At 41.4% G+C, this 144179-nt stretch overlaps 3 long non-coding RNA genes across 5 annotated transcripts in view; 1 reads left to right on the forward strand and 2 right to left on the reverse strand.

The window, feature by feature from the left end:
* Positions 1–5788, reverse strand: part of LOC119619998 (uncharacterized) — a 12798-nt gene extending 7010 nt beyond the window's left edge. The window contains exons 1-2 of the long non-coding RNA XR_005236405.2: positions 5690–5788; positions 5247–5322 (exon numbers count right to left, since the gene is read on the reverse strand). This is a non-coding gene — a long non-coding RNA (uncharacterized lncRNA). The remainder of the gene's footprint in view (positions 1–5246; positions 5323–5689) is intronic.
* A 12280-nt stretch (positions 5789–18068) lies between these two features.
* LOC140710805 (uncharacterized) lies at positions 18069–109079 on the reverse strand. 3 transcript variants are annotated; one of them, XR_012091872.1, is made up of 6 exons: positions 108748–109079; positions 73339–73389; positions 72750–72971; positions 66857–66987; positions 65765–65878; positions 18069–19126 (listed from the first exon to the last, which is right to left on the reverse strand). It is a non-coding gene; the product is annotated as an uncharacterized lncRNA (long non-coding RNA). The 3 variants fall into 3 exon arrangements; XR_012091871.1 differs by lacking the exon at positions 18069–19126 and adding an exon at positions 65439–65722 and having other exon boundaries at positions 65811–65878; XR_012091873.1 differs by lacking the exons at positions 18069–19126; positions 108748–109079 and adding exons at positions 65439–65722; positions 81231–81414 and having other exon boundaries at positions 65811–65878.
* LOC140710806 (uncharacterized) lies at positions 103873–107825 on the forward strand. Its single transcript, XR_012091874.1, has 3 exons — positions 103873–104421; positions 104633–104726; positions 106512–107825. It is a non-coding gene; the product is annotated as an uncharacterized lncRNA (long non-coding RNA).
* Positions 109080–144179: the final 35100 nt, after the last annotated feature.

Consider the following 144179-nt stretch of genomic DNA (forward strand, 5'->3'; position numbering starts at 1 on the left):
TCCTGAGGCTGCCCCAGCCATGCCTCCTGTACAGCCTGCAGCACCATGAGCCAATTACACCTCTTTTCTTTATAAATTACCCAGTCTTACATAGTTCTTTATAGCAATGTCAGAACAAACAAATACACTAATCTTGTTGTGCAATAGATCACCAGAATTTATCCTTCCTGTCTGACTGAAACTTTGTACCCTTTGACCAACATACACCACATGCCCCCATCCTCTGACACCCACCATTCTACTCTCTACTTCTATGAGTTTGACTTTTTTAGATTTCACATATGAGGGAGGTTACGCAATTTTTGTTTTCCATGCCAACTTCCAGGGCATGGAATGGTGTGGATGGTACACATGCCCCAAATTGGCTACAGAGCTGTGGGCAGAAAACTTGAAGACAGCTTGAGGGTATTTTGGAACCCAGCTCTGAGACACACAGCAAGCTTGATGGGTCTTTAATGACAACCATTGGAGAAACAGGATAATATTCCTCCCTGCCTTTGTCCACTTGGGATTCTATAATAAAATAGAATACACTGAGTGGCTAAAACAACAATCATCAATTTCTCATGGTTCTGGAGGCTGGAAGTCCAAGATCTGGGTGCCAGCAGATCCAGTGTCTGGAAAGGACTCTCCCTTTGGTTTGCAGGTGGCTACCTTCCTGTGTCTGCAAATGGTGGTGAGAGAGAGAGAGGGTGGGGAACGAGCTCTGTTATGTCTCTAATTGTAAGGGCACTAATCCCATCACGAGGGCTCCATTCTCATGACCTGTTTTTCAAAGTCCCCATCTTCAAATACCATCTGTCTTAGCCTTACAGGCTGCTATAATGAATACACCATAAAATGGGTGGCTTATAAACAACATAAATTTATTCCTTCCATTTCTGGAGGCTGGAAGTCCAAGATCAAGTTGTGGCAGATTTAGTGTCTGGTGAGGACCAGCTTCCTGGTTCATAAATGGTGCTAGGTCCATCCTGGTTCATAGACGGCACTATATTCTTGCTGTGCCCTCACATGGTAGAAGTGGCAAGGGAACTCTCTGGGTCCTTTTTTATAAGGGCACTCATCCCATTCATGAGGCTCCACCCTCATGACCTCATTAACTCCCAAAGGCACCACCTCCTAACACCATCACCTTAGAGGTGAACATTTCAACACATGAAATTTGGATGACACAGATGTCCAGATCATAGCACCATGATAGTAAAGATTGGGATTCCAAAACATATAAATTAGGAGAAGGTGAGTTAAACTTTCATTCCATTGCATTCCCTATCTGCCCTGTGGAAAGAGAGTTCATGCCTATTGAAGTCAGATGCCTGCCTATTTAACTGGCATTTTCACTTGCTGGGTGTGGACGGTACACGTGCCCCAGATTGGTTACAGAGCTGTGGGCAGAAAGCTTGAAGGTGGCTTGAGGGCATTTTGGAATCTGGCTCTGAGGTGCACAGCAGACTTGATGGGTCTTTAATGACAACCAGAGACTTGGAAGTGGAGAGTGATCTTCTACACAACAGGTGAGAATGAACTTCTCTCCAACATTTGTTTGGATGAAGCAACTCAAGCCATCCATGGGACTAAATGCTGTAGCCTGTCAATACCCAGCTGATTGGAAATTCTTCTGGGAAGAAACCTTCTCATTCCCCATCTGGCAGGCTCCTGATGCCACTGCACCATTGGAGGTTCCTAAAATGCTCATCAACACAGTTCACGGGCAGCTAATTTTACCTAGGGATTTGACTCTTGACATCACTGAGTGGGTGGAGAAAAGCTTTCCATCTCTCATATATTTGGAAAGAAGACCAGAACTGGGCCATGTACACAGGAAGGGGGGAATCCTGCCATCTGTAGCAATGGGACTGCTTTCTCAGGAAAAACTTGGTTTTATTAGGTTTAGAAAGTCTGCTCATCAGAACTACCAACTCATCCAGCAATCCCACTTACTGGATAGCTACCCAAAGGAAAACAAATCATTCTACCAAAAAGATACCTGCACCCATATGCTTATTGTAGCACTATTCACAATAGCAAAGATATGGAATCAACCTACGTGTCCATCAGTACATGAATGGATAAAGAAAATGCGATATATATACACACCATGTGTATTAATCTGGTCTCATGCTGCTGATAAAGACAAACCCAAGACTGGGTAATTTATAAAAGAAAGAAGTTTTAATGGACTCACAGTTCCACGTGGCTGGGGAGGCCTCACAATCACGGCAGAAGAGCAGGGGACATCTTACATGGCGGCAGGCAAGGGAGAATGAGAACCAAGCGAAAGGGGAAACCCCTTATAAAACCATCAGATCTTGCTGAAGTTGCTTATCAGCTTAAGGAGATTTTGGGCTGAGACGATGGGGTTTTCTAAATATACAGTCATATCATCTGCAAACAGGGACAATTTGACTTCCTCTTTTCCTAATTCAATACCCATTATTTCCTTCTCTTGCCTAATTGCCCTGACCAGAACTTTCAACACTATGTTGAATAAGAGAGAGGGCATCCTTATCTTGTGCTGGTTTTCAAAGGGAATGCTTCCAGTTTTTGCCAAAGTCTCAGGATACAAAATCAATTGTGCAAAAATCACAAGCATTCCTATACACCTTTAACAGAGAGCTAAATCATGAGTGAACTCCCATTCACAATTGCTACAAAGAGAATAAAATACCTAGGAATCCAACTTACAAGGAATGCGAAGGATCTCTTCAAGGAGAACTACAAACCACTGCTCAAGGAAATAAAAGAGGACACAAACAAATGGAAGAATATTCCATACTCCTGGATAGGAAGAATCAATATCGTGAAAATGGCCATACTGCCCAAGGTAATTTATAGATTCAATGCCATCTCCATCAAGCTACCAATGACTTTCTTCACAGAATTGGAAAAAAACACTTTAAAGTTCATATGGAACTAAAAAAAAAAAAGCCCGCATTGTTCACACTAAGCAAAAAGAACAAAACTGGAGGCACCATGCTACCTGACTTCAAACTATACTACAAGGCTACAGTAACCAAAAGAGCATGATATTGGTACCAAAACTGAGATATAGACCAATGGAACAGAACAGAGGCCTCAGAAATAACACCACACATCTACAACTATCTGATCTTTGACAAACCTGACAAAAACAAGAAATGGGGAAGGGATTCCCTATTTAATAAATGGTGCTGGGAAAACTGGCTAGCCATATGTAGAAAGCTGAAACTGGATCCCTTCCTTACACCTTATAAGAAAATTAATTCAAGTTGGATTAAATGTTAGACCTAAAACCGTAAATACCCTAGAAGAAAACCTAGGCAATACCATTCAGGACATAGGCATGGGCAAGGACTTCATGACTAAAACACCAAAAGCAATGGCAACAAGAGCCAAAATAGACAAATGGGATCTTATTAAACTAAAGAGCTTCTGCACGGCAAAAGAAACTACAATCCGAGTGAACAGGCAACCTATAGAATGGGAGACAATTTTTGCAATCTACCCATCTGACAAAGGGCTAATATCCAGAATCTACAAAGAACTCAAACAAATTTACAAGAAAAAAACAAACAACCCCATCAAAATTGGGCAAAGGATATGAACAGACCCTTCTCAAAAGAAGACATCTATGCAGCCAACAGACACATGAAAAAATGCTCATCATCACTGGTCATCAGAGAAATGCAAATCAAAACCACAATGAGATACCATCTCACGCCAGTTAGACTGGTAATCATTAAAAAGTCAGGAAACAACAGATGTTAGAGAGCATGTGGAGAAATACGAACACTTTTACACTGTTGGTGAGAGTGTAAATTAGTTCAACCATTGTGGAAGACAGTGTGGAGATTCCTCAAGGATCTAGAACCAGAAATACCATTTGACCAGCAATCCCATCACTGGGTATATACCCAAAGGATTATAAATTATGCTACTATAAAGACACATGCACAGGTATGTTTATTGTGGCACTATTCACAATAGCAAAGACTTGGAACCAACCCAAACGTCCATCAGTGATAGACTGGATTAAGAAATGTGGCACATATATACCATGGAATACTATGCAGCCATAAAAAAGGATGAGTTCATGTCCTTTGCAGGGACATGGATGAAGCTGGAAACCATCATTCTCAGCAAACTATCACAAGGACAGAAAACCAGACACCACATGTTCTCACTAATAGGTGGGAATTGAATAATGAGAACACTTGGACACAGGGCGGGGAACACCACACACCGGGGCCTGTTGGGGGGTGGGTGTCTGGGGGAGGGACAGCATTAGGAGAACTACCTAATGTAAATGATGAGTTGATGAGTGCAGCAAACCAGCATGGCACATGTGTACCTATGTATCAAACCTGCATGTTGTGCACATGTACCCTAGAACTTAAAGTATAATTTAAAAAAAAGTCAGATCTCATAAGACTTATTCACTACCATATGAACGTTATGAGGGGGACCACCCCCATGATTCAAGTGTCTCCCACTGGGTCCCTCCCACAACATGTGGGAATTATGGAAGCTGCAATTCAAGATGAGATTTGTGTGGGGACACAGCCAAACCATATCACCATGGAATATCACACAGCCCCCCAAAAGAACAAAATCATGACTTTTGCAGCAACATGGATAGAACTGGAGGACATTATCCTAAGTGAAACAACTCAAAAACAGGAAGACAAACACCCCATGTTCTCACTTATAAGTGGGAGCTAAATGCTGTGTAGACATGGACATAGACAGTGGAATAACAGACATTGGAGACTGGGAAAGGAGGGAGGGGGGAGGAAGGTGAGGGATGATAAATTACCTAGTGGATACAATGTACACTATTTGAGTAATAGTTACAGTAAAAGCCCGGACTTCAGCACTCTGCAATCTCTCCATGTAACAAAACTGTGCTGGTATCCCCTAAATCTATAAAAATAAAAAAAAACCCTGTAAAAATTACAAATAAGAGGCCAGGTGTGGTGGCTCATGCCTGTAATCCCAGCACTTCGGGAGGCTGAGGCCAGTGGAATGCTTGAGTTCAGGAGTTCGAGAGCAGCCAGGGTAACATGGCAAAACCCAAGAAAAATTAGCCAGGCAAGTGGTCCATGCCTGTAGTCCCAGCTACCTGGGAGCTTAAGGTGGGAGGGTTGCTTGTACCCGGGAGATTAATGCCGTGAGCCAAGATCACACCACTGCACTTCAGCCTAGGCAACAGAGGGAGACCCTGTCTCAAAAAAATAAAAAATAAAAGTAAAAATACTCAACCTTACCTTATTCTTAAATATCCATTGCTATGTGGCTCTGGGGTGACTGTGCCTCCTGGGGTAAAAATGTACCAGCATTTTTCTGCAAGGAATGGGGAATAAATAGGGTTTGGAGAAACAGAATCTCTATGAAGGTATTTATTTACAACACAAGAGGACATGGGGAAAACCACAAGTCATTTTATTTTGGTTCCTTCAACAATGAAGGACTTCCTGTCTTTGAGGAAGGTGGCGCTTTCTGTGTGTGTGTGTGTGTGAGAGTGTGTGTGTGTGCCCACGCACACACGGTCATTAAGCATTTACAGTCCTGGAATGTTATTCTGACTACTCATAGCGACTCCACTTCCTGCCCACCCAAACAGTCATCCGTTATGGAAAATACGCCAGCCTCTGAAATATTTACTGGTGGCCCCGGAGTGCCGCACAGGCATTTCTTATAAATACTCAACCTTCTGTTCAAGTCTCCAGCGGTCCCTTTTCTGTTTGGGTAGCAGGGTGAGTGTCCACGAATTGCTGATGCTGCAAGCTCCCCCATGTCCAGCTGCTCTGTGATATTTATTTTCCACCTTCAATAATTAACTTCATCCTCCTCTCAAAATGCAAGCACCAGGCAGCTTTAGAAAGATGGTGCAGTTTTGCAGATTGCAGGCTTCAACACGCAGGACCTTGTCGAGTGCGTTCAGAGGCTGGTTTTATTTAAGGAGATTTTTCATGGTGCAGTGATTCGGGGCAGCTACAGAGGTACCACTGAAAGGTGGAAAGCCACCTTGGAATGGAAGTTTCTGCAGGAATCAGCTGAGTGGCCTTGAATCAGAAAGGGATGTGGGGCAGATGTAAGGAGTTGACATTGAATTTGCACAATGCCGCCTTGTGTGTTTTCTTGCCTGTCTCCACGACCCTTCTCTAAAGCCACTTGGAAATACTGGACGCATTAGCTTGGCATGGATTTAACATCATGCTAGCTGGCAGAACTCAGTGATCCCTGAGCAAAGCCAAAAGGGTGATAAATTAAAGACATGCTATGTTGGAAAGAGCTTCAGGGGGAAGCAGATTTATCAGTGCAAGGGACGTCTGTAGGCACAGCTGACATTGTCAGCTCCCCCCATTCCCCAGACAGACGGGGACAGGAAGAGTAAGCTCATTATTAGATCTGTAATTCCTCTCGGGGATTTTACTGTGCTTCTCTAGCAAGCTCTAAGTGACAAGCATAATTTCTCTTTCGGCACAAATAGTTCTATTACAAATGTGATCTCTCTGGGCTTCCAGTATAAGCCCACTGCTACTGGCACGAATGAAAGACCTAGTAAAAGGAAAGTTGTCTCTGCAAAATGTTGGCACTGCAGAGACTGGGGGTAAAAAGTTTGAAAAGGGGCAGTTCATGCACTCTTTCTTTACTACTCAGAAGGTATTATGGTAATATTTGTGGCTACAGAGTCTATCTACATGTTTATTTGGTGGAAAATAAGACAACTCAACTGATTATTTAATTTATTCATTTGTTTTCATGAAACAGACTCTGTTTGGTACAAAAGCATCACAGTGAATAAAAGAAGAAAATATACGGTGTGTTCTGACAGCCTAAGTTCCGGCACAGAGATGAACTTGGCTGTTACATCGAAAGAGGAATTTCCATCCTAAAAAGGAAAGAGCTCTGATGCAAAGACCCTGTTACCTTAATGCTGTGCTATTAGACAAGTTGGGAAGGGAACTGTGAGGAAGACAGGCCCCACATCTCCTGAAGCTACCACAGAATCTGATATTTTGAATGAGGACAAGGAGTCTTTGTTCTTATAGAACTAATCTGCTTGCAGTTTGCAGGACTCTGTGATGCTAAACAGACATAAAAATCACATAAATTGACTAGGCACAGTGGTTTGGTTCATGCCTTTAATCCCAATAGTTTTGGAAGCTGAGGTGGGAGGATCCCTTGAACCTAGGAGTTCAAGACCAGCTTGGGCAACATAGCAAGGACCCGTCTCTACAGGAAAAAAAAAAAAAAAAATTATCCAGGTGTGGTGGCACATGCCTGTGGTCCTAGCTACTTGGGAGGCTGAGGTGGAAGGATTGCTTGAGCCCAGGAGTTCAAGACCAGCTTGGGCAACATAGTGAGACTTCATCTCTATTTTTTTAATGAAAATGAAAAAAAAGATATACATTCTATTTCGGAGACTGAGGTGGGAGGATCACTTTGGTTCAGAAGGTCAACAGTGCAGTGAGCTATGATCGTGCCACTGCACTTCAGCATGGGTGACAGAGCAAGATCCTCTCTTGAAGAAAGAAGGAGGAGGAGGGAGAAAGAGGAGGAAGAAGAAGAAGAGGAGGAAGAGGAGGAAGGAGGAGGAGGAGGAGGAGAAATCACATAAACAGATCCAATTAGTACATCTGCCCAAGTCAAGATTTGTTCTACTGTGCAGAGTCTACTCTGTGTGTCTGCTATATTGGAAAACATACTGCATTGGGAAAAATATTAAAATTTGATCTTCTCAGACTTGTTAGATAATTATAGGAGCTTCTCAGTCCTTCTTATGTTGTTCTTTCTTTACTTTTTCCTTCCTCATCTTCATCATCATTTTGGACCTCCTAAATTATGCACGAAGCACCCTCATGATTCAGGGTCCAAACTGAGATGCTCTATCTGCATCTCTCAAAACCCCAAGCATATGCATCCAAAGCTAATTGATGAGTGCTCTATTTCTTCAGGAATCAGTTCAGTTGGTTTCTGCCCATTGGTATTAACTACATGAGTTTTGGAGAGAAACTATCGAGTCTAAACATGGAAGTGTTGAAGTTAAGGTAACCATAAGAGAATTATTTATTTCACTAGCATTTTTTGAACATATACTATGTGCCAGGCAAGGTGCAAAGCCACATCTCTGCTTTCGTGAAGCTAACACTCTTTTGAGGAGAGGCAGACAGTAAATAAAGAATCTATGAGAAAATCACAGATGTTATGGGAGTTATAAAATAAATAAATGGAGGAATCAGGAAGAGAAACTATCCTGCCACGTGGGTCCCATAGGAAGGTGTCTCTAAGAAGGTGATATTTGAGCTAGTCTTTGAAGGCTGAGAATCAGGTAAACATGACAAGACCAGTTGAAATGATTCCAGGGAGAGGAACCTGCAAAAGCAGAGACCCAGAGTTTGAAAAGTGGTTGACCTGTCGGCCAATTACAGGCACAAGGAGCAGCCGCATTTTGGGGGCAGGAGCCTGAAAATGCAGAAACTCATTGGATATCCAAGGAGTTTGAATTATATTCAAGTGCAGAAGAAGGCCAAAGAAAAATATAAAACATGTTGGGATGACAGTTCTGGAATTCAGGAGATGAGTCAGGCTTGAAAATAGAACGAATAAGTATTCAACAAATACTTGTACATGCATGTTTATGGCAGCATGATTCACAAAATCTACAATGTGGAAACAATCAAAATGTCCATCAACTGGTGAGAATAAATAAATAAAATGTGGTACACCCATACAATGGGATATTATTCAGCTAAAAGGATAAATAAAGTAATGATATATGCAATGACAGAGATGAGCCTTCAGAACATTATACTGTAGGTGAAAGAAGCCAGACACAGAAGGTCACCTACTCTATGATTTCGTTTATAGGAAATGTACAGATAGAGAAATCCACAGAGACAGAAAGCAGATTTTTGGTTGCTTTCCCTGCAGGGAGGGGCTGCTGCAGGGAAGCAGGATGAAGTGTAACTGCTTGACAGATTTCCATTTGGAGTGATGAAAATGTTTTGATCTATTGCTTCTAGGCCTTTTGGCTAAGATCAAGTGAAAATGTTTCGAACTGAATAGAGATGATGGTTGTACAACCTTGCAAAGGTCTTAAACATAACCAAATCGTACACTTTAAAATGGTGAGCTTTTTGGTGAATTTTGGCTCAGTTAAAGAAATATATAACCTTAGATGTTCTTAACATTACTCAGCAGTTTCAATAAGTAATTTTGGTTTAAGGAGGAAAAATGCTAATCACAAATAGATTTTATGAGTAATGACAAAGTCAATGGAAATCTATTAAGCCTTTGATGTTTCGCATACATTATTTCACTTAACTCTCGTTGTCTGCCAGTATAATCCTTATCCATTGTCTGCATAAGATCCTTAAAGAAAACTCTCATACTGACAATGAAAAAATCTTTGTGGAGCTATTTGTAGTGAAAAGGGTCTTTCCTGAGTTTTCAAAGCATGTTCTACCAGCAGCTGCAGATGCCTCCAATTTATAGGACAGTCCCCAGTGACTTTTTGTTCACCGTATCTCAATATCCTAGCTTCTATACTGACTCTTTCTTATTTATATGGATCGGGAAAAAATATGAGGATGGAGAGTAATTCTATCATATGAGGTTAGCTTCCCGTGTTATAAATGCAGTGGTAAATTAGAAAACATGGAAGAGAGAGAGCGTTAGCTTGAATATCTCAAGTTTCCACTTTCAGTGCTCTGACAAAACAGAGTGAGGAGACCTGGGGGCCTCGCTTTGTCCCAAGCTGTGTGACATTGCAAAATTGTACCTGTCTGTGACACTGCAAAATTATTTCAGATTTCAGGAATTGGTTTTCTAGCTTTAAAACAAGGGGGGTGGCTTATCAGCAGTTCCTATCCTTTAGAAGGTGATAAGCCTCTCTGAGAACCTAATGAAAGCCAGACCCTTCTTCCCAGGAAGTACACAACACACACACATATGCACACACACACACACACATGCACACAGGGAGACAGTGCCCTTATCATGATCTTTTGACTGCTGTTTTTTTGCATTTTTGTGCTTTTTTCCGTGACTTTTACTGTTTAAAATGGACCCTGGCTGTATGTGGTGGCTCATGCCTATAATCCTAGCACTTTGGGAGGCTGAGGCAGGAGGATCGCTTGAAGCCAGGAGTTTGAGACCAGCCTGGGCCATGTATTGAGATCTTATCTCCACAAAAAGTTTTTAAAAATGGGCCAGGTGTAGTGGCATGTGCCTGTAGTCTCAGCTACTTGGGAGGCTGAGGTAGGAAGATCACTCGAACCTAGGAGTTTGAGGTTCCCAGTGAGCTGAGGTTACAGTGAACTGAGGTTATAGTGAGCTATGGTCACAGCACTGCACTTCAGCCTAGGTGACAGAGTGAGAACCTATCTCTGGAAAAAAAAAATAAACAGAATGAAAATAAAATGGCTTCCAAGCATAGTGCTGAGTGTTGTCCAGTCTTTCTAAGTGCAAAAAAGAAAGCTATGATGTGCCTTACACAGAAAATACTTTTGTTAGGGAAGCTTCATTCAGGCATGAATTATAGCACTGTTGGCCATGAGTTTCAGGGTTCAATATTCATTAATCCAGTGTTTGTGGTGATTTTAAGCACCTCAAAATGAGTGTATATTCACAATTGCAAACTATGAAACCAGCCTAAATACCCATCAAACAACGAGTGGATAAAGGAAATGTGAGATACATATGGAATACTACTCAGAAATACTACTCACCCATAAAAAGGAGCAAAATAGTGTCATTTGCAGCAACCTGGATGGAACTGGAGACCATTATTCTAAGTGAAGTAACTCCGGAATGGAAAACCAAACATCATATGTTCTCACTTATAAGTGGGAGCTAAGCTATGGGAATAGAAAGGCGTAAGAATAATACAATGGACTTTGGGGACTGAGGGAAAGGGTGGGAGAGGGGTGAGGGATAAAAGACTACACGCTGGGTACAGTGTACACTGCTCAGGGGATGGGTGCACCAAAATCTCAAAAATAACCACTAAATAACTTATTCATGTAATCAAACACCACCTGTTTCCCCAAAAATCTGCTGAGCTAAAAAAAAATAAAAATTTTTAAAAGTGAGTGAATGATACATAGAAATATATCAAATATACATCACAACAACACATAATCATGAAATGTATAACACAAAAACAAGTGTGATATATATCCAACATGTTTATTTTACATATAAAAAATATATAAATATGTATTTTATAGATCTAAAAATATTTTATACAATAAAATATATAATATATTTATATAATTATTTATATTATATAATAAAATATATTTTTATATGCATCTTATATATACAATAAAAATATAAAACACACATAATTATATATTTACATATAATAAACATATATTGGATATGCAAAGGCATAAGAATGACACAATGGACTTTGGGGACTCAGGGGGAAAGGGTGGCAAGGGGGTGAGGGATAAAAGTCTACAAATTGGGTTCACTTGTTGCGGGGAGTCAGGGACCCCGAACGGAGGGACTGGCTGAAGCCGCCGCAGAAGAACATAGATTGTGAAGATTTCATGGACATTTATTAGTTCCCCAAATTAATACTTTTATAATTTCTTATGCCTGTCTTTACTGCAATCTCTGAACATAAATTGTGAAGATTTCATGGACACTTCTCACTTCCCCAATCAATACCCTTGTGATTTCCTGTGCCTGTCTTTACTTTAATCTCTTAATCCCGTCATCTTCTTCGTAGGCTGAGGAGGATATATGTCGCCTCAGGACCCTGCGATGATTGCATTAACTGCACAAATTGTTTGTAGAGCATGTGTGTTTGAACAATATGAAATCTGGACATCTTGAAAAAAAGTACAGGATAACAGCAATGTTCAGGGAACAAGAGAGATAAGATTTCTGGCCGCTGGTGAGCTGGACAGAGCAGAGGCATATTTCTTTTGTGTCAAATGCAAATAGGAGAAATATCGCTGAATTCTTTTTCTCAGCAAGGAGCATCCCTGAGAAAGAGAATGCACCCCTGAAGGTAGGCCTGTGAATGGCCCCTGTGGGGGTGGCCGCCTTTTACGGTTGAAGCCGAAGGGATGAAATAAGCCCTGGTCTCCTGTAGCACTCCCAAGCTTATTAGGATGAGGAAATTCCCGCCTAATAAATTTTGGTCAGACAGGTTGTCTGCTCTCAAACCCTGTTTCCTGATGAGATGTTATCAATGACAATGCGTGCCTGAAACTTCATTAGCAATTTTAATTTCGCCCCATCCTGTGGTCCTGTGATCTCGCCCTGCCTCCACTTGCTTTGTGATATTTTATTACTTTGTGAAGTATGTGATCTCTGTGACCCACACCCTATTCATGCACTCCCTCCCCTTTTGAAAATCGCAAATATAAACTTGCTGGTTTTAAGGCTTGGGGAGCATCACAGAACCTGCCCACGTGTGATGTCTCCCCCACACACCCAGCTTTAAAATTTCTCTCTCTTGTACTCTTTCCCTTTATTTCTCAAACTAGCCAAGACACCTAGGAAATAGAAAAGAACCCATGATAAATCACAACAACACATAATCATGAAATGTATAACACAAAAATAAGTGTGATATATATCCAACATGTTTATTTTATATATAAAAATATATATAAATATTTATTTTATAGATCTAAAACATATTTTATACAATAAAATATATAATATAAATATTTCTATATTTATATTGTATAATAAATATATATTTTATATGTATCTTATATATACAATAAAAATATAAAATATACATTATTGTATATTTATATATAATAAACATATATTGAATATGCAAAGGTATAAGAATGACACGATGGACTTTGGGGACTCAGGGGGAAAGGGTGGGAAGGGGGTGAGGGATAAAAGGCTACAAATTGGGTTCAGTGTGTACTGTTCAGGTGATGGGTACACCAAAATCTCACAGATCACCACTGAAGAGCTTACTCATGCAACCAAATACCACCTGTCCATCAAAAACCTATGGAAATAAAAAAGTAAAAAAAAGAAAAGAAAAGAAAAGTAAACGTTTTGTGTGTCTGGGTCTTTGTCTCCTAAACTAGCCTGTAAACTCTCAAAAGGCAGAGATCGTGTATATGTCTGCATGTGTGTATTTGTGTGTTTTCATGTCCCTTACAATGTCTTTACAATCCTCTACAATCTCACATCACTTTTTATGTTTCTGTATTTGAGAGCCAATAATCTAATGTCACAGTGACCAGAGAATATTACTCTAATAAAACACTGAAAACCTGCTTTAACTACATGATGTGCTTCTTCAGTGTTTTTTAAAATACAGTTCTACGGTTATTGTTTTTTGTTTGTTTGTTTTTGAGACAGAGTCTTGCTCTGTCGCCCAGGCTAGAATGCAGTGGCAAGATCTTGGCTCACTGCAAGCTCCACCTCCCAGGTTCACGCCATTCTTCTGCCTCAGCCTCCCTGGTAGCTGGGACTTCAGGCACCCACCACCACATTCGGCTAATTTTTTGTATTTTTAAGTAGAGACGGGGTTTCACTGTGTTAGCCAGGATGGTCTCGACCTCCTGACCTCGTGATCCACCCAACTTGGCCTCCCAAAGTGCTGGGATTACAGGTGTGAGCCACCACACCCGGCCAATTCTATGGTTTTTTGTAAAACAAAAAAAAATTATTGACCTATTATATGTTTGGATACCTCAGCATCTTTTATAGATCATCAAGAATATTGACTCTATTTTCCACTGCCCTGAGACAACATGCCATGAAATAGGAGAACTTAAACAAATATTTAATTTTTTTCCCTCTATTGAATCGGGCTGAGAAGTGTGTCTATTTTAGGTAATTGTTGGGAGTAGTTGGGAATTTTTTTTAACTTCTGCTAAATTAGGAGAAAAGGTTATGGCAAGGTTATCAGCTAGGAGGACAGAAGAATGTCAATAAAGATTTTTACACTGAAGTGTATAGGCTTAGGCCATCTAAGAGAACACGATTCGTTGGTGAGGCCCAGCCCTGTGTTTCCCCTTCTTCTACCTTTCCTTCCTCTACCTCGCCTTTGCTCTAGAAATCATGCTCTCCTTGCATTAGACTTTAATGAGTAACTGTCTCTATCTCCTAGCCTGCAGATACATATGCAGATCTCCCCTTGAGCCTGGTGACAAAGCTGTCTTCTAGTGTTTGGGTGTCTGTTGATTGATCCACATTAGCAAGACTGGCATATTGAACAGAGAACTACATAGGGGTATGTGGTGTTTGGGAGTAAGTATGTTATTAGTGGAAAGAACATGCCCACATTTTTTTTTTTTTTTTTTTTTTAGATAGAGTCTCACTCTGTCACCCAGGCTGGAGTGCAGTGGCCCGATCTCCGCTCACTGCAACCTCTGCCTCCTTGATTCACGCCATTCTCCTGCCTCAGCCTCCCGAGCAGCTGGGACTACAGCCACCCACCACCACGCCCAACTAATTTTTTTTGTATTTTTAGTAGACACAGGGTTTCACCATATTAGCCAGGATGGTCTCGATCTCCTGACCTTGTGATCCGCCCGCCTCAACCTCCCATAGTGCTGGGATTACAGACCTGAGCCACCGTGCCCAGCCCACATTTTTACTATGAGGAGTACAGATTGAGTTTCCAGGGATAAAACGTTTCTTTTTGAACATGGATCAAAAATACTTTTGCAAGATATGGAACTAATCTAAGTGTCCATCAATCAATGAGTGGATAAGAAAATGTGGTATATATACACCATGGAATACTACTCAGCCATAAAAGGGAATGAAATAATGTCTTCTGCAGCAACTTGGATGGAGCTGGAGGCCATTATTCTAAGTGAGGTAACTCAAAAATGAAAAATCAAACATTGTATGTTCTCACTTACAGGTGGGAGCTAAGCTCTGAGGATACAAAGGCATAAGAATGATATAATCGACTTTAGGAACTCAGGGAGGTGGGGAGACTGGGAGTGGGGTGAGGGATAAAGACTACATATTGGGCACAGTGTACACTGCTTGGTTGGTGGGTGCACCAAAATCTCAGAAATCACCACTAATGAACTTAACATGTAACCAAAGACCACCTGTACTCCCCCAACTATTAAAATAAAGATAAAAAATATTTTAAAAATATTTTTGCACATTTTGAATACCAAGCACTAATTTTTTTATTTATTTTTTGTAGAGTTTATTTTCTTTATTATTCATTTTATTTCCGTAGGTTTTTGGGGAACAGGTGGTGTTTGGTTACATGAGTAAGTTCTTTCATGGTGATTTGTGAGATTTTGGTACATGTTTATAGCAGCACAATTCACAATTGCAAAAATATGAAACCAGATTTTGGTACATGTTTATAGCAGCACAATTCACAATTGCAAAAATATGAAACCAATTCCCATCAATCAATTAGTGAATAAAGAAATTGTGGTATATACATACCATGGATATGTATGTGGTATATACATACATATTCAGCCATAAAAAGAAGTGAAAGAATGGCATTTGCAGCAACCTGGATGAAATTGGAGATCATTATTCCAAGTGAAGTAACTCAGGCATAGAAAACCAAACATCGTAAGTTCTCACTCATAAGTGGGAGCTAAGCTATGAGGATGCAAAGGCATAAGAGTGTGCAATGGACTTTGGGGACTTGGGGGAAAGGGTCGGGGGGAGAGGGACAAAAGATCACAAATTGGGTACAGTGTATACTGCTTGGGTGATGGGTGCACCAAGCACTAATTTTAAAACAAATGGCACTTATGGGTAGAAAGTTTTAGTTTTGCAAGACGAAAATGAGTTCTGAAGATGGATGGTGACAGTTGCACAATAACGTGAATGTATTTAACACTACTTCAGGGTACACTTAAAAATGGTGAAGATGATAACTTTTGTGTTAGGAGTATTTTCACACAATTTTTAAAACATACAGTACCAAAAAACGGTTATTTCCTCCTCTCAGGGTAATGGTAGACATACATCAATGCATACATTTTACTCTAAAGTCGCTTGCAAGATGGCTTGCTAAATGATTTCAAGTCCCTCCTGCTGGTTCAACAAGAAGCAGAGAAAATAACCACGTGCCTATATCAGAGTAGAGGCGATGCAGACTGCAACTGATTGATATCACAGGCTATGCCAAGGAGAAGTCCATGCCTGAATCTCATTTACCCATTTACCTGTCACCATGGATGTTCTATTAAAGAGACGTTGGCAGAAATCCATTCTTTGTTTTTGTTTGTTTGTTTTTTGAGACGGAGCCTCCCTCTGTCACCCAGGCTGGAGTGCAGTGGCGTGATCTTGGCTCACTGCAAGCTCTGCCTCCTGGGTTCACGCCATTCTCCTGCCTCAGCCTCCCGAGTAGCTGGGACTACAGGCACCCGCCACCATGCCTGGCTAATTTTTTGTCTTTTTAGTAGAGATGTGGGTTCACCGTGTTAGCCAGGATGGTCTCAATCTCCTGAACTTGTGATCTGCCTGCCTCAGCCTCCCAAAGTGCTGGGATTACAGGCATGAGCCACCGTGCCCGGCCAGAAATTCATTCTTAAAAACCATGTTCATTTATTTTTACCTAGCAGTTTAAGTCGAGGGAACACGCTTTCTCAAAGGGAAGACTTTAAGATATGTGACCCCAGGCAAGCAAGTCTTGGATGTATTACTAACAATTGCATTGGCCGGTGTGGGTGGAGCCCTCTGAATGTAGATGGGAGTCTTGGCAGTTTGAGATCTACGTATTTTTATTTAATCTGCACCATCAGTATTGATGACTGTCCATTGTTATTTTGTTTTACAGCCTAGGTGACTGGTACAACTAACCACTGGTCACCCAGTTAGAAAACGTGCATTCAGGATTCAAACCCAATTAGCTTGCCACAAGTGCCTAAAACTCTTGCCAGCTTCCTGGTCTCTGCACAGCTGAAAACAGCCACTTCTTGGTGTCTTCACAGGATGCATTATCACACTCTTTTTCCTCATACATTAGATGATTTCACACATGTGCAACCTGGAGTTAAGTATTTTTCAGCCGATCTTATGTATTTCTGTCTTTATCGCATTACATTTAAATCAATCCAATACATATGTATTGACTTAGAACACATCACTGTGCATGTCAAGGCTATAGACATGTAGACAACACCATCACTGCCTGCGTGGACTACAATCTGTGGAGGCAAATGAAGCTACTGCACACAAAGACACACAGGTAATGGAAACAAAGGGAGTTTGGGAAGTTGTCTTCTTTCATTGGGGCTGCTGTAACAGAACACCATAGACTCGAGGCTTACCAGCAGCAGGCATTTATGTCTCACAGTTCTGGGAGCTGGAAGTCCAAGATCAAAGCGTGTCAGATGCAATATCTGGTGATAACCTGCTTCCTGATTCGTAGACGGTGCCTTCTTGCTGTGTCCTCACACAGTGGAAGGGGCAAGGGAGCTCTCTGGGGTCCCTTTTATAAGGGCACTGATTCCATTCATGAGGCTCCACCCTCACGATCTCATTATCTCTCAAAGGCTCTACCTCCCAACACCATCACCTTGGATGTTAAGATTTTCACACAGAAATTTTGGAGGAACACAAACGTTCACACCACAGCAGAAGAACAGTATAAAAAATTAATAAGGCTGGGTGCAGTGGCTCACACCTGTAATCCCAGCACTTTGGGAGTCTGAAGTGGACAGATCACTTGAGGTCAGGAGTTTGAAACCAGCCTCATTAACATGGTGAAAGCCCATCCCTACTGAAAATACAAAACTTAGCCGGGCGTGGTGGCACGTGCCTGTGGTCTCAGCTACACAGTAGGCTGAGCAAGAAAATCACTTGAGCCCAGGAGGCGGAGGATGCAATGAGCAACAAAGCGAGACTCAAAAAAAAAAAAAAAAAAAGGCTGGGCACGGTGGATCATACCTGTAATCCCAGCACTTTGGGAGGCCGAGGCGGTTGGATCACGAGGTCAGGAGATTGAGACCATCCTGGCCAACATGGTGAAACCCCATCTCTACTGAAAATAAAAATACAAAAATTAACTGGGCATGGTGGCACATGCCTGTAGTCCCAGCTACTCAGGTGGCTGAGGCAGGAGAATTGCTTGAACCTGGGAAGTGGAGATTGCAGTCAGCTGAGATTGTGCCACTGCACTCCAGCCTGGGCGACAGAGTGAGACTCTGTCTCAAAAGGAAAAAAAAAAAGTGAACAAATCATATAGAAAGCAAAAGGAGAAGAGGTGTTAATTCAGTTAAAGGAACTTGGTGAGATTTCAGGAACAAAATGACTTTTGAGCTGGGGCTTCCAATGTGTGGGCGTTCAGCATATAGAGATGGGGCCAGGGAGGAAAATGAGAGTGAGGTCAGAGAGGATGGGAGGAGATAAGAAAAGCAAAAGGATAGAACCAAAAGGAAAAGCAGAATTGAGTCTAGGGGAGAAGAGAACTTGGAAAAGCAGAGGCCATTGACATCTCTATAACTTTGCTAATAAATCTTTGTGTTTGTCTGGCCTGGGATCAAATTCCAGAGCAACCACTTTCAAGCTTGGGCAACTTTCTCAATGCGTCTTAAGTTTCATCTTTTATTTATTTTTGTGTTTTTGTTTTTACAGTTGTTTGCACAAGAGTAGCAACTACTCAGAGTAGTGTGCATGGAGTAAACTCAAAAAAAGCCATGCTTTAAAAAACATGCTTCAGTCCAATGGCTATCACCCAATATGTTCATTAGAAAATAACCAAATACAACAAACATTTGAAGGCATGGAGTTGAATAATGGTCTAGAGAGTTAGCCATATGTAATTATAAAAGTTTACAGACCTGAGATTTATAAATATTCTGTTTGTTTTCCAAGTATACTTGATTTTCATTATTTATAAATTTTGTCTTTCTGAACTTGCCTGCTCACTACAACTTTGTAACCTCGAAATCAATACGGCACTTTTGCAGTCATTAGTAGACACACACACAAAGCTGGAAAAAATGTAAATTGCTCAAAGTGCACATTTCCAGCTACAGTGAAACAAGACCAAGCCTTACCTTCTTGTTTCATCTCTCATACTTTAAACAAGTGGAATTACTGTGGTCCATTGAGTACCATGTGTTTTGCGTGTCTGTGCTTCTTGTTGGTGATTTTGCTGTTTAAAATGGCCCGAAGAACAGAGCTCAAGTGTTGTCTGGGGTCCCTAGTATAAAAAGAGAAGCATTACTCAGGCATGAGTCATGGTGCTGCTGGACGTGAGTTCAGTGTGAATGAGTCAACAATATCTACTCAGAAAGATTTTCTTAAACAGAAACATACATAAAACAAGATTATGTATTGACTGGTTGATGAAAATGTTGTGACCAGACATCATAGAAACCTAATCTTGTATTTCCCCTAGGAGCAATAGTTTACAATTTGCTAATTCAGTGTTTATGGTGACTTTATAGAACACAACTATCACAAATACAGAGAATTGAATGTAATTTCAATTTTTATTTCTGCTGAATGGTGAACTCAATCAACCCAGGAGCCTGTTGGATTTTCTCATTGCTGCATTGCTGATGATTGTTCCAATGCTGGGCTAATAATAGGCATTTGATTAACATTAGATTTATACATCAGGTGAGTAAGGAGGAGACTGGCTTCATTAATACCACACAGTCACTATGCAAAAGGTGTCACATTTATTAGGGAAGTGTGACACTGGCATGGATAAATAAAATAAATAAAATTCCTGTAGTAAATCATGGCTGAAGATAATGTGAAAATAGTCATTGTGGAACAGAAATTATAATTAGTTCTCCAACATCCAGCTCAGTGACACTCTAGGAAGGTAATCACATTACTAATATTGATTTTGACCAATTGTCTGTTCCAGTCATTACAATGAATGACAACCAAAAAACGTAAAATATGCATACACCTCTTGTGTTATTTTTCTGTGGCTGTTGTAACAAATTACTACAATCTGGGTGGATTGTGGAAAAAGCCCAAGTGCCCATCAATCAACAGGTTGGTAAAGAAACTATGAGATATATATATTCCACACATCCCATGGAATACTACTCAGCCATAAAAAGGAATAAATTAATGGCATTTACAGCAACCTGGGTGGGAATGGAGACTATTATTCTAAATGAAGTCACTCAGGAATGGAAAACCAAACATCGTATGTTCTCACTCATAAGTAGGAACTAAGCTATGAAGATGCAAAGGCATAAGAATGATACAATGGACATTGGGAACTTGGTGGAAAGGGCAGGAGGGGGGTGAGGGCTAAAAGATTACAAATTGGATTCAGTGGATTGCTCTGGTGATGGGTGCACCAAAATCTCACAAATCACCACTAAAGAACTTATGTAACCAGATACCAGCTGTTCCCCCAAAACCTATGGAAATGAAAAAAATATATTTTTAAAGATAGCAAGAATTTGTTCTCTCAAACTTCTAGAAGCTAGAAGCCCAAAATCAAGATGTGAGCAGCAACACACCTTCTCTGGAGACTCAAAGAGAGAATCCATTCTTTGCCTCTTCTGGCTTCTGGTGCCTTTTGATATTCTGTCTTGTGGCCACATTACTCCAACATCTACCTCCATGGTCACATCACCTCCTCTTCTTCTGTCTCTCTTGCCCTTTGTGCATATTTTATTTAAGCCACCCAGTTTATGGCATTTGGTTATAGCATTAGAGGTAGGTCTGCCCAAATAATCCAGGATGACATCCTCATCTCAAGACTTTTAGCTTAATTACATCTACAAAGACCCTAATGCCATAGAAGGTCACATTCACAGTGTCTTAGTTCAGGATCCTATAACAAAATGCCTTAAGCTGGGTGGCTTGAGCAACAAATGTTATTTCCCACAGTTCTGGAGACTGGCAAGATGAAGATGCTGGCAGATCTGGTGTCTACTGAGGGCCTTCTTCCTCCTTCCTGGTCTGCAGATGGTGCCCTGTCTCTGTACCTTCACATGGAGGAGAGAGGGAGCTCTGAGTCTCTTTCTCTTGCTATAAAGACATGAATCCCATTGTGCAGGTGCCACCCTCATGATCTCACCTAAACCTACATACCTCCCACAGGCCCCATCTACTAAGACCATCCCACTGGGGATTTAGGGCTTTCACATGTGGATTTAGGGATAATGTGCTGTATTAGTTCGTTCTTAAGCTGCTAATAAAGACACTCCTGAGACTAGGTCATTTATAAAGTAAAAAAGTTAATTGACTCACAATTCCACATGGCTGGTGAGGCCTCACAATCATGGCAGAAGGCAAGGAGGAGCAAAGCCATGTCTTTTTCTTTTTCTTTTTTTTTTTTTTTTTTGAGATGGAGTCTCACTCTGTCGCCCAGGCTGGAGTGCAGTGGCCGGATCTCAGCTCACTGCAAGCTCCGCCTCCCGGGTTTATGCCATTCTCCTGCCTCAGCCTCCGGAGTAGCTGGGACTACAGGCGCCCGCCACCTCGCCCGGCTAGTTTTTTGTATTTTTTAGTAGAGACGGGGTTTCATCATGTTAGCCAGGATGGTCTCGATCTCCTGACCTCGTGATCCACCCGTCTCGGTCTCCCAAAGTGCTGGGATTACAGGCTTGAGCCACCGCGCCCGGCCGCCATGTCTTTTTCTTACGTGGCGTCAGGCAAGAGGGCTTGTACAGGGGAGCTCCCATTTATAAAACCATCAGATCTCTTGGGACTTACTCACTACTATGAGAACAGTATGAGGGAAACTGCCCCCATGATTAAATTACCTCGACCTGGCCCCACCCTTGACACGTGAGAATTATTACAATTCAAGGTGAGATTTTGGGTGGGGACACTGCCAAACCATATCACGTGCATTCCATAACTCAGACCAGGGTTTAGAACATGTAGTCCGTAATTTAGGCCGGGGATAAAACATAGACTTTCATTCTGAGGGCCATTTAACTTTCTACACTTCTATATGGAGAACCATAAAATTAGAAGAAAGCAGCAAGTGCCATTGTAATTTTACACAAAAGTAGAGAGAACAGCCACATAAATGCAAAGTAAAACAAAGTAGATCTGAAATCTTCCAGTTGGCAACTCGGGAGTATTCAGTTTCAGTAACATCCAAATTCCTATCCTTGCATGTTCCCAGAATTGAGTTAAAATGACATTAATGCTATAAAAGCTCATACAATGACTGTTTGTGACAGCGAAAAAGAATGTGCTAATGTAAAAATTTGCATTACGTTGAAATGCTATGGAAAACACACGAGGAATTCTTATCATCTGTACTGCAGAGTGGTGGTTGACAGACAGGGAACATAAATCACGACATTTTATTCAAAGACAATAAATGCACCAACTCAACTAACACAACCTGAAGACAAGCCAAAATACTCTAGAAGGAAAAGAAGGTAACATCTGAACATGTCCTCAGCTGAGGGAAGTACACTTGGAAAGGGCATATATTTAGCTGTTTCAAATGCTCTATTTCTGGGCAAAGCACGTGTTTAAATGTTTGGTTGACATGAATTAAAAGCAAATGCCCGATTTGGTACTCTATAAGGTAGCTTTCTGATGCCCTGAGGAATCTTATTTATATGACGCCAAATGCATTCATTCATTGACCAATTCATTCACTTAACAGATGTTCACAATGTATTCATGATATGCCAGTGCCATTCTGGGCACTGCTGAGAGGTGTGGATAAATAGGACATACAATCTTCACATCCAAGGCAACTAAATCTAGATGTTGTGCTCCAGCAAAAGTGTAGGGTTCATTTTTCTTCTGTCTCCTAGGAGACGGATGAAGGCAGAATTTTACTAAGAAGGAACATTGTATCCCACCAAAGCTCATGCATACACAAACACATCTTCTCACTGAACATAGTACATCCTGTGATGGTGCCCATACGGGCCAAAATTTTTCTCTCTTTCTTACCTTGGAAAAAGTTAAGACTCCTAATGTTAACTGGGCAAAGATTTGCTTCTTTCAAGCTCTGAAATTTAGATTCATGGTCATTGGTTGAACTGTGTCGTACTGTCAGCTCACAGCTGGTACTACCAATGTGTCAATCCTTAGCAAAAACTTTTATTAATAGCTATGCATGTGCTGCCTTAGCCTTCCAGTGGCCATAGGTGATTGACATTGGTAAGAGGGAGATGCAAGTGATTTAAGTAGAGCTGGGGGCAATTGTTGCAGTTGCCATTGCTATTGCTGTGTGTGGTTTTAACACAAGGGCATTTGTTTGGGGAAAAAGCGGTGTTAATATAATTGAATTTGATACTCCTTGGCGAACTAGCTGTGAATTAACAGGCTTTACACTGTAAGAAAATGGAAAGAAACATGAACCATAACACTCAAGCAGTTTAAGCATGTCTCAGAAGAACATAAAAAGAGAGAGCCCAGTAAGAGTTAAGTTCTGTGGAATAGATAGAGTTCTAGACATGCGGATTTTCTCCCAACCAAAAGTCAACAGTCCATCAAAGCACAGGGCAGCATGTAACTGTTGGGAAGTGCATGTATTCTGACATGAGTTAGGAGTGTCCATATGGTAGTGGGTGGCATGGTGGCCCCCAAAATATATGTCCACATCCTAACACCAGTTATAGAGGGATGGGACCTTATTTGGAAATAGGGTTTTTGCAGCTGCAATTAAGTTAACAATCTATTGATGAGATTATTCTAGATTTAGAGGGGTCTCTTAAATCCGATGACAGGTGATCCTGTAAGAGACAGAAGAGGAGACACAGATACAGAAGAGAACTCTGCATGGAGATAGAGGCAGGACTAGAGTGATGCAGCCACAAGCCCAGGGAAGCCTGAAGTCCCCCAGAAACTGGGAGAGGCAGGAAGGATTCTCCCCTAGAGCCTCCAAAGGGAGCACCACCCTGAGACACCTTGATTTCAGATTTCTGGTGCCCAGAACTGGTAGAGAATAAATTTCTCTTGTTTAAGCCTCCAGTCTGTGGCACTTTTGTTACAGCAGCCCCAGAAAACTCAAATACAACACTCTGTGTGTGTGCTTCTGTAGTAACTTCCATATACCTCTCATGGGAGAGGACGGGGATTATTCTTCCAACAAGATGGAGACTTGCGCACGTGCCCTGTAGACACAAAGGAAGCAAAAAGCACAGAACAGAACTCAGAGGCTTCGCAGACCCGTGGGAGACCCTCCTCAGTTGGTAAAACGCCACAGCAATACCTTACAATGGGCACAGAATTGTAACATAAGGAGTCATCTTCTTTTCTGAGGAGCCAAGGTTAAGAAAACCCATTCTCGCTGAAAAAGAAAGCATTTTCAATGCACACTAGACATAAATAATTCATGCAAACTAACATGAATTATTTTAGCATGTTACTTTCATAAAGTAACTTGTTTGTCTTCGTTTTGTAACCCCTAAAACTTCTCAAAGACTACTCTGAGTTGTTAAAGCTGAAAAAGCTTAACTATACATATAAACACTGTCATATGTCAAAGGCATTTTTCAGCTTATAAAGCATGCTCACTAGGGCTTTGTTCATGAGACACCAGAAAACACGTTCAGTTCCACTTCACCCTGAAAACAGAATCGCTTATCCCTGAATCAGAAGGGACGTAGGCACATGAAGTCCCAGGGAGAGAAGAGGCATGTATATTGTGCTAAATTAGCAAGCTTTGGCACTTGTATTTTTCACAGGAAAAGAAGGAACATGAAAGACAAGGATTTTGGCAGTCTCACTCATTTTTATATGGGATGTGGGATAGGAGATGAACCCTACTGGAGATGATTATAAATACCAGTTTGTCTTTGAAACCAGAGTTTTACAAATTCATGCAATGCCTTATTTCTTTCTTCTGGAGGAGTCTGTGGTCTCCTTTCATTCTCAGATTCTTGGTAGAAGGAAACTGCTCAGATGTCCTGAGCAAAATGATCAAATTCCAAAGCCCAGGGTTTAAGAAAGCAGACAGAAAGCCACAGAGAGGGGAAGTGGTTAGAGAGAGGGGAGATTCCAAAAAGACAGCCACTTAGCACAAACAATTCAAATTCCAGTGTCGTTGGTGCCAGAATCCTTTTCACTGTTGGTGATGGGATTTTTTCAAATAGAAGAATTTGAGGTGTTTTAAAAATGGGTTTCAAAAGAAAGTGGAGGAGGCGTGAAAAGATTCCATTATCCAGTTGTGATCGTCAATTATCCTGCTAATCTATGTGCAGGTCTTGATACACACAGCCTTCAGGAACTTGGGCACAAACAAAATCTACTGTGATGGTGAATATTGAGTGTCAGCTTGACTGATTGAAGGATGCAAAGTACTGTTCCTGGGTGTGTCTGTGGGGGTGTTGCCAAAGGAGATTAACATTTGAGTCAGTGGACTGGGAGAGGCAGACTCACCCTCAATCTGGGTGGGCACCATCTAATCAGCTGCTGGCACAGGTAGGATAAAGCAGGTAGGAGAAGATGGAAAAGCAGACTTGCTTAGTCTTCCGGCCTTTATCTTTCTCCTGTGCTGGATGCTTCCTGCCCTGGAACATCAGACTCCAAGTTCTTGGATTTACACCAGTGGTTTGCCAGGGCCTTCGGCCACAGACAGACAGCTGCACTGTTGGCTTCCCTACTTTTGAGGTTTTGGGACTCAGACTGGCTTCCTTGCTCCTCAGCTTGCAGAAGGCCTGTTGTGGGACTTCATTTTTGTGATTGTGTGAGTCAATACTCCTTAATAAACTCCCTTTCATATATACATCTATACTATTAGTTCTGTCTCTCCAGCGAACCCTGACTAATCTATCTACACAGAGGTCATTTGGCCACATCCAGGAAGAACTACCAGAGAAAGCAGCCCAGGCTCAGTCAACTGCAAGTCCCAGGACTGTGGAAGCCAGGAGTCTCCAGAGACAGAGCGCCCCACATCTGAAAGGGCTGAGACACACAGCCCTTGGCCGCTCTAGGATTCAGTGATTCCCAACGAGTATCCTGAAACTCTGATAAAACAATGTGTCTCCGTCTCCTCTGAGTGAAACCTTTTACGGAGTTAACTTTACCAGCATCTGTTTATTTGGCTACCTTGTGAATATTAAACAGTTTTTAGAGGTTATCTGAATAATCGGTACAGGTGAAATAAAATGTTGTGTTTCCCTCCTTGTGCGCTGGGTTAACTCTTTTGGGATATAACAAAGCTCTGATATGCCAGCATTATAGACAATTGACACTGTGTGCTTGGGTCTTATTAGCGATTAATTACATCATTCGTTCATTCATTCATCAATTCACCTATTCAACGGATGCTTACCCAAAGGTCATCACATGCCCAGAATTTTCCTGGTCACTGGTCATACAACAGAGACCTTATGGACTTTACAGAGCAGTAAAAGATTAGTTTAAGAAAACCATAGAACACTTGTACTTAAAGTTTTTATAAGTTCAGCAAAGGAAAATAATTGAGTTCTATGAAAAAGAAGAGCTTGGGGAGATTATTGAATAGGCAGGAGAAAGAAAGACCAGAGTGAAGGCGATGGTGGAATTGGCTTCTATTCTGGCTTGGAAGGTGGCCAAAGGACACGTCCTCTTAGCCTCACACCACTTACAGAATGTAGTGCAGCCTCTTTGATATAGTTGCCTAATCTACCCTCCTGGAAAAAAATGCTAACCCCATTTGGCATAGCAAGTTGGACATCATCTATCCCAGACACTGCCATTTCAAAGGTGAAAGGAAACAGGAACACTTTGAAGACTTCAACTTAAAGTGGAAGAGAACTCGTTGGTCATTAAAGAGAAGGTCATACATTTCCCTCTGTAGGAAATGTACTCCCCAGAGATCTCCTTGGTTCCTTGCACATTTTATTTTGAGACAGTCTTGCTCTGTCACACAGGCTAGAGTGCAGTGGTGCCATCTCACCTCCCGGGTTCAAACAATTCTCCTGCCTCAGCCTCCTGAGTAGCTGGGAATACAGGCACGCACCACCATGCCTGGCTAATTTTTGTATTTTTAGTAGAGACAGGGTTTCGCTATGTTGGCCAGGTTGGTCTCAAACTCCTGACCTCAAGTGATCTTCCCCCATCAGCCTCCCAGAGTGCTGGGATTACAGGTGTGAGCCACCTCGCCTGGACAGTTTTTTGCATCTTTGTTCAATTATCTCTGCAACTATCAACATACAGATCAATATGTATAAACGCTCCTATCAATGTATAGATAGTCATAGAAAATAATGGAGGATATTTAATATAAGTGAAGTCATTGGAGATGTGGTTCTTTTACTGAGCAGGATATTTGCAAGATTCATCCATATTGCAGCCGTGTGAGAACTGCATTTCTTTTTATGGCTGTGATATGCTTTGGATCTGTGTCCCCACCCAAATCTCATGTTGAATTGTAATTCCCAATGGGAGATGATTGGATCATGGGAGTGAATCTTTCGTGAATGGTCTAACACTATCCGCCTTGGTACTGTGTAGTGAGTGAGTTCTCACAAGATCTGGCTGTTTAAAAGTGTGTGGCACTACTCTGCTCTCTCTCTTGCTCCTGCTCCAGCCATGTAAGACGTTCAAGAGCTCCTGCTTCCCCTGTGCCTTCTACCATGATTGAAATTTTCCTGGGGCCTCCCCAGAAGCCAAGCAGAAGCCGTCATGCTTCCTGTGCAGCCTGCAGAAGCACAGCCAGTTAAACCTCTTTTCTTTTTGAATTACCCAGTCTCAGGTATTTCTTTATAGCAGTGGGAGAATGGCCTGATATAAGCTGAATAAGATTTCATTCTATAGACGGATCGTCTTTTCTTAATCCACTCCTCTGCTGATAGACACCTGGATGGTTTTCACCTTTCAACTTTCGTAAGCACAGCGGCTATGTATTTGAGGTGATGAAAAAGTCCGGAACTAGAGAGCGCTGATGGTTGGACACATTTCTGGATGGACTTAATGCCATTTAAAAATGGTTCCAATAGTAAATTTGATGTTTATGTGTGTAAAAAAAAGGTGAGGAAATTGCAAACATTTGCATTTTAGAAGGAGATAGTAAAAGACATAAGAATGAACAGATGGCACAGTGGCTCACGCCTGTAATCCTAGCATTTTGGGAGGCGGAGGTGGGCAGATTGCCTGAGGCCAGGAGTTTGACACCAGCCTGGCTAACATGGTGAAACCCTGTCTCTACTGAAAATACACAAATTAGCCTGGCGTGGTGGCGGGCGTCTGTAATCCCAGCTACTTGGGAGGCTGAGGCAGGAGAATGGCGTGAACCCAGGAGGCCGAGGTTGCAGTGGGCAGAGATCATGCCCCTGCACTCCAGCCTGGGCAACAGAGCAAGACTCTGTCAAAAAAAAAAAAAAAAGAATGAACAGACAAAGAATTCCCTTACATAATGTCAATCTCATCAATAACATGCTGGTCATTCTGGAAAAATAAAGAATAAATAGCTTGTAATAGCTTCCAGACAGCTAGTGCTCCAGTGCCCTATAACTCCTTCTGTCTCTGTTTTTTTTTCTCTCTCTCTCACACACACACATTCACTGTTTCTGTCTTTTTCTTTTTTCTTTCTCTCTCTCTCTGTCTCTCAGTTTCTTTCTCTCTGTTTTTCTTTCTTTCCCCCTTTCTGTTTTCCTCATTCTTTCTCTCTGTCACTGACTCTGTCTCTCTCTTTTTCTCACACATGTATGCCTTCTGACCTCTCTCTTTCTCTCTTTCTCTTTCTCTCTCTCGTTTTCTTTCTCTCTTTCTCAGTCTTTCTCTCTTTTGTTCTCAGTCTTTCTCTCGTTCTCTCTCTCTCCATCTTTCTCTGTCTCTGTCTCTTTCTCTCTGTCTCTATTTCCCTCTGTCTCTCTTTCTCTGTCTTTCTCTCTTTCTTTCTCTCTGTCTTTCTGTGTCTCTGTCTTTCTCTGTCTCTTTCTCTGTCTCTGTCTTTCTCTGTCTCTGTCCTCTACATCAGTTGCATCATCCACAACATGGAGATGATCTGAAACTCCCATCTCAGCACACCCAGTCAACCTCTTCCCACATAGAAACACACCCTAACTCTGAGCCTTCCCTTGATGTCCCACAAAGCTGCTCTGACCTGACATTCATCTCATCAATTTGATGGTCCCCCCGCCCACCTCAGCTCCACCGTGCTGGCCACCCAGTCTTCACTCTTCTGTCTTAGTGTGGGGACTCACTTTTCTGTGCTGCTCTTTGTTTCCGCCACCTCCAGTTTGAGGAGTCTCTGGTTTATTTTTTATTATGTAAATTTTTAATCCGACTTTAGAGCCTTAGTTAATGCAAGCTCCTCCTAAAATGTCTCTTAGTTTCCCTAAATCAGAATATTCATCTCTCGCGCCTGTCCGCTCCCATGCTGTCTGTTCAATGTCTCTTAGTTTCCCTAAATCAGAATTCATCTCTCACGCTCTCCGCTCCCATGCTGTCTGTTCATGACCCCTCTCACTGACCTCAAAGTCTTTGATTCCTTATTGGTTGTATAAACACCACTTTTTCCAACTAGATTCTGAAATACTGAAAAATAGAAACACTTTTTTTCTCTTCTTTGTGACCTCAGCTTTTACAATATTCTTTGAGGTTAGGTTTGAATATATGTATTTTTACATACGTATATTCTGGCTTTCATGGTCTTTTTCTTGGGGGAGCAAAAAAAGCAAGACAATAAAATTCAATTAGAAATGTGATTGAAAATGACATTTCATTGAAACAGGAACCAAAAATAAGCATGATTTCACTTCCATGAGCAGCAAACATGAAGCAACCTCTTAGCTCAATTTATCACACTAGAGAGGGGAAGCATCACCAGCCCTGCTGAGTCAGACCCTGAGGAGACACAGGCCATCCAGTCTTCCAGTGGGTGCCTCTGAGGGGCCGCTCGGCTCTCAGAAACCCGACAGGCCTATGTCCCTTTACTTGTCTTGATTCACTGAAAGCATGTGAAGTTTGGATCAGATGTTGTAGAAGCAGATTAAACACAAGTGAACAGATCCCAACTTCAGCTTTCGGTAAAACTCAAACTGTGAAAATGTGTGGGATTGTGAAGAGCTGAACACTGTGTTGCTCCTTGGATGACGATAAATGTGTATTTTATTATTAGTCATGGACTACACGAAAATTTGCCTCAAAATCAAAGACAGGACCAGAACCCAGGTCTATTGCCCCATAATATTCCATAATGTTGATATTTTGTTTATATGCACACACACACATATACATATATCAATATATACACATGTCTGTATATGTATATACACAGGCATACACACACACATAGGTACACTATAGATACACACATATATACATATATAAGTACTTTACACATACACACATACATATGCACACATATATGTATTGTATATATACACAGATATATGTACTAATATATACACAAGTGTACTCTATGTGCATATATACATATATGTACGATACACACATATATGTACTTTATATATAAATACATATATACACAAGTACTTTATATAAACCCATATATACACATATAATGTAGTCTATATAAGCACACACACTTATGTACACATATATGTACTTTATATACACACATGTACTAATATATACATACATATGATATATACATGCATATGCTATATACACATATACAGACACAGATATACTGCTATATATGATACATATATTGTTATACTGTGTATATAGTGCATATGTATGTGTATATATATATAAAATAACATATATGGGTGCATGTGTGTGTTTGCATATTTCTATGTGTGTGTATATATGCACATATGCTGTGTACATATGCACACACACATGCACCCATATATATTACTTTAGGTATACATACACACATACATATGCACTATATATGCACAAATATATTACTTTATATATACATATAACAAACATGTGCACTATATATGCACTGCATATACACATACAAGTATATTTGTACCATGTAACACACACATATATAGATGTGTGTACTATATATGACACACATATCCACATATGTATCATATATAGACATACATATACGTATATGTACTATACATACACACATATATGTACACTATAAACACACATATATGTACTATTTATACACACATTTATATACACACACATACACATGCGGTATGCTCTCTCTTTCTACATACACACACACACACAACATGGAACTGTAGGGTTATATATATAGGTAAAACAGCATATATAAAAACAGTATCTATATTAAACAGTATGTATACGTGTATATATGTATGTATGTGTATATATGAATGTTTCAGTGAATTTCAATTTATATCAGAATTTGTCTTTCCAAATAAAGTTCTGAAATTCTGCTCAAGAAATGTTTGTGGCTATAAATAATCAAAATGGGGTCAAATTATTGTAAGGGATTTATGGGATGCATTCATGTCATCCCAAGCTCTTAATGGGATGAAATAATGCCTTTTATAAAAGCTGCCCTTAGGAAATGAAAATTGACACGAACTTGTAATTTATAGCTCGTTCTCAATTTGTTATGGCCAGCAGATTTTCTCTGGTCATCTCTGATGTTATTCATATTCTAAATCTGCCAGATGTTTTTTCTAGTAGCAGTGGGGGTAAAGAAAATGCAGGCTGGATTTGAGGACTAGCCTAGGACCTGGGAAAAGGCCAACTTATATGAATTCAAGCTCTCCTTCTAGATATGAATGAGTTGTATGAGCTTTATTATGTTCTTATAGAATTTTTAATATTTTTTCTGACTATTCAATGTATGGAAGTAACCTCCTATGATTAAACTTCTACCATAGACCAGCAGAATTTAATATAAATGTTATTTGTATTGGCTCTTATTCAAAGAGCTTATTTATTGAAATATCAAAACAATTTCCTATAAGGTTATTTTAGCTGGAAGGCAAACTCACATCTTCTACATAAGAGATGTTATCTTAAGACTTCACCATAGAGCGCGGCTGACATTTTTCTCCAGGTATGAGACAAGATGACCTACAAGCCAAGTAGCCAAGAAAATGGTTTGCTTCATTCACTCCTATGATGTCATATTTGGAGAAGAGATGCTCTGATGAACATTCCAGGTGTGTTCATATTAAGTTCTGGATAAGTTCCACTCAAAGCCCCACTCTGTGAATGACGAACAGTGGATGCTTTTCTCAGGACTCCAGTAAATAAAGTGTGGATGGGGGTAAGGGGACGTGTCTTGAGTTCGTTAGTTCATTCTGTGGATCATATGTCCAGCATCCACGCACTGTCTCTCTTTTGCCCCTTGCTGAATCAGTCAATGAATCCTGACTCTTTTATTTCCTCCAGAGATGAATGAAGGACTAAGTAAAGAAATAATCAAATAAAATAATTCACCCAAGACTTCTTTGTATGCATCAGACTTTGCTGAGAAGGTTTAGAGAATGAGGGAGACACGAATAGCCAATCTACACAGATGGCTAAAAATTGGATATAAAATATTCTTTTCCCGTAAGTTCTTTTTAGTCTCTCTACTACTGATGATTTGTCATTGGCCCCACCATTTAGGGATATCTCTGGCATCCAGTTCTTGGCTTCTCTACCCTCTTCCACTCCCTCCTCCCAAGCAGGAGCAAAACAAAACAAACACAAAATAAAACCAGAGAGACTTCTTACTCTGTTTGTGCATCAGTATTCCCCACCACTCTCTACAGTGTATCTTTTTAGACATGCATGGCTTCTATAACAGAGTAGCAGTGCCATCAGAGCAGCAGTGTCAACTTTGGCACTGTTGACATTAGGGGCTGCATAATTCTCTGGTGGGGCATCCTTGTGTGTTCTATAGTGTTGAGCAGCGTCCCTGAGCTCCACCCACCGGATGCCAGGATCAACCCTCTACCGAGGGAAAATGTCTCCAGGCATTGCCAGTGTCCCCTGAGGGCAAAGTGGACTGCAGTTGGAAACCATTGTGATGATAGATAGATAGATAGATAGATAGATAGATAGATAGATAGATAGATAGATAGTGATATGGTTTGGCTGTGTGCCCACCCAAATCTCACCTTATATTTTAGCACCCATAATTCCCACCTGTTGTGGGAGGGACCTAGTGGGAGATAATTGAATCATGGGGGGCAGTTCCCCCCATATTGTTCTCGTGATAGTGAATAAGTCTCAGGAGATCTGATGTTTTAATAAGAAGAAACCCCTTTCTCTTGGTTCTCATCCTTTCTCTTGCCTGCTGCCATGTAAGACATGCTTTTTGCCTTCCTCCATGATTGTGAGGCCTCCTTAGCCACGTGGAACTGTTACCCAGTCTCAGGTATGTGTTTATCAGCAGTGTGAAAACGGACTAATACAGATGGACAGATAGATAAATAGATAGATAATCAACAGATATATAGATAAATAGATAATAATGATGACAGATAGACGACCAAATAGATGATAGGTGGATAGATATATAGATGACAGATAGATGACGGATAGGTGGACAAAAAGATAGAGAGACAGATAAATAGATAACAGACAGACAGGCACACAGAGTCTTTCAGGCTAAGGCAGGATTTTGCAGTTGAGCTGGCACTGCTGACATTTGGGGGTGGATGATTCTCTGTGGTGGGGGTGTCCTGTGCACTGTAGAGTGTTGAGCAACATCCTTGGGCTCCATCCACCCGGTGCCAGTGAGACCACTCAGTTGTGACACTGAAAAAATATCTCCAGACACTGCCAAGTGTCCCCTGGCATGGAACAAAATCTCCCTACCTTGGAGACTATTGCTCCAAAACTCATAGAGCTCTTTCGCTCATCATAGACAGCATTTGTCTGACCATTTTTATTGTTTCTCGAAATTATGACCTGAATTGTCTCAATTATTTTGATAAAATTGATGTTGTAAATGTCTTCAAGAGTCTTAGGTTCATTTCCCATCTTAGAAACAAAATAAAGGCCAGGTGCGCTGACTCACGCCCGTAATCCCAGAACTTTGGGAGGCCAAGGCAGGCGAGTCACTTGAGGTCAGGAGTTTGAGACCAGGTTGGCCAACATAGTGAAACCCTGTTTCTACAAAAAAATACAAAAATTAGCTGGGTGTGGTGGCCCATGCCTGTAATCTCAGCTACTCGGGAGGCTGAGGCAGGAGAATTGCTTGAACCTGGAAGACAGAGGCTGCAGTGAGCTGAGATCACACCACTGTACTCATCACATCACAGCCCAGGGGAACACAGCGAGACTCTTTCTCAAAAAACAAACACACAAACAAAAAACAAAATAAGGTGAGTCCCTATCATTTTCATTTTTAAAACTTTTCTACATTTCTTATTTTAATTTTGCATGACAACAAACACATCTAAATCAGGTGTGCTGCTGAAAGAATTAAAAATTAGTTCTCAGCACATTTCACAAAGCCCACACACGTTACATAGCTGTACAAGTTGATCAAAGTCCCTTAAAAATTTCAAACTAATTATATCTATCTACCCTCTTTTTGCACACCAAAGAACATGATTCCAGGAAAGCCAAGCAACCCAAGCTCAGATGTTATTGTCAATGCTGAAATTGATCTAATTTCTTCCAGGATGAAAGAAGTTCACTGCATGTGCTTTGGTCCTACAGTTAAATCCACATGGCCATTTCCATACCAATTGGTTGGGCATATTTACTGACCACAAAGCATGGTGAGGATCTGGGAATAAGCCACTAAATCCACTGTGGATCACCAAATTGAGTTATTCAAAGCACAAAGCAGCTCCTTCTGCAACCTACCAACTCAGGTGTATATTTATCAAACGCCTGTACATAGTCTCTATCTTACGGATTTGAATTAGACAAAGCTTTACTAGTTGTGGGAACATTGTTCAGAAAAGAACACCTCCAATAGGGTTGCACCGAAAATTCAGGGACTTTGGAAGAATCATGTACTTTCCCATTTTATACCTGTCCAAATGTCGCTTAAATGAAGAAACAGCCATTGAGGAACCCCCCATAAGGGGAAGAAATCCTATTTTCCCATTGAATTACTCTTGGATGCTTGATGGACTGAAAAAGTCTTTGATCCTCAAAGAATTCTGATGTTATAACTTTGAACATTCATGTTCTTTTACTAGGTAAAATAAAGTGACATTTTACCCAAAATCTTGTGGTCAAAGATTGTTATCGTTTTTAATGCAAGAAAAAACACACATGCATACATACATACTTACCTAATACATACACACACACATATATATACACCCACATACACACACATATATGCATACATATGTGTGTGTTTGTATTAGGTATGTCTGTGTGTTTTTTCTTGCATTAAAAATGAATAGCATATATATTGGTAGACTAGCAAAACGCAATCTCATTACAGAATGAAAAATATATAAGGAAGATAAGTTCTTAAGTTGTCCCCTAAGGGGTGAACCCACGGTTTATTCTATCAGTTCCATTCTGACTATTACTAATGTTGAGTGGGTTGAGGCATTTCTGCCTTTCACCTGCTTTCCACTGAGGTAGGTGGTGTTCTTTACAGTTGGCCAGCCACATGGAGGTCTATGGCCAATAAAAGGGTCAATGACAATGTGCTTAGAACTATTACTCACTTAGGCTATTATTCCCAGACCACCTAGACACCAACTCTTTCAGTGTCTCAAAGTGAAAATGAGCACATCCTTGTAATATTCTCTGTTTTGGAACCTAAAAATCGGCTTTCAACATGGCTTCAGCCAACTCATAGGTTACATGTCATTTTGTAAGCAAGTGTGCTAGGTGGAAGAGCTGAGATTAAGCAGGTTGAATCCTTTATCTATGGGACATCTCAGAATGTTTATAAATTCAGCTGTGTCTGAGGAAACCATCAAAGCATGAACTAGAGCATTGAACACAATCAGGGATGGGTCAAACGTATAAACTCTTTTATTTTGGGAAATGCCTCTATATAGCCCTCATACTATGAAGGTAAACTGTATCTAATTTGGCCAAAAGTAAGTGAAAGAGCTCTCATGCTCTGAGGGATGATGTAAAAGATGGCTGATGTGGAATGTGTGCAAACTTCTTAAGTTCTTGGTGCTCTTCCCAACATTGTCTTCCTCTGAGTTGTGTTTAGTCTGAGACATAAGATTAAAGGGTTACTTTGCCTGTATACTTCTCTGTCTTGGACATACGTGCCCCCAGGTGCTCTACATATGCTAAGGATGGGTGAGGAGGCTAAGAACTATCTGCATTCTGCCGCCAGATTAATCTTATGAAAATACCACTTTGATCACCTTGAGGTAGGAAAAGCCCTTAATCACCCTCCTCCACCAACAGGAAGAAATAAATACTGCACAACCCATCATTGAAAGCCCACTGCACTAAGGCTTCAATCACCTCCTTTAAATTATCCTCCATTTCTTTCCAAATGAATCTTTCCCCAGAAAATGTTTCTATCATTGTTTATGAAGACTGCCTCTTGACTAGACTTGGACTTGAGAAACAGCCAAGCTATGCAAACTCAACCTCTGCTTCTAGGAATGCATGAACTGAATGGGCTTATATTCTTGTAAGATTTCCCCCTTTTTCCCCTAATGTTTCAATGAATGGAAGTGAACTTTTATGATTATCTTACCATAGCACAGCAGAATTTAATACAAAGGTTATTTGTGTTGGCTTCTCTTCAAGAGGGTTTATTTTATTGAAATGTCAAAACAATTTCCTATAAGGTTATTTCAGCTGGAAGGCAAGTCTTTGATAATATAATCACGTGGTTGTGCCTATCCAGAAGTCTCACGGCTGGGATGAGGCAAGCGGTGAAGAACTCATGTAAAAAATCAGGGATTGTCAGTACAGTTCAGAAACAGAGAGGCTCTGGAGAGCCAGAGAACCTGAGTAGGAAGCTTGTTCCTATAGTTGTGAGGTCTGCAGTTGCTAACAGTCCTGAAGACAAAACCAGGGCCAGTGCTGAAGTGTCAGCCCACCCATGTTTTAGAACAGGTGCATCATTCATCATCAAAGTATCTTCACGTGGAGGCTAAAGTAGCTCCATCTTGAATGCTAATCCACCATGTTGACTTCTGATTGACCCTAGTTCTATTAGATAGTTCTATTAGATAGATTTCTATTCTATCTACTGTTCCTTGTGTAAGAGCATGTTCCTGCCATAAATCCTGCCCTTAAACAATCATCCTACACACCCCTTACCCCGTGGTATATAAGCCTTGGGTTATTTGGGGGTAATGGTATGGAGATCCGCCATCTTATATCTCTGCCACCCAAGACAGAAACATGGCTTCTGTTTTTAAGTACCTATGAAATGTTTTTTTTTTTTCTTTTTCTAAGAAACTAGATGAGCCAGCCTCTCTCTTTGGCTTCTCAGCTTTCTTGGACTTTTGGGGATAAGTCTACATAGGCCTGCCCACTGTGAAACACCTCATCCTAAAATTCAGGCCATGAGGACAAAACATGAAGACAGTATCAGAGATGCAAAACCCAATCACCATACCAACAATCCAGTCAACCAAGAGATATACCATCAACCCACAAACCCAGAAAGGTTTGGGTAAGACATTTGGGCTGAGAGGTGGAGGTTTCATGTTAAGGTCAATGACATGTAATGGCACATGTGCTGAATAATGCCAGTCCAAGTGTGGACTGCCATCTGCTCTCAAGTCCAGACAATCAGGAGACATTACACCCATTCTCTGTCCAAAATGAGTTGAGTTTCTCCAGGATCTAACCCTGTCACATCACCTTCATCTTCTTGTCCAAACCCCACTGTTACGAACAATCAGAACAAGCCTCATGAAATCAATCATGGTCTCTGTAGCAGCAATAGCCCCAACCTCCTCCAGACCCCCCAGAACACCTAGGATGGAGACCATGAATGCTCCTTAACTTCTTCCAGCAAGTTCAAGATATTCTGATGTGCGTGCCCATCTTGAACACATGGGCAGACGAACACCGTTAGAGTCTGGAGTTGTTTAGTATAAAATACAGAAATTTAATCTTCATCTGAAAGATAGAACTTTGAAAATAAAAGGAGCACTGAGGATAAACCAGGAGTCATTCTGTCATTTCTCTAAGTGGGGAATCCAACATCAATGGGGTTAATAATCGCCTCTTGGTGTTATTGCTTGATCAGAGACAAGCCAGGAAATTCTCCAGAAATCCTGTCAGCTGAGTTCTTGCTCCTGAACAGCTCTTGGAGATCCAACTCTATTACATTATAGGACTGGTATTTCTTGAGGGCTCTTAGGGGGAAAGCATATGTAACTGGTGTGTCGAACAAGCATGACTCATTGAGGGTAATCACAAAGCAATTTTATTTTGTCTCTTACTAGTTCTTTCAAATATATTCAGTGGTGAGTGGGGAGAGCTTTTTGGCCTCTGGAGGAAATGATAGCCAGTCCTGTAACTTTTCTTCAAGCACATGCTTTCTCTCTTTCTCCCTCCCTCCTTCTTTCTCTCTCTCTCCTTTTCTCCTCTCTTTCTCCATCCCTTCCTTCCTCTGTTTATCCATTTGTTCCTCTCTGTCTGGCTCTCTTTCCTCCTTTCTCTTTCTCCCTCCATCTTTTTCCTTTCTCTTTCCCTTTCCTCCTCCTCATCTTCCTTCTTCTTTTCTTTCTTCTTTCCTTCCTCCATTCATATCTCTCTATCTCATCTCTCTCTCTCTCAGTCTGCTCTCCCTCTTTCTCTTAATCTCTTCTTTCTCCATATCTCCCTTCTCTCTATTCACTCCTCTATCTCTCTCACCCTCTTTCCCTCTCTTTCTCTTACTTCCTTCTCTTTCTCCCCTCTGCTTCCTCTTTTTCTTTCTTTCTCTTTCCTCCTCCTTCTTTCACTCTCCTTCCTCCCCCCCTCTTTCTCTTTTTGGTCCTTTTTATATTTCTCCATTTCCCCCTTCTTATTCTCTCCTTTCCTCTCTCTTTCTTCCTCTTTCTCTCTCTTTCTGACTCTCTATCTCACTCTGCCTCCCTCCTTTCATTTTTTTCCTTCCTTTCCTCTTTTAACTCCTCTCCTCCCCTTCCCTTCCTTCCCTTTCTCTTTCTTTCTTTCTCTCAGTCTTTCTCTCTCTCTCTCTCCTTCCCTCCCTCCCTTCTTCCTTCCTTCCTTGCTTCCTTCTTCCTCTCCCTTTCTTCCTCTCTCTTCCTTCATCCCTCTCTCTTTCTTCTTTTTTCTCTCTCTTCCTTCCTTTCCTTCTCTCCCTCTCTCTTCCTCCATTCTTCTCTCTCCTTCTCTTCCTCCATAAAAAAGGTGTGTGTCCTCTCAGCATCTTCCACCTCCAGGTGGGAATCATTGAGTCAGAGAAGGATTTTAAAAGAAGGCAGCTTTGAGCTTCTTTTCTTTCCATCCAGTAGCATAGGCTCATGTGCAGGAGGAGGGGGAGCCTGCTTGAGTCATGTGACAAACTCTTTCCAGTGTAACTGGAGCAGTGATAGACAGAAGTCCTTATTTCTCCCCAAGCCCCATGTAGACATTGCAGTGTGCTCCTAACCCAGTAGGGAGGGGCATGCATGAATTACTCCTTAAAAGCCTCAAAGTCATCATCTAGGAGACCCTGACAAGGATGCCGAGAAACAATGAACTCTGAGCTGTTTTGCAATATCAGGGTTTCTTGTGTAGCCTCATGGAGGCTGTGCAAAGTTCTGGCTACATGTTCCTGTGACCTTGCAGTTTTCGGCATCTTATGCCATGACTGGGGATTGCAGCTGCTGGCTGTAGGTACAGCCAAAGGTACCAACACTGACACTCGCAGGCCACTGAGGACCTTAAACCATGACTCCTCTGGCTGCTGGCCTAGGTATTGTGCCTTAGAATGGAAGGGGCTTGATTTCCGTGGCCAAAACAGAAATGTAACTGAGCCTCTCTGGGCTGAAATAAGGCTGTCTGCAAGAATGGTTCTTCTGGATGCTTCATGGATGAATCTGTTTCCTTGCCTTTTCCAGCTTCTAGAGGTTGCTATATTCCTTGGTTTGTGGTGCCTTCTTTCTTCTTGCATCATGCCAACCTCCACTCTCCTTGTCACATCTCCTCTTTCTCTTTTTCTGAATCCCTGCCTTCCTTCAATAAGAACCACTGAGATTACATTGAACCCACCCAAATAATCCAGAATAATCTCCCCATCTGAAGATTTTAAACTTAATCTCATCTGCAAAGTCTACTTTACTACGTAAATCAACATATTCATTGGACATGGACACCTTTGGGGCCATTACTCTGTCTACCACATGGGAATTAGGATATGGACATCTCTGGGGCCATTATTCTATTACTTGGGGATTAGGAGGCAGACATCTTTGGGGACATTTATTTTTCCACCACATGGGGATTAAAATGTGGGCATCTTTTGGGGCATTATTCTGTCTCCCACATGGGGATTAGGATGTGGACATCTGTTCACTTCTGCCGACCTGGAGGTAAAGAGTTCAACACTGCTCAAGGAAAGGTCTGTGCTTTGGAGTTGGCTAGAATTTAACCTTGCTCAGGGAGAGACCTGGGCTTTGGCGTTGACTCTAAAACTCGACATCTAAGCCTTTGGAATGTGTGCCAAACAAAGACAGGAGTGTCTCTGTTTCTGTAGGGGTCTTGTTCACACTGGGTAGTCTAACAATGTGATTTGGAGTGAGGGTAGCCACATCCATTAATAGCAATGGGATTCAGGTTCCATGGTATTGGTAGACCTCCAGTGAGACTGGAGAATGATCAGCCACATAGACAATTAATCAATCACAATGGAGCCTCAGTAAACACTCTGAACCCCAAGGCTCAGGTGACACGCCCAGTGATATGGTCTGGATATGCTGCAAATCTCATGTTGAAATGTGATTCCCAAGGTTGGCAGTGGGGCCTGGTGGGAGGTGATTGGATCTTGTGGGTGGATTTTTCATGAATGATTTAGCCCCATTCCCCTTGGTACTGTCCTTGTGATAGTGAGTGTGTCCTCATGAGATCTGTTCATTTAAAAGTGTGTAGCCCCCCCTCACTCTCTCATTCCTACTTCCACCATGTGAGACACCTGCTCCCCCTCACCCTCTGCCATGACTGAAAGCCTCCTGAGGCCTCCTGAGAAGCAGATGCTGGCATCATGCTTCTTCCTGTACAGCCTGCAGAATTGTGAGCCAATTAAACCTCTTTTCTTTTATAAATTACCCAGACTCTGTTTATTCTTTATAACAAGGCAGGAATGGACTACTACATCCAAGTTGGCAACACTTCATGTATATTGCCATACACTGATGCCTAGAAACCAATACTTCCCTGACTCCAAGGGGAGAGGATAATAGAAGCTCTGTTTGGTACTTGGCTTGGACCTCTATCCCATGGACCTCTTCCATTGACTGGCTGTGATCTGTCATCCTCTCGCTGTAATAAACCACAAATGTGAGTGTAACAGCTTCCAGTGAGTTCTGTGAGTCCTTCTAGGGAACTATTAAACTTGAGGGTAGTTTTGGGAACTCCTCTCAACCTGCAACTGGTGTCTGAAGTGAGAGTGGTCTTGTGGAATAGCCCCCATCTCTGAGGGCTCACTTCCTTGCTTGCTTTACTGGCCTTAAGACATCTCTCTGCCTTGGCTGACCCAAGTAGTGTGTTCAGTCCTTCAGAAAGACAGGGGTCTAGGCAAGGTGGTTCACAGCCATAATCCCAGCATTTTGGAAGGCCAAGGTGGGAGGATCACTGGAGCCCAGGAGTTCGAGACCAGCCTGATCAATATAGTGAAACCCTGTCTCTACAAAAATAAAAATAAAAATACTAGCCAGGCATGATGGCACACATCTGTAGTCCCAGTTACTTGGGAGGCTGAGGTGGAAGGATCGCTTGAGCCCATGAGTTTGAGTCTGCAGTGAGCTATGATCACACCACTGTATTCCAGCCTGGGTGACAACAGAGTGAAACCATCTCTAAGACAGAAAGAAAAAAAAAAGAAAAGAAAAGAAAGAAGAAAGGAGGGAGAAAGAAAGAAGAAAGGAGGGAGAAAGCAAGAGAGAAAGAGGAAAGAAAGAAAGAAGATGAAAGAAAGAAAGAAAGAAAGAAAGAAAGAAAGAAAGAAAGAAAGAAAGAAAGAAAGAAAGAAAGAAAGAAAGAAAAGAAAGAAAGAAGGAAAGAAAGAAAAGGAAGGAAGGAGGAAGGAGAGTGAGAGGGAGGGAAGGAAGGGAAGGGAAGGGAGGAAGGAAGGAAGGAAGGAAAGAAGGAAGGAAGGAAGGAAGGAAGGAAAGAAGGAAGGAAGGAAGAAAGGAAAGAGGTGGAAGGGAGAAGCCCATCATGGTTTGTTTACAAGCCCTTTGCTTTTCTACCTGCCTTGAGTGTCTTTAATGAAATAACTCTTTTGTTCAGGATCTAAGCTGTGAGTATGCCGCAGTTAGCTAAACCAAGACTTCCCTTCCACATCGTGCTGGCAGCGATCACACAGACAATTGTGAGGCCCAAGAAAGAGAGGGGAGTTAGTGTCACTCTCTGTCCTTACCAAGAGCCAGGGCCCGATACAGCCATCACCTCTGGGGGTTCAGGGAGAATGCTTTGCCAAGAGAAATCACACCTAGAATTTGGCCTGGAAAGCCTGTAGACTTGTTTCTGACTCTTTGAATGTTATCATGAAAATGTGTTCTAGCCATACACAATAGACCTTAAAAAAGAAAGAAGTTTTGATGCAAGCTACAATGTGAATGAACCTTGAAAACACTAAGCTCAATGAAAGAAACCCGTCACCAAGGACCACATAGAGTATGATTCCATTTATAGGAAATGTTCAGAAAAAGTAAATCCATAGACAGAAATCAGATTAGTGGTTGCCAAGGGATGTGGGATCAGGGGTAATTGGAGGAATAATGCAAGGATAGCTAAAAAGTGTGGAATTTATTGTTGAATTGATGAGAATGTTCTAAAGTTGATTGTGGTGATTGTGGCACGACTATGAATGTCCTGAAAATGATTGTGTTGTATACTTAAAATGGGAGAACTGGGCTGGATGTGGTAGCTCACACCTGTAATCCCAGGTGGGAGGATCACTTGAGTCCAGGAGTTTAAGGCCAGCTGGGGCAACATAGCAAGACCCCAACAACAACAAATTAGGCAAGCATGCTGGCACATGCTAGTAGTCCCAGTTTCTTGAGAGGCTGAGGTGGGAGGATCACTTCAGCCCAGGATGTTGAGTTCGCAGTGAGCCATAATCGTGCCACTGCCCTCTAGCCTGGGAGACAGAGTAAGACTCTATCTATAAAAATTAAAAATAAAAAATAAGTGGGTAAACTGTGTGGTATGCAAATTACATCCCAAGAAAGCTGTTTCAAAGAGAAAACATAATGAGCCTTCCTTCTCATCTGTCCATACTAGCTACTGAGTGCTATCTGTCTCTGAACATCAAACGCCACATCTCTCCCCTTAGGTGCTCTCACACACAGCAATTTTCTGCCACAAACCGCAAAACTGCCTAGGATAGCCAAATGTATGCTCACTGGTCATTTATACATAATTTACACTCCATATACCTCCATATAGAATCAAAGGATTTGACGTGGCTTATAATAAAATCACATGTACACATGGTTGTTAAAATAAAGCCTCAAGAAACACCACAAAGCAGGTGTGAAAAAAGAGAGACAATTTTTTCTGGAGCCTAAAGAAATTCTCATCATAATCTTCTAAGCCTCCTAAAACTACAAACCTGAAAACCCTGTGATTTTTCCCATATTATTGAGGTTTACTGATGTTTTCTTGAGATGCCAAGGACCCTGTGCTTCCCATTGCAAAATGTTTAAAATTTCCACAAAGCTGACCTGTATATTTACATAGCAAAAAATGTTTAACACCCTTTATATCCTTCCCTGGAATAAAATCTCACTTTTCCCCTCCAACTCCCTCTAACATATGGAATTAAATGCAGGTTCATGCAAGAAATGGAATTCCAAGTGAATCTTGGAAATGATCAATGATTCACAGTTGCAATGCATCTTAAAAGTTACTAAACACATGCCTTCATGTCTCAGCTGTGAATCTTCTTGTCATAAAAATTATCAATGATTTATAGTTGCAATGCATCTTAAAAATTATTTAATGCATGCCTTCATGTTGCAGCTGAAAACAAATTGATGGCAATAGAAATGGCTTTCATAAAGACATATAGCTAACAAAATACAGAGCAGAGATATCGGCCTGGATCTACCACGCATTCACTACATCCTTGTGAGTTATTTCAACCTGACACTAAACATTTTCTAACTTGAGTGAAGACAACATTAAAAATAATGCTTAAAGAGCATTTAAAAGCAAATTCAATTATGTTATTTGTGTCCATTTATGGTGTACAAGTGCAATTTTGTTACAGGCATAGATTGCATAGTGATGAAGTCAGGGCTTTTAGGGTATCCATCATGTGAGTAATGCACATCGCACCCATTAAGTTGTTTCTCATGAATCCTGTCTTCCCACTCCCTCACCCTTCTTGGCACTGGTCATCAAAGCTAACAATTTAATTTTTGTTTAATGGAGATTATTTTGTTAGTCCCAGGTATACAATAAGAAATCTTTGTTCTAATTTTGATAATGTAAAGCAGTCATGGTTTAAGACCTGCTTCTTAGTTTTTTCAGCTACTGTAGCAGGTTATCATAAACTGAGTTGCTTATAAACAGAAACTTATTGCTTACAGTTATAGAAGCTGGGAAGTCCAAGATCAAGGCGTGGCAGATTCAGTGTCTGGTGGGGACCCACTTCCTGGTTCAGAGATGACGCCTTCTCACTGTGACCTCACATGGTGGAAGGGGTGAAGGAGCTCTCTGGGGTGCCTTTTATAAAGACACTAGTCCCATTTATGAGGCTACACCATCTCATGAGTCCCAGAGGACTCAACCACAACACCATACTTGGCCAAGAACTTAGACTTGCCTTTTGCTGGTGAGGGTAGTACATTCGTCTGCTAAAGTTGTCTCAAAGTTTCACAGACTTGGTGGCTTAAAAATCAGAAATCTGTCTTTTTATGGTTCTGAAGGCTGGAAATCCGAGATGAAGGTGTAGGCAGAGCTGGTTGCTCTTGAAACCTCTCACCTTGGCTTGTGGACATCATCTTTTCCCTGTGTCCTCATGTGGTCAGTCCTGTGTGTGTCTGTGTCCTCATTTCCTCTTCTTATAAGACACCTGTTCTATTGGATCAGGGTCCACTCTAGTGACCTCATTTTACCTTAAGTACCTCTTGAAAGACCCTATGTTCAAATGCAGCCATTTTAGTCAGAGCATCTTGAACTCCATCTTTAAATGAGGTCCTGGGGTTTAGGCTTCAACTTATAAATTTAGCAGGGACATAAGTCAGTCCATAAGCACTAGGTAGGGAGGTAGAGCAGTGAATAAACAGCATTTCTCTGGAAATGCCCCAGGAAGAAAGGTAATGTTTGCCATTGTCCTTCTAGGTCATCACTCCTGGATTCTAGCACCTTTCTGTGGTCACACCAACTGATGGGCTAGACAGTCACCCATTACAAGCTCAATAAATGCTATACTTAGACCAGGTCTTTATGATACAAAATGACAGATGACTGTGGATGTTTAAATTATTGTGTCCAACCTCTACATGGTCTCCCACAATGAAAGTGGTTCTGAGCCCTTCGAAGCTCCTGAAACCATGGCTAGACCTTCATGTAGGGATTGGCGTCATCCAGTCAGCTTTAGGAGAAAAGAGTGAGGTCCCTGCAGAAGAGGGACTGCTGCCTCCAATGCCTTCAGACTCAAGCTGCAACATCAACCCTTCCCTGGGTCTCCAGCCTGCTGGTGGCTCTCATCCATTTTTCCTGACTGCTGTGTAATATTTCATTGTGTGAACAGGCAATTGTAGGAAGCAGAATTCCAACATGGCTGCCAAGACTTTGGGCCCTGGTAAGCACACACGTTGTTCGGTCAAACACAAATCTGGGTGTTGCTGTGATGGGATTCTGCAGACATCATTAATGTTCCAAATAGGTGGACCCTTAGAAAGGGAGTTTGACCTAATCACATGAGCCATTTAAACCTGGGTCTAGAGTCAGACACAGTGAAGTCAGACATCCAAAGGAGCAGTGAAATTCCCCGATGACCTTGCAGACAAAAAAGACTGTCATGTTGCAGAAAGGGCCATGGGGCCAACCACCTGTATAAGAGGAGTATGGCTCTGGCTAACAGCTAGAAACATGTTGGAGACACACTCCTTCAGCTTCTAGAAACTCAATTCTGCCAACAACCAGGGAGCTGAGAAGGCACCCAGCTTCAGATGACACTGCAACCCTGACAACACCTTGATTTCAGCCTGGGGAGACCCTGAGTAGAGAACCCAGCCAGGACATGTCCAGATGTCTGACCTATAGCACTCTGAGATGATAAATGGGGATGGTTTCAAGTCACCAAGTTTGTAATTTGTTATGTAGCAGTAAAAAATGCACACAACCAGTATGGCAATTCCTCAAAGATCTGGAACCAGAAATACCATTTGATCCAGCAATCTCTTTACTGGGTATATACCAAAAGAAGTATAAATCATTCTCTTACAAAGATACATGTGTGCACATGTTCATTACAACACTATTCAGTATAGCAAAGACATGGAATCAACCCAAATGCCCATCAATGATAGACTGGATAAAGAAAACATGGTACATATAAACCATGGAATACTATGCAGCCATGAAAAGGAATGAGATCATATACTTTGCAGCGACATGGATGGAGCTGGAAGCTATTATCCTCAGCAAACAAATGCAGGAACAGAAAATCAAACACGACCTGTTCTCACTTACAAATGGGAGAGAAACAATGAGAACACATGGACACAGGGAGGGGAACAACACACACTGGGGCCTATCAGGAGAGCAGGGGGAGGGAGAACACCAAGAAAAATAGTTAATGCATGCCGGGCTCAATACCTAGGTGATGGGTTGATAGGTGTGGCAAACCACCATGCGACATGTTTACCTGTGTAACAAACCTGTACATCCTCCACATGTACCCCAGAACTCAAATTAAAAATTAAAATTAAAAAAGAGAAAATGCATAAAACCATGACAAGTCTACCGGTCTACTGGGCCTATATAAGAAATCTAGTATTATCAGAAGAGCCATAGATTTTTCAAGCCATCTAAGAGTATTTTGTAAATCATGGCTTGGTGCCCAAGACTATTTTGTTCTTTGAGAATTTCAGATTTTGGATTATTATTTGATCGAATCGGGGAAAACTTGTATTATTGACCTGCCTTACGTTGTTAATTTATAGTTGATCATCAATATAGTATATCAGTTTCTGAAGGGCATGTGGCATGTGAGATAACTTTGTTTTGTAGACATGAGACCTCATTATGTTGCCTAGGCTGGTCACAAACTCCTGTGCTCAAGCGATCCTCCCACCTCAGTCTCCCAAAGTGTTGGCATTAGAGACGTGAGCCACTGCACCCAGCCAAGATTACTTTTGAGTCGAAATATATGAGGCTACGGAAGAATTTTATTTTCGAATTATATATTTTATTTATTTCTTATTTATAACTATTAGTATTATCATTATTATTTTGTATTTGGTAGGATTATGTTTGATTTTGCAAATGTGTTTATATCCCCTACATACGTTTTATAAAGGAAAAATTAACAGGAAGAAGTCAATGTTATTAAAAGAGAATACATTGATGCTACGATGCTTAATGCTTATTTTTAATAAAAGTTACTTTTTGAACATTATTGCTGTTACACCTTCAGCCAAAGTTGCTAAAATGTGAGAGAACACAAGGCCAGGTGCAGTGGCTCATGTCTGTAATCCCAGAACTTTGGGGAGCCAAGGCAGGAGGATCACTTGAGCCCAGGAGTTTGAGACCAGCCTGGGCAACATAGTGAAACTCCATCTCTACAAAGAATTAAAGAAAAGGTTAGTGGGGAACAATGGTGTCAACCTGTGGCCCCAGCTACTCAGGAGCCTGATGTGGGAGGATTGTTTGAGCCCAGGAGTTCCAGGCTCCAGTGAGCTATGATTGCACCACTGCACATTAGCCTGGGTGACAGGGTGAGACCCTGACTTTTAAAAGGAAAAAAAGCAAAATGTGGAAGAACACAGAAACTCAGTGGGGCCGGTTCACATGGAGTAACGCACCATTCACCACCACTAAGAAATCTCAAGATATAATCATAATATTAGCCAACAAATATGACTTTTCACTAGCAGGGTGTTTTCTTCATTTCTATGTGCAGGGGTAGAGAGCATAGCCATATGGTATCTTCTAGTTCTCAAATTTCATCTGCACTTCCATCCTTTAGTCAAAGAAGAGCAAAACAGCAATTTAGGAAGACTGATCTATGAAGATTCCATCAAATAACTTTGTGGATGGACACACACTGGAGGGCATGGTGTCTAGGTCTGTTTTGTGCTGCTGTAACAGAATACTCAAGACTTGCGTAATTTATGAAGAAGAGAAATTTATTCCTTCAGTTCTGGAAGCAGGAAAGTCAAAGATCAGGGTGTTGGCATCTTGCAAGGACCTTCTTGCAGCAGTCTCCCATGGTGAAAGGGAGAAGAGCAAGAGAGAAACCAAACTCCCTTCCTCTCATTTATTTTATTAATCTGCTCATAAAGGTGAAGCCCTCATGACTTAAACATCTCCCGAAAACCCCACCCCCAAGCACTGTTGCACTGAGGATTAAGGGTGTTTTGTTTGTTTGTTTTTTGAGATACGGTCTCACTCTGTCACCCAGGTTGGAGTGCAGTAGTGTGATCTCGGCTCACTGCAGCCTCTGCCTCCTGGGTTCAAGCTGTTCTCCTGCCTCAACCACCTGAGTAGCTGAGATTACAGGTGTGAGCCACCATGCCTGGCTAGTTTTTGTATTTTTAGTAGAGACAGGGATTCACCATGTTGGCCAGGCTGGCCTTGAACTCCTGACCTCAAGTGATCTGCCAGCCTCAGCCTCCCAAAGTGCTAGGATTACAGGCGTGAGCCACTGCACCCAGCCTGAAACTGCAATGACTTTTGCACCAACCTAATAGTTTTTTTTCATCTCAAAACAGACTTCACATAATGGTTACAATTCCTAGGTTTCAGTTCATTCTCTTCCTCAGCTTCCTCCCTTAGAACTCTATGATTTTTAAACTAAATGTACTGCAGAAACTAAGTCAGAGCTACCAAGAAAATAGCACTGCATATTCTTTCAACAACTCTTCCAGGCTTCCCTTGAAAAATGATTTTATACCAAAAAAAGTCATCTGGGTGTTTATGAAAAAGTTGGAAGGAAATAGAGAATGAGAAGGTTGGTGAGTTTTCGTTTAAGAATTTATTTCCTTTGGAATGTTATATGTTGAGAGAAATCTCAACTCCTGTTCTTTCAAGTTAAAAGAAGGGAGATAAGAGAAGTGGGGTGAAAAAAAGGCATTAGAGAAGATAGAGTCAGTGTCAGCCGTATCTTCCTCCCCAATGGAGAAGAAAGCATCTCTTTTAAAATGCATGTGCTGAAATGAGAACACAGGCCGGTTTTTGTGTTGCAACACGTTTTCTAGCAACATAGATTCTAATTAATGGTTTTTTAAAAAGTAAACACAGAAGAAAATACAGGGGCGGTAGGAAGTCATCTTTACGTTACTCAATGTGTGGGTAGCAAAAATGTAGAATAATATATAATACTATACTTAGATATTAAAAATGCATAACTTCACTGAGGGAAGAGTATACCAACATTAAAACATGACTAAGATTTAAGCAATTATCAAACTCATTTAACAAGTTTTTGCATAATTTGACTATATTTTGGCATAATAAACTGAGAACATAGTTCAAGGTTATCAGAGTAAAGTGTGGTAAATCACACACAATGACAGCAAATCCAAGGCAAAGCAGAGCTCAGCTTAGAAGATGATTAAAAAGGTTTTATCTAAAATGTTGATAGCATTTGCTTTTAAGTTTAGTTAAAGACACCCATTCAAGCAACAGGCTTTTCTGCAAAGAAGAAAAAGCTCATTTGTGGTACGTGAGAGTCCATTCAACCTCTCGACATCCTTTTTTTTTAAAAAAATAATAATCATTATCATCAAACTTCAAAGGACCTTTTCCTAATGCCAAGTAAAAGTACTGCTGGGCTGAAAAGTTGCACAACCTGGATCTGTGATTAAAAATACAAAATAATACTAATTTAAAAAAAGACTGTACTCTGCCTGACCTTCAGAGTGAGTGGGATCACTTTTAAGTGTTGTTAAGTAAACACGCTCATTTCCTGCTCTCCGAGTCTGTCATTTCTCTAGAAGAACCAGGACTTAATCCATAAAAATAAAGAATACATGGATTCTGTGTAGAAGACAGATCTAATTTTGAATGAAAGTAAAATTCTCTCAAAATATCAGCACTCAAATATCTAATACCTTAAATGTGGGTGATGTTGATTGAATGTTTGTGTCTCCCCCTTTCTGGGGCTTTCTCTCTCCTTCTCTCTCTTCCTCTCTTTCTCTCTCTGTCTCTCTCTCTCTTCCTCTCTCTCTCTCTCACTTTCTCTCTCTCCTCCCTCTCCCCCATCTCTCTCTTTCTTTCTGTCTCTCCTCCTCTCTCTCTGTCTCTCTCTCTTCCTCCCTCTCCTCACTTTCTCTCTCTCCTCCCCACCTCCTTTTCTCTCCTCCCGCCTTCTGCCATGTGAGGATACAATGAGAATGTAGCTGTTGACAAACCAGACAGAGTTTCTTCACCAGACACCAGAGCCGCTGGCATCTTGATCTGGGACTTCTAGCCTCTAGAATCATGAAAAATGAATTTCTGTGGTTTATAAGCCACCCAGTCTTTGGCAGTTTGTTATTGCAGCTGAAATCACGCTAGACAAGCAGTTGTTTTTGCAACTGAGGCTTTGATTAATGGCCTACTTGCATCCATTGATTCACTAATCTATCAAACCTTCTTGCATTTCTCTCTGGACCTCGTTGCAATTCCACACTTTAGCTCCCATGGGCAGAGAGCAAAGGGTTTTGTTTCACTTTGACTTTGATAGTGGACTACACTCGACAAGGTTACAGGAGAGGCCTCTAAATTAGGAAAGACAAGATGTTTGGGTGCTGTTTGCCAAAGGCAGAGATGTCAGCCTGGATCTACCACACTTTTACTAAATCCTTGTGAGTTATTTCAACTTGACACCAAACATTTTCTAACTTGAGTGAAAATGATGCTTAAAGAGCATTAAACAGCAAATTCAATTATGTTATTTGTGTCCATGTATGGGGTACAAGTGCAATTTTGTTACAGGCGTAGATTGCATAGTAGTGAAGTCAGGGCTTTTAGGGTATCCATCATGTGAGTAATGTACATGGCACCCATTAAGTCATTTCTCATCATGCCTCCCCCCTTCCTACTCCCTCATTCTTCTTAGCACTGGTCATCATAGCTAACAATTTAATTTTTGTCTAATAGAGATTGTTTTGTCAGGCCCAGATATATAATAAAAAAGTTTGTCCTAATTTTGATAATATGGGGCAAAGTCATGGTCTAAGACCTACTTCTTAGTCTTTTTTTTTTTTTTTTTTTTTCAGGCAGCTATAGCAGATTATCATAAACTAGGTTGCTTATCAACTGTGATGGTGAATATTAGGTGTCAGCTTGATTGGATTGCAGGACACCTAGATAGCTGGTAAAGTATTGTTTCTGGGTGCGTCTGTGAGGGTGTTGCCAGAGGAGACTGACACTGAGTCGGTGGACTGGGAGAGGAAGACCCACCCTCAGTGTGGGTGGGCACCATCCAATCAGCTGCCAGCACGGCTAAAACGAAGCAAGCAGAAGAAGCTGAAAGGAGCAGACTTGCTGAGTCTTCTGGCCTTCATCTTTCTCCTGTGCTGGATGCTTCCTGCCCTTGGACATCAGGCTCCAGGTTCTTCAGCTTTTGGACTCTTGGACTTACACCAGTGACTTGCCAGGTGGTCTCAGACCTTCGGCCACAGACTGAAGGCTGCACTGTCAGCTTCTCTACTTTTGAGACTTTGGGACTTGGACTGAGCCACTACTGACTTCCTACTTCCTCAACTGGCAGATGGCCTATCGTGGAGCCTCACCTTGTGATCGTGTGAGGCAATGCTCACTCATAAACTCCCTTTCGTATACACATAGATCCTATTAGATTTGTCCCACTGGAGAACTCTGACTAATACACAAATCCTACTTAGCAAAAAAAGTCTAGTTAAGAAAGCAGAACAGCGCATTATATAATGAAGATTACAAACGCTATTGACTGGCTTATGGTAGACTTTCCATGTTAGTGGACTTTAAATGTACTGTTTCGAGGGCTTTCTGTTTTCCTGAATATCTCCAAATATAAACACATCTTCAAACAAAAGGAATCTGTATTTGCTTCTTCCTAGGTAGTTGAGGAATCAGCACTTTTCTCTGGAGTCAGTCTTCTTACTGACATTCATTCTTTGTCTACTTCGTTATTCGCAGTGTGTCTGTAAACTCCATAAAGACAGTGAATGTGTCATCCATGTGATCATTGTATTCTTGGCACCAAGCAAAATGTCTGTGGCAGAGAAGGTTCTCCGAAAACAGATTGTTACAAAAATAAACAGAAAAGCCTTGTAATAACCTGGTACTCAACTGAATTTAGGAATGCTAAGCCATCCTGCGGAAAACATTAAGTGAGTCTTTAAAAATCTACTGTCATGGAAATCCAAAAACTTTTCTCAGTTGTCCATTATGATAGAAACTGGTTTTCTCAACTTAATTCTCTCCCACATTATCCTGAGCTTTAGCCAGAGATCATATTTCATAGTGATGTCAAGTCATAAAGAAGAGATTGCATTATTACACACCCATTATCCAATTTACAGCTCTTTGTATGATTAAAAACAGCTATCAACTTAGCATTTGACTCTTGCCTTTTATGAAGAACCCATTGTATTTCTTGGTGAACCTTTCCGAGCTTAGTAGATTGTATAAGAAGCCCGTTTATCCACAAAAAGAAGAGTGAATTCTAGAGTCAAATGTCTACACAATGATGCTCTGCCCATTGGGAGTTCTTCTTGTATCATAGATACCTCTTTATATGCATAGATAGAATGGTTGTATCTACAAACCTTAAAATAAAATTCTAAGTCCCCACCCCCCATCATCTGAATGGACTCTTCCTCTTGGCAAAGGCGTTTCATTTTTCAGGCGTAATCTGAAAAATGTGTTCAGGCCATGAAGGGGAAGTTGGGCATGCCTCATGATACCCTCCTCCATTTTGGAATTACTGAAAGAACAGACTCTAATAAGGAACATTGGCAATTTATTCTCCGAAGCCTGCTATCTGGAGGCTTCCTCTGCATCATAAAACCTAGGTCTCCACAGCCCCTTATCGTAATCCAGACATTCCTTTCTATTGATAATAATTCTTTCAACCAATTGCCAATCGGAAAATCTTTAAATCTACCTATGACCTTCACTTCAAGTTGTCCTGTCGTTCTAGACCAAACCAATGGACATCTGATATGTATTGGTTAATTTCTCATGTCTCCCTAAAATGTATAAAACCAAGCTGTAGCCCGACCACCTAGGGCACATATTCTCAGGATCTCCTGAGCCTGTGTCACAGGCGTGTCCTTAACCTTGGCAAAATGAACTTTCTAAATTGCTTGAAGCCTGTCTCAGAAACTTTTCATTTGCATATCCATGGATGGAAGTGGATTCAAATCCACATTAGTAACCAGAGGTGTGGATTGAGGCCAGGACTCTTGTTGGTTTCCATGACAATCTCCTGCACCTTATTCCCCCAGTTTCCCCATCCTCCAGTCCTAGGTTGACTCTCTTCAATCTTTAGAGATAGATTAGATTGGGTCACCTGCTCATCTCTGGACAAATGATGGGAACACAACAAACTCGCTGGCTTATTCCAAACACAACATTCCCCAGAGCTGACATAGGGCTGATGTGTGCATGTACATGTAAGTACAGGACTCCAGCAAGAAAAACAAAAGAATGGCTGATAAGCAAAGCTCCTTCTCTATAAAGTTATTTGGTTAGAGCACTTCATAATTATCTACTTTCCAGGGAACTCCTAGGTAATTGAGGAGAACCTTTAGGGCCTTATTTTAAGAATTTAGATATTGTCACAGATGTGGGACATAGTTTAAGAGGAAAGTGTGGTATTAGTAATCACACATCTTATCTTGCTTTGGTTTAAGAAGTGAGATCCCCATAATTACTCATTTTCTGTTCTGACTATTACCACAAAGCGGTCCCCATCCAGATCCCAAGAGAGGGTTCTTGGACCTCGTGCAATAAAGATTTCAGGGTGAATCTATAAAGTGAAAGCAAGTTTATTAAGAAAGTAAAGGTGTGGCCAGGCACAGTAGCTCACGCCTGTAATCCCAGCACTTTCGGAGGCCAAGGCAGGCACATCACCAGAGGTCAGGAGTTCGAAACCAGCCTGGCCCACATGATGAAACTCTGTCTCTACTAAAAATACAAAAATTAGCTGGGCATGGTGGTACACACCTGTAATCCCAGGTACTCAGGAGGCTGAGGCAGAAAAATTGCTCAAACCCAGGAGGCGGAGGTTGCAGTGAGTCGAGATCGTGCCACTGCACTACAGCCTGGGTGACAGAGCAAGACTCTGTCTCAAAAAAAAAAAAAAAAGAAAGAAAGAAAGAAAGAAAGAAAGAAAGAAAGAAAGAAAAGAAGTAAAGAATAGCTATTCCATAGGCACAGCAGCAGCTTGGGCTGCTGGACAAAGGATACTTATAGTTATTTCTTGATTATATGCTAAACAAGGGGTGGAATATTCATTATTTTTCTGGGAAAGGGGTGGGCAGTTCCCGGAACTGAGGGTTTCTCTCCCTTTTAGAGCATATAGGGTAATTTCCAGATGTTGCCATAGCATCTGTAAATTGTCGTGGTGCTGGTGGAAGTGTCTCTTAGTATGCTAATGCATTATAATTAGAGTATAATGAGCAGTGAGAATGACCAGAGGTTGTTTTTGTTGCCATCTTGGATTTGGTGACTTTTGGCTGGCTCCTTTACCACATGCTGTTTTATCAGCAAGACCTGTATCTTGTGCCGACCTCCTATCCCATCCTGTGACTTCGAATGTCTCACCTCCCGGGAACGCAGCCCAGTAGGTCTCGGCCTCATTTTACCCGGCCCCTATTCAAGATGGAGTCGCCCTGGTTCAAACACCTCTGACATGAATACTTTCCTTAGATTTCCCTGGATTCCTCCCTCCTACCAATAAATGAAGGCTTTCTCAGTACAAGGTGGACATTCCTCATGTGAAAATCCAAAATCCAAAATGTTCCAAAATCTTTAACATTTGAAGTGCCTGGGCAACATAACAAGAGCCCATTTCTAGAAAAAAAAATAGCCAGGCATGGTGACACATGCCTGTAGTCCCAGCTACTGGGGAGGCTGAGTTGTGAGGATCACTTGAGCCCAGGAGATTGAGGCTGGAGTGAGCTGTGACTGTACCACTGCACTGCAGCTCCAGTGACAGAGCAAGACCCTGACTCTAAAAGTATAATGGTGATAATAATAAAAATAACAGTATTGTATATGAAAGGCTATACAATAAACTATGTGTATAAAGTGTATATAAAGTATACATTAATTTTATGCTTATACTTGTGTCTTATCCCAAAGACATTTCATGCATATTCAAATATTCCAGAATCTGAACAAATCTGAAATCTGTCCCTGCTTCTGGTCCCAGGCATCTCAGATAAGGGAAACTCGGCGTGTGGTAGTAAAAATGCTGTGTAGGTGGAGGATGTCTTACTTTCCATGAGATGGTGCATTCTGAAGTGGACGTAAGCCCAGGTGGGACTCTTGGCATCCCAGCCATGGGGTTTCCCCACATCCCTACTCATGGCCCTCACCCCATGTCTCCTGTAGAGTTATCTGAGCATCAGGGAAACCCGGTGTAATGGCAATCATCAGCACCCATCCCTTGCAAATAACACCAATAACCTCAGCTGCCTGTCATCTCACCAGATGCCATTTGTCCCATGGAGAGCTGACATGCCACTTCGGCAAGGAACACAGCCTTCTTGATGCTAGAAATGGTAAAACATCAAAATGAAAGAGTCTTGCTTCTTCTTAAACTGCTCTTGAAAAGCTAAATCAAACCTGTGGGTCTGGCGGGGCATGGTGTCTCATGCCTAGAATCCCAGCACTTTGGGAGGCTGAGGCTGGTGGATCACTTGAGCCCAGGAGTTTGAGACCAGTCTGGGCAACATGGCAAAAGGCAGTCTCTAATAAAAATACAAAAATTAGCTCAACATGGTGCCAGATACCTGTAGTCCCAGCTACTTGGAGGGCTGAGGTGGGAGGATCACTCGAGCCTGGGAGGTCGAGGCTGCAGTGAGCTGTGAACGTGCCACTGCACTCCAGCCTGGTCAACAGAGCAAGATCCTGTTTCAAAACAAACAAACAAACAAACAAACAAAAAACCTGTGGGTCATCCTGTGGGGTGCTGTGATCATGAATCTAGGATTTGAGACAGATATGTACCCTAACCACTAAAAATCCCCTGTTGCCACCATGGGCAATATGCAAATGAAGGGACTCTGAGGTTGGCTAAGAATTTTGTTCTTGAAGCTATGATTGCAGATGACTGGAGGAGGAATCATAATAGTGATAATAAAACTCTTGACTTCAAAGGATCAGGCAAAAAATAAAGAGAGAGAGAGAGTTCTACAACAGCAGAAGTTTCTTTGCATTAAGCTGTTGGGAGGGAGGACAGCCGTCTCCATTGCTGTTGCACGGTACAGCTTAGGCTATCATCACCATGTGTTTTATTCTCTATACACTAGTAAACTGAACTTTGCAACAGCAAATATTTGTGGGAAGAAAAGGATTTTAAGGGTAGAAATTTAAAACACCAAGCTGGGTCAGAAGAGCGAGAGGATCCACATCGATTCAAATACACAGGACATTCTCTGACATGAATCCTGGTCCCATCTAGTGTTCACTGGTAAATCAGAGAGGTTGTATTAGTCCATTTTCACACTGCTGATAAAGACATACCTGAGACTGGGCAATTAACAAAAGAAAGAAGTTTAGTGGAACCACAGTTTCATGTGGCTGGGGAGGCCTTGCGATCACGGCAGAAGATGAAAGCCAGGGCTCACATGGTGGCAGACAAGAGAACTTGTCTAGGGAAACTCCCCTTTATAAAACCACCAGATCCTCTGAGACTCATTCACTACCATGAGACTAGCACAGGAAAGACCCGCCCCCATGACTCAATTACCTCCCACTGAGTCCCTCCCACAACACATGGGAATTGTGGGAGCTACAATTCAAGATGAGATTTTGGTAAAGACACAGCCAAACCATATCAGAGGCTAAATTTGAGCTGTGTCTTCATGTCAGGGTCTTGCTCCACAGTTTGCTTCTCCTCATTCCTTCTACAAACCCTGGAGGTGCTCAGCCATAAGGATGCACTTCGGGGACCCTTTCTGGGTCCAGTGGAGTTCCCCTCATTGTAGTTCGCTATGATGATGGCACCAGCCCCTACAGCAACTCCAGGACACAGGTCCAGACAGTCTTGGGGTGCAGAAGATGCCAGAGACTTGAGACTAGATTCAACGCAAGTGAAACCACCAGGAAGCGTGTCCTGCTTCCCCTTTGGGAGTTTTGAAAAGCCAAGGAGAAGTCCTGGCAGGCATCTTCAAAGATGACAAATGGAAGTTGGCAAGCATAGGTGTATCATTGTATGTAAAAATGCAATGCTTCCTCCAGGTCACCAATGGGGAAAGTGAGACATAACCCTATGCATAGACTTTCTAGATGGATTGATGAAAACGACATCTGCATCACATAATGTGTCACCAAAGGCAATAAAAATAGCCTTCTCAGAAACACATCTTGGACCATTTCAGAGTAAAGCACTTGGAAAGGCTCAGTGGGCACCCGTCTTTGATAAGCAATCTGGCTTTCCTTTCAGGAATCTCATAACGTCACCCTTACCATCGTTTAGAGAGGAGGACATCTAAGGAAGTTGGGCAAATTCTTGGGCTCTGAACTTGATCACCCAGTTGAAGAAACATGCTGACTTAGAGTGTCACTTTCTAGAATTTATTAAAAAAAAAAAAAAAAAAAAAAAAAAAAACTAACTTTGTTAAATGTCATCGCATTCTGCTCTTGTACTGTTCTGCTATCTTCATGTCAATGCAAACGTGTGTCTTCCAAACACGACCTCATTTGCTTGTGTGTCAATGGGTCTTTGAATGTCCATAGCAAACAAATTCAGAATCACTTTCTCACCAAGGATCCTAAAAAGTTCTTGACCTTGTGTGGTGTTTTTTCCACTCATCCATTGCCAAAGTCCAACAACAGATGTCTGAAACACACTCAACTTTTTTTTTTTTTTTTAATATTTTTGAGACAGAATATCACTCTGTCACCCAGGCTGGAGTGCAGTGGCGTGATCTTGGCTCACTGCAACCTCAGCTCCCAGGTTCACGCCATTCTCCTGCTTCAGCCTCCCGAGTAGCTGGGACTACAGGTGCCCGCTACCATGCCCGGCTAATTTTCTTTTGGATTTTTAGTAGAGATGGGTTTCACCGTATTAGCTAGGATGGTCTCGATTTCCTGACCTTGGGATCTGCCTGCCTCAGCCTCCCAAAGTGCTGGGATTACAGGTGTGAGCCACCGCACCAGGCCAACTTTTTTTTTTTTTTTTTTTTTCCTGTTCAAATTACACTTTTGGCAGAAACAGGCATTTGAGCTTCCAGAGAAGAAATAATGCAGGTTTGCTTTTCTGTGTGGCTTTAAACATATTTGAGTAACATTGGCTTATTTTTTTCCCTTTTACATCTTGCAATATAATACAATTGTTTAGTAGGATGTTATGTGTAATATAAATATAATCACTTTACAAGGGCATTGCTAGGTTATATTCTATTCATGATTTTACATCCTTGTCTACATTTCTGGAGTAGCATGGTAGAAATAAAATTCAGGGCCAGGCAAGGTGGCTCACACCTGTAATCTCAGAACTTTCGGAGGCCGAGGTGGGCGAATCACTTGAGCTCAGGAGGTCGAGGCCAGCCTGGGCAACATGAGGAAATGCTACCTCTGCCAAAAACACAAAAATTAGCCAGGTGTGGTGGTGGGCGCCTATAATTCTAGCTGAGAAGGATGAGGCACGAGAATCGCTTGAACCTGGGAGGCAGAGGCTGCAGTGAGCTGAGATCGCACCACTGCATTTTAGCCTGGGTGGCAGAGCGAGACCCTGTCTCAAAAAAAAAAAAAAAAAAAGAAAGAAAGAAGGAAAGAAAGAAAGAAAGAAAGAAAGAAAGAAAGAAAGAAAGAAAGAAAGAAAGAAAGAAAGAAAGAAAGAAAGAAAGAAAGAAAGAAAAAGAAAGAAAGAAAGAAAGAAAGAAAGAAAGAAAATTTACTAGAGCTACATGAAATTAAAATATTTCAGAAGTGTATTCTTGCTTTTGTGACTAACGAGTGGCTTAGCATAATGTGGAGATGACGATGTACTCATGGAATATGAAGTGACAGTGATGTTCTCTGTCCAAAGATTCTGTCACAAGAAGGTAGTGAAGTCACCTAAACGGCCAAATATCCCATTAGGACATTTCAGAATCGTTGGCTTCTTTTAGCCGTCACTTCTGTGATCAAATGCCTTTGGAGAATTCTGCCTACATTACATGTCTTTTGCAAATGAATCAGTAAAAGAAAACAGGAGTAGAAAATCTGTTTCCATCATTAATTGCCCACATAATAACGTAAACACCCTGAATGTCTTCAGCATGGAGCCACAAAGGTTCTGCCTACAAAAACACTTGTGCTCATTCTGGGCCCTCAAACATTAATTTTAACAGCGTGGGATACCAGAAAAAAATCTCCCGAATGCACAAGAAAATCTCCATTAAATCAAGTTTGCTGATAAATTTCAGTGACCTGTTCTTCCGAAACTCAATTCAACGTACACTTTGACAACCAAGTTCTCCGTCTTCCCCAATTGCAACAGAGGCTGACCTACGGCGGCTGTTTTAACTTCTCCTCTGAGTGCATCTTTCCTGTTTTACATTATGCAAACCATTCCCAAATTTTTTTAACCAGTTTCCCATGGCTTAAGCAATGATCCCGGTAATATCCCTCCAAGCTTCCAGGGGGATTCTTATGCAGGTTTCTCTGCCAAAACCAGCTTTTACCATACATTTTTCCAAATAATAGTCAGGTACTGGCTGGGAGCGGTGGCTCATGCCTGTAATCCCAGTAATTTAGAAGACTGAGGCAGGCGGATCACCTGAGGTCAGGAGTTCGAGACCAGCCTGGCCAACATGGTGAAACCCCGTGTCTACTAAAAATACAAAAATTAGCCAAGCGCAGTGGCGGGCGCCTGTAATCCCAGCTACTCAGGAGGCTGAGGCAGGAGAATTGCTTGAACCCAGGCAGCAGAGGGTATAGTGAGCCGAGATCATGCCACTGCATTCCAGCCTGGGTGACAGAGCAAGACTCGGTCTCAAAAAAATAAAAAAATAAAAAATAAAGAAAAGAAAAAGACCAGTCCTGTACTAATGATGATGTGCTGATTTTATCCACAGATACGGCATTCAAGGAAGCACAGCCCCCTGCCTCAGAGTGTCCTGTAGAAATGTGGGAAAGTCCCCATTCCTGGTCTTTCTGCTTTGCTGTACTAAATGATTCTCCAATGGTGGGGATTACAAATAGACTCTAAGTCCACATGTTTTTAAAATTTATTTCATTGAATTACATTATTTTATTTTTTGTTTTAGAGACAGAGTTTGCTGTCACCAGGCTGGAGTGCAGTGGCGTGATCAAAGCTCACTACAGCCTGAAACTCCTGGGCTCAACTGATCCTCCTGCTTCAGCCTCTGGAGTAGCTGGGACTGTGGACATGCACTACTATGCCTGCCTAATTTTTTAAAATTATTTTTAGTAGAGAGGAGGTCTCACCGCATTGTCCACGCTGGTCTTGAATTCCTGAGCTGAAGTGATCCTCCTGCCTCAATTTCCTGAAGTGCTGGGATTATATAATGGACCTCGTCACTAGTAAAAATGTAAAAAGTAGCTAGGCATGGCAGAGAACACCTGTAATCCCAGCTACTTGGGACGCTGAGGTGGGAGGATCACTTGAGCCCAGGAATTTGAGGCTGCAATGAGCTCTGATCATGCCAGTGTACTCTAGCCTGGGTGGCAGAGCTAAATAAATCCTGTTTCAAAAAGAAAGAAAAAACATAAATTAATGAATCTTATATAGAACTGAGTGTAGGAACTCAGAGAAAGGTTCTTCTCTCTGCAAAGTTACATTTCTGAATGTTAATTTATGTGTTGCTATAGAGATGATATCTACCATTTACACCAGTCCTCATTGTGGTCTAGGCATTTTACATGCAAGAACGTACCAGGAGTTTCAGAAGAGGCTCTACACAGAGAGGAAACAGGTCCTTATTGACAGGTTTTAGTATTTGCTTTTTTCCACTTTTCCATACCATAGAATAGTGGAAGAGAAATGTCTAGGTCAAATCCCTAGAACCTCAGAATGTCACCTTATTTGGCAAAAAGGTATCTGCAGATGTGATTAAGCCAAAGATCTTGGGATGAAATCATAGTGGATTATCTGGATGGACCCCAAATCTACCAGTGTCCATATAACGAGAAGAGACACGGAGACAGTCAGAGGAGAAGGCCGCATGGAGACTGAGAAAGAGACTAGAGCGATGTGGCCACAAGCCCAGGGACGCCTGGAGCCCCTGGAGGTGGGAGAGGCAGGAAGGAGCCTCCGCTAGAGCTTTCAGAGGGAACTGGGTACAACTGTATAGTGGCCCCTGGAAAGATCTGTCCACATCCTAATGCCCAGAGCCTGTGAATGGGATCTTATTTGGAAATAGGGTCTTTGTAATAAGTTGAGGATCTCAAAATGAGATCATCCTAGAGGAGGGTGAGCCCTAAACCCAATGACCTGTGTCCCTTTGAGAGACAGAAGAGGAGATGGAGGCAGAGACTGGAGTGATGTGACCACAAGCCCAGGGATGCCTGAAGCCCCCAGGAGCTGGGAGAGGGAGGAAGGACCGTCATCTAGAGCCTCCAGAGGGAACTGGATACAACTGTAATGGATTGAATGGTGACCCCAAACATGTTCATGTCCTATGCCTCCAAACCTGTAAATGGGACCTTGTATTTAGAAATACTGTCTTCGCAGATATAATTAGGAGAAGTATCTTGAGATGAGATCATCCTAGATGAGGATGGCCCTAAATTCAATGACAGGTGTCCTTCCAAGAGACAGAAGAGGAGACACAGATACAGAGGAGAAGGCCACGTGGAGACGGAGGCAGAGACTGCAGTGATGTGGCCACAAGCCCAGGGATGCCTGGAGCCCCAGGAGCTGGGAGAGGCAGGAGGGATCCTCCCCTAGAGCCTCGGGAGAGAGCATGGCTTTACCCACACCCTGATTTGAGACTCCTGGCCTCCAAGGACTGGGAGAGTACATTCCTGTTGTGTTAACCCACCCAGCCTGTGGTTATTTGTTGCCTGCTCTAGGAAATGAGAACACATCCTGATAGCAAATGTGCTTTCAGTAGATCCAGGTAAACACAGCTTCAGCCTTGGGGTCTAATATCAGCCATCCTGTTGGGTTCACACAGGGATTTGCAAAGTGACAAGCGGCAAGTGGAACTCTGCACTGTGGCGTATTTTGAGCATCTTCTATTCCCACTGCAGTATCCCTGGATTTCCTGGGCATATAGAATGGGGGAGCTTTGGTAGATCAGGGTTCCAGGGTGAGATCTGGGCTCAGACATCAGAGAGCAGGGTTTGCCCAAGCTTCCTGGTAGATGCCAAGAGACGGGCGTGAGTGAACACAGGGTCAGGAACCAGAATGGTGGACTCTAAGAGTTTCCTAGGGTGTCCAGGGCAGATGGGTGAACCCAGTCAGCCTCTCGCGCTGCAGCCCAGGTGAGTAAAAGGGAGCCATCCCAGGAGGGAGTCCCTGAGTCACTTCCAGGACCGGACTTCAAAGGTCTGGCAACAACGCTGTGATCAGGGAGAAAGCCACGGGGAGTTCCCAGCTGATCTGGGCTCTGCCCCACAAGCGTGGCATCTCCCTGGTTTTCCTCATTCCCATCCTGCCTGCCGGCCTTCGATCCCCTTCCCTGCCCCTCCTGCCCCCATCTGCCCTCAGAGCTGGCAGCTGCTCCTCACCTGCAAAAAAAAGAGGAGGCAGTGAAGAAGAGAGAAACAGCATCTGCAATTCTCATTCCCCCACGTATAATCACAAAGCTTACTAATGTGTTTAAGTTGATGTAGGAGCTACCATGCGTTTCCTGACCTTATTTTATTACAAAACATCTTTTTCTTTCTTTCTCCTTTATTTCCTTCCTTCTTTCTCTTTCTTTCTTTTCTTTTTTCTTTCTTTCTTTTCTTTTCTTTCTTTTTCTCTCTCTTTTTCTTTTGTTTCTTTCTCTTTCTTTTTTCTTTCCTCTTTCTTTTTTCTCTCTTTCTTCCTTTCCCCCTCCTCTCTTTCTGCCTCTCTTTTTCCCTCTTTCCCTTCCTTTGTGCCTTCTTTGTTTCCTTCCTGCCTGCCTTCCTCCCTCCCTCCTTTCTTTCTTTCCTTTTCTTTCTTTTTTCTTTCTTTCCCCTTCCTTTTTTCTATCTTTCTTTCTTCCTTTCCCCATCTCTTTCTCCCTCTCTTTTTCCCTCCCTTCTTTCCTTCCTTTCTTCTTTCTTTTTCTTTCTTTCTTCTTCCTTTTTCCCTTTTTATTCCTTTCCCCATCTCTCTTTCTCCCTTCCTTCTTTCCTTCCTTCCCTTCCTCCTCCTGCTCACCCTCACCCTCCTCCTCTTCTTCCTCCTTCTCCTTCTCCTCCTCCTTCTCCTCCTCCTCCTCCTCCTCCTTCTTCTTCTTCTTCTTCCTCTCCCTGTCTTTATTCCTTTTTCTTCTTTCCTTCCTTTCTTTCTCTTTCTTCCTTTGTGTTTTCTCTTTTTCTTTCTCCCTTTCTGCCTTTCTCCTTCACCTCCCTCCCTTTTCTTCCTCCTTCCTTCCTTATTTCCTTCCTTCCTTGCTCCCTGCCTTCCTTTTTTTCCAGAGCCCCTTTTAATATCTTGAAGAACCAGTCCCTTGTAGAACAGCCTGGGAAAAATGCTGTTGTACCATTAATGTCTCCCATGTTTTTGACTACAATCTTTGTGAATTCCACAGTAAGCTCCAATTTCAAACTTCCCCTTGAGTTTTCAAACCACCTAGCAACTGTCCTGCACGCTCAATACGAAGAACCTGTGATATTGCATCATCTCGACTCTCCAAATCATCCACTCCCAGGCTCTCTTATTTCTCAAAAATTTTACGTGACGCTCTCATACCTCTTTCTCTAATATAATAATCTCTCCGTTTTACTCCCTCTTTCCCACCAGAAGCCAATCAACTACTTTGGTTGAATAATTGTTATGAACTGAATTATGCCCTTTTGTTCCAAATTCATGGGTTTAAGCCATAAATCCTCATGTGAGATTATGTGAAGACAGAGCCTTCAGGGAGATGATTGGGTTTAGGTAAAATCATAGGGGAGGGGGTCTTAATCTGATACGCCTGGCGAATTTATAAGAAGAGGAATAGATTTCAGAGTTTCCCTCTGCACACACACAGAGGGACAAACATGTGAAGACAGGGAGAGAAGGTGACATGTACAAGCCAATGAGAGAGGCCACAGGAAGAACCAGCCCTGCCCACGCCTTGATCTCAGATGTGTAGCTTCCTGGGCTGTGGGAGAGTAAATGTCTGTTTCTTAAGCCTCTCAGTCTATGGTAGTCTGTGATAGCAGCCTGAAATGGACTAAGACACATCATAAGAAGAGGAGATGAGGACACAAACACACAGAGAGGGACAACCCTGTGAGGATGCAGGGAGAAGGTGGCTTCTCCAAGCCAAGGGGAGAGGCATCAGGAGGAACCAGCCCTGCCCACACTTTGATCTTGGACATTCAGTTACAAGGATTGTGGGCAAATCAATGTCTGTTGTTTGTAAGCCACCCAGTCTATAGTAGTCTCTTATAGCAGCCTGAAATGGACTAAGACTCCTCATAAGAAGAGAAGATGAGGACACAGACATACACAGAGAGACAACCCTGTGAGGACACAAGGAGAAGACGGCATCTACAAGCCCAGGAGAGAGGCCTCAGGAAGAACCACCCCTGCCCACACCTTGACCTTGGTGAAGGACTGTGGGAGAATCAATGTCTGTTGTTTGAGCCACCAGGTCTGTGGGACTTTGTTACGACAGCCCTAATGGATGGATATGCTGTTCTTTAAGCCTATGGCCATTACCGTTCCTCTTCTCTGTCACCACCCTCAACCAGACCTTCATCAACTGTAGCACAGCTCATAAATAGTTCTGAAAAGATTCTTCTGAGTTTTCTGTGGGCTCACTGCCAAGAGAAGCTGATTGAGCTGCAGAGTTTTTTTAATGTTCAATTATATGCAAGTTATGTGGGACTCCACTCCATGGTGCAGAAGTGGAGTAAAGATGACTCTTAATCAGTTCCATTTCCTTCTAAAGTTGTTGATGTTCATTTTTTTTTCTTTAAACATTCTTTGGACAATTTACCTCACTTTTGCCAAAGCTTTCATCATTTTCCATTTCTCCCTGGACTCCTTCCATCTTCTCCAGGTCTGAGTTCGCCATAGCCTGCCTCTCAGATGTGAGTCTACAAGCCGGCTCTTCCTGGAATTGAGATCTAAGAACACTGGAGATTTGTAGGAGTTCATGAAAGTACTAAAAAATGTAACTCAAGTGCATTCATGGCTTGGTCTTGCTATATGAGGTGACTCATTCTACAGTAACAGAAACACGTTATCTAAAACAGGGTTTTAGTTTCTCAGTCATTTAATGTGTATCTCGTTTCCAGAGCTGTTCAAAGTACAGATGCTCCTCAACTTTAACAATAGGGCTACACCCCAATAAACCCGTTGAAAGTTGAAAATAGTGTAAGTCTAGGCTGGATACAGTGGCTCACTCCTGAAATCCCAGAACTTCGGAAGGCAGAGATGGGAGAAGTTTGAGACCAGCCTGTGCAACATACAGAGACTCTGTCTCTACAAAAGAAAAAAAAATGAACTGGGCATGGCAGTGCATACCTGTAGTCCAACTTGGGAGGCTGAGGCAGAAGGATCGCTTCAGTACCGGAGATTGAGGCTGCAGTAAGCTATGATTGTACCACTGTCCTCCAGCTTGCACAACTGAGTGAGACTCTGTCTCAGTAAAAGAAAAAGAAAAAAAACAAAATTGTAAGTCTAAAATGCATTTAATACACCTAACCTACTGAATTCTGATACAAAGATTGTATTAAGGAGTTTATCTGGATGGCAAGCCAGGGAGCACCAACAGAAAGTGGAATAATGAGCTAGAGAGTGGAGAAAGTCCTTGAACGGGATGTTTACCAAGCAGGTGACCACCATGGATAACCAGGGTGAAGACCCTGGCTGAAGTAAGCTCCCATTTCAAACTTCCTCTTGAGTATTTCAAACCACCTAGCGACTGTCCTGCACTGTCAACACAAAGATCATAGAATACTGCACCATCTTGACTCTCCAGATCATCTACTCGCAGGCTCCCCTGTTCCTCAAAAATTTTACATGAAGCTCTCATCTCTCTTTCTCTAATATAATATTCTCTCCAATTTCAATCCCTCTTTCCCACCAGAAGCCAATCACCTACTTTGGTTGAAATAATTACTATGAACTGAACTGTGTGCCCTTTTGCCCCAAATTCATGGGTTTAAGCCCGAAACCCCCATGTGAGATTGTGTGAAGATGGAGGCTTTAGGAGGGTGATTGGGTTTAGGTAAAATCATAAGAGAGGGGTCTTAATCTTTATAAGAAGAGGAAACCATTTCAGAGTCCTCCCCTGCACACACACAGAGGGACAACCACGTTAGGACACAGGGAGAAGACAGTGTTTACAACCTACAAGCCAAGCAGAGATGCCTCAGGAGGAAGCGGCTCTGCCTGCATCTTAATCTCAGACTTCTAGCCTCCACGACCCTGAGAGAATAAATGTCTGTTATTTACAAGCCACCCAGTCTATGGTATTCTGTGATAGCAGCCTGAAATGCACTAAGACACCTCATAAGAGATCAGGATGCAGAGTGCTGGGAGCTTTGGAAAGAGAGTAAAATACTCTTTCCAGCTGTGGGATGGGTGACTGAGTACTTGCCCTTCAACACTCACCAGTCCTTAGCTGAGGGCGGTTCTCTGTGGGACTTCCTAGATTCTCAGCACTCTGGCTTGACTGACACATGTCCAACTATCGGGCTTCCCGGGTCAGATACAGACTCCAAGCAAAGGAGCCCAGGGACTCCCTGTTGGAAGCATTAGGGTCAGCATGTGCTATAATATAATACAGGAAGGAGGTGACATTACAGATCAGTGAGCAAATGAGGAACTATTCAATAAATAGAGCTGGGACAATTGCTTTTCCATATGGAAAAAATGAAAGCCATATGAACCCTCCCTCCACTACACATACACATATTTCCAGATGGATTAAAGTTAAACCTCTAGAAGGAAATATAGGAAAAATATCTCTCTCATCTTGGAGTCCAAAGGGATTCTTTTTTAAAGACACAAAAATATTAACCATTGAAGGAAATGCCATGCTAACAACTTAAGAACTTTCGTTTTTCAAAAAACTCCATACATAAAATGAAAAGGAAATGTCAATATAGGAGAAAAACTGCACAAAGTCTTTGGAAAAGAAATTGAACGATTTATATTCTGGACATATACAAAGCTTCAGATACATAAAAAAGATACAACTCCTTAGAAAGCTCAGAAAGTCAAAAGAGGAGGCATTTCACGCAAGAGACCTCAAAACACTGGAAATGATGCTTGATTTTGTTAATTCAGGGAAAGACAAAACCACAATGGGATAAATATCTTATCCATTTACTTAGTGAAAGTTTCAACATTCTGAAAATGTCAAGCATTGAAGAGAATCTAGATCAACAGACAAGGCTTAGATAATGATACCGGTTGTGCAAATTAATACCACCTCTTTGGATTTTTTTTTTTTTTCTTTGAGACAGAGTCTCACTTTGTCCCCCAGGCTGGAGTGCAGTGGCACAATCTCAGCTCACTGCAACTTCTGCCTCCCGGGTTCAAGCGATTCTCCTGCCTCAGCCTCCCAAATAGCTGGGACTACAGGCATGTGCCACCACGCCCAGCTAATTTTTGTATTTTTAGTGGAGACAGGGTTTGACCATGTTGGCTAGGCTGATCTCCAACTCCTGACTTCAAGTGATCTGCCTGCCTCTGCCTCTCAAAGTGCTGGGATTACAGGTGTACCACTGCCCCCGGCCAAAAACTATTTTTGCATCATCTGTCAGCTACATTCACGTGCCTATGCTTCAGCACTTCCTCTCCTCACTGGATATTGTAGGTAAACACTTGCAGTCATGCCTCCAAACACACATACTGTATGGTATCTCTGTTGGTAAACACTCAACTCTGGAAGGGATCCAAATACCCATCGACAGGAAAATGTACAAATACAATGTGGCCCACTCACTCAGTGGGGCATTTTGTAGCCAAAAAAAAAAAAAAGAAAAAGAAAAAGAATGAAATACAGACACATGAAACGATATGAATAAACGTTAGCAAAAGAAAATTGAGTGAAAAAGGAAGTCCACAAAACTATTATGAAGTATGATACTATTTTGTTGTTTTCTGTTTTGATTTTTTGTATAATTTATTATTTTATTTGATTTTCAGTTCTGGGGTATATGCGCAGGGATGTGCAGGTTTGTTACATAGGTAAATGGGTGCCATAGTGATTTGCTGCACCTATCAACCCATCACCTAGGTATTAAGTCCAGCATGGTTTTTTGTATAAATTTAAGGAGTACAAGTACAATTTTGTTACATGGACATATTGCATAGTGACAAAGTATTGGCTTTTAGTATAACCATAACCCAAATAACTTACATTGTACCCATTAAGCGAGTTCTCATCCCTCATCCTCCTCCCACCCTTCCAAGTCTCCAATGACTATTATTCCACATTCTATCCATAGGCATGCATTATTTGGCTCCCACTTATAAGTGAAAACATGCAGTATTTGGCTTTCTGTTTCTGTGTTGTTTCACCCAAGATACACGGATGGCCTCTAGTTCCATCTGTGTTGCTGTAAAAGAAATTATTTTCTTCTTTTTTTTTTTTTTACTGAGTAGTATTCCATTGTGTGTGTATGTGTGTGTATGTGTGTGTGTATATATATATATATATGTATATATAATCACATTTTCTTTATCCATTCATGCACTGACGCACACTAAAGTTGATTCTATATCTTTGCTACTGTGAATATGCTGTAGTAAACATGTGAGTGCCCAGTGTCTTTTTGATATGATGATTTCTTTCCCTTTGGGAAAATTTACTGGGATTGCTGGGCGGAATAGTAGTTCTATGATACCATTTTTTAAAGTGTCAAATCAAGCAAATTCTGTATTACCTATTAAGAGCGTAGATGTATGTCTAATTTAAAATCAAATATATGTATCTACACGAATACAGACACACTTACAATTTAGACTTATTAGAATATATAGTAACACAATTTTTAAAACAAGGAAATGATAAAATCTAGATTCAGGATAGTGGTGAATGCCAGGTAGAAACAGAATAAGGGATGAAACAGAGAAAAAACAGATAAATACAAGATATTGTTAATAATGTAATTCTCATGTTGAACAATAGGTATTTTGCAGTTCATTTTATTATTATGCCTGACAAACTTCATATTTTGTATATGGCAAATATTGCATTTAAAATAGAACAAACGCTGGGCATAGTGATTCACACCTGTAATCCTAGCACTTTGGGAGGCCAAGGCAGGAGGACCATGTGAAGCCAGAATTTCAAGGCCAGCCTGGGTAGCATGGCAAGACGTAAACTCTACAAAATTTTTTTTTAGAAATAGCCAGGCATGGTGGCACATGTTTTGTATTGGCCCATTCTCACATTGCTATAAAGACATACCTGAGACTGGATAATTTATAAGAAAAGAGGTTTAATTGGTTTATGGTTCTGCAGGCTGTATAGTCAGCACAGTGGTTTCTGTTTCTGGGGAGGCCTCAGGAAACTTACAATCATGGTGGAAGGAAAGGGGAAGCAGGCGTCTCAAATGATAGGAGCAGGAGCAAGATCGGGGCAGGAGATGCTACACACTTTCAAACAACCAGATCTCGTGAGAACTCACTCACTATAACACAAACAGCACCAAGGGAATGGTGCTAACCCATTCATGAGAAACCACCCCTGTGATCCAATCACCTCCCATCAGGCTCCACCTCCAACAATGGGAATTACAGTACAGCATGAGATGTGGGCAGGAACACACATCCAAACTAGATCACACTTGTAGCCCCAGCTACTCAGAGGGCTGAGGCAGGAGGATTGCTTGAGCCCAGGAATTCAAGGCTACAGTGAGCTATGGTTGTGCCACTGCACTCCAGCCTGGATGACAGAGCAAGACCCTGTCACTTAAAAAGAAAATTAAATAGATAAATAAGTTAATTAAATAGTACGAACTATTTTTAACAAAGGTAAATAGCTATAGCATTCTTGCAACCTTTTATTCTGTTATATGTATGCATCTTGTGAGGTCTAATTCTGTTGAAGAAATTCTGCCCAAATCACAGAGTACCCAGAAAATTGTCCTTCTATTTCCATTCTGTTTATTCCAGTTCAATGCTCAGTATGACAGTGTGAGTTGAATATTTCTCTAAAACAATGCATTTTATTAATAAGACTTTGATTAATTTTTTAGGATAAACATGTTGAAATATGAGATATTTGAAGTTTCTCATCTACTTAGACACCTTCAAGTCAAGAAAATAACGGCTAGAAAAAGTGAAAACCATGTAAAATGTTTTTGCTCGTGTAAAACTTTAGAAAGGGTTGTTGTATATCAAGAGAGCTGTCAGCTTCAAATCACCTTTAGAGAGAATGGAGGGCATGGCCTTTAGAAAAACCTACCAAAATATCTGATGTACTTCACCAGGAAACATCCACATGCATTTGTAGTCGGGTTTGCCATTTACCATAATACTCCCAGCTTCCTGCTTAGGTTCTGAAATCTACTGGGATGGATTCATGAAGGGCCTTCACAACAGCTGGTCAAGTTCTATTTCTTTCGTTGTGTCTGCCTTCTAATAATTCACTAATCCTAGCCCACATTGTATTTTTCTATATTTCTATTGTATTTAATAAAGAAACATAAGCTGGACGCAGTGGCTTGCACCTGTAATTCCAGCACTTCAGGAGGCTGAGGTGGGAGGATTGCTTGAGCCTAGGAGTTCGAGACCAGGCTTGGCTACATAGAGAGACCTTGCCTCTGCCAAAAAATTTAAATAAATAGCTGGGCATGGTGGTGCATGCCTGTGGTCCTAGCTATTTGGGAGGCTGAAGTGGGAAGATCACTTGAGTCTGAGAGTTTGAGGCTGCAGTGAGCTGTGGTCGTACCACTGCACTCAGCCTGGGTGACAGAGTGAGACCCTGTCTCAAAAATAATAACGATAACAATATAAACTAATAATAAAATACACGTTTTAAGAAAAATAAGAAAAATGTAAGCATTGATTCATTTTCTATAGTTCATTATATGGCTTCAGAGTTGATCTGGTACAGATACTAGCTTACTCTGGGATGCTTTAAAGAGGAAAACTCTAAAGGGGTTTAAACTGGATTTTAAAACAGAAATTTAGAAAAGAAGAGAAAGAATATCTGGGAGCAAAGAGAGAAGACATGCATGAGTTACAACTGAATACATGACTTTGGAATTCAGAGCTGGTTATGAACAAGGTGTCATAAGAGATGACTGGGGGAAATGGCTTGCTCTAAGTTGGGGACAGCAGAAGGAATCGGGGAATTCGTAACCCAGATGCAGCAGTTCTCATATGGCAAATCAGAATGTAGGGAGACAAAGAGACTCCAGTTATGGGGTAGCAGAAGAGAAAGCAGTGTGTGAGACAGACTGTGGGAGAGGCAGATTGGACTTGGGAGTGGTTGAGTTCTCTTCAAAGCAGGCTCTGAGGTGGAGTTCAGTTCACCAGATGCTTATTACAAATGCTGATGATTGGAAAGTAGAATTGCATTTGACATGAGGCTGTGTGGTCCAGAGAAATGTCTTTCTTTCTTGAGTGATAGCTTATGTACTATGCCCGAAGCACAATAAATTTTACCACCTGCATTTTTCTTCCAAGAAGTTCGGCAGCTCATTAGCTGCCACAAAGGAAGGTTTCATCCCATTCTGACTTCTCTGGTTAGTGGAGAGAACACTGCAAATTTCCAAATTGTCCCTTTTAAACTTCCTAGGAATCACATATGGATTATAGATAGATAGGTGAGAAGGATGATAGGTGAGTCAATAAATTATAGACGATTAGATAGATAGATGAGATAGTTAATAGATGATTAGATAGATCATAGATGGATAGATGATAGGGATAGATGACAGATAGATGAATGGATGGACAGATGGAAGGACAAATCGATAGATGACAGATAGATGGACAGATAGATAGACAGATAGATGATGGATAGATGATAGAAAGATAGAGTATATGGATACATACATAGATATATGAAGAGATAGATGAGCTACATAGATACAGATGGATAGATACATAGATATGATAGATGGATAGATAGATGAGATACATAGAAGATAGATGGGTAAATAGGTGATCTAATAAAGTGATAGTTGATAAATTGATAGATACAGATAGGTAGATATATAGCTAGATAGACATAGAGATAGATATAGATATCTCGTATCTATGTGCCTATTTAGGAAAGCTTGGAACATTGCTGTTTCTCAGCATGGCTAAGGATGCTCTTATTTTTTCTTCCTTATGAAGTATTCATAGGCTCTAGTACAAGGAGAAGGCAAACACATAGCTGGGAGTTCAGGAGTTAATGCAGGGTGAGGCCAAAGTGTGTAGTTAGAGGCACCTCACCATTTCATTATTAATTCCTTGCAAAAAAAGAAAACAAAAAAAAAAACCCTCCCCTTCTTGTTATGAACACTTGAAATTCTTATTCCATGTGCCAATTCCTCACCTTCCTCAATCAGGCCCACTTCGGTGATACTTCATCACCAGAAATGTTGCAACCGGCATGTGGTTGGAAGTTGGTTCTTGATGGGGAAGGACCGTGAGTAGTGGGCAAACATAAGAGAGAAAAGGAGCCCAGAAATGGCGAGGAAACGGCGGTGAAGCTGCTTCACGTCTCGTACACTTGGGCGAGCCATCCTTCCTCCTCCATGGCAAAGGGCATCTGAGGCTGTGTAGGAGACCGGGAACACCAGAGGGAAAGAGTGGCAATGACAAGTGGGCACTGGCTAGGAGGTGCTGGGGAAGCAGGAACAGCAGCACGGCTATGACGAGGGCAACAGCTGACAGAGTGTGGTTTGGATGAAGCTTGTGTGGCCGGGAGATTGTGGGCTGGCTAAGGGGGACCAGGTGGGTGGTAATGAACAGAATGAAGCCAGGAGACGGGATGTGCCTTGGGCAACACCTCACCCAGCCTTTCATTTTCCTTCTGGAAACAGTGGAAAAAATAAGCTGGCAGGAACAACAAACACTTCACCACCTGGCTTTCCCAATTTATTTTGCATGAATTGAATGCGTTGTTTTCGATGGCATCATACCTGTGACTGAATTCACTAGTGATGGTTTCAGAAGGAAAATACTGTGATGGTCTGGAAAGAAAAAAAGGAATAGAATAAATCACTTAAAATAATGGATCTAGCATTAGACTTCTTCAATCTTTTGTGTGCGTGTGTACCCTTTAAGAAATTAATAGAAGGCAACTAACAAAATAATTCTCTCTGAATAATGTAGAAAAAAAGCTTATGGACCTAACAGAGGGATTTTGTAGTTATTATCAGACTATATATAATTGTTTTTAAGACACGGTCTCTCTCTGCCGCCCAGGCTGGAGTGCAGTGGTGCAATCATGGCTCACCGCAGCCTCAACCTCCTGGGCTCAAGCAATCCTCCCACCTCAGCCTCCCAAGTAGCTGGGACCAAAGGCGTGTACCACTCTGCCGGAATTTTTATTTTTTATTTTTTTTTTAGACATGGAGTTTCACCATGTTGTTCAGGTAGGTCCTGAACTCCTGGCTCAAGCAATCCTCCCACATAAAATTGAAAATTAAAAAAAAGAGAATAGCAAGAATTAATTACACAATCAGCCCTCCATTCTGTGGATTCAAACACTCATGAATTGGAAATACTAAAAAAAAAAATTCATCTGTACTAAACAAGTACAGACTTTCTTTTTCCTGTGATCATTCCATAAATAATACAGTATAGCCACTATTTGCATAGCATTGACAGTGCATTCAGTATTATACGTAATCTAGAAATGATTTAAAGTATACAAGAGTGTTGCATAGGTTATATGCAAATATTATACAATTGCATATCAGGAACTTGAGCATCCATGGATTTTAGTATCTCTAGGAGGTGGCTGAATCAATCCCCCATGGATACCACGGGAAAACTGTATTTCACGAGCAAATCTCTCTGTTTCTGTTAGGTGAGGACTATGTGATAAGCATAGCTGGTAACTTTTAACAATGCTCCCCCTACCTGTACAGCAGATGGAGGGCCAATTTCTTATTGCTCTTCATGACTATGATGTGGAGAACATTTCCTGCCTGAGTTGAGATTTTCACTCTATAGAAGCACATTTGCTTATTGCTAAACTCTCTGAGTCCAGTTATGAGCATGGCTCTATCCTCAAATATAATATGCAACCTACCCAGGTTTATAAAAAATCAGTTCATATAAATGTCTCCTAGCCCAAGGGCAGGGGTCTATATGGTGACGGTGAGGAACCCAAAAGGCTTCTCCCAAACTCATTCCTGCCAAGAAGGAGTTGCTAATTTGAGGGCACATGAGCAGAACGTTTTAGATCAACTCCTATTTAAAATATTCTCTCAGGCAGCGCATGGTGGCTCACACCTGTAGTCCCAGCACTTTGGGATGCCAAGGTGGGAGGATTGCTTACGAGTAGGAGCTTGAGTCCAGGAGCTCAAGCCCAGGCTGGGCAATACAGTGAGTTCTCATCTCTAAAAAAATAAAAAATAAAAATAATTAGCTGGGCATGGTGGTGCATGCCTACAGTCCCAGCTCCTTGGGAGGCTGAGGTAGGAGGATCACTTGAGCCTAGGAGGTCCAGGCTGCAGTGAGCTGTGATTACACCACTGCACTTCAGCCTGGGTAACAGAGCAAGACCCTGTCTCAAAACGAAAAAAAAAAAAGAAACCTCTCATTTTACCCACTTGGAGGAAAAAAAGAAAAAAAGGAAAGATGGAAATTGCTCAAAGAAGAGAAAGATGGAATAGGAAAAGAAAGGAATGGATGAAGACATGCATGTATTGAATCCTAAGTCACATCAGACATACAACAGAAAGTAGCAAGCACATATAACAAATCTTACTCTATAGACGAGGAGACACAAGTTTAAAGGGCAACTGGAAAGCAGATGGCATAGAAATAAAAGATGAGTTCCAGGATAAGACCTCCAATGTGAGTTTTCCTGGCTTTAACGTCTGTCTTTCTCCCATACCCTCCCAGGCCCTTGGTGTGTGGGTTGAGGTGGGTTGGGAAAATATGGCCACCATATTGCTAGGAAAGAAACCAAGGGTGGACTGTTACCAACGCCCAAGGGACATGAGTCACTCCACATTTTCTTTCCTCTTGACTTTAAATACTCAGTGCTTTCATTTCAGATCAAAAATTAATTTTTTTTCCAGAGAGAGAAGGATCCTAAAATATTGTTGCCTTGGCTCCATAAACCCAACATTTTAGAAGAGTAATTCAAAGAGAAGTATCATTAAATGAGTACTTAGAAGTGGAGAGCCTCAATTGCCCTGTGTTTTCCTCAGGGGAAGAGCACAAAACAAAAGATGACAACCAACCAATCATCACCATCCCTGTGGCAGTTCTGAGCCTTGGTCACGCCACATGTACCCTCCAGATGCACATGTTTCTCATCAGCCTGGGTGGATGATGGGAAAGTCAAGCCGCTTATTCCAGCACATTCCCAGCAATATTAATTATTGAAAATGATGCATGTGTAATTTAAAAATCAATGCTCACCCACAGTGAAGCCAACAGAAATGTCAGTATGTCACGATCTCTGATTTTCCTATACTTATTTCTACTGCAAATAAGAGAGGGGAAATCGCAGAGCCTGAGATATAGATTTATATATGATATTATAGCTCTCCTCCTCCAATAATCAGGATGTACAGTCAAGAAAAGAGGCTGTCAATGTTCAACTCACTAAACTAGGTAGTATAGACTTGTATGTATTTAAATTGATTCAAAGTTGATAAAAGGGAATTCAAACTTAAGAACTAATGAGGATAAATGTCATATAATATTCTCACCTGAGATGAAAAGAGAACTAAGTTTAAAGATAATGGATATTTAAAATAAGACACGGCTGGGTGCGGTGACTCACACCTATAATCCCAGCGCTTTGAGAGGCCAAGGTGGGCGGATCAATTGAACCCAGGAGTTCAACACCAGTGTGGGCAATGTAGTGAAATCCCATTTCTACTAAAAATACAAAAATTAGCTGGGCGCAATAGTGCGTGGCTGTATTCTCAGCTACTCGGGAGCCTGAGACTGGAGGATAACTCGCGCCCAGAAGGCAGAGGTTGCAGTGAGCTGCGATTGCACCACTGCACTTCAGCCTGTGTGACAGAGTGAGATCCTGTCTCAAAAAAATGAAATAGGACACTCTATAAGGTATAAGGACACAGGTATTAATTATTATACTCCATTGAACTCCTAGTCATTACATCTAGGATTTATCTTGTGCTTAATTTTATCTGGAGATACAAAGAAATCACATGAAAGCAGAAAATATATCTGTAAAAACAATAATAAGGATATAAGGAAATCAATTAACCCACAAGTATTTAGTCCATGTGGACCCTGATTAATTTGGGAGAGCTATAAAACATAACCCACAGCCTCCAAGAATTAACATATTGCAGCTTACTTTTTTTAAACATTCGGGTTGTATTTTTGTGGTCTCTAACATATACCACATATGACCACATATATAACATAAAATTGAGATTTCAATATATATCAATTAACATTGTAGACCAACAAGATTTACTGACAATAGAGTCCGATTTTTCCTTCAATTTTTAAGCACAAAATATCCAAATAATTGCATAATTTAATCTCAAGCATTGAGAGATGGAATGACTTGGGGGGGTTCTGATCATGTGAAGTACTGTTTTTGTATTATTATGTGTGATAAGGCTATTCCTATACCTCAGCAGGAATTTTCACTTAGAAGTAGAAAATTATTTTCTTTCAAACCTTGAAAAGATGAACTCTGCCCCCATTCTTATCCAAAGATAATATTGGTATGAAGTATAGGATTATTCTTGCCTATGCAAAATGTGACCAAATATAAATCACTACAGAAAGTCATAGGACATTGTTTAAAAGTTCATGCTTCACACAAAGGAAATTTGAATCTTCATCTCCCATTGTCTTTGCACCAAAGCCTGACCTCAGAGCTGGGCTAGCTGCCTACACTTCGGTTCTGACAAAAGATAGCACCTATCATTGGAACCAAATGGATTTAAAGTTCCAAGAACTGTGGAAATCGGACGCGAAGGAATTCCAGCACTAATGTTCCCTCTCTGTGTGAACTACACTTATTCAAGCTAATACGAACTGGAATTTTCATGATGTTGGATGCACAGTATTTCGAAATTACCCAAGGCAAGCATCCTGATAGAAGTTCTGGCTAATTTTAACAGGTTACGCAAGAAAGAAAATGGAAATAGGTCAAAGAATTTCTAAAGAGAGAAGGAGAATAAAAAGTTCTGTTGATTCTTCCCAGTAAAGTGTATGTGTCCTAGAAAAAGCTTGGGTGTTCTGATCCCTTTAGCTCCTCAGCAAAATAATTGTACGTGAGTATAATTTTGAGGATACGATACTACATACATTTGGCAAACTCTTACTGAGCCCCTGATACCAACCTACATCCTGTCTCTACATAATTGTTGCTGGCAGGGTCCAAGTTTATTTGCAGAGGTAACATTCTACTTCTCTGAGGTCATATATTCCAAGAGAGGCTTTTGATCAAATGCTGGTCTATCAAAGCTAACCACGAGTGGTTCCATTTCTTGTGCCACGTGTGGGTTGAGCATAGGCATACAACACCACTTTGTCTAAAGACACATAAGGTTAGATTTTCTGGGGTGCTGTATTAGTCTGTTCTCATGCTGCTAAAAAATACATACCCGAGACTGGGTAATTTAAAAAGGAAAGAGATTTAATGGACTCACAGCTCTACATGGCTGGCGAGGCCTCACAATCATGGCAGAAGGTGAAGGGGAAGCAAGACATATCTTACTTGGTGGCAGGCCAGAGGGCATGGGCAGGGCAACTGCTTTTTTATAAAACCATCCAATCTCGTGAGACTTGTTCACTATAAAGAGAACAGCAGGGGAAAAACCCGCCCCACGATTCAATCGTCTCCCACCAGGTCCCTCTCACAACACATGGAGATAATTACAATTCAAGATGAGATTTGGCTGGGGATACAGCTGAACCGTATCAGGTGCTATTAGCAAATGTTTCCTCTCCTACCTGGGCATGGTGGCTCACACCTGTAATCCCAGCACTTTGGGAGACTGAAGCAGGAGGATTGCTTGAGTTCAGGAGTTTGAGAACAGCCTGGGCAACATGGCAAAACCCCATTTCTAGAAAAGCTACAAAAATTAGCCAAGCACGGTGGCATGTGACTGCAGTCCAAGCTACTCGGGAGGCTGAGGCTGGAGGATCATTTGATCCCAAGAGGCAGAGGTTGCAGTGAGCCAAGATGGGTCCACTGCACTCCAGCTGGGGTGAAAGAACGAGACTCTGCCTCAAAAGAAAAAAAAAATGTTCCCTCTCTCTTTGTTGCCACCTGCAGACACTGTCAGACTTGCTTGGGACACCTGGTTTCTATCTAAAGAGCATCAGAGGAGCTAACGTGTAGGCAGAGTTAACATTAAGAGCCAGAGTCCCATCGGTCCATGCCTAGTACCTTCTCATCACGTGCATCCTTATTGTGTGAATTTGTTAGGTTGATATTTTATGCCAGTTTCAGCTAGAACTGATGGAAGAAATCCAAATCATCCCAAACATAATTTTTATTCGTGCAGATCCTGTAGTCTGGAACCAGATACAGGCACATCCAATAGTGAGCTCTGCGACAACCACACTGATCATGCCGACTGCAGTATTGAATTCATTTCTAGACTTTTTATTGTCTGCAGCATTTAGATAAGATGTTTAGCCTCTCCACACCATGCTGTTAGATAAACACAGAAGGTCTAAATTCATTCAAGGACAGAGATGTGGTTGTTGGAAGATAAGTACAGAGAAAGCATCCCTTGGACTGAATGTCAAAGGGTGGGAATTTTTTTGGTAGAGATGGGGTCTTAATATGTTGTCCAGGCTAGTCTCAAACTCCTGACCTCAAGCAATCCTCCCACCTTGGCCTCCCAAAACACTGAGGTTACGGGAAGGAGCCACCATGCCCAGCCAAAGAGTGATAATTTATCAAGAAGAACAAATGGGACAGTGATGATTGATCATTGCATGAGAGAGACCTCAAGAAAAGTGAGTTTGGGAGAGGCCTCTAGACTTGGAAATCATACAGCATGGGTCATTGCTTTAACAATGGTCTTCTCACTAAAAGATGAAACCAGAAATTCAGCTATAGACAACATTGATGGTCTAGCAGAGGAAACAGGAAGCCAGGAGACAATTTGACACAGAAATAAGTACATGAAAATCTAGCAAATAAACTTGGAAGCTCCAAGAGCAACAGCAATGATTATGGTGTCGGCAACATCATTAGGGTTGGGGTCCCTGCAAAGTCATGAGAGTCCAGCCTGCACCCCAAACCCCTCACATTGCATCCCTGTTACATAAGGGAGATAGGCTCATGTTTAGTGTGGAGCCTATATTTCACCAATGGGAAGTTAGAGGCCAGATGAAAATCTGCCCCAGAGGTAAACTCAATTCTCCCTCTCTAAGACCATGGAAACCTTCCGTGATGCAATTTTAATTATTGCTTTTTTCTAGTTAAAAAATGGTAGATAAAATTCACGAAACCAAAAAGTATATGAAGAAAATTAAAATTGTCCTTCATTGCTTCACTCAGAAATTATAACTGTTAATGCTATTTTTTTATTTTAAAGGGAAATATATTTTATTGAATAGAAAGATAAATACCTAAACTGAATATCACAAAATGGGATATGTAGTATTCAATGTTGCTAAAGTAAACAACAATGCCTACAATGATACTAAGAAAAAAGTTTAAAACTCTGAAAATAGTGAGTTTTTAAAACTATACAATGTTTCATGAGCTTAGCATTTTCAAAAAGCAAAATATAGTTTTTATCTTTGATTTTAAAGCCATAAGGCTGAATTGATATCTAAATAAACAATCCAACAAGCACTGGGTTAAAATTTTTTAAAAAAGAAGAAAAAATTAAAAGCTTTAAATTTTAAAGTTGAAGAAAAAAAATCCTTTAAACTTTTTTTAAAGAAGAAAAAATTTAAAGGCAGAAGAGGATCCTCTAAGAAAATTTAATATGTCTAATAAAGTGGGAAGTCACTGCACTCAACATGAGGAAATTTTTTAAATTGAAACTTTGCTATTAATCCAATGAGAATTTAATATATTCAAAGGAGTTTTTCTTTCTTTGGGAATTGCCTGGCCAAGGAAGAATTCTGTTTTGTTTATTTTTTTCTAGAATTATTGTTTCTTACATTTGATTAATTATTGAAAAAATAAAAAAACAAAAAAGACCTACCACATTTTGGTTTGCTTCTTGAACAGCAAGTAATTTTTTTCCCCAAAGATTATCTTTCTTCTGTTGAAGAAGCACAGGCTTTCATCTCTACGTAAAAAAACTTTTGAATCCCCCTCTAGCCTAGAGTTACGCAATTCCTTCCTGACAAAATTCTTCTGGGAGCCCTGTGGTTTCCTGTTTTACCTTAATCCAAGTGGATTAATCCAGTTGCTTTTTGAATTTTACCACTTATTTCCTCTTAATCTGGAATATATCAAGTATTTACTTTTTGTTTTGTCTTGTTTTCAGAAAAGAGCTTTGGAATGAAAACGTTCTAACTTTTTGCATATGAAAAACTTCCTTTTTTCTTCCCTCATACAGATTCACAAGTCTGGCCAGATTTGGAATTCTAGAAGAAAAAAATATTGTTCTCACAGGAAGCTGGATGCCTTGCAACATTGTCTCACAGCATCCACTATTGCTATTGAGAAGTTTCATGATTTCTGATTGTGGTTGCAACTTGGGTAACTTAATTTTATTTTTATCTTGGAGAATAAAGATCTTCACTGGTACCATTGCAATAGTTAGTTCCTGCTGAGTAACAAACCACCCTGAATTTGAGTGGCTTCAAACAACACTGATTTGCTTAGCTCACAGTTCTCTGGGTGGATAATTTGGGCAGGGCTCAGTGGGGTACTCACTTCTCTGTGGTCAGCAGGCTGGTCAGCTAGGTGGCTCTGCTTATGGGGGAAGGATGGCAGTTGGCTGGGGAAATAGGGGAAATGGGTCCCTTGTCTCATCACACAGCAGGTGGGGTTGCACTTCTTCACATGGTGGCTGGATTCCAAATTCAGTGAGAAAGGAAGCTGCAAACCTGTTGCAGTAAGGCTTGGAATCAGCATGACCTTGCTTTCCCCGGATTTCAAGGTCAAAGCACATCCCAGGGCAAGCCCACACTCAGTGGAGAGGCAAGTGACTCTACCTCTTGATGCACTGTGTCATAAGAATGGTGGACTTTTCTGCAATCTGTGGTAGCCAGCCTTCTAGCACGCTTTTTCTTAGTATCATTTAGTAACACTTTTCAATTCAGAGATGTAAGTGAATGTTTCCTGTCAATTATGCATCTATTAATATATACTAAATATATGATATATAATTAATATATTAATTATTATAGTTTACTCTTGAACAATGTGGGGGTTAGAAGCACTGACCCCTGCACAGTTGAAAATCCACCTGCAACTTTGGACTCCCCCACAACTTAAATACAAACAACCTATTCATATATATATATATATATAAAATCTCTTTGACCACATATACATATATGTATATGTCTATTTTATAACAAAAGATTTTAATTTTATAAATAAAAATAAAACTTTTAAACATTAGATATATAACTGTATAAGTATTAACATGTACATACATATAAATCATTTTATAATTAATATAGTTATATTACTTTATAATTTATAATATTCAAATACTATACTATAATATATCAATATTATAATATATTATATTAATACAATTATTAATATAATATATTATAATATTGATATATAATATCATAATATTGATTTTGGTATAAATTATTAATTATTGATTTGTTATAAATCATTACTATATTATATTATAAATTTATAATTCATTATATACTGTTATATTAATTTATACATTATAAATATATACATTATATAATTAATAAACAGTGGATCCTTGAACAACATGTGTTCAGGAAGCATTTTTTAATGTCAGAACTGGGAAGAAATCTTGGCCAGAAACCTCACCAATACTATAAACAGCAAATGAATACATATCATGTATGTTTATATGTATTATATATGGTATTCTTATAATAAAGCAAGCTAGAGAAAAGAAAATGTTTTAGGAAAATCATAAGGAGGAGGAAATAGATTCACTGTTCATTAAGTGGAAGTGGATCATCATCAAGGTCTTCATTCTCATCGTCTTCACATTGAGGAGGCGGAGGAAGAGGAGGAAGAGGAAGGGTTGATCTTGCTGTCTCATGGGTGGCCAAGGGGGAGGAAAATCCTCATATACCTGTGTTGTTCAAGAGTCAACTGTAAATTAATTGTAGAAATATATGTATTTAAATGTTAATATTTATAAAATTATATATCTAATCATGTTTAAATGTTTTATTTATATTCATAAAATTAATAGATTTTATTATAAAATAGACACATACATATATGTATATGTGATCAAAGAAATTATACATATTTATAAATATTTATGTTTAATATTTATACTTATGTAGAAAATATACATTTATTTTTACATACATATTTACACACATAATTTCTTGGATTATATTCTCCTAATCACTGTCTTTTTCCTCTGTGTTTTGAAATACTTATTAAGGAGACATTGGCTTTTATGAATCTCACCCAGGGTTTTTCAACCTCAATACTACTGACATTTGGGGCAATTTTTTTTTTTCGAGACAGGGTCTCACTCTGTCTCCCAGGTTGTAGTGCAAAGGCTTCAGGATACTAATTCAGTTTTCTGAATTCTTTTTGTTTCTTCCACATGACCTACATTTCTTCCAGGAGGGTTCTTGTATACAGCACTGTATTCATTTTCATATTGCTATGCCATTTTCATATTGCTATGAAGAAATACCTGAGACTGAGTAATTTATAAAGAAAAAGAGGTTTAGTGGACTCACACTCTCACATGGCCAGGAAGGACTCAGAATCATGGCAGAAGGTGAAGAAGGAGCAAAGGCATGTCTTACATGGTGTCAGGCAAGAGGGCATGTGCAGGGGAACTGCCCTTTAGAAAACCATCAGATCTCTTGAGACTTATTGAGTATCATGACACCAGCACAGGAAAAACCCACCTTCATGATCCCATTACCTCCTACCAGGTCGCTCCCATGACTCGAGGGAATTATGGGAGTTACAATTCAAGATGAGATTTGGGTGGGGACACAGCCAAACCGTATCAAACACCCTTGCATAACTAACTGCATCTTAGAAAAAAGATGTTTCACAGGGCCCTATGCAAAGAAGGATAAGATATTTTGCTTAATAAACAAATGGAAAAAAATGAAGATTGCATCCAACCAGATAAGGACATAACCAAGCACATTCTTCTACTATCAACCCTCAACAGAGGATTCTGTGGTCATAAAAAGAGCAGGACTTCAGCAGCTCAAAACAGCTGTCTTAACTGAAAAGTGTCTTGCTGTCACTCCTGATAAGAACTTGGCATCAGCCACCAAAGGCTGTGCTACAAAGCCTTTGCCTTGCAAGACTGATGCATGGCCAGGCCCAGACCACGACATTCTTCTTGTCCGCATCACTCCATTTAGACTGGTTTCTTAGCCATTTCTTTTCTTTTCCTTTTTTTTTTTTTTCACAGAGGTCTCACTGTGTTGTCTAGGCTGAAGAGCAGTGGCACCATCTTTGCTTACTGCAACCTCCTCCTCCCAGACTCAAGTCATCCTCCTGCCTCAGCCTCCCAAGTAGTTGGGACAACAGGCACACACCACCACTCCTGGCTAATATTTTTTCTTTTTTTTTTTTTGTAGAGACAGTGTTTTGTCATGTTGGCCAGGCTGGTCTCAAACTCCTGAACTCAAGGGATCCTCCCACCTCGGCCTCTCAAAGTGCTGGGATTACAGGCGTGAGGTACCATGCCCAGCTTTGTTAGCCATTTCTCCATTCTCTTTTTCCTCTTGATGTTCAATGTTACTTTGTTTGCCATGGAATAGTTAATCTGTAACATTTATATATTGAATATATAATCATTATGTATGGTTTGCAATATCGACTGACTTGTGGAGTGGCTTGAACCTGCGTGCCCACGGCTCTGACTACCAAGTGAACAGGAAGCACTAAGGGGAATTGCCTCCTTGGGAACTCCATGCAGCTCGTGGCCTTTGCAATTGCAATAGCATTAATCAAAGCCTGACATTGTGGAAAGACACAATTATGCATGGAACTGGTTATCTCTAACCTTGCAGCTCTCATGAGAGTCAGACCTTCTGTTTGTTCATTTTAGAACTGGTTCATAGTGTTAATTTCCCTCAACTGTCTGCTGGTTTACTTACATTATGGAATTATTTTTCTAGGCAGATTAAAACACCTAGCAGGCTCAGGCTTCCCTGGCAATTTTGGAGAGCTCTTTCTCTTGCTGATGGGGAGACAGCCCAGCACAAGACTCTGCAAGCCAGAGCCTACCTAACTCTACGTGTCCCTCTAGGTAAGGGCTGAGGCAGGTTATTCAGCTCAGAACCACCACAACCGCCAAAATAATAGGGTGTTCTTCTGGAGTCACAGGCTTTAGAGTGCATTACTCCACAGATCAAAGCCAACTTTCCTTTGCCCTCTAAGTCCACGGGGGGATCTGAATTCATCTTGGACTTCTGTCTTCTTGTTGTCCTAACTCCCATGATAGAAGTCCCCACCTCACCACCCCAGGGTGGCTCCTGCTTTGTCTAGAAAGAGTTCTAGGGGTTTTGACCAGGAGCAAGTGAAACAGTGAGATGCTCTCTGCAAATGTCAGGAAGAAGCCAAGTGGCCCAGCTGTTGAGGCAAAAATAAATAAGTTCTTCATCTCATTACCCAGTTGATCAGTTCAGAACACAATCCTGATGACTGGATTTCTTCTTTTTTATTTTGATCTTGAAAATTATCTCAAAAATGACTGTTGACTTCACATCATAAGCATTTTTTTAAATTGTGGGAAAATATGTGTAAAATGAAATTTACTATTTTTGCCATTTTTAAGTGCACAGTTCCGTGGTATTAGGTATAGGCACATTGCTGTGCAGCCATCACCAACATCCATCTGCAAAACTCTTCTCTTTAACATTATGGTCTTCCTCCCTCCCTCCCTCCTTCCTTCCTTGCTTCCTTCCTTGCTTCCTTTCATCCTTCCTTCCCTTCCTCTTTCCCTCCCTTCTTCCTTTCCTCTCTCTCTCCCTCCTTCCTTCCTTCCTTTGTTCCTTTCTTTCTTTTTTCTTCCTCCTTCCTTTCTTTTCTTCCTCACTCTCTCCCTCCCTTTCTTCCTCTTTCCTTCTTCCCTCCCTTCCTTCCCGTCTTTCTTTTTTCCTTCCTCCACCCCTCCTTTCTGCCCTCCCTCCTTCCTTCCTTTCTTACTCTCTTTTCTTACCCCTTCCCCCTCTCTTCCTTCCCCCCTTTCTTCCAGTTGTAAAGTCCTTTGCCCAATAATAATTTCAGCATATTGTCTTTAGATGAGATAATACGTGTTAACAGCAAATAATAGATTTTTTTAAAACACTGAAACATATTCCAAAGTGAAGACTCATGATCAGTAAGTATAAATTCCTGACCAGTACCTTAACTGCACACAACCTCTTTTGTGGAATCATTCTACATCTTAGAGAACAAATATAATCTTTCAAACAAGACATTTCCAAACCACAGAAGAAAAAAAATGTACTCAAAAGAAATACAAACTGTGCAAGAACTGAGGTTTCATAAAAATGACAATTTTAAAAATTTCACCTCAATCTCAATGGAGTTTGTATTATGTTTTGCATAAAAGTTAATTATGAGCTACTGCTGTTTTTTTAACTTTGCAGTAATAGCCATTCTAACTGGTGTGAGTTGGTATCTCATTGTATACCTCAGACAGGTGGAGGAGCAAGATAATTTTCTAGGCAACTAAATGACCTCTGATACATTTTATCAGATTTTGCCTGAAGGTGAAAGAGCAAGAAGTACACCACACTTTCCATATAAAGTGAAAAATAACATGCCCCTTGTTTCTCTTTTCATTATTACCCAACAGGTATAGAATCATGGACTCATCTATAGAACAGAACAGGCTGTTACAGAGAAGAAGGAAATATTAGCAAACTATGCATCTGACAAAGATCTAATATCCAGAATCCATAAGGAACTTAAATTGGCAGGCAAAAAACAAACAACTCCATTGTATTACTCTGTTTTCACACTGCTATAAGGATACTATCCCAGACTGGGTAATTTATAAGGAAAAGAGGTTAAATTGACTCACAGCACCACAAGGCTGGGGAAGCCTCAGGAAACTTACAATTATGGTGGAAGGGAAAGGGGAAGCGGGCACCTTCTTCACAAGGTGGCAGGAGAGAGAGCAAGAGCAGGGGAAACTGCTATTTATAAAACTATCAGATCTCGTGAGAATTCACTCACTATCTCAAGAACAGCATGGGGCAAGCCATTCCCATGATTCAGTCACCTCCTACCAGGTCCCTCCCTCAACCCAATTTGGATTACAGTTCAAGGTGAAATTTGGGTGGGGACACAGAGCCCAACCACATCACCCATTAAAAAGTAGGGAAAAGACATGAACAGGACATACAAACAGCCAACAAATCTATTTTTAAAAGATTCTCAAAAGAAGACATACAAACAGCCAACAAATACATTTTTAAAAGCTCAACATCACTAATTATCAGAGAAAATGCAAATTGAAACCACAATGAGATACCATCTCATACCAGTCAGAATGGCCATTACTACAAAGTTAAAAAAAAAAAAAAAAAAAAACAGCAGATGCTGGTGAGGTGGTAGGGAAAAAAGGACACTTATACACTGTTGTTGGGAATATAAATTGGTTCATCCACTGGTGGATAGCAGTCTGGTAATTTCTCAAAGAACTTAAAACAGAACTACCATTGCACCCAGCAATCCCATTATTGGGTATATACCCAAAGGAATATAAATTGTTCTACCCTAAAGACAAGTGCACGTGTATATTCATTGCAGCACTATTCACAATAGCAAAGACATGGAATCAATCTAAACGCCCATCAGTGGTAGACTGGATAAGGAAAATGTGGTACATATACACCATGGAATACTATGCAGCCACAAAGAAGAACAAAATCATGTCCTTTGCAGCAACATGGGTGGAGCTGAAGGCCATTATCCTTAGCAAATTAACAGAGGAACAGAAAACCAAATACCACGTGTTCTCACTTAGAAGCGGAGCTAAACATTGAGAAGATATGGGCACAAAGAAGGAAACGACAGACACGAAGGCCTACTTAAGGGTTCAGGGGTACAAATGCAGGTTTGTTACATAGATAAACTAATATCATGGGGGTTTGTTGTACAGATTATTTTGTCACCCAGATATTAAGCCTAGTACCCATTAGTTGTTTTTCTTGATCCTCTCCCTCCTCCCTCCAAAAGTCCCCAGTGTGTGTTGTTCCCCTCTATGTGTCCATGTGTTTTCGTCATTTAGCTCCCACTTATAAGTGAGAGCACGCGGTATTTGTTTTTCTGTTCCTGTGTTAGTTTGGAAGGATAATGGCCTCCAGTTCCTTCCATCTCCCAGCAAAGCACGTGATCTCATTCTCTTTTATGGCTGTATATGCATCACATGGTGTGTATGTACCACATTTTCTTTATCCAGCCTAGCATTGATGGGCATTTAGGTTGATTCCATGTCTTTGCTATTAAGTGCTGCAATGAACATATGCATGCATGTTGAACCCCTAATTTCTAATGCACGAATGTTTTTGTGTCCAGTCTCCTTGAGTCATTTGCAAGATGTCATCCTCCACCAACTTGGCTTCTTAGCTAACAGAATTCCAAAAACAATGTGCTCCATTAACATTATAAAGGCATTGTTTGCCAACCTCAGTAATAAACTAATGAAAATTCAAACATTTAAGAAGTCATTCAAAACCTGAGAAGATTAATGAAATTTGTTGCCCTCAGATTTTCTCTCAAGCCATGCTATTGTTTTAGGAGACGTATTTTATTTTTCTTTTAATTTCCTTAAGTTGTAATAAAACAATCATATTTGTGGTTAAGAGGATCGATTCCAAACCAATGTTAGCTTCTTTAGCTGTACTTAAAAAAAATCAAACCCTTCACATTTTCTCATGGAAAATTCCATAATCCGTTTTTCATGTCAAAATGTTGCATTGATTACTTGAAAGGACACTTACGAATGCCAATAGCTAAGTCCTGCCCTCTAAGATTAAAGAATAAGTAGTCTTCTAAAAGTGCGAGTTCAGCATTTGGACGTCAATTTACTTTTGAGCAACCAATGTGCTGGGTTATTGTACCTGAGGTTGCAGAGACTTCAGGAATTGTAATAAACTTATCATTTAATGATACAGCTGCAAAGGTCTTCAATGGCACCTTTTCAAGCATAATATACTTTCATGAGAGTAGGGTCTAACAAGATGTCTTTGTTGTGGGAAAAATTCAGAAGCCAGTAAAAATATAAAAGATACATGCTGTGTTGGAAATGTCTCCCTCGCCATTGAGAAAAAAAACAAATACTTGATTATTATGTTTATGTGGCATTATTATTATTATTGTTTTAGACAGAATCTCGTTCTGTTGCCCAGGCTGGAGTGCAGTGGTGCAATCTCGGCTAACTGCAATCTCCACTTCCTGGGTTCAAGCGATTCTCCTGCCTCAGCCTCCCAAATAGCTGAGATTACTGACATGCGCCACCACGCCCTGCTAATTTTTGTGTTTTTAGTAGAGAAGGGGTTTCACCATGCTGGCCAGGCTGGTCTTGAACTCCTGACCTCAAGTGATACACCTACTTTGGCCTCCCCAAGTGCTGGGATTACAGGCGTGAGCCACCATTTTTTTGAATGAATAAAAATGGTCAAATCATAAGAATTTTTAAATCTCCAAGATTTATTCAATGCAAGAGGCTCGGAATTTATATTGCTTCACCCAACAGATTCCTCCAGAGCAAAACTGCTGCAGGACTCCATTTTGTCGGTAAAATAAATTGTGTTTATGGAGCATAAAAATTATGCCAAGTCAACGTTGGCTCTTTTAAAACATCGGGAACTCAGCCATGAACGCAACTTGTCACCTAGTCACCACACACTTCTGAAATATTTGCCTGGGTTTATAAGAACGATGGTATTGAAGTGGATGTGTCCATCTTTCTCAAGGCAGCAAATTAAAAAATGGCTTCCTCTGCCCATCCGCAGCTTTTCCAGCCACATGGCATGTGGGTGTAGGCGTTACTGAAAGAAGCTGTTCCCTGAAATCTAAGACTGTGGTTTCAATCCACCTGGCAGTCGCCAGACCATGCTGGCCCCCATCAGCCCACAGTACAAGGATTAATGGTGCAATAACCCTCGCACACTGCATCACCCACAAAAATCCTGCATCTGAAAATGGTCTTCAGGTTTTGTCCACTATTTTTCTTGGAAAGTCAGAACTACAGTTCTACCTTATAACCCATTTCTGATTTCATCAAGTACAAAGCAGACAAAATAATAATGAGGAAATGGTCAAAACTTTTGGAGGTTCAGAAATTTGTTTTGTTTGTTTTTTTTTTTAAGAAAAAAGCTTTCATTGTTCTTAATCTTCCCAACTGTTTAAAACCATTTGTATCGAAGTACGTGAAAAGGTTATTGCAGTTTATCACTTGTCTTTCTAAGCATGAAAGCCAGGTTAGGATGGAAGTCTATTTAGAAACAAATTTAATTAACAACAAAAATACCCACACAAGAGTGTGGGGTGCTCAGAGTGTGAGAAATGTGTGGTGTGTGTGTGTGTTTTAATCAAAAACTGATGCAAATGTAATGGGACATTGGTTCACTTCCTAATTCCTCCCTGAAAAATAAATTATAGCTGTTTAATGTGTCTTCCTTCGGATCTAAGCACAAGCAGATGTGTGGAGACAAGGAACTAAAGAGGATAAATTACCAGAAAGATGTGCAAACCAAAAGCCCGTTATGCACTGTCATCGACTTCAAGGTTGATAGTTTGAATTCCAATCATACCACACAGTTCTTATTAGAATCTTATTTGATACCTCCAAATCACAGGGAAATGAGATGGGCTCTCTGTCTTGCCTAATCTCATGTTTTCTTACTTGCTTTTTCTTTTTTTCTCTTTTTCTTTCTCTCTGTCTCTCTCTCTCTCTCTCTCTCTCTCACACACACACACACACACACACACACACACACCCCTGCAAATAAAAATAATAGAGTTTGTTTTGATAAAATCATAAAATCCAAGATTGAAAGGAACGTCAAAGTCTCCATTTCGTGCACTCCAACTAAGACAGGGTAGGTGCAAGGGTTGGTCAGGTTCACTGTTAGAGGGGACAATCCCCATATGACCACCCACACTTCTGACATCAACTGCAAATTTCGGGGTCCCCAAGACAACCCTCAGTTTGGCTCATTAGATAGAAGGATGACAGACCTCACCATTACGCTCATGGTTATGGTTTATTATGTGGCAAGGATACAGATTGACATAGCAGCCAAGAGAAGAGGGATGTGGGACAGATAGAGTCCAGGAAAAGTTGCAAACACAGAGCTTCTGCTGTCCTTTCCCTGTGCAGTTGTGGACAGCACTGAGCCTCACAGTCTCAGCTTACGCAGAATGCCTGAAGCATCACCAAGCAGGGAAGCCGGTCCAAACCCCAGTGTTCAGAGTCTTCATCTGGGGCTCCACAGTCAATGGCTCACAGAGCTGACCTCAATCTGTAGCCCCTCCAGAGGTCTGAGCTGATACTTCAAGACCCAAAGCTCCCACCCTTAACCATATTGTTAACACCTAGTATGTCCATCTCATACCCTAAAAATCTCTGCTATGTATGGCCCCCTCTACCCTAAATCACATTGCTAGATTGTCCAGTTACCCCAGGTCCCCTGGTACAGAAACACATTCCTACTAGGCAGGACATTTCAAAGGCTAGTGTTCACCTTTCAGGAGCCCAGGGCAAATGCCCCACCCCTCTTTGAGCAACATGAACCCTTTACTTTCACGGCAGGGCCCACTGCAAACATTGTTTTGTCTACATTATGAGAAAAAAGCTAATGATCTCTTAGCACTGTCTGTATGTGCGTGTATAATTAAAACATTATATACGTCTTGAATATTTATCAGTATCGTGACTACAGAGTTTAGTTTTAGTTTTATGGTACCTCCTGAAATTTGCGACTGATGAGATTGTGTCATTAGACATTCTAGCTCTGCCCTAGGCACCATAGCTGACAATTGTATTAAAATATATATAGGCCGGGCGCGGTGGCTCAAGCCTGTAATCCCAGCACTTTGGGAGGCGGAGACGGGCGGATCACGAGGTCAGGAGTTCGAGACCATCCTGGCTAACACGGTGAAACCCCGTCTCTACTAAAAAAATACAAAAAAGCTAGCCGGGCGAGGTGGCTGGTGCCTGTAGTCCCAGCTACTCGGGAGGCTGAGGCAGGAGAATGGTGTAAACCCGGGAGGCGGAGCTTGCAGTGAGCTGAGATCCGGCCACCGCACTCCAGCCCAGGCAACAGGCGAGACTTCGTCTCAAAAAATAAATAAATAAATAAATAAAAATAAAATATATATAGTGTGTGTGTATATATATATGTATTATGCAGCTTACATGCACATATAACATTTTAACCAACTCTATACATGATATATAATTTATATATATATTTATATATGTATAACATTTTAAGCAACTATATGATATAGACACATGCATACGCATAAAATATAATATGCAGATGTAGATGTAATTTTTAATCTGTGTGTATATATATATATAGAGGTATACAGAAGCTCCTAGATTTACAATAGGTAACACGTTGATAAAACCATCATAAAGTTGAAATATCATAATTTGAACCTTCGTTAAGTCCAGATACTGTCTGTTTAACAATAGGGTTACATGTTTAACAATAGGACTACATCCTGATAAACCTATCATAAAGGCAAAAAAGTCCTAAATTGGCTGGGTGTGGTGGCTCATGCCTGTAATCCCAGTGCTTTGAGAGGCCAAGGCAGGAAGATTGCTTGAGGCCAGGAGTTCAAGACCAGTCTGGATAACATAGGGAAACCTCATCTCTATTTAAAAAGCAAAAATGTTAAGAATATCTGGGCCAAGTGTGGTAACTCACACCTGTAATCCTATTGCTTTGAGAGGCTGAGTCAGGAGGACTGCTTGAGACCAAGAGTTTAAGACCAGTCTGGGCCATAGAGTGAGATCCTGTCTCTACAAAAAATAAAAATTTAGCCAGGTATGGTGGCTCACACCTGTAGCCCCAGTTATTTGAGAGGCTGAGGCAGAAGGATCCCTGAGCTCAGCAAGTTGAGGCTGCAGTGAACCATCATTGCACCACTGCACTCTAGCCTGCGCCACAAAGGAAGATCCTGTCTTCCTTTCTTGTCTTTGTAGTTCAAGGAGAACAACAAACCACTGCTCAATGAAATAAAAGAGGACACAAACAAATGGAAGAACATTCCATGCTCATGGATAGGAAGAATCAATATCATGAAAATGGCCATACTGCCCAAGGTAATTTATAGATTCAATGCCATCTCCATTAAGCTACCAATGACTTTCTTCACAGAATTGGAAAAAAACTACTTTAAAGTTCATATGGAACCAAAAAAGAACCTGCATTGCCAAGACAATCCTAAGTCAAAAAACAAAGCTGGAGGCATCACGCTACCTGACTTCAAACTATACTACAAGTCTACAGTAACCAAAACAGCATGGTACTGGTACCAAAACAGAGATATAGACCAATGGAACAGAACAGAGCCCTCAGAAATAACACCACACATCTACAACCATCTGATCTTTGACAAACCTGACAAAAACCAGAAATGGGGAAAGGATTCCCTATGTAATAAACGGTGCTAGGAAAACTGGCTAGCCATAAGTAGAAAGCTGAAACTGGATCCCTTCCTTACACCTTATACAAAAATTAATTCAAGATGGATTAGAGACTTAAATGTTAGACCTAAAACCATAAAAACCCTAGAAGAAAACCTAGGCAATACCATTCAGGACATAGGCATGAGCAAGGACTTCATGTCTAAAACACCAAAAGAAACGACAGCAAAAGCCAAAATTGACAAATGGGATCTAATTAAACTAAATAGCCTTTGCACAGCAAAAGAAACTACCATCAGAGTGAACAGGCAACCTACAGAATGGGAGAAAATGTTTGCAATCTACCCATCTGACAAAGGGCTAATATCCAGAACCTACAAAGAACTCAAACAAACTTACAAGAAAAAAACAAACAACCCCATCAAAAAGTGGGCAAAGGATATGAACAGACACTTCTCAAAGGAAGACATTTATGCAGCCAACAGACACATGAAAAATGCTCATCATCACTCACCATCAAAGAAATGGAAATCAAAACCACAATGAGATACCATCTCACACCAGTTAGAATGGCAATCATTAAAAAGTCAGGAAACAACGGGTGCTGGAGAGGATGTGGAGAAATAGGAACACTTTTACACTGTTGGTGGGACTGTAAACTAATTCAACCATTGTGGAAGACAGTATGGCGATTCCTCAAGGATGTAGAACTAGAAATACCATTTGACCTAGTGATCCCATTACTGGGCATATACCCAAAGGATTATAAATCATGCTGATATAAAGACACATGCACACGTATGTTTATTGTGGCACTATTCACAATAGCAAAGTCTTGGAACCAACCCAAATGTCCATCAATGACACACTGGATTAAGAAAATGTGGCACATATACACCACGGAATACTATGCAGCCATAAAAAAGGATGAGTTCGTGTCCTTTGTAGGGACATGGATGCAGCTGGAAACCATCATTCTCAGCAAACTATCGCAAGAACAGAAAACCAAACACCGCATGTTCTCACTCATAGGTGGGAATTGAACAATGAGAGCACTTGGACACAGGAAGGGGAACATCACACACTGGGGCCTGTTGTGGGGTTGGGGGAGCGGGGAGGGATAGTATTAGGAGATATATCTAATGTAAATGACGAGTTAATGGGTGCAGCACACCAACATGGCACATGTATACATATGTAACAAACCTGCACGTTGTGCACATGTACCCTAGAACTTAAAGTATAATAAAAAAAAAAAAAAGAACTGTAAGTTGAACCCATCTTAAATGAGGGACCATCTATATATGTACATACATGCATACACATATTCGTAATTTTTTATATGTATAAACGTTGTATGTCTAAAAACATATGTGTATGCATAAATAGAATTTTTAGCCAGCAGTTGTGCCCAGGACAGGGCTAGGGTGGTGAAATTGAGCCAACTGCTTTGAGTACAAAATTTCGGTGGGCACCAAAACCTCAGTGGTCAAAATATGAAATACTTTAATTCCATATCGTAAAAAATCAAAGTGAATGCAAGAAAAAATTGTTATTAACAAAAAATCCAAATTTTTAGTGAAGATAAATTCCCCTACTCTCAAAAAGCCTATTTGCATGTCCACATGCCCCTTTTGAGGCTAAAATATACCCACTAATGGCCAGGAAACGGACACACCTTTTTGCCTGTATTGCCTCGGGAATATTGTTGGGATAAAGAAGGTGATGTGGGGTGAAGACATCATCACTGGATTAACATACTGAGGGCTTCGTTGGGCTTCATTTGTGCTCTGTTGTTTGGACACCACAGCAAACTGGCGCTGAAATGACCACCTCCGTCGTCATTTTCAATGGCTGTTCATGAACTGGAACGAGACCAAGAGGACTGTTCTCTGGAGTCGTTCGCTTTTTGCAGAAAACTGGTTCCTGGTGTGGAATCCAAAAGATCTGGATGAGCTTTTCTAACCCAGAAAGCAGTAGTGCTTTCTGAGCCAAGGTTGGTGAGATAGGATTGGATATTAAAACACAGAAGAGTTTTTTTCTAGGACTTTTATCTATCCAAAAGGAGAGTAATCATTATATCAAAAAGACACCTGCACTGTTAAGTTTATCACAGCACGATTCGTAATAGCAAAGTCATGGAATCAACCTAAGTGTCCATTAGCAGATGAGTGAATAAAGAAAATGTGGCGTGTCTGTATATAGACAGACATAGATACGCATCTACACATATTAGGTTGATGCAAAAGTAACTGCAGTTTTTGACATTAAAAGTAACAGAAAAAGCCGCAATTACTTTTGCACCTACCTAATAACAGCTCTATAGAGGTTTAGATATATAGATGTATGGATATTTAGAGATACAGATATAGATATTTTTAAAATTTATTCTTTCTTATGGCTGCATAGTAGTCCATGGTGCATGTAGGTACATACATCTGTGCACCCATGTACATACATATGTACATTCAAGCACCATGGAATACTATGCAGCCATAAAAAAGAATAAAACCATGTCTTTTGCAGCAACATGGATGGAGCTGGAGGCCATTATTCTAAGTGAAATGACTCAGAAACAGTAAATGAAATTGCACATGTTTTCATGTGTCAGTAGAAGCTAAACACTGGGTACACATGGACATAAAGATGGACATAAGAGCCATTGTCTGTTTCTGCTTCTAAGTGGGGGGTAAATAGGCCTGCACATAGACACAGAGAGTGGAATAATAGACACTGCAGACTCAGAAGGGTGGGAGGGAGGTGAAGGATGAAATGTTACTTCCTGGGTACAATGTACACTATTCAGACCATGGGTCCACTAGAATCCCAAACCTCACTGTCAGACAGTATATCCATGTAACAAGCCTGCATGTGTACCCATGAATCTAAAACATTTCAAAAACGTGAACGTTACAAAAAATTAACGTAATTTTTAAAAAGTTAAATAAAGAAGTGCAAGAGCCCAGAGAAGCGCCTAGTAGAATTGAACTCACACCAGGAGCCTTGGGGAAAGGAATTTTTTTCCAGGAACTTCACGACTGAATCCAGAGACACCACTAGTGTGTAACCCAGAAAGTTTCTGGGAGCACCGCTCAAGGGAAAAACCGTGGTGGACATGAAGACAAGGGGGCTCTGGCTGTGGCTTCTCAAAACCTAGAATATGCACAGAGAAAACTGGCCTGTCCCAGCAAGAATCATGTTGAGATTTTACTTTCAGAGTTCTGTGTTCAGACGTATCAAACATGCCAATGCTACGGGTCTACGACCTGCTTGTAAAAGTGCTGCTTGTAAAAGTGCGGTTTATAGGCTAAGATTTACTTCTGTGTGATGCACTCTAGCCTGAGCTGTGGCAATGACCCCTCTGAGGCCCTAAATGTGCAGGAGAACATGGAGCACACTGAGATGTCTGCAGCGCTCCTAAAACACACGATAAAGAAGATCCTGCACCCATACAGTAACCCCTTTCTCTACTCTGACCATTTTCACAGGAACCAGGGAAGGAAGGACAGAGGGAACCCACCCCAGGGAGTGGAAGAAGGGTCCTGCTGGCAGGTGGCCTAGGTTGGGAAGACCACCTCTACGTTTTCCATGGCCACGTTAGTATTGCTGCTCCTCAGGTGACAATACAAGTCATGTGTGCTCAATGCAGCAAGCATAACTGTACCTCAAAGCCAACACCTTCCAAAGCAAACTCTCATGTATTTTCAGAATCAACTTTTTGGTTACTGTGAAATAATTAAAAACGGCTGTACACAGCGGCTCGTGCCTATACTTCCAGCAATTTGGGAGGCTGAGTTGGGAGGATCGCTTGAGGCTAGGAGTTTGAGACCAGTCTGGGCAACACAGTGAGACCCCGTCTCTACAAAAAATACAAAAAAAAATTTTTTTAGCATGGTGGTGCATGCATGTGTTACCAGCTACTTGGGAGGCTGAGGTGGGAGAATCACTGGAGCCCGGGAGTTTGAGGCTGCAGTGAGCCAAGATCATGCCACTGCACTCCAACCTGGAGAGGGAGAGAGACCTTGTCTCAAAAACAAAACAAAACAGAAAAACAAACTAGAAATAACTCTGACTTTGAATAATTAATTCTCCAAAAGCCTCCTAAAAAGAACGTAGCAGTATACTTGTCCTCTGAACCCCTTTACAGTAAATTCTTCCGGCCTACTGGGCCTTCCAGTTGGCAAATAACAACAACCATGAAAGACCTCTCCCCGCAAAAGAACTCTCTCTCTGAGAATATGTGCTGTAGTTACTCATCTGTGGTTTTCTTGTCTGATAAACTATGAAAAGCTAACCTTATTATTATTATTATTATCATTATTTTGAGACAGGGTCTTGCTCTGTTGCCCAGGCTGGATGTGAACATGGCTCACTGCAGCCTCGACCTCCTGGACTCAATCAATCCTCCTGCCTCAGCCTCCTGAGTAGCTGGGACTACACACACGCACAACCACTCCTAGCTAATGTTGTTAATTTTTTGTGAAGATGAGATCTCACTATGTTGCCCAGGCTGATCCTGAACTCCTGGGCTCAAGGGATCCTCCTGCCTCAGTTTCCCCTCACCCGGCTGAGAAACGGATCCTTTTAAATTCTCCCAACTAAACCTATTGTTTATGCTCTAAACAATCACAGTTAACTATATATATCATTTGTGAAAATATTTGCTTAACCCTTCTCTTTTTTTAAAAGAAATCAACTAAGAGCCAACACTACTGGAAATTTAATACATTACTTTGAGCTTTTTCAACAGCCTTAGCTCCCAATTCTTGGATAATTTTTTAAAAAATGTAGAGTAGTTTGTCTTTGGGTCTTATGCAATTTTGCCAGAGATGTTGGGTTACTGACTGCATCCTTCTCTTAGATACGGAAAATATGAACTGCACTCATAATGACAACACAGAGCATCTATTGGCTGATAAGAAACTGCTTAGGAAGAGGTGGTTAGCAGGGGGACAGGCACTGCAGTCTACCTTGAGGACAAACAGGTGGACAGGTAACAAGAACAGAGCATGTTTCCTCCACAGTCAGAGGCAGCGCAGCACTTGGCAGTGAGTTTTCTTAGACAATTGTTTCACAATCAAACGGACCCTCTTTTAGATTTTTGTTTGTTTGTTTGTTTGTTGTTGTTGTTGCTGTTTTTAAGATGGAGTCTCGCTCTGTTACCCAGGCTGGAGTGCAATGGTGCGATCTCTGCTCACTGCAAGCTCCACCTCCCAGGTTCACACCATTCTCCCGCCTCAGCCTCCCAAGTAGCTGGGACTATAGGCGACTGCCACCACTCCTGGCTAATTTTGTTTTTATATTTTTAGTAGCGGCAGGGTTGCACCATGTTAGCAAGGACGGTCTTGATCTCCTGACCTGATGATCCGCCTGTCTTGGCCTCCCAACTGCACCCAGCCTTTTTTTTTCTTTTTTTTTTTTTGAGACAGAGTCTCACTATTGTCACTCAGGCTGGAGTGTGGTGGCGTGATCTCAGCTCACTGCAACCTCTGCCTTCCAGATTCAAGCAATTCTCCTGCCTCAGCCTCCCAAGTAGCTGGGATTACAGGTGTGCGCTACCACACCCAGCTAATTTCTGTATTTTTAGTAGAGATGGTGTTTCACCATGTTAGCCAGGCTGGTCTCAAACTCCTGACCTTGTGATCTGCCCCCACTCAGCCTCCCAAAGTGCTGGGATTACAGGCATGAGCCACCACACCCAGCCAAAAATCTGTTTTCTATTTCTATAGATTTGCCTTTTCGGCACATTTCATGTAAATGGAACCTACAATGTGTGGTCTTATTGAGAGGTGAAGCCAGCTGGACCTCCTGGGTCAAGTGGGGACTTGGAGAATTTTCTGTCTTACAAGAGGATTGTAAAAAGCACCAATCAGCACTCTGTAGCTAGGATTGCAAAATGCACCAATCAGTACTCTGTGGCTAGCAAGAGGATTGTAAAATGCACCAATCAGCGCTCTGTAAAAACGCACCAATCAGTGCTCTGTAGCTAGCAAGAGGATTGTAAAAAGCACCAATCAGTGCTCTGTAAAAATGCACCAATCAGTGCTCTGTAGCTAGCAAGAGGATTGTAAAAAGCACCAATCAGTGCTCTGTAAAAATGCACCAATCAGCGCTCTGTAGCTAGCAAGAGGATTGTAAAACGCACCAATCAGCGCACTGTAAAATGCACCAATCAGCACTCTGTAAAACACACCAATCAGTGCTCTGTAAAAGGCAGCAATCAGCAGGATCCTAAAAATAGGCAATCACAGGGAGGATTGAAAAAAGGGCATTCTTAAAGGACAGAAATGGAACATGAGAGGGGACAAATAAAGGAATAAAACTAGCCACCCCAGTCAGCAGCGGCAACTTGCTCAGGTCCCCTTCCACGCTGTGGAAGCTTTGCTCTTTCGCTCTTCACAATAAACCTTGCTACTGCTCACTCTTTGGGTCTATGCCATCTTTAAGAGCTGTAACACTCACTGCAAAGGTCCGCAGCTTCATTCTTAAAGTCAGCAAGACCATGAACCCACCGGAAGGAACCAATTCTGTACACATTTTGTGACTGGCTTCTTTCACTTAGCAATCTGTTTTAGGGGTCACCCATGCTAAAACATGTCTGTACTCATTTTCTTTTTTTTCTTTCTTTTTTAAAAGACTATTTTTTTAGAGCAGTTTTAGGTTCATGGCAAAAGTGAGCAGAAGATACAAAGAGTTCTCAGATACTCTCTGCCCTCTTCCCAAACAGCCTCCCCCACTATGAACATCCCCGACTAGAGTAGTACATTTGTTACAACCGATGAACCCACACTGGGTTCATAACATAATTCCAAAAGCCCAGAATTTACATTAAGGTTTACTGTGTTGCACATTCTATGGGTTTTGACAAATACATAATCACATGTATCCACCATTATGGCCTCATACAGAACAGTTTCCCTGCTGTAAACATTCTCTGCTGCACCTGTCAGAGGTGTTTGAACCAGAGCAACTCCATCTTGAATAGGGGCTGGGTAAAATTAGGCTAAGACCTACTGGACTGCATTCCCAGGAAGTTTAGACATTCTAAGTCACAGGATGAGATTGGAGGTCAGCATGAGATACAGGTCATAAAGACCTGGCTGATAATACAGGTTGTAGTAAAGAAGCTGGCCAAAGCCTACCAAAACCAAAATGCTGACGACAGTGACCTCTGGGCCTCCTCACTGCTATACTTCCACCAGCACCATGATAGTTTACCAATGCCATGGCAAGGTCAGGAAGTTACCCTATGTGGTCTAAAAGGGGGAGGCATGAATAATCCACCCCTTGTTTAGCATATCAAGAAATAACCATAAAAATGAGCAATCAGCAGCCCTCAGGGCTACTCTGTCTATGGAGTAGCCATTCATTTATTCCTTTACTTTCTTAATAAACTTACTTTGACTTTACTTTATGGACTCACCCAGAATTCTTTCTTGTACGAGCTCCAAGAACCCTCTCTTGGGGTCTGGGTTGGGCCTCTTTTCCAGGAACACTAACACCTCCCAGCAGGCTCCTAGCATGCCCTAAGGTAGGACTTAATTCTCTGTAATCCTGCCTTGGCAAGTCAAGAGCCACTTTGGGCCTTCCTGCCTTTTATTTAAGCACCAGGATTGCTCCTTCTGGCTGGGGACAGAAGAAAATATCTTGCAGCCAAAGTATTGCAACAGACACAGCTCCTTGGAAGCCTCCAGGGCCTTTTTGGTTTTTTCCTAATTCCTCCTTTCCTAATTCCTTGGGTTCTGCCAAACAGAACCCAACTGAGCCTGTGTCCTCATCAAAGTCTCCCCAGCCCCTGGATAGAAGCCTCCAGCACTTTTTAAACTCTCCTTCCCTTCTCTCCACCTCTATTGGTGAGCTCATCATCAAAGCCTTTCCCTATTTATTAATCTGTTTTGTTTCTTTTTCAGTGTGCAAAGCTACTGTCATCCTGCTGCCCGATGGGGTTATCCTGCTAAGTTCTTTAAGCAATGGAACTGTTCTCCGAGGGTCAGTTATAAATGTGGAATTTTAAAACACTCGACAGGAAAGCCACATTGTAAACAAACTGAACATTAGTGAATTCCAATGCAAGAGTATCCACTCTTTCGGACTGATGATTTTGCAATGGCCCGAGTTCAAAATAAAACATTCGTTAACAGATCTGACATGCTGTAGGAAAAAAATGATTTTTTTCCTGGGGGAGTGTGGTTATTTTACTCTCTAGGGGGAAAAGTATAGGATAAACCCCTCCACTTCTCCTAAGAAACCTCTCCAACTCCCATGCTCATCTTTTCCTCATCCCAGGGGAGAAGGAATGACTTTTTCTCTTGGGAAAGTTGGGTCCCAAACTGAGCATGTCTTCATTCTGACCTGCCTTCAGGGAAGGGGGGCTGCCTCTCTTCCCTGCTATCTTAATATTGAGGGCAGCAGATTCTGCCTCTATACTGAGATTTCTTCTTCTACACAAAGCAACGAAGATGAGTTCAACCTCCCTTGCACAATTTCCACTGACCTGGTGTATTAGTCCGTTTTCACTCTGGTGACAAAACATACCTGAGACTGGGTAATTTATAAAGAAAAAGAGGTTTAATGGATTCACAGTTCCACATGGCTGGGGAGGCCTCACAATCATGGTGGAAGGCAAAAGGCACGTCTTAAATGGCAGCAGGCAAGAGACAATGAGAGTCAAGTGGAAGAGGAAACCCCTTATAAAACCAGCAGATCTTGTGAGACTTATTCCTATCATGAGAACAGTATGGAGGAAACCACTCCCATGATTCAATTATCTCCCACCACGTCCCTCCCACAACACATAGGAATCATGGGAGCTACAATTCAAGATGAGATTTGGGTGGGGACACAGCCAAACCGTATCACCTGGGTTGGGATGCAAGTTGAAAGATCACACCCCTTGATCTATCTCCTATTTTTTTCCTTCTATTTCATCCAGATAAACTCTTGCAGAAGTTCATAGTAGGCAAAATAATCCTACAGTTTTGTCCTAGAAAGATGCTCAACTATAAAAGCAGAGAGGATAGAAAATGTTTGACTGTAATGTCACATACATAGGTCAGCAGGGAAGTTTGAGATCAAAGGTTTGGCAGGTTGTGCAGGATCTAGATTTTATGGGAAAAAGGTATGTGTGTGTATATATATGCACACTCATATTTTATGTATATATACACAAATTTTATGCATACATATATTTTATGTATATATACACATATATATACATACACATACATAAATGTGTGTGTGTATATATATACACATATTTTATATATATATATGGAAAAAAGGTTGGCAGAGTTGGATCCTCTATTAGTCTGTTCTCACACTGCTGTAAAGAAATACCCAAGACTGGGTAATATATAGAGGAAAGAGGTTTAACTGATTTACAGTTAATTCTGCATGGCTTGGAAGGCCTCAGGAAACTTACAATCATGGCAGAAGGTGAAAGAGAAGCAGGCACCTTCTTCACAGGGCGGCCGGATGGAGTTAGTGCAAACAGGGGAAATGTCAGACTCTCATAATACCATCAGATCTCGTGAGAACTCACTCACTATCACAAGAACAGCATATGAGGGAAACCACCTCCATGATACAATTGCCCCAACCTGGTCCTACCCTTGACATGTGGGGATTATGGGGATTACAGTTCGAGGTAAGACTTGGGTGGGGACACAGAGCCAAACCATGTCAGTTCCTCTGAGTCTCTGAAGGAGAGACTGTCTCATGCTTCCTCCCTCTCTTCTGGTGGTTTGCTGAGATCTTGAGCACTCTTTGGTTTTAGAAACAGCAATCCTATCTCAGCCTTCATCTCCCCATGGCATATTCCCTGGGTGTGTGTCTGTGTCCTAATTGCCCCCGCCTCCTTTTTTTCCTTAAATATAGAGATGAGTTCCCACCATGTTGACCAGGCTGGTCTCAAACTCCTGGCCTCAAGTGGTCCACCCAGCTGGGCCTCCCAAAGTGCTGAGATTACAGGCATGGGCCACTGCACCCAGCCCAAATTCCATTTTTTATTAGGACACTAGTCCTTGGATTTAGAACCCACCCAAATGACCTCATTTTAACTTGATGACATCTACAGAAACCTCACTTCCAAAGAAGGTCACTTTCACAGGTACTGGGGATTAGCACTTTATCATATGAATCTCGGGGACAGGAGGTCACTAGTTAAACCATAACCATGTGTTGTCCTTAAAGAAGAACATTAGTAATTATGCCAAGTGATAGAATTGCATATATCACAATATTTCATTTCTGGTAGAAAACTTATTTATATCTGAATTATCTACAGTGAACACATGTAGTCTGGTATTTCCATCTGTGGCTGGGGAAGGAATTCCAAACCAGATTTGAGGTTTCACAGCGTGGCTTTCAGCAGCCAGGGGCGTGGAGAAGCTGGTAGCTCAGGCCATGTTACTCTCAGGATGGACATGAGACTCTGCATTCAATCCTCTCTGTACAAAGAGCATCCCTAAGAGAAGGACCACAGCTTGAAGAGTGAAGATTTATTAGATTACCTGTTGAAAAGCAATGATTGGGAATTTGAACTCTTTTTTTTTTCTTTGAGACAGAGTCTCATTCTGGCCCCCAGGCTGGAGTGCAGTGGCATGATCTCGGCTCACTGCAACCTTCGCCTCCGGGGTTCAAGCGATTCTTCTGCCTCAGCCTCCTGAGTAACTGGGATTACAAGTGTGAGCCACCACACCTGAGTAATTTTTTTTTTTTTTTTTTTTTTTTTTGTAGACGGAGTCTTGCTCTGTCACCCAGGCTGGAGTACAGTGGCATGTGGTGCGATCTCGGCTCACTGCAAGCTCCGCCTCCCGGGTTCACGACATTCTCCTGCCTCAGCCTCCCTAGTAGCTGGGACTACAGGTGCCTGCCACCACGCCCAGATAATTTTTCTGTATTTTCAGTAGAGATGGAGTTTCACTATGTTGGCCAGGCTGGTCTCGAACTCCTGACCTCAGATGATCTGCTCGCCTCGGCCTCCCAGAGTGCTGAGATTACAGAGGTGAGTCACTACATCTGGCCCTGGGAATTTAAACTTTGTCTACGTGTATGTGTGTTATTTACCAATATTAAAATGAAGGTTTTTTTCTAAATGAAATAATAGTTGAAAAAGACCCCCGCTAAGCCAAATTTCTTTTTTTTTTCTTGTTTTTAGAGACAGAGTCTCACTCTGTCCCCAAGCAGGAGTACAGTGGTGTGATCACGGCTCAATGCAGCCTTGATCTCCCAGGCTTGGGAGCAATCCTCCTGCCTCAGCCTCCTGAGAAGCTGAGACTACAGGTGAGTGTCACCATGCGTAGTCAATTTTTTAATATTTAATTTTTTGTAGAGATGAGGTCTCAGTATGTTGCCTAGGCTAGTCACAAACTTCTGGCCTCAAGCAATCCCCTGGCCCTGGCCTCCCAGAATACTAGCCACAGGCGTGAGTCACTGCACCCAGCCTCTCTTATAAACACTGTTTTGATATCTTTCATTACCTTTTCTTTTTTAGGCACTCTCCATTCTTTTCTACATCTCTGTAGAGAAACAAATGTCGGCATAGACATTTTAACATCTGCTCTGCTAAGAATCCTCCTCAAAACTAAGTAAGTAATAAATAGATAATTGTGTTTCCGGGTATTTCCTTAAATGTCAACTTTGTTCTGGGGTGTATGTCCAAATGTAAAGTCAGCTGAGGACTATGGAATGATGTTTTGCTTTGTCTCATAAGTCAAATCTCCAGGATTCTTCTGAACTCCAAAGATTATGTTGGCCGGCTGGGCATGATGGCTCATGCCTGTAATCCCATCACTTTGGGAGGCCAAGGCAGGCAGATCACTTGAGGCCAGGAGTTCGAGACCAGCTTGGCCAACATGGCAAAACTCTGTCTCTACTAAAAAATACAAAAATTAGTCAGACGTGGTGGCACATGCCTGTGGTCCTAGCTACTCAGGGGGCTGAGGCAGGACAATTGCTTGAACCCAGGAGTTTGAGGCTGCAATGAACTATGATTACACCACTGCACTGTATCCTGGGCCACAGAACGAGACCCTGTCTCAAAAAACAAAAGAAACAAACACCAAAGACTATGTGGCAAGTACTGACGGGTGAAAGAGATTCTTGACCATCTCTCATGCCCATCCTCCAAGAGCCTTCCTTGGTGTGCCAAACTTCTACCATCCCACCTGGGCCCTTTACTGTTTCCTGAGACTCCCATTCTTGCTATGTAGTTGTGCACTGCTTCCTGTGGAGCTGAGAAAAATAGCTCTTCTCCAGGCTTAGTCCTGGACTGTGTCTGTTCTTTGACGTTATCTTCAAAACTTGAAGTTCACGTGATTCTTTTTTGCTTTGAAGAAAACATATATCCTGGCCAGGTGCAGTGGCTCAGGCATGTAATCCCAGCACTTTTTAAAGCTGAGGCAGGTGGATCACTTGAGGTCAGGAATTTGAGACCAGCCTGGCCAACATGGTGAAATCCCATATCTACTAAAAACACAAAATAGCTGGGTATGGTGGTGCACACCTGTAATCCCAGGTACTTGGGAGGCTGAGGCAGGAGGATTGCTTGAACCTAGTAGGTGGAGGTTTCAGTGAGCCGAGATCATACCACTGCACCCCAGGCTAGGCAATAGACTGAGACTCCATCTGAAAAAAAAAAAAAAAAGACATTATATTCAGAGAAAGAGAAAAAAAACTCAGCGTCTTCCTCCAAATTCAATCCTGTCCACCAGTTTAAAGCAGAACTATCCACTTCAATTCAGCTCGTGAAAATGGACTACACACAGTAGGGGATTGTGGAATTGTTAGAGAGGTAGGAGCATTTGCATGGTGAGACTCCAGGAACAGTTCAGATGTGTTCCTGTTTTGTTTTGTTTTGTTTTTTTACCGCCTACACGTCATGGCTAGCCTAGACAATGCATTTCCAGTATTAGAGGCAGGAAGGCCTAGACATTGATAGAGGAACTACCAGAACCACTCATGAGAATGTGTTACACTGATTTGGGGGATGCCCAAAAAAGCAACAATGGAACATGTATGATTTGACCTCAGCAAGGAAAAGAAACATTTCTTTCTTTCTTTTTTTTTTTTCTTTGAGGCAAGGTGTCTGTCTGTCACCCAGGCTAGAGTGCAGTGGTACAATCACAGCTCACTGCAGCCTCGATCTCCTGGGCTCAAGGATCCTCCTGCCTCAGCCTCGCAAATACTCACTACCATGCCTGGCTAATTATTTTATTTCTTGCAGAGATGGAGTCTTGCTATGTTGTCCAGGCTGGTTTTGAACTGCTGGGCTCGAGTAATCCTCTGTCTTACCTTCCCAAGTAGTTGTGACCACAGGCATGTGTACCGTCATGCTCAGTTAACTATTTTATTGTATTTTATTTGTTTGGCAGAGATGGTGTCTCCCTATGTTGCCCAGGCGGGTGGTCTGGAATTCCTGAACTCAAGCCATCCTCCCTCCTTAGCCTCCCAAACTGTTAGAATTACAGACATGAGCTACTGGGCACGACCAGAAGGAAACATTTCCAAAATAGGAAAGACCTGCTCACACAGCACAGGCACCGCGGGACATCGGAAGTGGGCAGAGTCAGGCCGGAGGGCTGTGTTTCTGAGGAAGCCTGATTACTGAAAGAAACAGCTACCAGAGCCTCCCAAACAAGCTTCTACTACTCTCTACTCAGCATTTTTGCCAAGACCCCACTGTGTCAAGAAAGCTTGAGCCTGTTAATCAGCAAGTCATTCTTGAACTAGAGACTAAAGTGGAACATTGCAAAGACCTGTTCTAATAAAACCAGGAATAAGATCATCAGCCCGCATTGTCCTGTTCATAGACTGTGTCTTCTGGGCTGAGATGCCCATGTCTTACCATCTCAGTCATAGATTGCTTTTCCTGGATGGAGATGCTCATGACCCACCGTTCGGTCATAGATTACTTTTCCCTAAAATCATAACATCACCACCATCAGAGTCAGAGATTGTACTCTTATTATTATTTATCATAAGAACATCGCTGTCCTCTCCCCTTGATTTTAGATATACAGTTATGAATAAATAACCCAGTGGCCCCACAACATTGACATATTTCCATGTAGGAAAATCTTCCAAAAATCTTCAAATATGCAGTTGTCATTACTTAGAATAAGACAGAGCATTTATGTAGTTATTTGCTTTTTTGAGACCATGGGCAGCCTACATGTATAACTTGAAAATGAGGAATTACAAAAGGGAAAATGTAAACCAAAATATAATATATTCAGTACAGAAAGAGATAGCAATCCTTGCCTTAAATAACGAGAGTGACTCATACAACAAATGGTGACTTGAATGGAGGTGTGAACATATTCAGATACGTGCAGTGTGTCACACAAGCATCTAATGAAATGAAACAAAGCAAAAAAAAGACCTAAGTCCAAGCTGCAATATCTGTTGGAGACACATAACCATGGTTAGAGGAGAAAACACCCTACCCAGCTGAGAGAAGCCTACATTTCCAAGAACTTGCACCTCTTTTTATAGAAATGAACTCCTTAATCCACTTGAGTCAGGAAACATTCAATCACTTAGGTTTTACGACTCTGTAAATTCAAAAATTATCTCCCAATCCACTTACGTTTTATGACTCTGTAAACTCAAAAATTCTCTCCCTAATTATAATGTAGCTTTGCATATATACTTCTTAATTGGAGAAGATGATTGCCTTAGGTTGATGCCTAGCAGTTAAAAGGTTTACTGAATTAACATTATAAATGAATTTGAATAAACATATAGCTGACATTGTGGTTGTCATTCAGAATCTTTTGCACGAAATCCAATGAATTCAGCATGAGGAAGTATCATGGAATTCAACAAACTAAAAACATAATTTTGACCCTATTCAGTACAGATAAATATAATACATACAGTTAACCTAAAATATAATTATCTGGATTAAACAAAAACATAATCTAACAGTAAAACATAATTTTCTGGATTAAAAAAATGTAGCACGTTTTCTCTAAGGCTCTGTATGAAGCTTATCCAGTGATAACTGATCCCATCTCACCACTTTTCCAGGTGTTTGTAAGTCAGCTATAGTATTGGCCAGTGATCTTATCTTAAACCCCTTCATTCATTCACCAAGACAAACGGGATGGGTGAAGTAGTAGAACCAACCACCATAATTAGCAAGGTCACCAGTTTGCATGCAGTGGCCCAACTCAAGCTGTTGAAGATGTACAGGAGAAGATCCTATATACAAAAATGGACCTTTGGAAACTATATCTTCTCCAAGAGCCTGAAGGTATTACTGCATTGACATTCTGTGAAGAACGACAGTTTGGTTAAAAACAAATTTTGATTTCAGCTCCATGAAAAACTGTTCCCTAAAACAAGGGGTAGATTGGTTAAAATAAAGAAAGAAAAGGAAATCAGAACAATAACAGAGTAATTGGCAGGCATATACAGTAGTCTTTTTTTTTTCTTTCACATCTTCCCTCAATAATTACTTTGCCATGGAACAATGATCTGCTGATAAAGGTAACACAGATCGTTGTATTTCAGAGAAAATTTGTTGTATTTCAGGGGAATTACTGAGATCAGGCTACAGGGTAATTGGGGCAAAGACAAAGTCAGAGAAGTCAAAAACAATACCAGAAATGTGGAATCTGTGAGAAGATTTCTCATTCCTTCCGTTCATCACTGAGACCAGCACGATCTGAGATCAGACCAGTGAACGGAGCCATCGTGCTGACTTCTTTCTTTCTTTCATTGCGAGGAAGTTTGGTTCTGGGAATGAGAGGCTTGAGTAACAAATGTCTGAAATTCCTAATCCTACACAGGTCAGCCTTCACTGTTCATTAAGCACTTTAGGATCTTGTGCTTTGAGTCAGTGGCTGGGAAAGTTCACTTCACTTCCCAAACTGGATTTCATAATTCCATTAGCAGATCCCCTTGGCTGAATACAGTTACCACTGAAGGTTCCTTTTCACTCTCTCTCTCTCTTTTTAAATTCAACCCTTTTTCTCTCTGGATATTCTCATTTCATGAAGTCTGGATTTCTTTTAAAACCTTCTATCATGCCTTATTAAAGATTTACATGGAATAGGTAGTATTCTATATAAAAAGGCACTTTACTACTTATTCTTGACTTAAAAAGGAGTGGCGTGGCAACTGAGTCAGCTGACATTTCCCAAGAGTGAATCATTCCTTTTTTTTTTAAATGCCTGAATGAAAATTCACCTTGAATAACCCGTAGAAGTCAATACCTCATTCTCAAAGATTTATTCAAAACAAAACATAAAGCCGTATTCTAAACAAAGAATAGAAAGGAGGAAAATCTCTCTATATTACAAAACAAAACAGGGGAAAATTATGTAGTTTCTTTCTTATATAGGACTCAGAGAATTTCATTAAGAACAGTCAAGATAACATGTATTTTATTAATGTCTCATATCTCCCTAAAATATAAGTTAGGCTGTGCCCCAGCCGCCTTGGATGCACGTCCTCAGGATCTCCTGAGGGTGATGTTATCAGAAGTGTTTGTACCGGAGCAACTCCATCTTGAATAGGGGTTGGGTAAAATAAGCTTGAGACCTACGGGGCTGCATTCCCAGGAAGTTAAGGCGTTCTAAGTCACAGGAAGAGACAGGAGGTCGGCACAAGATATAGGTCACAAAGACCTTGCTGATAAAACAGCATACTGTAAACAGGCCAGTCAAAACCCACCAAAACCAAGAAGGCAATGAGAGTGACATCTGATTGTCTTCAGTGTTCATTATACACTAATTATAATGCATTAGTGGCTAAAAGACACTCTCAGCAGCGCCATGACAGCTTATACATGCCATGGCCACATCGGGAAGTTACCCTATATGGTCCCAAGAGGGGAGGAACTCAGGTCTGGGAAATGCCCGCGCCTTTCCCAGAAAACTCGAATAACTCACCCCTTGTTTACCACATAACCAAGAAGCCTTAATAACAATAAGTATAAACAGCTAAGCAGCCCACACTGCTGGTCTGCCTATGTAGTAGCCATTCTTTTATTCCTTTAGTTTCTTAATAAACTTGCTTTCACTTTACTCTATGAACTCACCCTGAATTCTTTCTTGTATGAGGTCTAAGAACCTCCTCTTGGGGTCTGGATCAAGATCCCTTTTCTGTAACAGTGTCATGGACCATTAAGCACTCATATTTGACTCAGCATAAATTTCTTCAAGTATTTTACAGAGTTTGAGTTTTTTTCATCAACAAGGGTATATAAGACCTCTCTGTATTTTCTGGTTATTTTTCTGTAAGCCTAGAAATGCCCTAAAAATAAAGTATATTATCTTAAAGCAAACCAAAACAGGAAAAATGAATGCCCTTTATTTGTGTACTTGTATTTTTACTAGAAAACTTAGCTTACAAATGAAGATACTGAGTTCCTCTCACTCTTCATCTCTGGTACATGTAGATTCTCTGCAGTGAAACAGTTTAATGGTGCTCATGCCTCCCCATGTGCAAATAATAGCCCTCCTTCCCCAGCCCTTGCACTGCTGTAGGCTTTCATGCGTGATTAAGCCCCATGTTTCTCTTCCTGCTCACCGTGAGGGCTGCCTGAAAAGTCCACAGAAGGTCAGCACACAAAAAGAAGACCAGAATTCTGAAGTAACCGAACCCAAGGATTCAATACCTTTATGTGGCTTCATTTTCATCGTTAGGTGATAATCTACTTCAGTTAGGAACACTGCTTTCTAACTGAAGCTTGTTGACTCAGAGAGACGCTTGCAAACAATTTTTTGCTTCCTACAAAGTGATGTGATTTGTCTCCTCTTTGCCTTATGAATATTCCTTATTCATAAAAGCAGACGGACTAAAATTTGATTCCAGTCCAGTCAACTTTCTTTCTTGGTCTGTATAACAAAAGGAAACTATTCATTAAAAAAGAAAACAGAGAGCTTCAATGTATGAACACAGCCCTCTTTCTCCTAAGAGACTGCGACTAATTAGGAGGCTACATGAAAATGTAATCCATTTCCAGCTTGCAGACAAAACATTTGGCCACGCTGGGGTCACTTGCTCCCCTCTCTAATCCTTCACCTTTTTACTGGCAAAATAAATTTACAAATGAGGATACTAGTAATCACTAAGAATGATGATGAAGACCTTAACGAGCATCGGGTCATATTTGTAGCAGTATTTTTTGTAAAAGGGATGGCGTCCTGATTAACGGCTGGTAAACTTTCATTATTGATAGTAATTACTTTATCAAAATGATGTTCACCAGACAAAGCTTCTCTGTCTCCATCCAAATCCTTCCTTGTGTATGCTTGCTCTCACCTGTCCAACCTTTCTAGGGATCAGGAAGCCAAAAATTGAAGGGCATTCTATCCCTGTTTCTCCGTTACACAGCCACTGCTTCCTTTACACAGCCACTGCTTCCGTTACACAGCCACTGCTTCCTTTACACAGCCACTGCTTCCGTTACACAGCCACTGCTTCCTTTACACAGCCACTGCTTCCGTTACACAGCCACTGCTTCCGTTACACAGCCACTGCTTCCATTACACAGCCACTTCTTCCTCCAGTTGTAAGATACATAAGTTGCAAAATGTTATCATTGAATGCTATTCTCAGGAGGAAATGCTTCCTGTGTTAGCCAGAGTTCTCCAGAGAAACTCCCAATAGGAACCAGGAGGAGATAGAGAGATATGTGCAAGTGTAACAAGCTATGTTAGTGCCTTCTGTTTGCCAGGGGAATGTCACAAAATCCCTGACTGAGTGACATAGCCCAATCCTGTGGAAGAAGCCCTGAGGGTGATAAATGGGATAAATGGAGCACAGGTTCCCACATCTCTTGCCTGAATCGCTGCATTTTTAGAAAATAAGGTTTCAATGCTCCTAGTCCCTGCCCCTTCCCACACATAATGTCCGACAAGATTAATGACTATGCCTCTGTAATCTATAACCAGTTGTTCCCTGGCACCCAAACCTTGATGAGAACTGGCTCTAATGTAACATCAGAGCACATCTGAGGTGACTTCTGAGAACATGTGTTGTGACTTCTATGACTTCTGAGCACATTTGTTGTCACTTCTGAGCACCTGCAGAAGCTCCACCACCTGTGTATAAGCTGTGGGCTGAAACACTGCTATGGAGCAGTCTAACAGAAACTCTCTGATTCCCGGATTGCAATCTTCAGAAAGATACTGAATAAAACTAATTCTTTAAAACCCTATTTTCCCTTTTTTCAAGGTTATTTTTTATTTTTTAAATAGAGACAGGGTCTCACCATCTTGCCCAGGCTGATCTTGAACTCTTGGGCTCAAGCAATCGCCCTGCCTTGACCTCCCCAAAGTCCTGGGATTACAGGTATGAACCTCCATGCCTAATCCTGATTTTCTTGTTTAGTAGATAGATACATAAATAGATGATCGATAGACAGGTACATAGATAGATGATAGATAAGCTACATAGATGATAGACCCAGGGCATATATGTTATCATATATATGGTAGACTCCTCTTCCGTCTGGAAGAACAGACTCAGGGCATATTTTATCATATATATGGTAGACTCCCCTTCCACCTGCAGGACTGGAGCCAGGGCATATATTATCTTATATATGGTAGACTCTTCTTCCACCAGAAGGACTGGACCTATTGAGTGTCCCTGGGATGTACTGGTTAATTTTATATGTCACCTTCAGTGGGCTATGGTATCCAATTGTTTACTCAAACCAGTCTTGGTGTTGCTGTGAAGTTATTTTGTAGATGTGATTAACCTCTACAATCAGTTGATTTTAATTAAAGGACATGACCCTCCATCATGTAGGGTCTCATCCAACCAGTTAAAAGCCTTAAGAATAAAGACTGGGGTCCAGCCTGGGCAACATGGCAAAACCTCGTCTCTACTTAAAATACAAAAATTAGCCATGCTTGATGGCCCACGCCTTTAATCCCAGGTACCAGGGAGGCGGAGGCATGAGAATTGCTTGAACCCAGGAGGCAGAGGTTGCAGTGAGCTGATATTGCACCACTGCACTCCAGCCTGGGCAGCAGAGTGAGACTGTGTCTCAACAACAGAAAAAAAGAATAAAGACTGGGGTTTTCCAAAGAAGAACAAATTCTGCCTCAAGACTACAGTATAGAAATTATGCCTGAGTTTCCGGCCCAGTGCCCTGTAGAATTAGAAATTGAGGTTACAACATCAATCTGACCTGAATCTCCAGCCTACCACCATGTCTTCAAGATTTTAGACTTTCCAGCTCCCACAATCATGTGCCAATTCCATAAAATAAATCTCTACGTATTTCTGCATCCTACTGGCTCTGTTTCTCTGGAGAACCCTGACTTGACTACCACTGCAAAACAAAAACCACCGACCCGTCATCTCAAATGCTGTAGCACTGGCAGTGTCCAAGGAAGAGGTAAGCTGTGCAGGCAAGTCACTCAAAACACGGTCCAAGGAAGTGCCTGAAAAGGAGGACACATTCGGAATTATGGAATTCCAGATGAGGAGCTGAGGGCCCATTTTTATATGAATCTATTTCGCAACTTGGGAGTTTTCCGTCAGTGGGCTTTAGCATGGGAGGACATCCAGTGGACCTGGAGGTTACGGGGACTTTGCTGACCAAATCCCCATGCAGTCAATACTACAATAGAATACCTCGCCGGTGGATTTAATGGTGCCACTGTGGACATGAGTCTACTGCTGCATGGAAGGTAATATATGTCCTGGCTGCAAGAGGAAGGGGAGTCTATCATGTATATAATAATATATGTCCTGGCTCTAGTCCTCCAGGTGGAAGGGGAGTCTACCATATATATGACAATATATGCCCTGGGTATATTAGGGTTCTCTAGAGGGACAGAACTCATGGAATATATATATATGGAAGTTCATTCAGTAGTAACTCACACGATCACAAAGTCCCATGATAGGCCGTCTGCAGGCTGAGGAGCAAGGAGAGCCAGTCCCAGTCTCAAAACTGAAGAACTTGGAGTTCTATGTTCAAGGGCAGGAGGCATCCAGCATGGGGAAAAGATGTAGGTTGGCAGGCTAGGCCAGTCTCTCTTTTCACATTTTTCTCCCTGCTTATATTCTAGCCGAACTGGCAGCTGATTCGAATGTGCCCACCCAGATTAAGGGTGGGTCTGCCTTTCCCAGCCCACTGACTCAAATGGTAATCTCCTTTGGCAGCAACCTAACAGACACACCCAGGATCAATACTTTGCATCCTTCAATCCAATCGAGTTGACATTCAGTATTACCCATAACACTGGGTCCTCCCTGTGGAAGGGGAGTCTACCACATATACGATAGTATATACCCTGACTTCAGTTCTCCAGGTGGAAGGGGAGTCTAACACATATAGATGATATATACCGTGGCCGGGCACGGTGGCTCACGCCTGTAATACCGGCACTTTGGGAGGCCGAGGCGGGCGGATCACGAGGTCAGGAGATGGAACCATCCTGGGTAACACGATGAAACCCCGTCTCTACTAAAAATACAAAAAATTAGCTGGGCGTGGTGGCGGGCGCCTGTAGTCCCAGCAACTCGGAGGCTGAGGCAGGAGAATGGCGTGAATCCGGGAGGCGGAGCTCGCGTAGTGAGCCGAGATCGCGCCACTGCATTCTAGCCGGGGCGACAGAGGGAGACTACGTCTCAAAAAAAAAAAAAAAAAAATTTAAAAAAATTAAAAAAAATATATATATATATACACACACACAACGTGGGTGCAGTCCTCCAGATGGAAGAGAAGTCTACCATATATATGATAATATATGCCCTGGATGTATTCGTCTAGGTGGAAGAAGAGGCTACTCTATATAAGGTAAAATATGCCCTAGTCTATTCTTCCAGATGGAAGGGAAGTCTACCACATATATAATAATATAAGCCCTGGATCCGGTTTTCCAGGTGAAAGTGGAGTCTACCATATATAATATATTACCTGGTTCCAGTCCCCCAGGTTGAAGGGGAGGTTACCATATATATAATAATACATGCCCTGGGTCCAGTCTTCTAGGTGAAAGGAGTTTACCATATATATGATAATATATACCCTGGGTCTATTCCTCCCAGAGGAAGGGGAGTCTACCATATACAAGGTAAAATATGTCGTGGGTCTATTCTAGGTGGAAGAGGAAGTCTACCATATATATGTATATAATACTATATGTCCTGGGTCTAGTCTTCCAGGCGGAAGTCAGGCCTACCATATATATGATAATATATGACCTTCTTCCAATCTCCAGGTGGAAGTAAGGATTACCATATATGATAATATGTACTCCCTGCTAGTCTCCAGGTAGATGTGAAATCTACCACATAGATGATAATATAAGCCCCCTGCCATCCTCCAGCTGGAATTGGAATTTACCATATATATAGTGGTATATGTACTGGGTCCAATACTTCGGGTGAAAATGAGGCCTACTGTGTATATGCTAGCATATGCCCTAGCTCCAGTCCTTCAGGTGAAATTGAATTTTTTTTTTTTTTTGAGACCGAGCCTCACTCTGTTGCCAGGCTGGAGTGCAGTGGTGCCATCTCAGCTCACTGCAACCTCCGCTTCCCAGGTTCAAACGATTCTCCTGCCTCAGCCTCCGAGTAGCTGGGACTACAAGGGTGTGCCACCACGTCTGGCTAATTTTTGTATTTTTAGTAGAGATGGGGTTTCACCATGTTGGCCAGGATGGTCTTGATCTCTTTACCTCATGATCCGCTCACCTCGGCCTCCCAAAGTGCTGGGATTACAGGCGTGAGCTACCGCACCCGGCCGAAAGTGGATTTTATTTTATATATAATAGTATATGGCCTGGCTACACTCCTCCAGGTGGACATGAAATCTACCATATTTATGATAATACCTGTCCCCTTTCCAGGCCTCCAAGTGGAAGTGCAGCCTACCATATGTATGATAGTATATGTCCTGGGGCCAGTGGTCCAGGTGGACATGGAGTCTACCATATATATAATACTTTATGCCATCATTCCAGTTTTCCTCGACATGATCATCATGTATACATGCAAAATGAGGGGTGGTTTGGTAATTATCTGGTCAATTTGATCAGTTCACATTGCCAAAGCCATTATTCAGCCCTGAAAGCATTCTTCCTGTTATTTTTTTAAGATATATCACCTTTGAGAATGTTAATAGTTAAATAACGCCAGCACATCTTTACAACGGAATAACATTTTGCAATTTTTTCTGAATAATGCACATTCCCCAAATCTCAGTCAAATTTTATTTTCTTAAATCACTGATCATCCTAATTCACTTTTTTTTTTTTTTTTTTTTTTTTGAGACAGAGCCTTGCAGTGGTATGACCATGCTCACTTCAACCTCGACCTCCAGGGCTCAAGTGAATCTCACATCTCAGCTTCCCAAGTAGCTGAGATAACAGGCACATGCCTTCATGGTCAGCTATATATATGTGTATATGTGTGTGTGTATATACATATACACATTTTTTTTTCTTTTTTTTTTTTTTTAGAGATGGGGTTTTGCCATGTTGCCATCTCGAGTTCCTGGGCTCAAGTGAGCATTTCGCCTCCCAAAGTGCTGGGGTTACAGGTGTAAGACACGGCGCCCAGCGCTAATTCACTTTTGAAAGACAAACATTTCCTCCTGGGTTAAAATGTTAAGTGCATTTTTAGAGCTCCAAGTATTTTTGGCTTTGATGTAGACATTGTAGCTGTATTATTATTATTTTTTATTATTATACTTTAAGTTCTAGGGTACATGTGCACAACGTGCAGGTTTGTTACATATGTATACATGTGCCACGTTGGTGTGCTGCACCCATTAACTCATCATTTACATTAGGTATATCTCCTAATGCTATCCCTCCCCCCTCCCCCCACCACACGACAGGCCCCAGTGTGTGATGTTCCCCATCCTGTGTCCAAGTGTTCTCATTCTTCAATTCCCACCTATGAGTGAGAATATGCAGTGCGTGGTTTTCTGTCCTTGCAATTGTTTGCTCAGAATGATGCTTTCCAGCTTCGTCCATGTCCCTACAAAGGACATGAACTCATCCGTCTTCATGGCTGCATAGTATTCTATGGTGTATATGTGCCACATTTTCTTAATCCAGTCTATCACTGATGGACATTTGGGTTGGTTCCAAGACTTTGCTACTGTGAATAGTGCCGCAATAAACATACGTGTGCATGTGTCTTTATAGCAGTAGAATTTATAATCCTTTGGGTATATACCCAGTAATGGGATGGCTGGGTCAAATGGTATTTCTAGTTGTAGATCCTTGAGGAATCACCACGCTGTCTTCCACAATAGTTAAACTAGTTTACAGTCCCACCAACAGTGTAAAAGTGTTCCTGTTTCTCCACATCCTCTCCAGCACCTGTTGTTTCCTGACTTTTTAATGATTGCCATTCTAACTGGGGTGAAATGGTATCTCATTTTGGTTTTGATTTGCGTTTTTCTGATGGCCAGTGATGATGAGCATTTTTCATGCGTCTGTTGGCTGCATAAATGTCTTCTTTTGAGAAGGGTCTGTTCATATCCTTTGCTCACTTTTTTATGGGATTGTTTGAGTTTTTCTTGTAAATTTGTTTAAGTTCTTTGTAGATGCTGGATATTAGCCATTTGTCAGATGGGTAGATTGCAAAAATTCCTCCTATTCTGTAGGTTGCCTGTTCACTCTTATGGTAGTTTCTTTTGCTGTGCAGAAGCTCTTTCATTTAATTAGATCCCATTTGTCAATTTTGGCTTTTGTTGCCATTGCTTTTGGTGTTTTAGACATGAAGTCCTTGCCCATGCCTATGTCCTGAATGGTATTGCCTAGGTTTTTTTCTAGGGTTTTTATGGTTTTAGGTCTAATATTTAAGTCTTTAATCGGTCTTGAATTAATTTTTGTATAAGGTGTAAGGAAGGGATCTGGTTTCAGCTTTCTACATATGGCTGGCCAGTTTTCCCAGAACCATTTATTAAATAGGGAATCCTTTCCCCATTTCTTGTTTAGGTCAGGGTTGTCAAAGATCAGATGGCTGTAGATGTGTGGTATTATTTCTGAGGGTTCTGTTCTGTTCCATTGGTCTATATCTCTGTTTTGGTACCAGTACCATGCTGTTTTGGTTACTGTAGCCTTATTGTATAGTTTGAAGTGAGGTAGTGTGATGCCTCCAGCTTTGTTCTTTTGGCTTAGGATTGTCTTACTGTCTTGGCAATGCGGGGTCTTTTTTGGTTCCATATGAACTTTAAAGTACTTTTTTCCAATTCTGTGAAGAAAGTCATTGGTAGCTTGATGGGGATCACATTGAATCTATAAATTACCTTGGGCAGTATGGCCATTTTCACAATATTGATTCTTCCTATCCATGAGCATGGAATGTTCTTCCATTTGTTTGTGTCCTCTTTTATTTCACTGAGCAGTTTTTTGTAGTTCTCCTTGAAGAGGTCCTTCACATCCCTTGTAAGTTAGATTCCTAGGTATTTTATTCTCTTTGAAGCAATTGTGAATGGGAGCTCACTCATGATTTGGCTCTCTGTTTGTCTGTTATTGGTGTATAGGAATGCTTGTGATTTTTGCACATTGATTTTGTATCCTGAGACTTTTCTGAAGTTGCTTATCAGCTTAAGGAGATTTTGGGCTGAGACAATGGGGTTTTCTAAATATACAATCATGTCATCTGCAAACAGGGACAATTTGACTTCCTCTTTTCCTAACTGAGTACCCTTTATTTCTTTCTCGTGCCTGATTGCCCTGGCCAGAATTTCCAACACTATGTTGAATAGGAGTGGTGAGAGAGGGCATCCCTGTCTTGTGCCAGTTTTCAAAGGGAATGCTTCCAGTTTTTGCCCATTCAGTATGACACTGGCTGTGGGTTTGTCATAAATAGCTCTTATTATTTTGAGATATGTCCCATCAATACCTAGTTTACTGAGAGTTTTTAGCATGAAGGGCTGTTGAATTTTGTCAAAGGCCTCTTCTGCATCTATTGAGATAATCATTTGGTTTTTGTCTTTGGTTCTGTTTATATGATGGATTACGTTTATTGATTTGCATATGTTGAACCAGTCTTGCATCCCAGGTATGAAGCCCACTTGATCATGGTGGATAAGCTTTTTGATGTGCTACTGGATTCGGTTTGCCAGTATTTTATTGAGGATTTTTGCATCAATGTTCATCAGGGGTATTGGCCTAAAATTCTCTTTTTATGTTGTGTCTCTGCCAGGCTTTGGTATCAGGATGATGCTGGCCTCATAAAATGAGTTAGGGAGGATTCCCTCTTTTTCTATTGATTGGAATAGTTTCAGAAGGAATGGTACCAGCTCCTCTTTGTACCTTTGGTAGAATTTGGCTGTGAATCCGTCTGGTCCTGGACTTTTTTTGGTTGGTAGGCTATTAATTATTGCCTCAATTTCAGAGCCTGTTATTGGTCTATTCAGGGATTCAACTTCTTCCTGGTTTCATCTTGGGAGGGTGTATGTGTCCAGGAATTTATCCATTTCTTCTAGATTTTCTAGTTTATTTGCGTAGAGGTGTTTATAGTATTCTCTGATGGTAGTTCGTATTTCTGTGGGATTGGTGGTGATATCCCCTTTATTATTTTTTATTGCATCTATTTGATTCTTATTTATTTTCTTCTTTATTAGTTTTGCTAGTGGTCTATCAATTTTGTTGATCTTCTCAAAAAACCAGCTCCTGCATTCATTGATTTTTGAAGGGTTTTTTTTTGTGTCTCTATCTCCTTCAGTTCTGCTCTAATCTTAGTTATTTCTTGCCTTCTGCTAGCTTTTGAATGTGTTTGCTCTTGCTTCTCTAGTCCTTTTAATTGTGATGTTAGGGTGTTGATTTTAGATCTTTCCTCCTTTCTCTTGTGGGCATTTAGTGCTATAAATTTCCCTCTACACACTGCTTTAAATGTGTCCCAGAGATTCTGGTATGTTGTGTCTTTTTTCTCATTTGTTTCAAAGAACATCTTTATTTCTGCCTTCATTTTTTTATGTACCCAGTAGTCAATCAGGAGCAGGTTGTTCAGTTTCCATATAGTTGAGTGGTTTTGAGTCAGTTTCTTAATCCTGAGTTCTAGTTTGATTGCACCATGGTCTGAGAGACAGTTTGTTATAATTTCTGTTCTTTTACATCTGCTGAGGAGTGCTTTACTTCCAACTATGTGGTCAGTTTTGGAGTAAGTGCGATGTGGTGCTAAGAAGAATGTATATTCTGTTGATTCGGGGTGGAGAGTTCTGTAGATATCTATTAGGTCCGCTTGGTGCAGATCTGAGTTCAAGTCCTGGATATCCTTGTTAACTTTCTGTCTCATTTATCTGTGTAATGTTGACAGTGGGGTGTTAAAGTCTCCCATTATTATTGTGTGGGAGTCTTAGTCTCTTTGTAAGTCTCTAAGGACTTGCTTTATGAATCTGGGTGCTCCGGTATTGGGTGCATATATATTTAGGATAGATAGTTTTTCTTGTTGAGTTGATCCCTTTACTATTATGTAATGGCCTTGTTTGTCTCTTCTGATCTTTGTTGGTTTAAAGTCTGTTTTATCAGAGACTAGGATTGCAACCCCTGCTTTTTTGTTTGTTTGTTTTCCATTTGCTTGGTAGATCTTCCTCCATCCCTTTATTTTGAGCCTATGTGTGTCTCTGCATGTGAGATGGGTCTCCTGAATACAGCACACTGATGGGTCTTGACTCTTTATCCAATTTGCTAATCTGTGTCTTTTAATTGGAGTATTTAGCCCATTTACATTTAAGGTTAATATTGTTATGTGTGAATTTGATCCTGTCATTATCATGTTAGCTGGTTATTTTGCTCGTTAGTTGATGCAGTTTCTTCCTAGCATCGATGGACTTTACAATTTGGCATGTTTTTGCAGTAGCTGGTACTGGTTGTTCCTTTCCATGTTTAGTGCTCCCTTCAGGAGCTCTTGTAGGGCAGGCCTGGTGGTGATAAAATCTCTCAGTATTTGCTTGTCTGTAAAGGATTTTATTTCTCCATTTATGAAGCTTAGTTTGATTGGATATGAAATTCTGGATTGAAAATTCTTTTCTTTAAGAATGCTGAATATTGGGCCCCACTCTCTTCTGGCTTGTAGAGTTTCTGCCAAGAGGTCCGCTGTTAGTCTGATGGGCTTCCCTTTGTGGGTAACCTGACCTTTCTCTCTGGCTGCCCTTAACATTTTTTCCTTCATTTCAACTTTGGTGAATCTGACAATCATGTGTCTTGGAGTTGCTCTTCTCGAGGAGTATCTTTGAGGCATTCTCTGTATTTCCTGAATTTGAATGTTGGCCACACCTTGCTAGGTTGGGGAAGTTCTGGATAATATCCTGAAGAGTGTTTTCCAATTTGGTTCCATTCTCCCCATTACTTTCATTTACACCAATCAGACATAGATTTGGTCTTTTCACATAGTCCCATATTTCTTGGAGACTTTGTTCATCACTCTTTTTTTTTTTTTTTTTTTTTTTTTTTTGAGACAGAGTCTTGCTCTGTCTCTCAGGCTGGAGTGCAGTGGCATGATCTCCACTCACTGCAAGCTCCATTGCCTCCCAGGTTCATGCCATTCTCCTGCCTCAGCCTCCCAAGAAACTGGGACTACAGGCGCCCGCCACCACGCCTGGCTAATTTTTTTGTATTTTTAGTGGAGATGGGGTTTCACCGTGTTTGCCAGGATGGTCTTGATCTCCTGACCTCGTGATCCACCTGCCTCGGCCTCCCAAAGTGCTGGGATTACAGGCGTGAGCCACCACGCCTGGCCTGTTCATTTCTTTTTATTCTTTTTTCTCTAGACTTCTCTTCTCACTTCATTTCAATCACTTGATCTTCAATCACTGATACCCTTTCTTCCACTGCACTGAAGTTTGTGCATGTGTCACATAGTTCTCGTGCCATGGTTTTCAGCTCCATCAGGTCATTTAAGGTCTTCTCTATGCTGTTTATTCTAGTTAACCATTCGTCTAATCTTTTTTCAAGGTTTTTAGCTTCTTTGCGATGGGTTCAAACATCCTCCTTTAGCTCAGAGAAGTTTGTTATTACCAACAGTCTGAGGCCTTCTTCTCTCAACTCGTCAGTCATTCTCCATCCAGCTTTGTCCCATTGCTGGCGAGGAGCTGTGTTCCTTTGGAGGAGAAGAGGTGCTGTGATTTTTAGAATTTTCAGCTCTTCTGCTCTGGTTTCTCCCCACCTTTTTGGTTTTATCTGCTTTTGGTCTTTGATGATGGTGACATACAGATGAGGTTTTGCTGTGGATGTCCTTTCTGTTTGTTAGTTTTCCTTCTAACAGTCAGGACCCCCAGCTGCAGGTCTGTTGGAGTTTGCTGGAGATCCACTCCAGACCCTCTTCACCTGGGTATCACCAGCAGAGGCTGCAGAACAGCAAATATTGCAGAATGGCAATTGTTGCTGCCTGATCGTTCCTCTGGAAGCTTCGTCTCAGAGGGACACTTGACCATATGAGGTGTCAGTTGGCCCCTACTGGGAGGTGCCCCCCAGTTAGGCTACTTGGGGGTCAGGGACCCACTTGAGGAGGCAGTCTGTCCATTCTCAGATCTCAAACTCCATGCTGGGAGAACCACTACTCTCTTTAAAGCTGTCAGACAGGGACGTTTAAGTCTGCAGAAGTTTCTGCTGCCTTTTGTTCAGCTATGCCCTGCCCCCAGAGGTGGAGTCTACAGAGGCAGGCAGACCTCCTTGAGCTGCAGTGGGCTCCACCCAGTTCGAGCTTCCTGGGTGCTTTGTTTACCTACTCAAGCCTCAGCAATGGCAGGCGCCCCTCCCCCAGCCTCGCTGCTGCCTTGCAGTTCGATCTCAGACTGCTGTGCTAGCAGGGAGCGAGGCTCTGTGGGTGTGGGACCGTCTGAGCCAGGCACAGGATATAATCTCCTGGTGTGGCATTTGCTAAGACCATTGGAAAAGCACAGTATTAGGGTGGGAGTGACCCAATTTTCTAGGTACCATCTGTCACGGCTTCCCTTGGCTAGGAAAGGGAATTCCCCGACCCCTTGCACTTCCCGGGTGAGGCAATGCCTCACCCTGCTTCAGCTCACGCTCCATGGGCTGTACCCATTGTCCTACTCCCACTGTCTGACAAGCCCCAGCGAGATGAACCTGGTACTTTAGTTGGAAATGCAGAAATCACTTGTCTTCTGTGTCACTCGTGCTAGGAGTTGTAGACTGGAGCTGTTCCTGTTTGACCATCTTGAAACCTCACATTGTACCTTCTTTAATAAATTCCTTTTTCTTTTTGCTTTCCATTTAGTCAAAAATCAATTCTGGGAAAACCAAACATGATCTCATTATGTGTTGGAGTTTCCTATTCTTCAAAAAGTTTAATTAGTCAAGATTTGCTTGGTCTCACAGTGTCTGGCATTTTTTCCAGGGCAGGCAAGAGGTGGATGAGTTTCTAATTCATCAGATCTGATAATATGAATTGTAGAACTTAGGCATCCCCTATGGTAAAGAAGACATGAAATCATCATCAATTTCACTAATCAAGACCACTTTTCCTTCCTTATTCATCTTCATGGCCATCAATAGTTCTTGCTCATGATCCTATAAATCAATGGTGTTGAGAAAATCTGTAAAAATTGCAGTAAGAAGATATGAGTAACTTGTGTGTGCATAGTAGTCCATGGTTTTCTTCTCATTTAATTCCTCGTGAAGAAGATATAGTCACTGTGGAGATGTGTTACAAAGGAGCATGCTCGTGTGTGGTGAGGGCATAGATCTACTTTCAGGAATCTACTTTTATTTTCTACCCTGTTGTAAAATACCTCTACTGTTTTTTTCCCCCAGAAAACAATATAACCGCCAAGCTTAAGGAGAAGTAAGTTGTAAATCCTCCCTAACACAAGCCACTCTTTATTCAAATCTAACTATATTTTGAATTAATATTATTTTGCAGTACCAATAATTCTTGATCACCAATTACACACACACACTCTTAAAATCAACCATAGCCCCTAAATCCCCATTGCCAATGCTCTAATATCACCTCACATGTGTTCATTTGTATACTGTTTTTCTCCTTTTTCTAGGTCTGACTTCTACCTGAATTGGTCATATAATTGGCATATGTTGGCCAGCTCCAGACAAATTTATAAACTAAGTAAATTTCTCTCCCCCTCTCCAACCTCTGTTGCCTCTAAATTCAACCACTTTATGCTTTAAAATTCACCCTTGCCTCTCCCCTTCTCACAATGCAGGTCTTTGTTCTGTCACTCATGAGAAAAGTAACCTGAGATGCCAGTTCACAATGAGGTATTAAGGGCTTTGAGGCGTATAGAAAGCCTCCCCCAACACCCAGAGTCCCAAGCCTGTGGAAGAATAAAAACACATGCAATCGCGACACATGTTTTCATCTAAAGGACTAAAATAATTCAAAGAAGGTCAGCATTTTAAAAATTAATTAGCGCTTTGCCTTTTGGTGAAAACCAAGCATTCGTCTGTTTTGCAGAAAACTGAGGTCATGATTTCTTTTTACTTCTTTCTTTTTCTTTTTCTTTTTTTTTTTTTTTTTCATTGAAGCAGATGGTTTGCATTAAAAATGATCTTTGCTAAGGGAATTCCAGTCTTTGGGGAGAGTCCTCAAAATGAAGTTTCAGGAGGTGCCACTCCAATCTCAGCCAATTTGCAGAAAATAACCCTACACAGCAAGACACAAAGGCAGCTCACATTTCCGTCCTGCAAAATACTAGGAGGCAACGAGTCTCAAGGTCACCAAGAGGGGCAGCTTCTGTCTCTAGCCAGATCCTGGTAACTCCCCAGGAACTTACTAGGGAACTTGGACATGCAGTCTCTTTCTGGAGCCAGAATGGCCATCACGGATTCAGCTGATTCCCTCCATTTCCAGAGCCCAGAAAGCCTTCTGAGCTACCAAGAGTGCAAATCTTGGTCAGCCCTGTGCTTCCCCAAAAATGCATACTCTCTGGGAGCAGTTCTCTAGATAGGCCACGCACCCAGTTACCTCATCACTTGCCTCTGATAGTCTGTGCCCCTAGTCCCACCCACAATCCCCAAGTCCGTTCTGCTCTGTGCTGTCTCTGTCTCTGAGGCAATTCTTTAGAGGGCATAACATTCCTCGGGTCTCCTCCGCAGTCTTGTTGCATGGTTTATAAACTCCCTAACTCCTGAACATTGTAGGAGGGAAAAAGTAAGATCTTTTCCTCACCCGTCACAAGGTTAATGGCTGAGACCCTGATAAGAAAAGACAGATTAGCCAGATAAAAGAAAGCATACATATTTATTTAGTACAAATTGTATATGATACAGGAGCTTTTAGGATAAAAACCTAAAGACCCAGGGAAAACTATATATAGAGAAATAGTGTCAGGCTGGAGTGCAGTGGTGCAATCTTGGCTCACTGCAACCTCTGCCTCCAGGGATCAAATCATCCCCCCACGTCAGCCTCCCAAGTTGTGGAGACTACAGGCATGCACCACCTCACCCAGCTTATATATATATATATATATATATATATATATATATATATATAAATATATATAGTAGAGACAGAGTTTCGCCATGTTGCCCAGGCTGGTCTCGAACTCCTGAACTCAGGCAATCTACCCTGCCTCAGCCTCCCAAAGTGTTGGGATTACAGGCCTGAGCCACCATGACCAGTCAGAAAACTATATTTTTGTGGGAGATCATACAGAGGTGTGATTGAGGGACAACAGGGTGTGATCTAAGGGGAATAAACTGGCGTGGGGGGAACTTAGCACGGGCTGCAGGTTAAGATTCTTCTCTGTGTCTGCGTCTTCAGAAATAAAGATGTTCTTTCTCTCTGGAGATAGAGAGGGCACTTCTTGAATGAAGGTCCTAGGACCTGCTTCAGGGAAAGGTTAGAGAACTCTTCCCAGGTTTCTTGACTTGCTTCAGGGAAAGGTTAGAGAACTCTTCCCAGGTTTCTTGACTTGCTTCAGGGAGCAAAGTGATTAGAGGAGGCGTCCTGATGCCTGTGCATCTGCTGAACTCTTGCCGATGAGTGGCACGTGGAAAGGCTACCGTGAGCAAAAGAGGAAGGGAGTAGGGGTTCCTAGCAGGAAGGTGGGGTTTGAGATGAGCCTGGGCAACATGTTTCAGGGGAAAAGGCTGAGGGAAAAGTGAGAGTAGGTTTTCTCCTTCTGCTGTTGTTTTTTGTTTCTGTTTTTGTTTTTTTCAAATGCCTAAATGCTGTATTTTGGGGTAGTGTGTGCTGAACCCCATCAGAGTTTCCCCTTCTGCATGCCTAACATGTTGGACACACTGGCCTCCTAGTTCCATGATTAACTTCCCCAGCCATCCTGATTCCATAAGGCACTTCCAGAACCACTATCTGCCTGTCATTACTCAAGACGCACAACACAAGTGGCTCTTTCTGCAATTCCAGCTCTCAGTGATCCCCACGGCACCTGCCATCTGAACTCATGGAAGTGCCAGTCCTTGACTCTCCCACTTCCTCTCTGTGAATACACCCTCTTCAACTTTCGATTTAATTATTTTCTAAGTTGGAAAATTGTGTTTCCTGTTCAACAAGGCTATCTGACCGTATGTGGAACTGGCATCTCCTCTGCACCTCTATTATTTATTTTGCTTTATTATTTATTTATTTATTTATTTTTGAGTCAGAATCTCACTCTGTCACCCAGGCTGGATTGAGATGGTGCGATCTCGGCTCACTGCAACCTTGAACTTCTGGGTTCAAGCCATCCTTCCACCTCAGCTAAAAATAATTCTCACACCAAAGTGGCATATTTGGAGATGACATACTCTGATGCCTTTCAGAGTATTTAGGGAGATATAACACACACACACACATACTTTATAAAATTTTATTTAAAAAATTATGCATTCGTACTTGTCATTATATTCACTGATGCAGGAACATAGCTGTTGAGACTTAAATAAGTAACCTAGAAAAGAAGTCATAAAATTTTGTCCCAAGAGCCAAATCTGGCCCACAGCCTGTTTGTGTAAATAAAGTTTTATTTAAACACAGCCCCACCTATACATTTTTGTATTGTGCATGACTGCTTTTGCAGTACAACGATGGAGTTGTGTAGTTGCAACGGAGACTGAACGGCTCACAAAGCCAAAAACATTTACCATTTGGCCCTTTGCTGAAAGCATTTCCCAATCCCTGAACTAGAAGATTAAATGGAAGAAATATCTGAAACTCAGAGTAACAATACAGAAATAAAAACCATGGAGGAAAAGACAAAAAACTTGAATGACACATTTGGAGAGCAGTGATGAGCTGATGTGTGTCTTTTGCACACATCAGTGTGCAAAAAAATGGCACAGATGCAGGAGAAAGAATGACGAAACAAGTAATAGAATAAAAATTCCCTGAGGTCAAAACACTTAAATAACTATTCTTCCTAGCATATGTTCTCAAATCCTTATCATTGAGAGAAATAATACACAAATAGACGGTGACTAGACCATGTATAAAGACAGAGGTCTAACCTATAAGCTGCAGTAACTCATCCAGGAAGCCAACAGCAAGCCCTGTAGCAACCAGCCCAAAATGTCCAGAACTTGATCAATAACTATGGGCTTCCCTAATTTTTCCCCTACTTCCAACTCAGAACCAAGCAGAGAAGCCCAAATGTGCCCCCTAACCAGTCACAAAGGATGCCTCACTTCTAGTGAGCCACCAACTGCCTCCAATCAGAACACACCTTAGTTTTCCCTTTTTCCCCACTATACAGATTCCCCTATGGCTCTGCCGGTCTTTGAATGTCGGCCAGATGTGAATGATGATGGCTGATTCCTTTGCTACAGCAAGCTCTGAATAAACACCTTGCTTGTTTTCATGTGGGTGACCTTCATTTATTTCCACACCTTCATCTCTAAATTCATCGTTACCTGACCACTGTCGCCTGCCTCTTCAGTACCTGCTGCACACCAGCCAATGCTAACCAATTTTAGTTCCCCAATATCTGCTATTTTTTGCCTATGAGCCAAGGCACTGGGGCATCTTCCTGCTAGAAATCTCAAGCAGGAACCCCACCTTCCTGCTAGGAACCCCTACTCCCTTCTTCTTTTGCTCAAGGTAGCCTTTCCACTTGTCACTCATCGGCAAGGGCTCAGAAGGTGCACAGGCATCAGGAAGCCTCCTCTGATCACTCCATTCCCACCTTAAGATTACATCTAAGTCGTCTAGCCCCATGCAGTCTGTACCAGAGGTAGCCAATGCCCTCTAACTCGTCAGTCCTTTCTTCTAGTAATGAAAGTTGATGAATCCATCCTGCTCTTCACTGGACTGACAATGACAAGTACAGTGCCAAGAATATCTTGGCTTGTCAGAATGCACCTATATAGATGAATTACTGTACAAACGTTCAAGGTTTCTTTTGGTTACCAAAGTGATGGTTCTGCCATGAATCTGTCTAACGTGGAGTTTCGCAAAACGGTTTGCACAAATAGGAGAGGCTACCTGTGATCTGCACACTTTCTGTTTATCCCTGTGCAGAGAGGAGCTTTGCTTATGTCAGTTGGATCTTTGCTTCTGGGCTGAAAATCCTTGATTTATGGGTTGGGATGATGTAGTCATCTTTGTCCATTTGTTTGTGTCTATTAAGGACAGAGGAGTAAGTTCACTTTGCTTGAAGCCAAAATCTTTTTTTCTTGTCTTAGTCCACTGAGCCTGCTATAACAAAATACCTAAGATTGGATGGCTTATAAATAACACATTGATCATGCACAGCTCTGGAGGCTGGAGATCCAAGATCAAGGTGTAGCAGATTCTATGTCTGGCCAGGACTCATTACTTAGTTCATAGACCGTACCTTCTCACTGTGTCCTCCCATGGTGGAAGGGCCGAGGGAGCCCTCTGGGGTCTCTTTTACAAGGGCACTCATCCCATTCGTTAGGCTCCATCCTCACGACCTCATCACCTCCCAAAAGCCCCAGCTCGTAACACCATGACCTTGAAGGGAGGATTTCAACACATGCATTTTGTGAAGACACAGACATTCAGTCTGTAACACACACTTCGTGGAAGTTTTTTTCCTTTTATATCTCAAAGAGGAATTGAATAGCTATCTACTGTAAACTGATATACAAAGCGTACAAACACACACACACAGTTATTTCATCATTTAAAAAATGGTATCATAGCAGGTATATGTCTGATTGCCTGAAAACTATGTGTACATTGCTGGTTCTTCAGGCTTTTTATAAAATAGCAACAGACAGGACAGAAATGATAGATGCTCTTCCCCAGTATTCCAAATATTATGTTTCTCTGTTTTCTTTTCTCATTATGTTTTAGATAAATGTGTTAAAAATGTTTATTATTTAAAGAATAGCTATGTGCAGTGGTGCACCTCTGTAATTCCAGCTACTCCAGAAGCTGAGGCTGGAGGATTGCTTGAGCCCAGGTGTTTGAATCCAGCTTGGGCAACATAGCAAGACCTGGTCTCTGTATAGATAGATAGATAGATTGATAGATAGATAGATAAATAGAAAGATAAATAAATAAATAAAAATACAGACTACATGAAAGGGTAAGAACAAACATAAACCTTTCCATCTCTTTATATTCCTGTAACTTCGGTTATAGCAACATATACCATTTCACTGGGAAAAGGTTTAGTGCATCTATTAACATGTAATTTTAACATAAAAGACATTATATTACAGATACTCTTTGGAACTACTTTGCTACTCAACTCTCTATCATCTTTTCGTTTGATAATGTAAATAAATACCTTGTCTTTTTCACAGCTATATAATATGCTGTTGCATATATTTATTCTAGGTGATTTGTCCAACCTCTCACTGACATATATTCACATTGTTTTTCTTTACTATAACGTTATCAACATTACAAGAAATATAATTGCATCCACAGCTGAAAGTATTTGTTTAGATTACATTCCTAAATGTGCAATGTGCTTAGTCCAAAGTTGCACATTCATAATGCTGGACTTAGTGTTGCCTGCAAGAGAACCCAATTTATACTATAGTGAGTGCCTGAAACCGCCTTAATTTTCATGTTCACATCAACATTGGTCATTGGGGAAACAGGATTGAGAGGCTTTGCAGGATTCTTGGACTGGTGATTCTTAGCCCTGCGTGACATTGTACTTTCCCTCCTCCCCATGTGTGTCTGAAATACACAGATACGTGGCTATAAATTAAATGAGCCCTACATTTTACAACTTAAGGTCTTCTACTCATTTTAAAGGTTGACCTTCCTAAGACGTTGAGTTTGAAACTGCCTTTAAAATTTTTTTTGAGCTGTAAAAACTTCTAAATAGACACCCAAAGTCTAGTATTTTATGAGTGGATATATCAGTGGCTTCCCTAGGCATGAAAAAGAAGACGTAATTGCATATAATTGTGCCTCTCCATAGGGGAGGAAGACGTCTGGCTTCTCACTGACTTCTGACACACCATTAACTTCCCCTTCTTGAGCAATTACTGTTGAGTCCTATATAGCAGACTTCCCATCGAACGAGGATGTCTAACACATTGTAAATGGCTCCATAGGTAAAGCCATGTTAAAAAAAAATGTAAGTAAAACAAAATTATTATTTAAACAAAACATAAGCATGAATAAGAAAGAATAATGATTTGTTTTTCCAAGTGTCTCATCCACTGAGATCCTACCTTCTTGGTGGTTAGAATAGCAAGGGGCTCCATACGCAGTCCCTATAAAGAGTGTAAATTGATAAGATTCTTCAGCTTTTTCCCACACAGTGAACCAGTGTTCAACTCACAGCTTTAAAATAAGGTCTATAATGAGAAAATTAGGGAAAAAAAAAAAAAAAAAAAGCAAAATAAATTTCTTTGATTCACAGAGAGGGTAATTGCAGCATGACTTTTTCTCTGAGACCTCCCCTGCCCAGGCCTTGGGAGCCCACCCCTTGCACGGGGGTGCCCTGGATGGGAGATACGGAATCAAAAGAGATTATTTTGGAGCTTTAAGATTTGAATACTGCCTTGCTGAGTTTCAGACTTGCATGGGGCCTGTAGCTCCTTTCTTTTGGCAGATTTCTCCCTCTTGAAATGGGAGTATTTACCCAACGCCTATACTCCCATTGTATCTTGGAGGTCACTAACTTGTTTTTGATTTTACAAACTCATAGGCAGAAGGAACTTGCCTTCTTTCATATGAAACTATGGACTGTGGACTTTTGAGTTAATGCTGGAATGAGTTAAGACTTTGGGGGACTATTGGGAATACTTGATTGTATTTTGCAGTGTGAGAAGAACATGATATTTGGAGAGACCAGGGGTGGAATGACATGGTTTGATTCTGTGTCCCCACCCAAATCTCATGTTGAATTGTAACCCTCAATTTTGGAAGTGGGGCCTGGTGGGAGGTAAGTGAATCATGGGGATGGTTTCTAACGGTTTAGCATCATCCTTCTAGTGCTGTTCTCATGATAGAGTACTCATGACATCTGATTGTTTAAAAGTGTGTGGCATCTCCCTGCCTCTCTCTTTCTCTTACTCCAGTCATGTAAGACACCTGCTTCCCCTTCTGCCATGATTGTAAGTTTTCTGAGGCCTCCCCAGAAGCAAAAGCTGCCATGCATCCTGTACACCCTGCAGAACCATAAGAAAGTTAAACCTCTTTTTTCTATAAGTTACTCAGTCCCAGATATTTCTTTATAACAGTGTGAGAACGGACTAATACATTCCCCTTGGATAAAATCTCCAGGGCTAAAGCAGAAATACTTGGTTGTCTTCCCTTTCAGGACAGTATAAATTGGCTGGTTCATTTTGTTTTTCTTAGTTGGGTCCCCAGTCTTTTTATTTTACAGTACAGTTAGAATAAATTAATTTTCCAAGGTAGAACCTTCCAATGTAAAGTATTGATTCAAGAGTTTAGACAGCAATGTACAAAATGAAAGATTTGATTATGCTGCACTTTAACAATCATTCCTTTTATGTTTCAATTGTCCTCCCTGTAATATTCAAGGACAAAACTACCTTCTGGACAAAGTGACAGAAAATGCCCCTGTCAAACGTGTCTTGCCTGAAGATAGTGCTTTTTGGGTTGTTTCATTCAGAAAGCTGTTTTTCCACAGAAACACTAGTAGGGAAATCATGTAATAGATTAGCATATTTGTGATCCTATGGACCATTTAATATGTATCAAAATGTCTTCTTTAATTTTTCCTTTTTTAAGAATATGGAATATTTCTTCATATTTTTTTAATTCCCCACTTTCATTTTAAGTTCAGGGGTACCTGTGCAGGATGTGCAGGTTTGTTACACAAGTAAACATGTGCCATGGTGGTTTGCTGCACAGATCATCCCATCACCCAGGTATTAGGCCCAGCATCTATTAGCTATTCTTCCGGATCCTCTCCCTCCTCCCATCCCCCACCCTCTGACAGGCCCCAGTGTGTACTGTTCCCCCCTCCATGTGTCAGTGTGTTCTCATCATTTACCTCCCACTTATAGGTGAGAACATGCAGTATTTGGTTTTCTGTTCCTGTATTAGTTTGCTAAGGATAATGGACTCTAGCTATATCCATGTCCCTGCAAAGGACATGATTGCATTCCTCTTAATGACTGCATAGTATTCCATGGTGTATATGGACCACATTTTCTTTATCCAATCTGTCATCGATGGGCATTTAGGTTGATTTTATGTCTTTGTTATTGTGAACAGTGCTGCAATGAACAAAAGAGAGCATGTGTCTTTATAATAGAATGATTTCTATTCCTTTGGATATGTACTCATAAGAAGAAAGAGCAGAGAGGAATTATTTTTTCATTTTTCTTATAGAGGTGAAATTCACAAAAGAAAAACTGAACATGTTAAGGAGAACAATTCAGTGATGTTTCGCACATTCACAATGATATGCAACCATTACCTCTACCTAGTTCCAGGACATTTTCATCACCACAAAAGAAATCCCATACCCATTAAGGAGACATTTCCATTCTCTCCTCCTCCAGCCCCTGACAACTACTAATCTGAGTTTTATCTCTATGGATTTCCCTGTTCTATACATTTAATATAAATAGAGCCATACAATATGTGACCTTTTGTGTCTGGCATCTTTCACTAGGCCTCAAGACTTCAAGACGTGTCCATGTTATAGTAGCGTGTAGCAGAGCTTCATTTATTTTTATGACTGAATGGTATTCAGCCAAACAGAACGTGGGCTGGATGGCCCATGTTCTGTTTATCCATGGAACCATTGATGGAATTTGGGGTGGTTTCCACCTTTCATGTCTTGGGCACAGAACTGCTTTCAACATGCACACACCAAGTTTTTGCTTCAGTGCTTGTTTTCAGTTCTCCTTAATATATACCTAGGAAATGGAGTGATTGGGTCATATGGTTTAACATGGTTTTAAAGACAAATTTTGGCGAGGCATAGTGGCTCAAACTTGTAATCCCAGCACTTTGAGAGGCCTAGGTGGGAGGATTGCTTGAGCCCAGGAGTTTGAGACCAGCCTGGCCAACATGGTGAAACCCTGTCTCTACAAAAAATTCAAACATTAGTCAGGTATGATGACGCAAGCCTGTGGTCCCAGCTACTCGGGAGGCTGAGGTGGTAGCATTGCTTGAGCCCAAGAGGTTGAGGCTGCAGTGAGCCAGGATCACACCATTGCATTCCAGCCTGGATGACAGAGTGAGATCTTGTCTCAAAAAAGAAAATGTTTGTTCTTCTAAGGTTTCTTGACTTGCTGAAGTCATCCTCAGACTGAATACTTCACAGATTGTGCTAGGAAATATTGTTGCTCATACCAATAGCACTAAATGAGGATGTTGATAATCCTTTGAAAGAGGAGAGAAAAACACAACCATATTTGCAAAGGTAGACTCTCAAATTCATTGACTCTTTTGTTTAATCCCTCTTCACTAGTGCCACTTCCTCCATTTTGCAACACACCCAACTTAAATTCCATGGTCCAACACCTGAAGAATTCTCCACAATGTATAATTATTTGCCCCATTGTCTATGCAAACATTTACCTGGAAAACTACCATAAAGATGGTAGCTCACTCAAAGGAGTGAGCCCAAATGCCAGAGATCCCCTTTCTACCCAGGGAGCTCATGTCTGCTAACAATGCTGGTGCCATGGCACAGTTGGGTCCCTAATTGCAACCAGGTCTCCAAACTGCCTTGTCATCCTACTCTTTGCCATTGACAAAATCAGTGTTTAACTCTCTGCTATCTTCTAACATTAGACCCTTCCACTGCCAATCCCACCAACCTCCCATCTCCCCAACACACAAACACACTCTTAATAGGTAACTGTAGGAGGGGAAAAAATAAAACCTTTGTCTTTTTTATTTCGTTACTGTGAACAGCAAATTAAACTGACAAAAGACAAGTTTACAGAAGAAATGGTTTATTTTGTATGCACGTGGAGAGACCCATGGAAAAGAAATGAGAACCCCAAAGAGGTGCTTGGGCCTAGGGGATTACATACCATCTTAACACAGGGTGATAAAGTTTAGAGAAGGAACTAGAGAAAGGCAAATGGAATTTAAGCTTCTAGGATGGGGGTAAGTTTGTAGAAGGTGACTAGAAAATGCCTGGTAAGTATAGATTATTATATAGACTCAAGTCATCTCAGGTAATCTCTATCTCTGGAATCATCCACGAGAGGACACCTTTATAAATGAAATTTTTCTTTACAAATGAATTTTCTTTTCAAATGGAAAACATATGCCCTGCTTTTAAGCAGAAAGTGGGAGGGTAGACAGCTTGTTCTGTGCCTGCTTTTATTCAGTAGTCTTTAGTTCAAAGTAATGCTTGCACCAAAATGTCATATCTTGGAGTGGCATATTCTGATCCCCTTCATAATCTTACCACATACTTCCTGGAAATGGAAAAGCCATCCATAGGGATTTCACTCCATTTCTCAACCTCAGCCCTACCAAACTTTTTGAGTATCTTTCCCTCCTCTGGTCACAGAAGATTACAGAAGGTGTGTCCTTGCACTTTTGCATGTTATAGTGAGCTAAGTAGTATTCTCCACTGATAATTCATAATCTGTGCCCATCTGGAACTTCACAATGTGTCCCTATCTGGAAGTAGAATCTTTGCAAGTTAAGTAGGCCCTAAATTTAATGACTGGCACTCTTATAAGAAGAGGAGAAGAGGACTGGGTGTGCTGGCTCATGCCTGTAATCCAAGCACTTTGGGAGATGACATAGCTAGATAGCTTGAGCCCAGGAGTTTGAGACCAGCTTGGGCAACATGGTGAAGCATTGTCTGTACAAAAAAACACAGAATACAAAAATTAGCCAGTCTCATAACCTGGTCTCGAAAAAATAAATAAACAGAAGAGGAGATGACACAGAGAGATATAAAGAAAAAGACCATGTGAAGATAGAGATGGAGATTGGAGTGATGCATCTACAAGTCAAAGAACGTCAAGAATGGCTGGCAACCACCAGAAGCAGGAGTGTCATAAACAGTGTTTCCTAGAGCATCCAGAAGGAACCTTTCCTACTGATCTCTTGATTTCAGATGCTTCTGGCCTCCAGAAGTCTGAGAGAATAAATCTCCATTAGTTTAAGCCATGCAGTGTGTGGTAATTTGTGATGGCAGCCCTCCAGAAAACCAATGCACACGCCTTGCTGGGGTGATTTCATTCACATGCACCTTCTCCATCCTGGGTCCTGCTGTCTCTTTGGGTAGACCATGTCTTACTAATTATTCTATTTCTTGCAGCTTTAACCGCTTACTATTCATGTAGCCTTCCCTCAGCAACGCCACAAACTGGTGTTTGTCATCATAGAAACAAAACAAAACAAACAATAACAACAACAAACTTTTTTTTTCTACCTCAAGTAAAAGAGAGAATTTCTACTGATGAGAAGTAAAACACAATGGGCTAGTGCAAAGTAGATGTAGAAGCTTATTTTTTCTATTTGTATAAATTTAGGGATATAAGTGCAGTTACATGGATACATTGCATAGTGGTAAAGTCTAGGCTTTTACTGTATCTATCACCTGAATAGTATACATTGTTGCCATTAAATAATTTCTCATCCCTCACCCCCTCAGCCTCCTGCCCTTCTGAGTCTCCAATGTCTATTATTCCACACTGGATGTCCATGGGGACACATTATTTATCTCCCACTTATTAGTGAGAGCATGCAGTATTTGATTTTCTGTTTCTGAGTTGTTTCACTTGAGATAATGGCCTCCAGTTCTAGCCATGTTGTTGCAAAATACATGATTTTATTTGTATGATTGTATAGTATTCCATTGTGTATATATACCACATTTTATTTTTCCAGTCATCCATCGATGGACACTGAGGTTGAGTTCATATCTTTGCTATTGTGAATGGTGCTGTGATAAACACACATGTGCAGGGATTTTTTGATATAATGATATCTTTTCCTTTGGGCAAACACCCAGTAGTGAGGTTGCTGGATCATGTGATAATAGAGCTTTATGTACGATTTTGGTTCCCTGTTCCAAGGTGAAACATTGATACCTGTAAGACAGTCATAAAAACACAATAGTTCACAAAGGTAAAAATATGTGGAAAGTATTTCCCTCTCCCCTTCTAGATATGGCCAAATGGGAGGTCACAGAAATCCCTTTTGCCTTTTCAGTTTTTAATTTTGTTTTGTTTTGTTTTGTTTTTGAGACGGGGTTTCTCTCTAGTTACCCAGACTGGAGTGCAATGGCGCAATCTTGGCTCACTGCAACCTCCGTCTCCTGGGTTCAAGTGATTCTCCTGCCTCAGCCTCCTGAGTAGTTGAGATTACAGGCACTCGCCACCACACCCGGTTAATTTTTTTGTATTTTTAATAGAGACGGGGTCTCACCATGTTGGCCAGGCTGGTCTCAAACTCCTGACCTCAGGTGATCTGCCCACCTCAGCCTCCCAAAGTGCTGGGATTACGGGTATGAGCCACCACATCCAGGCAGTTTTTAATTCTTGAATGATACTCTCTGAAATTTTACACAAGATAGCTATATTTATTTGCCAATCTATTTTAAGCAGGATGTTTTGACTCCCAGATCTGAAATATAAGAAATTCATTTCCCATTCATCTCTCTCTTCATCTTTCTTCTCCAAATAGCTGTTAAATGTGTATCTTGTTTTAAATTCTTCTAGTCATATCTACTGATTTTGAAAAAGGTACTTAAGCTTTTTTTCATGTTCCACAAGTTTTATACTGTTTTCAGCAGAACACCACTGAGTAGAATGGGAAATTTAAATAAATTTCAATCAAAGTGGAGTCTTTGGATACCAATAATAATTTCATCAGCACAGTCTCTCACCTGGCCAACAAATGTTTCATATTATATATTTTCCTTTACTGGGTCTCATTTTTAATTTTATTTTGTGAAGCACCAACATAATCTTAGCATTTTAATGTGAAATGTCTTCAATTAGACTTCAAAGCTGGTTCCATTCAATCAAACCTGCTAATCACACCAAACATCTGTTCCCTTCCTGATTTATTCAATCTCTAACTCCACGAAACACTCACAGAAACTTCACCCTTCCCAGAAAAAAACTATTTCTTTTAACTCTTTTCAGGAAAATAACAAAATAAAATAAAAACCTACACCCTAATACCACAGGTTTTCATCAAAACTTTAGTTCTTCAACTTTTATTTTACACCCTTCTACATCCACTTTGGAAGATTGAAGAAAAAGAAACGAATCAAATTTGCACCATTCTCCATGCTTTGTTTTTGTTTTTTCAAGTGTTAACCTTATGGCTTTGAAGCCACTATTTCTGGTGGGAAAATAGAAGTAAAAAACAAGCAATAAAAAGCATAATAAAGCAGAAAAGTGCCTCTTGCAGAATAAAACATTGTTTGTGGTATGTGTGTGACTGTGTGTGTATATGTTTGTGCCTGTGTGACTGTGTGTGTGTGAGTCTATGTGTGTGTGTTTACCAGGATCCCAAGGTCTGTAACCCCCGTGAGAGATGAAAACAAAATTTCACCCACATCCTAATCCAGATGACAGTCTCCCAAGTTGCATTGGAAAGAGTAAAAAGTCCACTGTGTTCTTGCAAACTCACAGACTTATCTGTTCTTTTTTTATACCACAGTGACAAAAATGTTGAATTATGTTTCAATACGGTAAGGCTCCAACGGAGAAGGGAGCGGTGAATTATGGAGTACATTTTTGGAAAATAAAATGGAGCTTTCAGAATGGAGCAGTAAGGGATGAAGACAGGTGCTCTTACTCTACCTACAGTCACTTCAGTCAATGCTGGCAACTATAGAGACTCACGAGGTTGTGACTCACCTTGTTCACGCTTCATGGAAGTTTTTACAATTTGTGAACACTCATCCTTAAAAAGAAGAAAAGACAGTTTCAAAAATTAAAACGGAAAAAGAGACATTCCTCCTACCTCACCACCCCACAGAAACCTGAAAAGGCGTAGCAACAAAACTAAAATCCTGAGATAGCAAGTTTTTTCTTACTTGGAAATCCCATTAGAGCTTACACCATGCAAAGTCCTAACACGCATATTCCCATATGGTTGGGAGAAAACAGCCTCACCCCTCACAAGGTGGAAACCACTAGTGCTAAGGATGGAAACATAAGTCCTGGGAAAAGGGACCTGTGACAATTTGTGCCAGAGAAGAAAAGAGATTTATTCTTAGAGCTTGTCCACAGGCTCTTAGAATTCTAGAGATCCTTGCCAGGTGTGGTGGCTCATGCCTGTAGTCCCAGCACTTCGGAAGGCTGAGGCAGGAGGATCACTTAAGGCCAGGAGTTCAAGAACAGCCTGGGCAACATAGCAAGGTCTTACCTATACAAAAAATACAAAAATTAGCTGGGCATAGTGGCCTATGCCTGTAGTCCCAGCTACCTGGGAGACTGAGGTGGGAGGATCGATTGAGCTCAGGAGGTTGAAGCTCCAGTGAGCTGTGATTATCCAGCCTGGGTGACAGAGTGAGACCCTGTCTTAAGAAGAAGAAGGATGAAGAGGAGGAGGAGGGAGAGGAGGAGGAGGAGAGAGAAGAGGAGGACGAGGAGGACAAGGAGGAGGAGGAGGAAGGGGAGGAAGAGGAGAAGGGAGATGAAGAAGGAGAAGGAGGAGGAGGAGGAGGAGAGGAGAGGAGGAGGAGGAGAGGGAGGAAAAGGAGAGGGAGGAGAAGAGAAGAAGAAATGTGAACATTCCCATGTGCGGTGACCAAAGGCAGAAGAATCCTTGTTGTTGTTGTTGTTGTTTTTCTTTTTTTTTTCTTTTGTGGAAAACCAAATGTAATTCAGGAGACAGCAGAGGGAAAAGGCACAGAAGTGAAGTGAAGATGCGGACAATTTCTGCTTAGAGCTGCTTTCCACTGTCCCCTCTTCAGAGATTCAACACCCTCTGCTCCCTTCCTCCCCCATGAATGCTCATGACACCTGGGGCTGGGGTTGAGAGTCTTTGTTTTCCTTCCCTCCTGCTGGCCTCAGACTATCACAGATGCTGGGAAACTTTGATCTGCTGAATCCTGTTCCTCCTAGGAAGCCACACTGGGGTCTGCATAAACACCCCTATGACCTCCAAAGCTCCTGTCCCACTGAGCTGTCCATGAGGCGTCCAGGGAGTCAGTGGGTCAGCTCCTTTGTGTGCGTGGCATGGAGGAGGGGGAACCAGAGGTCCCCTTCAATCCCTTTTAGCTCTTAGTGAGCTTTGTACCTGCAACTAGAAACCAAGTTGATGCTAGGCAGGTTAACAAAGGAAAACATACAGATTTTGTTAATTTTCCATGGACCATGGGGATCTTCCTGAGCCTGATGTCCAAAGAGGTGACCAAACCAAGATGCTTTTATACTTTTTAAACAAACAAAGACAAATTTGAGAAGAAATGAAAAACAAAGGGGATCTGGCTAGGGGCAGTGAATTTCTGGGAAAGTCACAAGGAGATATATAGGAGGGGTTAAACCAGTGGGAATTGCATTTGTTGAGGTCCACTGCAGGTCCCAAAGCCCAGTCTCTGGTGATGAGAACTATTTTCTCACCCTGGTATGGGGAGGAGTCCCCTCCTAGTGGAATCTTTATGGCTTGCTGCCTGCAGGAAGAAATAGGTCGGCTAGCACTTTCTGAAACTACAATTTCTCTAGTGTTTTCAACTCAAAATATGCAAGATACCAAACTGGCTTATTTTGGGAGGACACATCCTTCACTCCTTCAACAGCCCAAATAGGTAATCACATCCTAGGGTATATATGAGCCACCCTGCTGATGTCTAGAAATCTCAACGGCTAGAAGAAATGAGAACGCTTTGCAAACTTCAATGGAAAAGGAGAGGTGGGCGGGAGAGAGGAAGAGGGAGAGACAGAGAGAAAACAAGAAAAATGAGAGACAGAGAGAAGAGAGAGGGAAAAGAGGAGAAAGAGAAAGAGAGGGGAAGAGAAGAGAGAAGAAAAAGAGGAGAAAGAGAAGAAGATAAAAGGAGAAGAAAGGGGGAAGAGGAGGAGATGGGGAAGAAAATGAGAAGGAGAAAGATAGGGCAAAGAAAGAGTAAGAAAGTCAGAAAGGAGAGAGAAAGTGGACAGAAAGACAAGAGAATATGAGAAACATGGAGACAGAGAAAGAAGAGAGAGGACAGGAAGGAGAGAGAGAGAGAGAGAGAGAGAGAGAGACCAGGGAGAAAAGAGAAGCAGAGAGAAAGAAGAAAGAAAGTAAGGAGAGACAATGGAGGAAGACAGGTAGAGAAAAGAGAGGGAAAAAGGAAGCGGGGGGAAGGAAAATGGGGGAAAGTGTATGAGAGAGAGGGAAAGAGAGAGAGAGAGAAAGAAAAAGAGAGAGAGAGAGAGCACGCACAAACACCTGGGGCAGCTACACTAAAAAAGCCAACAGGCCCAGGACGAGAGAGAAAACAAATCCCTGTGTTCTATCAGATACAGGTTTTTTCTCTCTTCCCAAAAACGTCATTATTTTTCTCACCCCTGACTCAAAGGAATGTCAATGAAAAGAGTCAAAGTCTGTAAAATATTTGAAGAGATTTATTTTGAACAAATATTGGTACAGGAAAGGGGTCCAGGAAACAGACCCCAAGAGAGAGTTCTTGAATCTGGCACAAGAAAGAATTCAGGGCAAGTCTATAGAGTAAAGTGAAAGCAAGTTTATCAGGAAAGTAAAGGAACAAAAGAATGGCTATTCCATAGACAGAGCAGCCCTGAGGGCTGCTGGATGCCCATTTTTATGGTTATTTCTTGATGATATGCTAAACAAGGGGTGGATTATTCCTGCCTCTTCTTTTTCGACCATATGGGGTAACTACCTGACGTTGCCATGGCATTTGTAAAATGTCATGGCGCTGGTGGGAGTGTAGCAGTGAGGACGATCAGACATCACTCTACTCGCCATTTTGAGTATCTCAGTCCCATTCTCACCCAAGGCACCGTAGAAATTAGAAACTCTCCTCCCCAAGGCGAGTCCTAGAAACAAGACCCCCTTTTCCCCAAAGCCAAGCATAAAACCTAAAAATATAACTCTAATTCCCTCCACCTGCCTTTCCATGTAAAAACTGGCCATAAAGAAATGATCTGAGGGCCAGGAACAGTGACTTACGCCTGTAATTCCTGCACTTTGGGAGGCCAAGGCAGGAGGATCCCTTGAGTCCAGAAGTTCAAGACCAACATGGGCCACTATCTTTTTCTCCCCTGTAAGGGACAAACTTTCTGTTCCTCCCCAGTGCAAGACACACTTCCTTTGTCTCCCCTGTGAAGGACACACTTCCTGTCATTCTCCTAAGAGAGACACACTTCCTATTCCTCCCCTGTGCAGGACACACTTCCTGTGTCCCCCTGTGAAGGACACACTTTCTGTTCCTCCCCTGTGCAGAATACACATTCTGTTTCTCTTCTGTAAAAAGCAGATTTCCTCTTTCTCCCCTGTGTGGCACACACTTCCGGTTTCTTTTCTGTACAGGACACACTTCTTGTGACTGCCGTGTGCAGGAGAAACTTCCTGTTTATCCTCCATGCAAGACACACTTCCTGTTCCTCCTCTGTGGAACATACACTTTCTGTTCCTTCCCTCTGCAGGACAGACTTCTTGTTACTCTCCTGAGACAGACACACTTCCTGTACCTCCCCTGTGCAAGACACACTTCCTGTGTCTTTCCTGTGAAGGACTCACTTCCTGTTGCTCTCCTGAGAGAGACACACTTCTTGGTCCTGCCCTGTGCAGGACACACTTCCTGTATCTCCCCTGTGAAGGATACACTTTCTGTTCCTCCCCTGTGCAGGACACACTTCCTGTGTCTCCCATGTGAAGGACACACTTCCTTGTCACCCCTGTGCAGGACACACTTCCTGTTACTCTCATGAGACTCACTCTTCCTGTTTCTCCCCTGTGTAGTATGCACTTTTTGTGTCTCTCCTGTGCATGACAAACTTCCTCTTCCTCCCCTGTGCAGGATACATCTCCTGCATTTTCTTTTTGTAGGACACACTTCTTATTCCTACCAGTGAAGCACACACTTTCTGTTCCTCTCCTGTACAGGACACACTTTCTGTTTATCCTTTGTGCAGGACACACTTCCTGTACCTCCCCTATTTAGGAAACACTTCCTGTGCCTCCCGTGCATTGGACACATTTCCTGTGTCGCCCTTGTGCAGGACACACTTCCTATTTCTCCTCTGTGTAGCATGCACTTTCTGTTCCTCTCTTGTGCAGGGTACACTTCTTGTTTCTCCCTGTACAGGACACACTTCCTGTTCCTCCTCTTTGTGAGACACACTTCCTGTGTCTCTTCTTTGCAGGACACACTTCCTGTTCCTACCCTGTGCAGCACACAATTTCTGTTCTAGTCCTGTGCAGGACACACTTCCTGTGACTCTCCTGAGACAGACACACTTCCTTTTCCACCCTTGCTTTTCTTTTTCTTTCTTTTTTTTCTTTGTCCTTTCTTTCTTTCCTTCTATTTTTTCTTTTTTCCTTTCTTTCTTCCTTTCTTTCTTTCTTTCTCTCCTTTCTTTGTCTTTTTCCCTCCTTCCTTCTTCCTCCTCCTCCTCCTTCTTCTTTTCTTTCTTCTTTCTTTTTCTTTCTTTCTTTCTTTCTTTCTTTCTTTCTTTCTTTCTTTCTTTCTTGTCTCTCCTTTCTTTGTTCGTTTTTTTTGCTTGTGTCTTTCTTTCCTTTCTTTGTTTCTTTCCTTTCTTTCTTCCTTTTTTTTTTTTTTTTCTGTAGAGACAGGGTCTCACTATATTGCCCTGGCTGATCTTGAACTCCTGGACTCAAGCAATCCTCCTGCCTTGGCCTCTCAAAGTCCTGGGACTATAGGTGTGAGCCACCGTGCCTGGTCCATCCTTGTTATCAATCTTCGTAGCCACAGATAATTATTTCAAAGCAATTAAGTAATACTTCTCTTACAAAAAATCTTTGTCTTCCTTCCCCCACCAAATATGCAGATAGTTTCCTATGGTATGCACATTTCCATTGCAATGCTACATTCCCAAATAAATATCTTTTCTTTTACAGAGGCTTTCTCTGTTATTTAGGGTGACATCAGTTTATTTCAGCACACTTAAATATTAAAACTTTAGACATTTTTTCAATTGATGGCCTGATTCAAATCAGCATAACCTGTTTGTCAGGAAATCCTGGTTAACAACTCTAAACATTGATAAAGGTGGTGTTCAAAGTTATTAATAAAGCTAAGAAAATATCCAAGAATGATAGACTTTTGTACACTTTGGAAAAAGAGAAGTCTGCAGAAAAAATAAATTTTAAGACATTTTTGTTCCCTATTTGACCTGTGTGTCTCAATATTGATTCATTTGCATAACAAAGTTTAATTCTTAACTAATAAAAGTGGAGGGAATTATAGTGGGATTTATCAACATACTTACACTAGTTATAAAAATTGTGCTGGAATTTTTTTCTGTCTTTACAGCATTTAGATGAGGAGAGGCTCAAAGAAACTGACAATGTCTCTTGGTTGGAAGTGATTTTAAAAAACCATATCCACCATGATGATATGATTCAATGCATTTGGAAGTTACGATTCATACTGGATAATTAATCCACTCGCAATGAATATGAACAATGTCATATGTTTTTATAGGATGAGCTTAATGAGCTGGAAAAGAAATGACTTTGAGGCCACAGTACAAGTCAATCAATCTAATTAGAAAAGTTTTGGAACAAGTTAACTTTTATTTCTAGTCTATGGAGACTAGCAGGATGACTTGCACGGATTTCCTGGCTACATTTTTGGC

This window comes from Chlorocebus sabaeus, chromosome X (assembly GCF_047675955.1).
Source record: "Chlorocebus sabaeus isolate Y175 chromosome X, mChlSab1.0.hap1, whole genome shotgun sequence".
Classification (NCBI taxonomy): Eukaryota; Metazoa; Chordata; class Mammalia; order Primates; family Cercopithecidae; genus Chlorocebus; species Chlorocebus sabaeus.